The sequence below is a fragment of the Ranitomeya imitator genome, chromosome 2, assembly GCF_032444005.1.
Source record: "Ranitomeya imitator isolate aRanImi1 chromosome 2, aRanImi1.pri, whole genome shotgun sequence".
Taxonomy (NCBI): domain Eukaryota; kingdom Metazoa; phylum Chordata; class Amphibia; order Anura; family Dendrobatidae; genus Ranitomeya; species Ranitomeya imitator.
Genome location: NC_091283.1, coordinates 417770777 through 417914955, shown reverse-complemented (window position 1 = coordinate 417914955; position 144179 = coordinate 417770777). Strand labels below are relative to the sequence as shown.

The 144179-nt window shown below is 44.2% G+C and overlaps 1 protein-coding gene across 2 annotated transcripts; it reads left to right on the top strand.

Annotated features, from left to right (window-relative positions):
- The first annotated feature begins 27551 nt into the window (after positions 1-27551).
- On the top strand, positions 27552-129466 carry LOC138664252 (alpha-N-acetylgalactosaminide alpha-2,6-sialyltransferase 2-like). Of its 2 annotated transcripts, XM_069750780.1 has the most exons (9): positions 27552-27983; positions 73518-73911; positions 77101-77266; positions 77539-77704; positions 77793-77931; positions 80654-80757; positions 82232-82315; positions 114371-114470; positions 125900-129466. In XM_069750780.1, exons 1-9 carry the CDS (start codon positions 27838-27840, stop codon positions 126068-126070), a joined length of 1470 nt encoding a protein of 489 aa, XP_069606881.1. In that variant the 5' UTR covers positions 27552-27837; the 3' UTR covers positions 126071-129466. The 2 variants fall into 2 exon arrangements, with proteins under 2 accessions (XP_069606881.1, XP_069606882.1); XM_069750781.1 differs by lacking the exon at positions 114371-114470 and having other exon boundaries at positions 125900-126048.
- Positions 129467-144179: the final 14713 nt, after the last annotated feature.

Below are 144179 nucleotides of genomic sequence, written 5' to 3'. Positions count from 1 at the left end.
AATTGCACAACAAATTATATGGTGTAATTTCTCCTGTTACCTTTGTGAAAATGTCAAATTTGGAGCTAAAAAACATTTTTGTGGAGAAAATTATTCCAACAAATTTTGCATTCAAAAAGTAAAATGGGGCCTCTTCCGTTCCAAGCCTTGCTGTGCACCCATACAGTAGTTTTCCCCCATGTATGGGGTATCAGCATACTGCAGAGAAATTGCACAACAAATTTTATGGTGCAATTTCTCATGTTACCTTTTTTGTTATTTTCACAGCTCAATGTTATAAACTTCTGTGAAGCACCTAAGGGGGAAGGGGGGTTCAAGGTGCTCACCACACATCTAGATAAGTTCCCTGATGGGTCTAGTTTCTAAAATATTGTCACTTGTGGGTGATTTCCACTGTTTAGGCACATCACCGGCTTTCTAAGTGCATGTCATCCGCTAATTAATGCAGCAAACTTTACATTCAAAAAGTAAAATAGTGCTCCTTCCCTTCTGAGCCCTCCGTGTGCACAAACAGTGGTTTCCCCCCCCCACATATGGGGTATCAGCATGCTCAGGAGAAATTGCACAACAAATTTTCTGGTACATTTTTTCCTGTTACATTTGCAAAAATAAACAAATTTGGATCTAAAGTAACATTTTTTGTGACAAAAAGTTAAATGTTAATTTTTTCCTTCCACATTCCAAAAATTCATGTGAAGCATTTGAAGGGTTAATAAACTTCTTGAATGTGGTTTTGAGGGGTGCAGTTTTTAGAATGGTGTCACTTTTGAGTATTTTCTGTCATACATATTATAGGCCCCTCAAAGTCAATTCAAATGTGATATAGTCCCCCAAAAAATGGTTTTGTAAATTTTTTGGGGAAAATGAGAAATTGCTGGCCAACTTTTAACCTTTATAACTTCCTAACAAAAAAAAGATGTTTCAAAAATTGTACTGATGTAAAGCAGACATGTATTTTGTGTGATACAACTCTCTTATTTAATGGCATAAAAATCAAAAGTTTGAAAATTGCCAAATTTTCCAATTTTTTGACAAATTTCTGTTTTTTTCACAAATAAACGCAAGTCGTATCGAATAAATTGTACCACTATCATGAAGAACAAGGTGAAAACAGGCTTGGGGATGAAAGGGTGAATAAATAACATTTCCCATATGCCTACTTTACATCAGCATCATTTTTTAAATGCCCTTTTATTTTGTTAGGATATTAGAAGAGTTAGTATTTTTTTTTTTTAAGTTTACAAAATATATATTTTTTAACAGATTTATTCATTTCGTAAGTGACTTTGAGAGGCCGATATATCAGAATACCCCCAAAAGTGATACCATTTTAAAAACTTCACCCCTGAAAGTAATCAAAACTGCATGAAAGGAGTTTGTTAACTCTTCAGTTGCTTCACAGGAATTAATGCAATGTGGATTGACAAAATAAAAAAAATTAATTATTTCATCTAAAATGTTTTAGCCTCAAATTTTTCATTGTCACAATTTGTGAAAAAAGAGGATGCACTGAAAAAAATTGTTTAGGAATTTCTACTAAATGTGCCAATACCACATTTCAGGTCAGAATCTAGGGAAGGAGTGCTATTTGACTTTGGGAGTGCAGTTTTGGCTGGAATAGGTTGTGGACGCCATGTCACATTTGCAAAGCTTCCAAGGGTATAAATTTTGAAACAGCAGAAACCCCTTACAAGTGACCCCAATTTGAAAAACTACTCTCCTCAAGGAATTCATCTCAGGGTGTTCAGACTCACAGGTGCTACACAATAGTTTTTAACATGATGACGTGAAAATAAAAATGTAATTTTTTTCCACGAAAATGTTTATTTACCCCCAAACTTCTCCTTTTCACAAGGGTAACAAGAGAAAATGGATTGCAAAATTTGTAAAGCAATTTCTCCTGAGTATGCTGATACCCCATATGTGATTGTCAACTACTGTTTAGCCGCATGGTAGGACTTTAGAAGTACAATTTTGGCTGGAATAGATTGTGGACACCATGTTGCATTTTCTAGTGACACTAAGATGCCAAAACAACAGAAACACCCACACAAGTGACACTATTTTAGAAACCGTGCCCCTCAAGAAATTTGTCTCAGTGTGTAATGCTTTCTCAACCTAGAGGTGCTTCTTAAAAGTTTATAACATTGAGACAAAAAAAGGAAAAAAATAAATTTTACCCCTAAAATGATGCTTTAGCCCTAATTTTTTATTTTTTTTTATTTTTACAAGGGGTAATAGGAGAAAATGGACCTAACAATATATAAAACAAATTGTCTTTGATGTGGCAATAAACCAAACTTCTGTTTGGACATACGACAAGGATCGGAAGTGCAGAAATGCTATGTGGCTTATGGAGTGCAGACCTGTCTGCAACAGTTTGTGGGCAGTGGGCACCAATTACAAAATCCCAAAGGTGCCAAAAAAAGCTGAAAAAAAAGAAAAGAAAGTGATTCCATATAAGAAACTGCATTCCTCAAGTAATTCATTTGGGGTGTGGTGAGCATTTTGAATTCACATGTGCTTTCACAGAATTTTATAATGCTAGGTCATGGAAACAAAAAGTTACTTTATTTCCATAAAAATTTTGTTTTTGCCCAAATTTTTTTAAAAAAATACTGTTTTATTTAAGATTTTAATATATCTCAGTCATAATACATAACAAATTACTAGTAGAAACATATGAATAAAGGAGTTATAAAGGGGGAAAACATATAAAGGGCCGCGGAGGAGAAAAGGATAGCGGTTAGGCAAGAGGGGCCTGAGAGGGGAGACCTGTCGAATCTCATAATTACTAGATAATTCATGGAGAATCGGAGTTAACAATTGTTAACTGTTAATTGTTTTAAGGCACTGCGGTGGCTTGATGAAGATGCCAAAGAGGATATTATTAGCGTATTCTGCCCAGTGGAGCCAAACATTTTCAAATTTGTGGACTTTATCCATGTGTATGACTGATAATTTTGTGTTAATTATTTACCATGAGAGACTTTTTTTTACTTCAGATTGTTCTAAACCTGATATTTTCCCGGCCATGGTTTGTTTAGCCGCTAAAAATATAAATAAGATGAGGATTTAGGAGTGTTAGGAGATATTAGGTACAGTGGGGAAAAAAAGTATTTAATCAACCACCAATTGTGCAAGTTCTCCCACTTAAAAAAATGAGAGAGGTCTGTAATTGACATCATAGGTAGACCACAACAATGAGAGTCAAAATGAGAAAAAAATCCAGAAAATCACCCTGTCTGATTTAGCAAGATTTATTTTGCAAATTATGGTGTAAAATAATTATTTGGTCATTAACAAAAGTTAATCTCAATATTTTGTTATATATTCTTTGTTAGCAATGACAAAGGTCAAACGTTTTCTGTAAGTCTTCACACGGTTGGCACACACTGTTGGTGGTATGTTGGCCCATTCCTCCATGCAGATCTCCTCTAGAGTAGTGATGTTTTGGGCCTGTCACTGGGCAACATGGACTTTCAACTCTCTCCAAAGGTTTTCTATGGGCTTGAGATCTGGAGACTGGCTAGGCCACTCCAGGACCTTCATATGCTTCTTACGAAACCACTCCTTCATTGCCCTAGCAGTGTGCTTGGGATCATTATCTTGCTGAAAGACCCATCCATGTTTCATCTTCAAAGCCCTTGCTGATGGAAGGAGGTTTGTACTCAAAATCTCACGATATATGGCCCCATTCATTCATTCATGTACACGGATCAGTTGTTCTGGTTCCTTTGCAGAGAATCAGCCCCAAATCATGATGTTGCCACCCCCATGCTTCACAGTAGGTATGTTGTTCTTTGGATGCAACTCAGTATTCTGTCTCCTCCAAACATAATGAGTTTTGTTTCTACCAAACAGTTCTACTTTGGTTTCATCGGACCATATGACATTCTCCCAATACTCTTCTGGATAATCCAAATGCTCTCTAGCAAACTTCAGACGGGCCCGGACATGTACTGGCTTAAGCAGGGGGACACGTCTGGCACTGTCGGATCTGAGACCCTGGCAGCATAGTATGTTACTGATGGTAGCCTTTGCTACGGTGGTCTCAGCTCTTTGGAGATCATTCACTATGTTTCCCCGTGTGGTTCTGGGATTTTTGGTCACCGTTCTTGTGATCATTTTGTCCCCATGGGGTGGAGCCCCAGGTCGAGGGAAATTATCAGTGGTCTTGTATGTCTTCCATTTTCTTGTTATCGCTCCCACAGTTGATTTCCTCACACCAAGCTGCTTGCCTATTGCAGATTCAGTCTTCCCAGCCTGGGGCAGGGCTACAATTTTGTTTCCGGTGTCCTTAGACAGCTCTTTGGTCTTCACCATAGTTGAATTTGGAGTGTAACTGAGGTTGTGGACAGGTGTCTTTTATACTGATAACAAGTTCAAACAGATGCCATTACTACAGGTAATGAGTGGAGGACAGAGGAGCCTCTTAAAGAAGAAGTTACAGGTCTGTGAGAGCCAGAAATCTTGTATGCTTTTAGGTGACCAAATACTTATTTTCCACCATAATTTGCAAAATAAATCTTGCAAAATCAGACAAGGTGATTTTATAGATTTGTTTTCTCATTTTGACTCTCATAGTTGTGGTCTACCTATGATGTCAATTACAGGCCTCTCTCATCTTTTTAAGTGGGAGAACTTGCACAATTGGTGGCTGACTAAATACTTTTTTCCCCACTGTATATGTTTATTAAGTAAAGCATCCCAGGTTTTGTTCAAGGGTGAATGCAGTGACAGCAAGGATAAGATATACGTTAATCCAGAGTCTGCAGACTATGGGGCATAACCACTATATGTTGTACATATCACCAATGGAATTGTAGTCTCAGCTGTGAGAGTAGTCAGGGACTGTTTTGGCCACACTAGCTGGGGTCATCTACCATCTCGTTAACACCTTATAATTCTTTTCCAACATTGAGGTGTTTAGTATCCCTCCAGTAGAGGAGGACCAAATTTAATAATAATAATTTTTATTTATATAGCGCCAAAATATTCCGCAGCACTTTACAATTAAGCGGGGACATGTACAGACAATAACTTCAGTACAAGTTAAGACAATTTAAACAGTGACATTAGGGGTGAGGTCCCTACTCACAAGCTTGCAATCTACAAGGAAATGGGGGGGGACACAATAGGTGAAAAGTGCTTGTTATTTCAGGTCTGGCAATTATAATAAATAGGGATTTTCATATAAAGCTGCATGATCCGGTCATCAGCCCGTGTGTTTAAGTGCAAAAGTCAAGTATCAAGTGCAGTTATCATGTGCATGGAGGGTTTGGAGACCGAACAATAGTAGGGTGCAGATTCAGAATAATATTTGGAAGGAGGGAACAGGGCAAAGTTAGTTTACTGAGTAGTTGATGTGGTAGGCTTGTTTGAAGAGATGGGTTTTTAAAGCGCAATTGAATGGGTCGGGGCTAGGTATCAGTCTGATTGTCTGGGGAAGTGCATTCCAGAGAGCTGGCGCAGCACGAGAGAAGTCTTGGATTATGGGGGATGTTAGTCTTAGGTCATTTGTAGAACGGAGGGCACGTGTAGGGCGATAGACGGAGATGAGAGAGGAGATATAAGGCGGTGCAGAACTGTGGAGAGCTTTGTGGGTGAGAGAGATGAGTTTATACTTGACCCTGTAGCAAATGGAGGCATCGGTGAAGCGGCTGGACCCTGGCTGCCGCAATCAAGATGGATTGGGAGAGGAGAAAGTTTGGTAAGAGGGAGACCGATCAGAAGAGAGTTGCAGTAGTCCAGACGAGAATGAATAAGAGCGACAGTAAGAGTCTTAGCAGTTTCAAAGGTGAGAAAAGGTCGGATTCTGGAGCTGTTTTTAAGATGCAGGTGACAGGAGCAAGTGAGTGATCAGATATAGGGAGTAAAGGAAAGTTTGGTGTCGAATATGACCCCAAGACAGCGGGCATGCTGCTTGGGAGTTATGGTTGAACCCTCCAGGGTAATTTCGATGTTTTGGTAGAGTGAGGTTAGTAGAAGGGAGAAACACAAGTAGTTCAGTTTTGGAGAGATTTAGTTTCAGATAGAGGGAGGACATGATGTTAGAGACAGCAGACAGACAATCCTTGGTATTTTGAATTAGGGTAGGGTTGATGTCAGGGGAAGAAGTATATAATTGGGTGTCGTCAGCATAGAGATGATACTGGAACCCAAATCTGCTGATTGTTTGTCCAATAGGGGCAGTGTATAGAGAGAAAAGGAGGGGGCCTAGGACTGAGCCCTGCGGAACCCCTATAGTAAGGGAACGAGGAGAGGAAGAGGAGCCGGCAAAAGATACAGTGAAGGAGCGGTCAGAGAGGTAGGAGGAGAACCAGGAGAGGGCTGTGTCCTTGAGGCCTATGGAGCGGAGCATAGTGAGAAGGAGCTGGTGATCCACAGTGTCAAATGCGGCAGATAGATCCAGGAGAATCAGCAGAGAGTAATGACCTTTGGATTTAGCTGTTATTAGATCATTAGAGACTTTAGTGAGGGCAGTTTCAGTGGAATGTAAAGAGCAGAAACCAGATTGCAAGGGGACGAGAAGAGAGTTATCTGAGAGATAGCAGATTAGACGGGAGTGGACCAAGCGTTCCAGGAGTTTAGAGACGAAGGAAAGGTTAGAGACAGGTGTGTAGTTAGCAGTGCAGTTCTGGTCCAGGGATGGCTTTTTAAGTAAAGGGGTAATGATGGCATGTTTAAATGAGGAGGGAAAGATACCTGAAGAAAGAGAGAGGTTAAATATTTTAGTCAGGTGAGTGGTGACCACTGGTGAGAGAGACTGCAGGAGAGGTGAAGGAATGGGGTCACTGTTGCAGGTTGTAGGCCGAGCAAAAGTGAGGAGTCTGGAAACTTCTTCTTCTGAAACAGGCTCAAAGATGTCTAGTGAGCTTGAGGTGCGGCAGGGAAGGGGATCCAGGCACTGAGGAGATTGGGCTGAGATATCCTGATGGATGTGGTTGATTTTTTCTAGGAAAAAAGTGGCCAGATCCTCACCACTGAGATTGGTGATGGGGGCCTGTACTTTAGGTTTCAGGAGGGAGTTTAAGGTTTCAAAAAGTCCTTTTGGGTTCTTGGATAGTGAGGTGATGAGGGTGGTGAAGTAGGATTGTTTGGCCAGAGAAAGGTGTTATGATGCGTTGGTCTAGGAGCAACATGGAACGAGCTCTGAAGGAAGTGGTAACTGTACTGACCGCAGTCCCTAAGCTCAACACAACACTAGAAGCAGCCGTGGAATGCTCCTAACTCTCCCTATGCATCTCGTCACAGCCTAAGAGCTAACTACCCCTAAAGACAGAAGCAGGAAAACTATCTTGCCTCAGAGAAAATCCCCAAAGGATAGATTCGCCCCCCACAAATAATGACTGTGAGTGGAGAGGGAAAAGACATACACAGAATGAAACCAGGATGAACACAGGAGGCCAGTCTAGCTTGATAGATAGGACAGGATGGAATACTGTGCGGTCAGTATAAAACACTACAAAAATCCACGCAGAGTTTACTAAAAATCTCCACACCTGACTAAAGGTGTGGAGGGTAAATCTGCTTCCCAGAGCTTCCAGCAAGACAGAATTAATTCATACTGATAAGCTGGACAAACATAGAAAGCACTGAACGGATAAGTCCACAATCTGTGAACAGAACAGAGCAAGTAAGAACTTAGCTTAGCTGAACTGGTCAGGAAAACAGGGAAATCCAAAGAGATGTGAATCCAACCAGAAACCATTTACAAGTGGCACTAGCTGAAGGAACAGCCAGACCTAAATAGCCGAGCAGAAGAGAAGATAAGTGGAGGCAGCTGATGACAGCTAACTCCAAGGAGCAGCCATACCACTTGAAACCACAAGAGGGAGCCCAAGAGCAGAACTCACAAAAGTGCCACTTACAACCACCGGAGGAGCCCAAGAGCGGAATTCACAACAGTACCCCCCCCTTGAGGAGGGGTCACCGAACCCTCACCAGAGCCCCCAGGCCGATCAGGATGAGCCAAATGAAAAGCACGAACCAAATCGGCGGCATGGATACGGAGGCAACAACCCAAGAATTATCCTCCTGGCCATAACCCCTCCACTTGACAAGATACTGAAGCCTCCGCCTCGAAAAACGAGAATCCAAAATCTTCTCAACCTCATATTCCAACTCTCCCTCAACCAACACCGGGGCAGGAGGGTCAACCGAGAGAACAACGGGCACCACATATCTCCGCAACAAAGATCTATGGAAAACATTATGAATGGCAAAAGAGGCTGGAAGAGCCAAACGAAATGACACCGGATTAATAATTTCAGAAATTTTATAAGGACCAATAAACCGAGGCTTAAACTTATGGGACGAAATCTTCATAGGAACATGATGAGAAGACAACCAAACCAAATCCCCCACACGAAGCCGGGGACCAGCACACCGACGGCGGTTAGCAAAACGTTGAGCCCTTTCCTGAGACAACGTCAAATTGTCCACCACATGAGTCCAAATCTGCTGCAGCCTGTCCACCACAGAATCAACACCAGGACAATCAGAAGGCTCAACCTGCCCAGAAGAAAAGCGAGGATGAAAACCAAAATTACAAAAGAAAGGAGAAACCAAAGTAGCCGAACTAGCCCGATTATTAAGGGCAAACTCGGCCAAAGGCAAGAAAGACACCCAATCATCCTGATCAGCAGACACAAAGCATCTCAAATAGGTCTCCAAAGTCTGATTAGTTTGCTCAGTTTGGCCATTAGTCTGAGGATGAAACGCCGAAGAAAAAGACAAATCAATGCCCATCCTAGCACAAAAGGACCGCCAAAATCTAGAGACAAACTGAGAACCTCTGTCAGACACAATATTCTCTGGAATGCCATGCAAACGAACCACATGCTGAAAAAACAATGGAACCAGATCTGAGGAGGAAGGCAACTTAGGCAAAGGTACCAGATGGACCATTTTAGAGAACCGGTCACAAACAACCCAGATAACAGACATCTTCTGGGAAACAGGAAGATCCTAAATAAAATCCATGGAAATATGCGTCCAGGGCCTCTCAGGGACCGGCAAAGGCAAAAGCAACCCACTAGCGCGGGAACAGCAAGGCTTGGCTCGGGCGCAAGTCCCACAGGACTGCACAAAAGCACGGACATCGCGCGACAAGGACGGCCACCAAAAGGACCTAGCAACCAAATCTCTGGTACCAAAAATCCCAGGATGACCAGCCAACACTGAACAATGAACCTCAGAAATTACCATACTTGTCCATCTATTAGGAACAAACAGCTTCCCCACAGGACAGCGGTCAGGCCTATCAGCCTGAAATTCCTGAAGCACCCGCCGCAAATCAGGAGAGATGGCAGAAAGAATCACCCCTTCCTTAAGAATGCCAACCGGCTCAAGGACTCCAGGAGAATCAGGCGAAAAACTCCTAGAGAGGGCATCAGCCTTAACATTCTTAGATCCCGGAAGATACGAGACCACAAAATCAAAACGGGAGAAAAACAGGGACCATCGAGCCTGTCTAGGATTAAGCCGCTTGGCTGACTCGAGGTAAATCAGATTCTTATGATCGGTCAGGACCACAACGCGGTGCTTAGCTCCCTCAAGCCAATGTCGCCATTCCTCAAACGCCCACTTCATAGCCAACAACTCCTGATTGCCGACATCATAATTGCGTTCCGCAGGCGAAAACTTTCTGGAAAAAAAAGCACACGGTTTCATCAAAGAACCATGAGACTCCCTCTGAGACAAAACGGCCCCTGCCCCAATCTCAGAAGCGTCGACCTCAACCTGAAAAGGAAGAGAAACATCCGGCTGACGCAACACAGGGGAAGAAGTAAATCGGCGTTTAAGCTCCTGAAAGGCCTCAACAGCCGCAGAGGACCAATTCGTCACATCCGCGCCTTTCTTCGTCAAATCAGTAAGGGGCTTAACCACACTGGAAAAGTTGGCAATGAAACGGCAATAGAAATTAGCAAAGCCCAAAAATTTTTGAAGACCCTTCACAGATGTGGGTTGAATCCAGTCATGAATAGCTTGGACCTTAACAGGATCCATTTCTATAGACGAGGGAGAAAAAATAAAACCCCAAAAAGAGACCTTCTGAACTCCGAATAGGCACTTAGACCCCTTCACAAGCAAAGCATTATCACGAAGGATCTGGAACACCATCCTGACCTGCTTCACATGAGACTCCCAATCATCGGAAAAAATCAAAATATCATCCAAATATACGACCATGAATTTATCAAGATAATTGCGGAAAATATCATGCATGAAAGACTGGAACACAGATGGAGCATTAGAGAGCCCAAATGGCTTCACAAGGTATTCAAAATGGCCTTCGGGCGTATTAAATGCAGTTTTCCATTCGTCACCCTGTTTAATACGAACAAGATTATATGCCCCTCCGAGGTCAATCTTAGTAAACCAACTAGCCCCCTTAATCTGAGCAAACAAATCAGTAAGCAAAGGCAAGGGGTATTGGAATTTGACCGTGATCTTATTAAGAAGACGATAATCAATACAGGGTCTCAAGGAGCCATCCTTCTTAGCAACAAAAAAGAAACCCGCTCCCAATGGTGACGAAGAGGGCCGAATATGCCCCTTCTCCAAAGACTCCTTAACATAACTCCGCATGGCGGCATGCTCTGGCACAGACAGATTGAAAAGTCGGCCCTTAGGGAACTTGCAACCAGGAATCAAGTTAATAGCACAATCACAGTCCCGGTGCGGTGGAAGGGAACTGGACTTGGGCTCATCAAATACATCCTGGAAATCCGACAAAAACTCAGGGACCTCAGAAGAGGGGGAAGAGGAAATTGACATCAAAGAACGTCACTATGTACCCCTTGACAACCCCAACTAGTCACAGACATAGTTTTCCAATCCAGCACCGGATTATGTTCCTGTAACCATGGAAAACCCAGTACAACAACATCATGCAGGTTATGTAACACCAGAAAACGGCAATCTTCCTGATGTGCTGGAGCCATGTACACAGTCATCTGCATCCAGTACTGAGGTTTATCCTTGGCCAAGGGTGTAGCATCAATACCCCTCAAAGGAATAGGGCTCTGCAAAGGCTGCAAGGAAAAACCACAGCGCCTGGCGAATTCTAAGTCCATTAAGTTCAGGGCAGCGCCTGAATCCACAAATGCCATGACAGAAAAGGACGACAATGAGCAAATCAGGGTCACAGATAAGAGAAATTTAGGCTGTATAGTACTAATGGTAACAGACCTAGCGACTCTCTTAGTACGCTTAGGGCAATCAGAGATAACATGAGCCGAATCACCACAGTAAAAACACAGCCTATTCTGACGTCTGAATTCCTGCCGTTCTGTTCTAGTCAAAATCCTATCCCATTGCATAGGTTCAGGACTTTGCTCAGAGGACACTGCCATATGGTGCACAGCTTTGCGATCGCGCAGACGCCGATCAATCTGAATGGCTAGAGACATAGATTCGCTCAAACCAGCAGGCGTAGGAAAGCCCACCATAACATCTTTAAGGGCTTCAGAAAGACCTTTTCTGAAAATAGCAGCCATAGCCTCCTCATTCCATTTAGTGAGCACAGACCATTTTCTAAATTTCTGGCAGTATAATTCTGCCGCTTCCTGACCTTGACACAAGGCCAACAGGGTTTTTTTCTGCATGATCCACAGAATTAGGTTCGTCATACAATAATCCGAGCGCTTGAAAAAATGCGTCTACATTCAATAATGCCGGATCCCCTGTTTCAAGAGAAAAAGCCCAGTCTTGAGGATCACCACGTAGCAAGGATATGATGATTTTTACTTGCTGAATGGGATCACCAGAAGAACGGGGTTTCAAAGCAAAAAACAATTTGCAGTTATTTTTAAAGTTCAAAAACTTGGATCTGTCCCCAAAAAACAAATCAGGAGTAGGAATTCTAGGCTCTAAAGCCGGAGTCTGAACAACATAATCTTGGATATTCTGTACTCTTGCAGCAAGTTGATCCACACGAGAAAACAAACCCTGAACATCCATGCCAGAGCATAAATCCTGAACTACCCAGATATCAAGAGGGAAAAAAAAGAGACAAACTAGAGCACAGAAAAAAAAATGGTTCAGAACTTTCTTTTCCTTCTTTTGAGCTGCATTTAATTCATTTTTGGCCACTTGTACTGTTATGATGCGGTGGTCTAGGAGCAACATGGAACGAGCTCTGAAGGAAGTGGTAACTGCACTGACCGCAGTCCCTAAGCTCAACACAACACTAGAAGCAGCCGTGGAATGCTCCTAACTCTCCCTATGCATCTCGTCACAGCCTAAGAGCTAACTACCCCTAAAGACAGAAGCAGGAAAACTATCTTGCCTCAGAGAAAATCCCCAAAGGATAGATTCGCCCCCCACAAATAATGACTGTGAGTGGAGAGGGAAAAGACATACACAGAATGAAACCAGGATGAGCACAGGAGGCCAGTCTAGCTTGATAGATAGGACAGGATGGAATACTGTGCGGTCAGTATAAAACACTACAAAAATCCACGCAGAGTTTACTAAAAATCTCCACACCGGACTAAAGGTGTGAAGGGTAAATCTGCTTCCCAGAGCCTCCAGCAAGACAGAATTAATTCATACTGATAAGCTGGACAAACATAGAAAGCACTGAACGGATAAGTCCACAATCTGTGAACAGAACAGAGCAAGTAAGAACTTAGCTTAGCTGAACTGGTCAGGAAAACAGGGAAATCCAAAGAGATGTGAATCCAACCAGAAACCATTTACAAGTGGCACTAGCTGAAGGAACAGCCAGACCTAAATAGCCGAGCAGAAGAGAAGATAAGTGGAGGCAGCTGATGACAGCTAACTCCAAGGAGCAGCCATACCACTTGAAACCACAAGAGGGAGCCCAAGAGCAGAACTCACAAAAGTGCCACTTACAACCACTGGAGGGAGCCCAAGAGCGGAATTCACAACAGAAAGGGCAGAGTTATACGTTTTGAGCATGAACTTATAGTGGATGAAGTCTTCTGCTAAGAGAGATTTTCTCCACTGCCGCTCTGCACACCTTGAGCAACGCTGAAGAAAGCGTGTTTGCATAGTGTGCCGGGGCTGCCGTTGTCTGTGTCGGGTCTTTCTGCGCGTGGAAGGTGCTGCTTCATCTAGGGCATTCTTCAGTGTAATATTGAAGTGTGACAATGCTAAGTCTGGACAGGAGAGGGAGGAGATGGGGGCTAAAGATGTGTGGAGGTGTATTCCGATAAGTGTGGTAAGTGGGGGTGTCCTGGGTGAGGAGACAATTCTTTACAGAGAAGGAAAGAAGGTTGTGGTCTGAGAGCGGGAGAGGGGAGTTAGTAAAGTCATGCAACGATCCGGGACGGGAGAAAACAAGGTCCAGAGTATTCCCGTCCTCATGCATAGGAGAATTAGTGAACTGTGAGAGGCTGAATGAAGAAGTTAGAGAAAGAAGATGAGAGGCAGATTGGGAGAAGGGATTATTGATGGGGATGTTAAAGTCTCCCATGATGAGGGTGGGGATGTCACAGGATAGAAAGTAAGCCAGTTGGCAAAGTGGTCTAGAAACAGGCGGGAGGAGCCTGGAGGGCGATAAACAACTGCAACCCGCAAGGAGAAGGGCTTAAAGAGTCTGACCGCGTGGATTTCAAAGGAAGGAAATGTAAGTGAGGGAACCGGGGGGATGACCTGGAAAGCACATTGTGATGAAAGGAGCAAACCAACACTTCCACCCTGTCTGTTCTCAGGTCTGGTGGTATGTGAAAATTTCAGACCACCAAATGAGAGAGCGGCAGTGGCGGTGGTGTCTGAGTGCTGGATCCAGGTTTCTGTAATATCCAGAAGGTTAAGGCAAATAGAGAGGAAAAGATCGTGAATGTAAGTTGATTTGCTACACACAGACCGTGCATTCCAGAGAGCACAGTGGAAAGTAATAGGAGAAGGCATGCACTGAATGTTAATAAGATTAGCAGGGTTTCTATATGCAGCTGGAGGAGAGTAATGTATGCTGGTGGAGGGAGGCCCAGGGTTGGGGGGAGATGTCTCCTGCAACTAGTAGAAGGAGAAAAAAAAAGAAAGAACAGGTGGTGGGATGATTTGTATGAACGTTTTGAGTGCTGCATGGAGGTAGTGGCTGGTTTGGAGTGGGTAAGAAATGTCAGTAGAGCCTCAGAGTTATACATGGGTGAGGGGAGAAGGGAGGGGTGGATATAGAGAGAGTGCCCAGAATGTGTTAAAGGGCGGGCGAGTTGTGAGAAAGCAGAAGTAAAAACAAATAAGAAGCAGATTGATATGATCAATGCATAATGTAGTATGACTGACCAAGAAGCATGATTGTTTGAAAAACTTATGCACCTTACCTGTCTCCTGCCCTGTCCAACTGCCATTGTCTAACTGCCAAGCACTTGATCCTGTTGCACTTAATATGCTATCTCAGCCAGACTAAATATATATAAAATGAAATGACTGCTAGCATCAGAAACCAAATGGCCACAATCAGCAATTAACCAATTAGCATAAGGCCAGAGCAGGCGTTACTATGCAGGGTAAACAACCAATGCTGAACAATGCCATAAAACAGTGGGAAAAAGGAAGAAAAAAATAGCTTTTAGCACTTTAAATCAGAAACCAAAAACAGAGAAAGAAAAAAAAAAGCAATACATGAGTGATGGATTAAAATACCATGAGCAAAGCTTGCTAGATCTGGTTCTGTTCACACTTGCAGTCAGCACACAAATGGATGATGGATTAAAATACCATGAGTAAAGCTTGCTAGATCTGGTTCTGTTCACACTTGCAGTCAGCACACAAATGGATGATGGATTAAAATACCTGTGTGAAGAAGAGAGAAGAGAGGAACATCAGCTTCAATGCCATTGTCTAACATTGTCTAATTTGGGACAAGTCTGATCCAGTTAGAGTGGATGCAATTTCAGATTCCCAACGGGAGGTATAAGTTAAATTATGTCTAGTGAGGTGTGATTTACATGAGAGTGAAGTAGTGAAAGGGCACCAGGAGTGTGTGGGTTTCATCTTTGCGTGAAATGCGTGAAAGTATAAGGTAGGGGGGGGGGGGGGCGGAGTTCCTTAGCAGTGTGGAAATAAAAAGTTTAAGTTGCAGATAACGAAATATATCTCTAGAGGGGAGATTATATTTTTTCCTGAAGGATTGGGAAAGGAATAATGCCATCAACATTACATAGGTGGTGGAATCTAGTGATCCCTGCTGCAACCCATGAGCAAAAAATGAAGAGAGACTTATTGCCTGGGGGAAATTGCAAGTTGCCTCTGTTGTAGAGAGTCTCACTTGGCTGGACACAGACATGTAAATGGGACACTGTCTCTTTAAGAACTTGCTTTGTTTATTGAGGCAGCATAAACCAAGCAAGGGAAAATAAACATGGCCCCCTGGGCAAAACAGCAAAACAAAATAAAAAGGAAGAAAGCACAGTCCTTTTCCTAGTGTGATTCAGTCCGCTCATGGGTATAGTGTCCACGGTACTGGTCCAAAACATGCCACACAGGTACAAACACATTCCTGGAGTGTTTCCTCTACAGGTACACTGAACACTGCTGTCTTTCAAAGCCCTCCACTTAAACCATAGACCATGTGACTCCTATCCATCATGTGACTGACCACATAATTGTGACATGACACAAGGTTCTATATCCAAAAAAAAGTTGCACAAAAAAAGGTTGCACTCTATCGTGCCAAAGCATGTCAAATATGAAATACATGAAATATGAATAGCAAAATTGCTTTTTGAACATTAGGAAAAATTTGTGAGACTCTTTGCACATAATTTGGCCAAATCGTGCTTTGGCATGATAGAGTGCAACCTTTTTTGGTGTATTGTATATGGAGGTAGCTGCTCCTGCTGTCCACCTATTCTCACTAGTTTGATGTGCCAGTCATTTTTCTGTCATTTGTATGTTAGCTTACTGACTGAGCACTCCACCCTTCACCATGTGGTTTTTAATTACATCTAATCACACTTGGTTCCGGCCAACCCATATGTAGGCTTTGCTGAGAGAGGTGTCCACATTCACCCAAGCATACAGACATTAGCCTTCAGTAAGTGTTCTCATTTGGACAGGGAGGTCAGGAACCCATCAGATGAATGAGACCACCTTGACAATGGTTGATGGGCTCACACTATTTGGCCAAATTCTGTGCAAAGCATCTCACAAATTTTTCCTAATGTTCAAAAAGCAATTCTGCTATTCATGTTTCATGTATTTCATATTTGACATGCTTTGGCACGATAGAGTGCAACCTTTTTTTGTATATTGTATATGGAGGTAGCTGCTCCTGGTATGCACCTATTCACACTAGTTTGGATGTGCCAGTCTCTTTTCTGTCATTTCTATGATACCTTACTGACTGAGCACTCCTCCCTTCACCATGTGGTTTTTAATTACATCTAATCACACTTGGTTCCGGCCAACCCATATATGTAGGCTTTACTGAGAGAGGTGTCCACATTCACCCATGCATACAGACATTAGCCTTTGGTAAGTGGTCACATTTGGACAGGGAGGTCAGGGACCCATCAGATTAATGAGACCACCTTGACGATGGTTGATGGGCTCACACTATTTGGCCAAATTCTGTGCAAAACATCTCACAAATTTTTCCTAATGTTCAAAAAGCAATTTTGCTATTCATATTTCATTTATTTCATATTTGACATGCTTTGGCACGATAGAGTGCAACCTTTTTTTGTATATTGTATATGGAGGTAGCTGCTCCTAGTATGAACCTATTCACACCAGTTTGGACAGGGCTGCCACTAGAAATTTTGGGGCCCCATACTGGCAAAATTTTCAGGGCCCCCTTGAGACTCCGCCCAGGCTCCACTCCAGCCCCGCCTCCAGGCTCCACCCCTCGAACTGTCAACAGTCCCACCGCTCTCTCTTGGAAAATCTCCACTTCTCACCTATCACACATTGACAGTTCCCATCACCAGATCACACATATAGCCAGCTTTTGTTTTGGCCAAAAGATTTTTTAAGCCACCACCATAACACGGTAGACACTTTTGGCCGGGCCCTACTCTGCTGTAACCTATTAAATATTTGTTAAAATATGCAATACAATTTAGGTATATTTTTATTTATTTTTCAATTTTTAAAATGACCTATAATACTACATATAAGGAACAAATACCACAACACTATGACCAGATGACATATTACCACCACAGTGATTGAATAATATAAAATACAAGGAACAAATACCGCTACATCATGACCAGACCACATATTACCACCAATGACTGAATATTACAATACTGATCAGTAATAAAAAAAAAAACCCACAATACTATCACCATCAATGCCATTATACACAGGAGATCTGTAATTAGTATGCAGTGTCTGTGTAGAGGTAATACAGTGATCACCGGTGACATTATACACATGAGCTCTGTATATAATGCATAGGTAATACAGTGATCACTGGTGACATTGTACACAGGACCTCTGTATATAGTATACAGTGTATAGTGTCAGTGTATAGGTAACACTGACTCACCAGTGACGTCTCTAGGTGAAGTCCTTCATCTTTCATCCAGCACAGATCGCCATCACTTCATCCAGCCAGGACTCATCTCTGCAGAAAATAACACAGTTATCTCGAGTTCCGCTTGTAGAACACATTACTTAATTTTCCCAGCCTCTACATTACACCACATGAAGAAGGCGACATAGTATCACTCTACACAGTAACAGGACCGCCCCCCATTTAAAACAGTATACTCAAAAAATAAAATAAATGCATCACTGCAATAATAATATCCCTTAATTAGCCCCTATGGTAATATTCGCCATTCTAGCCCCCGTGTGTCTCATTCCAGGCTCCAGCCATATGTTCTCCCATCCTGCCCTCATGAGTATCCATTCTGCCCCATATGATCTCCCCATCCTGCCCCATCTGTCTCCATCGTGTCCATCCTGCCCCATCTGTCTCCAATCCTGCCCCATCTGTCTCCATTCTGCCCCATCTGTTTCCAATCCTGCCCCATCTGTGTCCAGCACTCTGCCCCATCTGTTTCCAATCCTACCCCATCTGTTTCCAATCCTGCCCCATCTGTCTCCAATCCTGCCCCATCTGTTTCCAATCCTGCCCCATCTGTTTCCAATCCTGCCCCATCTGTGTCCAGCACTCTGCCCCATCTGTTTCCAATCCTGCCCCATCTGTGTCCAGCACTCTGCCCCATGATTGTCCAATCCTGCCCCATCTCTGTCCAGCACTCTGCCCCATCTCTGTCCAGCACTCTGCCCCATCTCTGTCCAGCACTCTGCCCCATCTCTGTCCAGCACTCTGCCCCATCTCTGTCCAGCACTCTGCCCCATCTCTGTCCAGCACTCTGCCCCATCTCTGTCCAGCACTCTGCCCCTGTGTCCAGCGTTCTTCCCTGGGCCCCCCGGATCGCCGCTCTCAAGAAAAAAAAAAAAAAGAAGTTCTTCTTACCTGGCCGTGCTCCTGCGGCGGCGGGCGAAGTCTCCACGCAGCTGCAGCGTGCACTCGCCGGCGACTGACAATGATGCCCGCACGTCAATAGCTTTAAACAGCTGCAGCGTCGGCGCTAAGGGCCCGGTTAGCCTGCGGCTGCCGGTAGGGGCCCGGTGAGCAGATGAGATGCGGGCCCCCTCTGCCCACCGGGCCCCATACGCCAGTCACGGCCGTCATGCCCTGATGGCGGCCCTGAGTTTGGATGTGCCAGTCGTTTTTCTGTCATGACACAGGTCCTGTCAGTACAAGGCGGTGCAAGTGGAGATAGGGTGGGCATCCTCCCGCCCACTCTATTGATGCCCACATAAAACCAGCCCATGTATGAAGCTTTAACTTAACCCTTACAACACGTAGTGTGCTTGAGGAAAATACTCTGGTTTCACATCACTGCATCCATTAAGCACAGTGACACATATCTCCCCTCCATTACTTTGCCAGTGACTTGGTCACACCCCATAGGGGACAAGGGGCACAAAGCGAAGCGAACTTCAAAGAGTATTTCAGGGAGAATGTAATTATGAGTGAGTGCAACATAATGGGGTTCATAATTTGTTTGCTTTGGTTGGGGATGAGCCGTTACAAGGCATTGAAGGTCCATGAGTGGCACTTAGGAACTTCCAAAGAAAACTACAGATGATGTTCACAGGAGGCATGATATATGGGTAATTGGGCTAGTTGGCCCACTTGGTAGTGTTTGGTTAGATTGGGAACTCTCAGACCCCCTTTCAGATGGTAACAATAGTGCTATTGACTCTTGTGAGGCCACCCTTCCAAACAAAGGTGTTAACTAGGCTTTGATTAGTTTTGAGATAATGGGATGGGACAGGGATTGGTAATACACAAAATAATCTCTTTCCATAAGTCTACTAAAATAGGAAAGGTTTTTTTTGAGGGAGACGGAGTCTGCTGAAAATGGAGTTGGTGAGGGAGCTGGAGGTTGGGGTCTGTATCGAGATTGTTTAAAATAAATGGCTACACCTTTGGTTTTATTTGAGGCATTGGCACTATAGAAAGTGGGTAACAGGGGGATGAACTTTGGGTATGATGATTTAGAGAAATGTGTCTCTTGAAGGCAGATCACATCTGCTGGTAAAGATCTATGGTAGGGGAAAGTTTTAGTGCATTTGTGCGGGGCATTAAGGCCCCACACATTGTGTGATAGAATAGTTAGCGGCATGGTGCTGAACATCTTTGGGTCGCATGCAAAGGCTAGAATTGGTATTGTAAGTCCAAGTTTGGGAACGGTAAGTTGTTTGATGATTTCTTAGACGAGAAATGGAGGTTGAAGGTTTGGTTAGGTAGAATATTTGAATGAAGAGAAGCGACATAAATGAAATGTAGAAAACAAAAAGGGGTAAGGAGGGGCATGACATCTTATGTGGATGCTGAGCACACAGATCTAAGCAGCAGTGTGTAATAACAACTGGAGGGTCATACAGGTTTGTTAGGAACAACGCGTTCAAATGTATAGTAACTATAGGAGGATATTTGGAAGTGGTTGGGATGGGCTGGTTTAGCTTAACAGGTAATTAACCTTCTATCACAAGTAGGGCAAACCAAATTAACTATATAAATGACAAATATCAGTGTAGTACAGTAACTGAGTGATGCATAGAGCCCCGTAGATGATGGCCTAGAGTTCAAGGTGGTGCTCAGTAGATTTTGCATACCGGGTTAAGCTTTCACCAAGTGAATTTGCCTAAGAAAGTGACTGAAACAAGAAATCTGTAATACAGTGTATGACATTAGTGAACGAGCCCAGTAACAAGTGAACCATTTTAAGCAAAAATGTTAGATGATGTTTACAAAATAATGATATTGCAGGATCAAAATTCATAGGAAGAAAAAAAAAAGGAAAACTTCATGTAAACTAGTAATTTTTCTATCCTGAGAATGAGGTTGAGCCAGGATAAGTAGCTTCGAATTCAAGGAGGGATGAGTGAGTCTAGTGGTCTGGAGCGACGATCTTTAAATTGTTGTGAAGAAGATTAAGTTGATGGTGGTGAGGCCCTGGTTTGGTGACACAGTGGTTGGCGCCCTCAGGGGATAGGACAGAGTGAACCACATAAAGAAAGGTGAAGATCAGATTAAACAGGAATTCCCAACAGTATTTGATAGTTTTGGAAAGGAGAATTTCCAGATATGGTTTCATGGCCTGTCTCTTGGCTATGGTTGTGGGTCCATGTCTTGAAAAAGTTTGTAGGAGTGACCTGGGAGCCTCAGGGGTGAGAAATTTTGTACCATTCTAACACCTTTCTGTGTGTCTGAATGCAGTGAATTCCAGTCTGTTGTCTAATCTAGAGCTGGGGCATGCTGAGCTGTCCGTATTTGATGTCCAGTCAGATTTGGCTTAAGCTTCATCCATGTGTCTCCTGTTCCGGTAATTACCTGGCTATTTAGCCAGCTCTCTGCCCCATACTAGTGCCAATTGTATCTTCTTGCTCACTAGTGTATGTTTGCCTTGTTGCTCTGTGCTCTGATCTATTGCTAGTCAACCCTTTCTGTTGTAGAGGAACAGAATGATTCAGCTGGAGAGCCTGGTCCAGAAGACATATTGTCACCGAGTTCTGCTGGAGATTGATTCTTGAGGTTAGGATTTAGGAGGTTAGGATTTTGCGTGATTTTGACATGAAGGCAGTTATGAATTGTTGGATAATCCAGTAACTATAGCCCAGTGCTGGTTAAGTGAATTTAAGGATAAGCATATTGCGTGTTGTGCTTTACAGTGTGGAGAGGAGAGAAAGTTAAGTCATCACGGAAGTCTCGGGTCTCAGCCCATTAAAAGTTGTTGGTCAGGTTTGATTTCAGATTGAAGGATGTTGCCAAATAATGAGGTCACAATTTGATATTTTGCTGGTCTGGACAGTATAGAAAATTGTGGGTTGTAGTTAGCGACTTTTGTGATTGATGGTGTGGCTATAGCAATTGGTCACTAGATGTCAGCAGAAGCCTTCAAGATAGGACACGGATATAGGATTAACCCTAGCAATGCTGAACTGTGCTTAGCAAAGCCAAAGTATGTAAGGGATAAATGTCACTGGTTTGTGCGTTTGCTTTCTGCAGTATTTCACACCTCATTCCCTATTGCTTAGGAGGTGCTCGGGAGACTCGGGCACTATCTATTATGCGGCCTCGGGCAGTTCCGAATGCAGGTCTCTAGGGATGCTGGCGGGAACCTACGGCTCCTCGCCCCTGTCTTTGGCGCTCCCGTCTTCAGCGGAGGTGGGGGATATCACTTCAGGAGCTGAGATAAAATTAGACCTCCCCAACCTGACATAAAAATGACTTAATGATGGATTTTACTTGATAGCAGGTTAATGATGAACCTGACTCATGAACCAAAAACTGAATTTTTAACCTATTGAAATAGTTAACCAAAATCTTTTTCATTCCGGATCTGTTTTTTTCTCAAACACCAGCTTCTCCTCATCATCACCCATTGTGGTGCCTGCTCCTCACACTGCCATGATTATCCACATGCAGAAGATGGGAGAAAGAGGAAGGCGTCTTCCCGCCTCAGCTCTTTTATAACTTCTTAAACCCACCCTTCCTTTTTCCTCCTATAAACAATGATTAAACTAATCAGTTGAATCACAAAAGTCATCATTTTATTCTTATAAGGCCTTTGCAGTCCTTAGCATTTCCACTATTTGCTATAGTGTTGTAAGAGTGGGGAACTGTACTGTCACGTTTCTACCCTTGAAGTCATCAATCGTGTTATAATATAGTGTAAATAAGGTCATGTGCCCTTCACGTATATATTGTGATATAGTAATGTATAATGTATAGGATGTGATAAGTATTGTTAGTATAATAGGCATAGTGTGTAGCAGGAATATAGGTATAAGATTAGTATAGCCAAGCTGTTAGTATACTGTAGATAGTGACTATAAGGTAAGTGTCATGATTCCAGGCTGGGGTTTGTTCCTTGCTATTCTATCCCCAGTCTGGTCATGCTGAGATTAACCTCCTTTGCCTCGTTTTGGGATCTGTTTTGCTATTTTAGTCCACGGCTGCCTGCAGGCAGCATCAGTTATAGTTCTTGCCCTCAGCTTGAGCGACTGACCCGGTTCCACCCTGATTTGTCCTCTGCCGCCTTTTTACTCAGTTCTCTTGCCTTCCCATTCCTACTTCCCCGTGCATCTTGCTTTGTGGTCCCCATGCTTGGTAACTGACCCGGCTTGTCCTCTGACCTGTTTCTCTGTCTTACGTCTCTGGCATCTCCGCTCCCAACTGGCTCCGACTTCTTTGGCTTGTATCTGACAACGTGTATTTCTGTTTCCCCTGGTATTGCATTTCCTGTCCATTCCTGACCCAGCTTTTCTGACCTCTCTCACCACCTAGTGGCGCCTGCGCTGCCTCACTGAAGTGTCTCGCCGTGAGTGCTACCTATCTTCCCTCTCCGGCACCCCCTGGGATAGGACTCACGATACTGCGCTGTGACAGCATTACAGTAAGATAGACTTTGGTAAGTATTATAAATGTAATGTCAAATATAGACAAACGAATGGCACTCACCAGGCTAGTTTTTCAGACTTTATTGCAGCATCTTCTGCGGGAGAATGGGAACAGGGGTGCATGGATGACGACAATCGTTTTGTGCAACTGCACTTTAACTGGTCACCTATATTTGATATCTATATTTGATATTGGATGACTGCTGTGGCTCTGGATGAGCACCCGAAGGCTTCAGGTCATCTGCCGGCTGCGGCTCACATAGGGATATGGACGGCAGCACTGCAGGTGTTTAAGTGGTGCGGACTCTTTTGGTTCTTTCATGAGAAACTGTAAATGTAATGTACACTGGGCAGGAGTGTTGTCAGCTATATACTCTAGAATTCAGGTCTAGCCCATACTGGGAGGGACAAGTCCCAGTCATACGGGACTACTTCCTGATTCAAGTGCAGTGGGCTGCTAGCAACAGCAATGATGTATCGTTCATAGGAGTGGGAGGCCTTACTGAAATCCCATGTGGACATTCCTGCACCGTCCGGAGCTCAAGACTTGGTACAGCTGCTATGGAGAGTGCCTTATTCTCTGACATACAGCGGAAGCTGGACATGGAATTCTCGTGAAAGGAAGGTAACAGATCTCAGGTGCACTTTTGGACTGGACGGGAAATCCCTTGGGGCTGAAGGAAACAATAAATTTAGGGATAATCCAGGAGGAATGGATAGCAATGTTGAAAACGTACTTGTATAAAGGAAAACCAAGAAACAAGAAGTGTTGTACCCAATACTGCGTGTTACAATCTGATGTACTTGAACTGTCCAGTAAACATTTGGTTGTTAAATTGAATCGAGTGTCCCTTGATATATGAGTGCTGACTCCTGAAGATGGAGGCCTTTAGACTGCAAAGGGTTGCGCCCTACAACTGAGCGTGATATGCCCCACAGAAGACAGCACATTGGGCCTGGGACATGACTTTCCTGTAAAGGCAGGGCGTTATAGAGCAGCAGCTTGATGACGTCTGGCTCCCATCCTCTGTCACTTTATAGTGTCTGCAATAGAAGGTTGAAACTTCGCCACCACTAGACAAGACACAGAGGTGGAAATGTCAAGACTGGGTCAAGAAACATATGAAGACAGAATTATCGAAAGGTTTAATGGACTGATGAGATTATAGTGACTCTTGATGGGCATGTGACTGGATCAGTAACGGGCACAGACTTCTTGTCGGACTCAGATACCAGCAAGTTGAAAGTGGGGTACTGCTATGGGCTGGTATTATTAAAGATGGGCTTGTTGGACCTTTTGAGGTTGAAGATGGACTCAAAATCAACTCCCAAACCTACTGCCGGTTTTTAGAACACAAAGCTGTTTTGTTATTATTCTTGAGCAGATGAAAATAAGCAATAGAGATGGGAAAAATGTGTTTTTAATTTAGTTACCCAATAACTAATTAGCTATTCTCCTAAGAAAGACAAAACCTCACTTTTTCTTTCTTAAATATTCAGGTTTATTAATCTTTTGGATTGACCGACGGCATTGTAGTGGTTCAATAATAAAATCATCCAAAATGCAAATTGCTTACTAATTGTGCACACAGTCTTTATGGTTATGGTATGGTGGTATTAATTGTTAATAGTATAGTGTGGTATGTTTGGTCCCTGTATGGTGGTATTATTCACTTAAAATATAGTTTTAATACTAATCTCTGTGTAGTGATTTCATTTGGTAATGTCTGGTGGTATTATTATGTGGTCATTGTGTGGAGGTAATATTCCTTGTATAGTAGTAGTATTTGGCCACTGTATTACAGTATTATTTTTGTTTTCACGCTGATATGGTGGAATTGTTGACGTAGCCTGAAATGTTAATGTGGACTCATGATATGACGGAATTATTTCATTCCTTATATTACGGTATTATTTAGTAAATATATGACTGTACTATTTGCTAGTGTATTATTATATCTAGAAGAATTTGGTCTAATAAAAGATAACATATTTTTTGATTCAGATATCCAGTGACAATATGCTCATGAGCCTATTAAATATCAAGACTTGTAACACTTAGTCATATATATGCATGTTTCTTTTTGTAAGAAAACTTGCGAATGTCCACATAGGATGGAAATGCTGTGGATTTTCAATATAGATTTTTGCAGGTAAAATCCACATCGAATTACCCTACCAGCCATGTGAATGAAAATGTTTCTGCCACAATACTGCCTCCTATAGTCAGGGAAAGGAACTGCTTAAAGCAAAGTCCTTACTTCGTAGATGGCACTGTACTGTCACCCCTTCTGCCACCATGTAGAAGACCTGCAGTGATCATGTGCTAGCATGCAGTGACGAGGATAATCTTCCGTGTGTCTGACAGCAGCTATGTCTGTGCCACAGTCTCAGTAAACTTTTGACATTATAATTCAGGATCTTGCAGCTGATTGTGATTCCAGACCATAATCCAGAGACCTAATCCTGCTTTTTCATACTCCAAGGGTTTTTTATTTCCATCGGAGACTCTGCAATATTGACCATAACACTGCCAGAGTGAGTTGGTGCCCTATATTATTACCAAGCACAGTTAGCGCCTATAATATTGCTGTGCATAGTCAGTGTCCCATAATATTGTCACTGACAAAAGCCAACATAGAAATGGCCTGCACAGTGAATGCCCACTTATGGTATGTTACAAAGTACAGGTGTTGTCCCCATAAAACTTCTGCACACAATTATTAAACCCCACGAAATTGATGGAGAGGAGCTGTAATACCACACACAAGCACTGGACAGGTGTGACGCTGTTTTGGGAAGAAAACAGATTTTTTATTTTAACTTCTTTAATGCAAACACCCCAGGTGGGCCTGGGTGGTAAGGTGGTGAATGTCATCATCCCTGGTGGTCTAGAAAATAACTTAATTAATACCTGACGGTAAGTGGTTATTTATAATGTTATCAGTAGTGATGAGTGAGTGTACTCGTTACTTGAGTTTTCCGAGCATGCTCGGGTGATCTCCGAGTATTTTGGGCGTGCTCGTAGATTATGTTTGAGTTGCTGCAGCTGCATGATTTGTGGCTGCTAGACAGCCTGAATACATGTGGGGATTCCCTAACAAATAGGCAATCCCTGCATGTGTTCAGGTTGCCTATCAGACGCAAATCATGCGGGGACTCAAACATAATCTACAAGCACACCCAAAATACTTGAACACCCGAGCATGCTCGGAAAACTCGAGTAACAAGTACACTCGCTCATCACGTTATCAGGAAACTTTCCTGTTGCTCTGCTACTGGCGATACAGAATGGCAGCGCAGCTGTAGGAGAGCTCCCCTCACCTCTGCTGTGACATGTCAGTGCAATGACGTCAGCAGCCGGTGCGATGACGTAATTACGCCAGCATGTACACGCTGATCACAATTAGAATTGGAGCCTTAGGGACTGGAGCAGTCCGTCGAGGAAACGGAAGCAAGTTGAGTATGTTTTTTTTAAATATGTGTATGGTATGGGTGCCAATATACTGTACTAGCTATTGAATCCGTTCTACCCCCGGGTGGCGAGCATTTATATTGGTATATGGTCTCCATCCTGGTATGTGCTGCTTCCATCCTGCGCCCTAATCTTGTCATGTGCTGCTACCATCTTGCGCCCCATCCTGTTATATGCTGCTACCATCCTGCGCACCCTTCCTGTCATGTGCAGCCCCCATCCTGCACCCTCATCCTGTTTTTTGCTACTCTCTTCTTGTGCCCTCATCCTGTCATGTGCTCCCATCCTGCGCCCCCATGCTGTCATATGCTGCTCCCATCCTACGCCCCATGCTGTCATGTGCTGCTCCCATCCTGCGCCCCCATCCTGTCATGTGGTTCCCTCATCCTGCGCCACTATTCTGTCATGTGCTGCACTCATCCTGCGTCCCCATCTTGTCATGTGCTGCTCCCATTCTGCGCCCCTATTCTGTCATGTGCTGCTTCCATCCTGCGCCCCCATTCTGTCATGTGCTGATCCCATCCTGCGCCCCTTTCTAGTATGTGCTGCTTCCATCCTGCACCCCCAGACTGAATACTTATGACCATGTGATGTTTCAGGTTTTTTTTTAAAGAAATTTGTAAAAAATTCTATGTTTCTGTTTTTTTTCAGTCAAGATGGGAGTGCAGAGTGTACATTAATGAGAAAAAAACTGAACTTTTTTGAATTTACCAAATGGCTGCAATGAAACAAAGTGAAAAATTTAAAGGGGTCTGAATACTTTCCGTACCCACTGTAAGCTAACAAAAACCCTAGAACAGTGATGTACACTGACAGATTTGGGCTCCTGTTCAAGAAATGTGTCCGGGTCCCCCTGCATTTGCATATTATGCTACACTTTCCTCTGACAGCTGGGAACCTAGCAAAAGCCACGAGTGTGTAATTATTAGCAAATGGCGTAGCTGTAACAACCCATAGAATAAAGTTAATTTAAAAGTTAAAAAAAATTGCTGCAGGGTAATGAGCAATAATCTGATATTAGCCAATAGCTTACAGTCTATAATCGGCTTGTTCTCCTTAAGAGTGTCGGACTCTCGCAGTGGCATTGACTAATGGGTTAATCATTGCATATTTCAAAAGATATATTAGCCTGCCCTAAAACACAGTGCTGTAGTGACCCGCCTTCAGCATAAGTGTCTGACACAGCTGCCTCTGTACTGTCCGGGAATGCTCTGCAGAGACTCACATTGTCAGACTACACACATGCACACACTGTATGCACACCCATGTTAGGACCTGTCATACACCACTGAGCGCGGAGCTGAAGGGCAACACTACAGCACTACCTGTCCTGAGCTCACACCAGTGCCCTCACCCATGTACTAGGAATCCCATTGATAAGGCACTCACATGCTGAAAACTGAATCCACACCGGTAAGAGCTAGAAGAATAAAAAATAAAATCTCAAGATGATCCCCTACGTGAACCTACGATTGAAGTTCTTAATGAAGATCCTCCTGGCACTATGTCTGGTCATTATGGTAGGACTACTTCTTTCCCGCAAGGAACAGATGGTTAATAATATATCGCCACGGTGGACTGCCTATTACAATAGGTAAGAATGATCGGTGGATGGTGGTGAACCTATGGACTCTTATAGGACGTTTTTCCATTTTTGATGGATCGAACACTAGGGCAGTATTTGTTATGCTGGGTATCAGATGGGTACTGGGTAAACTTGAAACTTGTGTTTTTAAGGGCTCAGAGATTGTGACCTTTATTATTATTATTATTATTTATTTATATAGCACCATTAATTCCATGGTGCTGTACATTAGATGGAAAAATACAAACATCACTTACTGTAAACAAAACTAACAATGACAGCCTGATACAGAGGGAAGAGGTCCCTACCCTTGAGGGCTTACATTCTACAGGATTGTGGGGAAGGAGACAGTATGTCAGGGGTTGCAGTAGCTACGATGTTGTTGAGGTGGCTGTGTGGTCATTACAGGTTGTAAGCTTCTTTGAAGAGATGGGTTTTCAGGTTATGTTTGAAGGATCCAAATGTGGTGGATAACCGGACGTGTTGGGGCACAGAATTCCAGAGGATGGGGGATATTCGGGAGAAGTCTTGGAGGCGATTGGGGTGAGGAGCGAATAAGCGTGGAGGAGAGTAGGAGTTCTTGGGAGGACCGGAGATTACATGAGGGAAGATATTGAGAGATTAGTTTGGAAATGTATGGAGGAGAAAGGTTATGGATGCTTTGTAGGTCAGTGTTAGTAGTTTAAACTGGATACGCTGTGAAATTGGGAGTCAGCAAAGGGATTTAAAAAGAGGGGAAGCAGGAGTGTAGCGAGGAGAGAGATTAATTAGTTGGGCAGCAGAGTTAAGGACGGACTGGAGTGGTGCGAGAGTGTTAGAAGGCAGGCCACAGAGGAGGATGTTGCAGTAGGGCATGCACAAGCATTTTGGTAGAGTGAGGGTTGAGGAAAGGACGAATTCTGGAAATATTTTTGAGCTGGAGACGACAGGAGGTGGCGAGAGCTTGGATGTGCGGTTTAAAGGACAGGGTAGAGTCAAGGGTTACTCCGAGGCAGCGGATTACCGGGACAGGGGAAAGTATGGATTCATGTATTGTGATAGATAGTGTTATGACCTGGTGGTAAGGACAATAATGGACCTGGTGGTTAAGAGCACACAGTATGACCTGATAGTTACTAATAATATAGGACGAGCTCTGAGACGTGGGAACTCTGCTGACCGCAATCCCTAATACTATCACACACACTAGAAATAGCCGTGGATTGCTCCTAACGCTCCCTATGCAACTCGACACAGCCTAAGAAACTAGCTAGCCCTAGAGATAGAAAAATAAAGCCTACCTTGCCTCAGAGAAATTCCCCAAAGGAAAAGGCAGCCCCCCACATATAATGACTGTGAGTAAAGATGAAAATTACAAACACAGAGATGAAATAGATTTAGCAAAGTGAGGCCCGACTTACTGAACAGACAGAGGATAGGAAAGGTAACTTTGCAGTCAGCACAAAAAACTACAAAAAGACCACGCAGAGGGCGCAAAAAGACCCTCCGCACCGACTCACGGTGCGGAGGCACTCCCTCTGCGTCCCAGAGCTTCCAGGAAGCAAGACAAAAATCAAAATAGCAAGCTGGACAGAAAAATAGCAAACCAGAGAAAAACAAGCAGGAACTTAGCTTCTGCTGGGAAGACAGGTCACAAGAACGATCCAGGAGAGAACTAGACCAATACTGGAACATTGACAGGTGGCATGGAGCAATGATCTAAGTGGAGTTAAATAGAGCAGCCAGCTAACGAATTAACCTCGTCACCTGTGTAAGGAAACTCAGAAGCCGCAGCTCCACTCACAACCACCAGAGGAAGCCCATGGACAGAACCAGCCGAAGTACCATTCATGACCACAGGAGGGAGCTTGACAACAGAATTCACAACAGTACTTCCCCCTTGAGGAGGGGTCACCGAACCCTCACCAGAGCCCCCAGGCCGACCAGGACGAGCCAAATGAAAGGCACGAACCAGATCGGCAGCATGAACATCGGAGGCAAAGACCCAGGAATTATCTTCCTGACCATAACCCTTCCACTTGACCAGGTACTGGAGTTTCCGTCTCGAAATACGAGAATCCAAAATCTTCTCCACCACATACTCCAACTCCCCCTCAACCAACACAGGGGCAGGAGGATCAACGGATGGAACCACAGGCGCCACGTATCTCCGCAACAATGACCTATGGAATACATTATGGATGGCAAAAGAAGCTGGAAGGGTCAAACGAAACGACACAGGATTGAGAACCTCAGAAATCTTATACGGACCAATGAAACGAGGCTTAAACTTAGGAGAGGAAACCTTCATAGGAACATAACGAGACGACGACCAAACCAAATCCCCAACACGAAGTCGGGGACCCACACAGCGCCGGTGGTTAGCGAAACGTTGAGCCTTCTCCTGGGACAATGTCAAATTGTCCACCACATGAGTCCAAATCTGCTGCAACCTATCCACCACAGTATCTACACCAAGACAGTCCGAAGAATCAACCTGCCCTGAAGAGAAACGAGGATGGAAACCAGAATTGCAGAAAAACGGCGAAACCAAAGTAGCCGAGCTGGCCCGATTATTAAGGGCGAACTCAGCCAAAGGCAAAAAGGACACCCAATCATCCTGATCAGCAGAAACAAAGCATCTCAGATATGTTTCCAAAGTCTGATTAGTTCGTTCGGTTTGGCCATTTGTCTGAGGATGGAAAGCCAAGGAAAAAGACAAATCAATGCCCATCCTAGCACAAAAGGACCGCCAAAACCTCAAAACAATCTGGGAACCTCTGTCCGAAACGATGTTCTCCGGAATGCCATGTAAACGAACCACATGCTGGAAAAACAATGGCACCTAATCAGAGGAGGAAGGCAATTTAGACAAGGGTACCAAATGGACCATCTTAGAGAAGCGATCACAAACCACCCAAATGACCGACATCTTTTGAGAGACAGGGAGATCCGAAATAAAATCCATAGAGATATGCATCCAGGGCCTCTTCGGGACCGGCAAGGGCAAAAGCAACCCACTGGCACGAGAACAGCAGGGCTTAGCCCGACCACAAGTCCCACAGGACTGCACAAAAGAACGCACATCCCGCGACAAAGATGGCCACCAAAAGGATCTAGCCACCAAATCTCTGGTACCAAAGATTCCAGGATGACCAGCCAACACCGAACAATGAACCTCAGAGATAACTCTACTCGTCCATTTATCAGGGACAAACAGTTTCTCCGCTGGGCAACGGTCAGGTCTATCAGCCTGAAATTTTTGCAGCACCCGCCGCAAATCAGGGGAGATGGCAGACAAAATTACCCCCTCTTTGAGAATACCCGCCGGCTCAGGAACACCCGGAGAGTCGGGCACAAAACTTCTTGACAGGGCATCAGCCTTCACATTCTTAGAGCCTGGAAGGTACGAAACCACAAAATCAAAACGGGAGAAAAATAGCGACCAACGAGCCTGTCTAGGATTCAACCGTTTGGCAGACTCGAGATAAGTCAAATTCTTGTGATCCGTCAAGACCACCACGCGATGCTTGGCTCCTTCAAGCCAATGACGCCACTCCTCGAATGCCCACTTCATGGCCAACAACTCTTGATTGCCAACATCATAATTGCGCTCAGCAGGCGAAAACTTTCTAGAAAAGAAGGCACATGGTTTCATCACCGAGCCATCAGAACTTCTTTGCGACAAAACAGCCCCTGCTCCAATCTCAGAAGCATCAACCTCGACCTGAAACGGAAGCGAAACATCTGGCTGGCACAACACGGGCAGAAGAAAAACGACGCTTCAACTCCTGAAAAGCTTCCACAGCCGCAGAAGACCAATTGACCACATCAGCACCCTTCTTGGTCAAATCAGTCAACGGTTTAGCAACACTAGAAAAATTACTGATGAAGCGACGATAAAAGTTAGCAAAGCCCAGGAACTTTTGCAGACTCTTCACAGATGTCGGCTGAGTCCAATCATAAATGGCCTGGACTTTAACAGGGTCCATCTCGATAGTAGAAGGGGAAAAAATGAAACCCAAAAATGAAACCTTCTGAACTCCAAAGAGACACTTTGACCCCTTCACAAACAAAGAATTCGCACGAAGGACCTGGAACACCATTCTGACCTGCTTCACGTGAGACTCCCAATCATCCGAGAAGACCAAAATATCATCCAAATATACAATCAGGAATTTATCCAGGTACTCTCGGAAGATGTCATGCATAAAGGACTGAAATACTGATGGAGCATTGGAAAGCCCGAATGGCATAACCAGGTACTCAAAATGGCCCTCGGGCGTATTAAATGCTGTTTTCCATTCATCACCCTGTTTAATACGCACAAGATTATACGCACCACGAAGATCTATCTTGGTGAACCAACTAGCCCCCTTAATCCGAGCAAATAAATCCGACAGCAGCGGCAAAGGGTACTGTAATTTGACTGTGATCTTATTAAGAAGGCGGTAATCAATACAAGGTCTCAAAGAACCATCGTTCTTGGCCACAAAAAAGAACCCTGCTCCCAATGGTGACGAAGACAGGCGAATATGACCCTTCTCCAAGGATTCCTTTACATAACTCCGCATAGCGGCATGCTCTGGCACAGATAAATTGAACAGTCGGCCCTTAGGAAACTTACTACCAGGAATCAAATTGATAGCACAATCGCAATCCCTATGAGGAGGTAGGGCACTGGATTTGGGCTCATCAAATACATCCCGGTAATCCGACAAAAACTCTGGGACTTCAGAAGGGGTGGATGACGAAATAGACAAAAATGGAACATCACCATGTACCCCCTGACAACCCCAGCTGGACACAGACATAGATTTCCAATCCAATACTGGATTATGGACCTGTAGCCATGGCAACCCCAAAACAACCACATCATGCAGATTATGCAACACCAAAAAGCGAATATCCTCCTGATGTGCAGGAGCCATGCACATGGTCAATTGGGTCCGGTACTGAGGCTTATTCTTGGCCAAAGGCGTAGCATCAATTCCTCTCAATGGAATAGGATACTGCAAGGGCTCCAAGAAAAAACCACAGCGCCTAGCAAACTCCAAGTCCATCAAATTCAGGGCACCGCCTGAATCCACAAATGCCATAACAGAATAGGATGACAAAGAGCAAATCAGAGTAACGGACAAAAAAAATTTCGACTGTACCGTACCAATGGTAGCAGACCTAGCGAAACGCTTAGTGCGCTTAGGACAATCGGAGATAGCATGAGTGGAATCACCACAGTAAAAACACAGCCCATTCCGACGTCTGTGTTCTTGCCGTTCAGCTCTGGTCAAAGTCCTATCACATTGCATAGGCTCAGGTCTATGCTCAGATAATACCGCCAAATGGTGCACAGCTTTACGCTCACGCAATCGTCGATCGATCTGAATGGCCAAAGACATAGACTCATTCAGACCAGCAGGCATGGGAAATCCCACCATGACATCCTTAAGGGCTTCAGAAAGACCCTTTCTGAAAATTGCTGCCAGGGCACATTCATTCCACTGAGTGAGTACAGACCACTTCCTAAAATTCTGACAATATATTTCTACCTCATCCTGACCCTGACACAGAGCTAGCAAGATTTTCTCTGCCTGATCCACTGAATTAGGTTCATCATAAAGCAATCCAAGCGCCAGAAAAAACGCATCAACATCACGCAATGCCGGATCTCCTGGCGCAAGGGAAAATACCCAGTCTTGAGGGTCGCCATGTAACAAAGAAATAATGATTTTCACTTGTTGAACAGGGTCACCTGAGGAGCGAGGTTTCAAAGCAAGAAACAATTTACAATTATTTTTGAAATTCAGAAACTTAGATCTATCCCCAAAAAACAAATCAGGAATTGGAATCCTAGGCTCTAACATCGGATTCTGAACCACAAAATCTTGAATGTTTTGTACCCTTGCAGTGAGATTATCCATACAAGAGGACAGACCTTGAATGTCCATATCTACACCTGTATCCTGAACCACCCAGAGGTAAAGGGGAAAAGAGAGACAAAACACACTGCAAAGAAAAAAAAATGGTCTCAGAACTTCTCTTATCCCTCTATTGAGATGCATTAATACTTTGGGCCACCTGTACTGTTATGACCTGGTGGTAAGGACAATAATGGACCTGGTGGTTAAGAGCACACAGAATGACCTGATAGTTACTAATAATATAGGACGAGCTCTGAGACGTGGGAACTCTGCTGACCGCAATCCCTAATACTATCACACACAGTAGAAATGGCCGTGGATTGCTCCTAACGCTCCCTATGCAACTCGACACAGCCTAAGAAACTAGCTAGCCCTAGAGATAGAAAAATAAAGCCTACCTTGCCTCAGAGAAATTCCCCAAAGGAAAAGGCAGCCCCCCACGTATAATGACTGTGAGTAAAAATGAAAATTACAAACACAGAGATGAAATAGATTTAGCAAAGTTAGGCCCGACTTACTGAACAGACAGAGGATAGGAAAGGTAACAAAAAACTACAAAAAGACCACGCAGAGGGCGCAAAAAGACCCTCCGCACCGACTCACGGTGCGGAGGCGCTCCCTCTGCGTCCCAGAGCTTCCAGCAAGCAAGACAAAAATCAAAATAGCAAGCTGGACAGAAAAATAGCAAACCAGAGAAAAACAAGCAGGAACTTAGCTACTGCTGGGAAGACAGGTCACAAGAACGATCCAGGAGAGAACTAGACCAATACTGGAACATTGACAGGTGGCATGGAGCAATGATCTAAGTGGAGTTAAATAGAGCAGCCAGCTAACGAATTAACCTCGTCACCTGTGGAAGGAAACTCAGAAGCCGCAGCTCCACTCACAACCACCAGAGGAAGCCCATGGACAGAACCAGCCGAAGTACCATTCATGACCACAGGAGGGAGCTTGACAACAGAATTCACAACAAGATAGATCAGGTAGGAAAGGTGTGCGAGATGGAGGAAAGATAATTAGTTCAGATTTGTCCACATTGAGTTTGAGGAAGCGAGAGGAGAAGAAAGAGGATATGGCTGATAGACACTCTATGATTCTGCAGAGCAGAGAGGTGACATCTGGGCCAGAGAGGTAGATCTGAGCGTCATCGGCATATAGATGGTACTGGAAGCCATAGGACTTTATGAGTTGTCCCAGGCCAAGGGTATAGATTGAGAAGAGAAGGGGTCCTAGGAGAGAGCCATGAGGGACACCAACAAAGAGGGGGCGAGATGAAGAGGTAGTATGGGAGTAGGAAACACTAAATGTGTGGCTGGTAAGGAATGAGGAGATCCAGGATAGGGCTAGGTCTTTGACACCAAAGGAAGAGAGTATCTGTAGTAGGAGGCAGTGGTGAACTATGTCATAGGCAGAGGACCGGTCAAGAAGGAGGAGTATAGAGAATTGTCTGTTAGCTTTGGCTGTAAGTAAGTCATTAGTAATTTTGGTCAGGGCAGCCTCAGTGGAATGGTGGGGAAAAGCCAGATTGTAGGTTGTTGAAGAGAGAGCTAGATGCAAAGCGAGAGGAAAGTTCAGCGTGGACGTGCTGCTCAAGGAGTTTGGAAGGAAATGGGAGCAAAGATATGGGGTGATAGCTGAGCATAGCGCTCGGGTCAAGGGATGGCTTTTGAGGATAGGTGTGATTGTGGCATGTTTGAAAGCAGAGGGGAAGGTACCAGAAGTTAGTGATAGACTGAAGAGATGGGTTAGGGATGGGATTAGTGTGGTGGTGAGGTTGGGGAGGAGGTGGGATGGGATGGGGTCAAGCGCACAAGTGTTGAGGTTTGATTTGGAGAGAAGATGATCAAGCTCTCCTTTAGTGATTTTGGAGAGGAAAGTTATGGGGTTAGGGCAATGGTCTGGTAGACAAAGGGGTTGTGGTGATTTGACAACAAATACATGCCTTGTTTGGTCTATCTTATTTTTGAAGTGCGTGGCAAAGTTCTCAGCAGAGATTAGGGAACTCGGAGGGGGCAAAGGTGGGCGGAGGAGGGAGTTAAGTTAAAAGTGTTGAACAACTGTTTGAGGTTGTGGGATACAGAAGATATGAGGGAAGTGAAGTAGGCCTGTTTAGCAGAGGTGAGAGCTGATTTGAATATATTAGCTAGACAGATAGAAGAAAAGCCGGCAATTCCTATGCGCGTACAGTAAAATCACACTGACAAGTTAGAATAGGATAGAATAGATATATACACATAGAATACATATACAGTATACGTATTCTATGTGTATATACTGTATCTATTCTCTTCTAACCTTTCAGTGTGATTTTACTGTATGCGCATAGGAATTGCTGGCTTTTCTTCTATCTATCTATTTAAAAATAAAAAACAAAAAGCAGCACAAAATTACAATAGGGTGCAACACCTTCCAGGCATGTACCAAACCTATCTATCTACAGCTCTGGCAAAAATTAAGAGACCACCACATCAAAACCCTGTCATGGGCAGCCCATTCTCCAGACCTAAACCCCATTGAAAACCTCTGGAATGTAATCAAGAGGATGATGGATAGTCACAAGCCATCAAAGAAGAACTACTTACATTTTTGCTCCAGAAGCAGTGTGAAAGACTGGTGGAAAGCATGCCAAGACGCATGAAAACTGTGATTACAAATCATGGTTATTCCACAAAATATTGATTTCTGAACTCTTCGTGACTTAAAACATTAATATTGTTGTTTCTAAATGATTATGAACTTGTTTCCTATGCATTATTTGAGGTCTAAAAGCACTGTTTTTTTATTTTGACCACTTCTCCTTTTCAGAACCCCCCCCCCACAAAAAAATAAATAAATATTGCTTTGAAATTTGGAGACAGGTTGTCAGAAGTTTATAGAATAAAAGAACAATTTACATTTTACTCAAAAATATAAAAATATACATAGAAAGAGAAAAATCAGACAAACTGAACATCTTGCTGTGGTATTAATTTTTGCCAGAGATATATCTAATATATAATTGCCTAGAATACTACTTCCTGCAATTTGTGCCAACTTCCGTGGCTTTGTCCGGAGCTAATGTCCGGAGCTAATGTCCGGAGCTAATGTCCGGAGCTAATGTCCGGAGATTAATTGCCTAGAATACTACTTCCTGCAATTTGTGCCAACTTCCGTGGCTTTGTCCGGAGCTAATGTCCGGAGCTAATGTCCGGCGGAGATAATGTCCGGAGCTAATGTCCGGAGCTAATGTCCGGAGCTAATGTCCGGAGATAAGTGACGTCAACAGTGTCCAGTGTCTGATTGGTTGCCGCCTGCTGCGAGCGACCAATCAGAAACGTGCCGTACTGTGACACACTCCGCCCGCCATTTTGGTGTGATTTTTGAATTTTTACCTCACAGCAAGTTTCTACTGCGTGGAGGCGGGCCCAGTGACGTTGCTCTTCAAGCTCCTGCCGAATTTCGTCAAAAAAATGATAATACCATTTACCAAAACTATATATATTTAGTTGTGAAGTGGTTCAGTGGCATTTTCACACCAATTTTGAACTTTTGTTTGGTGTTTTCTCCATATACTGCCTATTATTTTTGTTCTTTCTTACTATTATTTATTAATTGTATTATTCTTACATTTGAATAAATAAAGTATATATGGATTCTAGACTCCCGATTCTTTAGAATCGGGCTGCCATCTAGTATATATATATATATATACAGTGGGGCAAAAAAGTATTTAGTCAGTCAGCAATAGTGCAAGTTCCACCACTTAAAAAGATGAGAGGCGTCTGTAATTTACATCATAGGTAGACCTCAACTATGGGAGACAAACTGAGAAAAAAAAATCCAGAAAATCACATTGTCTGTTTTTTTAACAATTTATTTGCATATTATGGTGGAAAATAAGTATTTGGTCAGAAACAAACAATCAAGATTTCTGGCTCTCACAGACCTGTAACTTCTTCTTTAAGAGTCTCCTCTTTCCTCCACTCATTACCTGTAATAATGGCACCTGTTTAAACTTGTTATCAGTATAAAAAGACACCTGTGCACACCCTCAAACAGTCTGATTCCAAACTCCACTATGGTGAAGACCAAAGAGCTGTCAAAGGACACCAGAAACAAAATTGTAGCCCTGCACCAGGCTGGGAAGACTGAATCTGCAATAGCCAACCAGCTTGGAGTGAAGAAATCAACAGTGGGAGCAATAATTAGAAAATGGAAGACATACAAGACCACTGATAATCTCCCTCGATCTGGGGCTCCACGCAAAATCCCACCCCGTGGGGTCAGAATGATCACAAGAACGGTGAGCAAAAATCCCAGAACCACGCGGGGGGACCTAGTGAATGAACTGCAGAGAGCTGGGACCAATGTAACAAGGCCTACCATAAGTAACACACTACGCCACCATGGACTCAGATCCTGCAGTGCCAGACGTGTCCCACTGCTTAAGCCAGTACATGTCCGGGCCCGTCTGAAGTTTGCTAGAGAGCATTTGGATGATCCAGAGGAGTTTTGGGAGAATGTCCTATGGTCTGATGAAACCAAACTGGAACAGTTTGGTAGAAACACAACTTGTCGTGTTTGGAGGAAAAAGAATACTGAGTTGCATCCATCAAACACCATACCTACTGTAAAGCATGGTGGTGGAAACATCATGCTTTGGGGCTGTTTCTCTGCAAAGGGGCCAGGACGACTGATGCGGGTACATGAAAGAATGAATGGGGCCATGTATCATGAGATTTTGAGTGCAAACCTCCTTCCATCAGCAAGGGCATTGAAGATGAAACATGGCTGGGTCTTTCAACATGACAATGATCCAAAGCACACTGCCAGGGCAACGAAGGAGTGGCTTCGTAAGAAGCATTTCAAGGTCCTGGAGTGGCCTAGCCAGTCTCCAGATCTCAACCCTATAGAAAACCTTTGGAGGAAGTTGAAAGTCCGTGCTGCCAAGCGAAAAGCCAAAAACATCACTGCTCTAGAGGAGATCTGCATGGAGGAATGGGCCAACATACCAACAACAGTGTGTGGCAACCTTGTGAAGACTTACAGAAAACGTTTGACCTCTGTCATTGCCAACAAAGGATATATTACAAAGTATTGAGATGAAATTTTGTTTCTGACCAAATACTTATTTTCCACCATAATATGCAAATAAATTGTTAAAAAAACAGACAATGTGATTTTCTGGATTTTTTTTCTCAGTTTGTCTCCCATAGTTGAGGTCTACCTATGATGTAAATTACAGACGCCTCTCATCTTTTTAAGTGGTGGAACTTGCACTATTGCTGACTGACTAAATACTTTTTTGCCCCACTGTATATACTAGATGGCAGCCCGATTCTAAAGAATCGGGAGTCTAGAATCCATATATACTTTATTTATTCAAATGTAAGAATAATACAATTAATAAATAATAGTAAGAAAGAACAAAAAATGGCTGCACTCACCAGCTCTTGACAATTCTTGTTATTTAAGGTACAGTTACACAGGATCCATGAACATGCTTATGAGGGGAGGGATGAAAGACATCAGACGACAACTTTGCGTGTTGTGGCAAATGCCACAACAACGGTTCTTTGCTTAAGAACAATAATGTAAATAATAAATAATATGTATCAATAACTATGTATATTGGTATGTTCTATGACATTTTAAAATATTTCATTATCATGTGGAAAGGCTCTTAGTACCCATACTGATGCATACTTGTGTGCCCATCAGGTATTTTCACAGTAATTTTACATCTGATGGGTTGGTATGAAACGTTTTTAATCATCTCTTGGGCTTAGCTAAGCCTTCATTTTAAATAATTCTAATAGGTACAACAGAAATAAAAGCCTTTTTGTGTACCCAAATTTTTTGTGTTTATTTTTACAGAAGTGTAAAATTTAAGAAATCAACGTTCATAGTACACCGATGGGCTAATATAAGCATGCCCATCAACCACATCACGGTAGCCTTTGAACTGATGGGTCCTAACTAACTGATTCCTATTTCTTAATACTCAGACCTCTTTCACATCTGCATGTTTCTGATATTTGCAGAAGTAATGTTAAAAACAATACAACTTCCACACTTGGCACCAAAGAACTGACCTACAACACACTTTCAGCAAGTGCCATGCAATGTAGATGAAGCTTGGAGTTAACTTGCAGTAAATGCAGCAAACGCGGCTTCGGCAATTGCATTAAATGCAGCCACAACAAAAACACTGGTAAGTGGAGATTTTGTGGCGAAAACAGCAGAAACCACATGTGCCGCACCTGCCGCAAGTGAAGTACAAATTCCATATACATTGCATGCAACTTACAGCAAGAGTGGTGTGGGTCAGCCCTTAGGCAGGAAGTGCAGAAATAGCCTTTTTTCCACCATAAATTCTCCAAATAGCAGAAAAATGTTGATGTGAAATCAAAATCTCTATTCTTTCCCTATCTATCTAAAAATGTACCTATCTATGTATCTATTTCTATGTACAGAACACACCTGAAGATAGAGATGTGTGTGAACAGCCATCCCACCCGTCTCTTACCTGTTCACAAAAACCTCACCCTTTTTAAAAACAAAATGAAATCTCTCAGCAGCTATATTGCTGGAGCTTCAAATACAGGTTCCTATCACCAAATACAGGCATTTGAATGATACACATCTTACATCTTGTACTTAATGTGTGTTCTACTTACCTATAAAAATATGTATTGATATATCATATTTCTAAATTTATGTAGATATGATATAGAGTTATTAACCCTATATGCTAATGAGTATGTATGTTATATACGTATTTCCTACATAAGTACTTAAAATCTATATGTCTATGGCTACACTAATACACTGCTGTATATATACCTATTCTATGTGTACACATTTATTCTACCTATTCTTCTGTAAGCTGTCAGTGTGATTTTACTGTGCACCGCACTGAATTGCCGGCTTTTCTCTCTATCACCGCTGCGTATTTCTCGCAAGTCACACTGCTGGTCCGTGTGTAATCCGTATTTTTCTGGCTTCCATAGACTTTCATTGGCGTTTTTTTGGCGCAATACGGTGACAAACGCAGCATGCTGCGATTTTCTACGGCCGTAGAAAGCCGTATAATACTGATCAGTAAAATACGGCAGATAGGAGCAGGGGCTTCTTTTTGCTCTGCATTATTAGTATACTTTCTATCAGACCTAATCTTACGTGCGCCATCAGCAGCTTTGGGCTCTGTGTCATTAGTATCCTTACTATTAGAGCTCATGTTGGCTAAGCTAAACAGCTTTAAGCGTGGTGGTGGCAAACAACAGGTTAATAAGAGGCAGTGTCAGGTAGTAGGAAAATAGCCAGTTAATAATAGGCAATAGTTCTTTGCAGGAATGCAGATATTAATAAATAGGCAGTTTACATTGCAGAGAAATTGCTGGGCAATAATGGACAATGTCCTTATGTGGCAAAAAATAGAGCAATATACCCAATGTGGCAAAGAAGAGGTTAATAAACGGCAGTCTCTCAGTATAACAGTCAGTGAATAATAGGCAGTATATGGAGAAAACACCAAACAAAAGCTCAAAATTGGTGTGAAAATGTCACTGAACCACTTCACAACTAAATATATATAGTTTTGGTAAATGGTATTATCATTTTTTTGACGAAATTCGGCAGGAGCTTGAAGAGCAACGTCACTGGGCCCGCCTCCACGCAGTAGAAACTTGCTGTGAGGTAAAAATTCAAAAATCACACCAAAATGGCGGGCGGAGTGTGTCACAGTACGGCACGTTTCTGATTGGTCGCTCGCAGCAGGCGGCAACCAATCAGACACTGGACACTGTTGACGTCACTTATCTCCGGACATTAGCTCCGGACATTTTTTGTGCTAAAAAAACCCTTTAAAATGCCAATTGTGGTCAGGCGACACAAGGGATTTCTATAAATATTTTATAATTTTTCAGAGCTCTTTTAATCCAGGGGGATGCTAATTATTCTTGTTGGCAGATATGCAACAGATACATACACTAACGCAAGTGCCAGTGCTTGCACAGCGCTAGCGCAGATGGAGCTTTGCTAGTTCCATCTTTGCTAGCAGTGATGGACCCGGAAACGCTGCAGCCCGTGTCTCGGGTCCATCACTCAAATGACGGCACATCGCCCAGTGTGGACGTGCGCTAGAGATGCGTCCGACATTGCAGTCTATGGTGGCGTTAATGGACTACATTACACCGCGTTATGCCACATTATGCCGCGGTGTAACGTAGTCCGTTAAACGTAGAGCCATAGCGCTATGTGAACCAAGCCTAAGACAAATAAATTAAAGATGAGCAGCAGTTCAGAGCTGAGTCTCACAGTAGCTAAGCTGAATAATGAGAACTATCAGTTATGTAAGTTCAAAGTGGAGATGTTATTGTCTAAAGATTATTTATGGGAGGTAATCACTACAGACAGACCCAATGATAATAATAAGACATGGAATTTTTTTCCCGTTTTCTAGTACATGACATGCTAAAACCAATGATGCCGTTCAAAAGTACCACTTGTTTCACAAAAAATAAGCCCTCACATGGCCATATTGATGGAAAAATAAAAAAGTTATGGCTCTGGAAAGAAGGGGAGCAAAAAACGAACACAGAAAAACGGAAAAACCCAAGGTCATGAAGGGATTAATATTGCTGCTATATGGCTTTCCTTAATGTCTTCACCGACTGATCTCAGTTGTGTTACCACCTCCACCATGGAGTTTATAAGCTCCTGCATGTCTTTATTTGCACTTAATATCATCTGGTAAAGTTTTCTTAGCAGGATTAGTTTGTGATTTAAGCTGGATCTTTCATGTAGCTTTCTCCATGCTTCCCACATTCCCTTTGCTGTATTCTCATTCCTTTTGTGGATTATCTGATCATCCTCCACTAATAAGCTGATAGTAGCTCTTGCTTGTCTGTTTTTCTTATCCCATGACTATACCATTTATAACCACCCTCTGCTTTCTATCACTAAGCCAGTTACTAACCCATTTACACACATTTTCCCCCAGACCAAGCATTCTCATTTTGTGTACCAACCTCTTGTGCGGCACGGTATCAAACGCTTTGGAAAAATCGAGATATACCACGTCCAATGACTCACCGTGGTCCAGTCTATAGCTTACCTCTTCATAAAAACTGATTAGATTGGTTTGACACGAGCGATTTCTCATAAACCCATGCTGATATGGAGTTAAACAGTTATTCTCATTGAGATAATCCAGAATAACATCCCTCAGAAACCCTTCAAATATTTTACCAACAATAGAGGTTAGACTTACTGGCCTATAATTTCCAGGTTCACTTTTAGAGCCCTTTTTGAATATTGGCACCACATTTGCTATGCGCCAGTCCTGCGGAACAGACCCTGTCGCTATAGAGTCACTAAAAATAAGAAATAATGGTTTATCTATTACATTACTTAGTTCTCTTAGTACTCGTGGGTGTATGCCATCCGGACCCGGAGATTTATCTATTTTAATCTTATTTAGCCGGTTTCGCACCTCTTCTTGGGTTAGATTGGTGACCCTTAATATAGGGTTTTCATTGTTTCTTGGGATTTCACCTAGCATTTCATTTTCCACCATGAATACCGTGGAGAAGAAGGTGTTTAATATGTTAGCTTTTTCCTCGTCATCTACAACCATTCTTTCCTCACTATTTTTTAAGGGGCCTACATTTTCAGTTTTTATTCTTTTACTATTGATATAGTTGAAGAACAGTTTGGGATTAGTTTTACTCTCCTTAGCAATGTGCTTCTCTGTTTCCTTTTTGGCAGCTTTAATTAGTTTTTTAGATAAAGTATTTTTCTCCCTATAGTTTTTTAGAGCTTCAATGGTGCCATCCTGCTTTAGTAGTGCAAATGCTTTCTTTTTACTGTTAATTGCCTGTCTTACTTCTTTGTTTAGCCACATTGGGTTTTTCCTATTTCTAGTCCTTTTATTCCCACAAGGTATAAACCGCTTACACTGCCTATTTAGGATGTTCTTAAACATTTCCCATTTATTATCTGTATTCTCATTTCTGAGGATATTGTCCCAGTCTACCAGATTAAGGGCATCTCTAAGCTGTTCAAACTTTGCCTTCCTAAAGTTCAATGTTTTTGTGACTCCCTGACAAGTCCCCCTAGTGAAAGACAGGTGAAACTGCACAATATTGTGGTCGCTATTTCCTAAATGCCCAACCACCTGCAGATTTGTTATTCTGTCAGGTCTATTAGATAGTATTAGGTCTAAAAGTGCTGCTCCTCTGGTTGGATTCTGCACCAATTGTGAAAGATAATTTTTCTTGGTTATTAGCAGAAACCTGTTGCCTTTATGGGTTTCACAGGTTTCTGTTTCCCAGTTAATATCCGGGTAGTTAAAGTCCCCCATAACCAGGACCTCATTATGGGTTGCAGCTTCATCTATCTGCTTTAGAAGTAGACTTTCCATGCTTTCTGTTATATTTGGGGGTTTGTAACAGACCCCAATGAGAATTTTGTTACCATTTTTCCCTCCATGAATTTCAACCCATATGGACTCGACATCCTCATTCCCTTCGCTAATATCCTCCCTTAAAGTGGACTTTAGACAAGACTTTACATAGAGACAAACCCCTCCTCCTCTCCGATTTTTACGATCCTTTCTAAACAGACTGTAACCCTGTAAGTTAACTGCCCAGTCATAGCTTTCATCTAACCATGTCTCGGTTATTCCCACTATGTCAAAGTTACCTGTAGATATTTCTGCTTCTAGTTCTTCCATCTTGTTTGTCAGGCTTCTGGCGTTTGCGAGCATGCAGTTTAGAGGATTTTGTTTTGTTCCAATCTCCTCACTGTGGATTGTTTTAGAAATGTTCTTACCTCCCTTCTGAGTATGTTTTCCTGGGTCGTCTTTGTTCGAGTCTAATGTTTTTCTTCCCGTCCCCTCTTCTTCTAGTTTAACGCCCTCCTGATGAGTGTAGCGAGTCTTCTGGCGAATGTGTGTTTCCCAGGTTTGTTGAGGTGTAGTCCGTCTCTGGCGAGGAGTCCATCATACCAGTAATTCACACCGTGGTCCAGGAATCCAAATCCTTGTTGTCTGCACCATCGTCTTAGCCAGTTGTTTGCATCAAGGATCCTGTTCCATCTCCTGGTGCCATGCCCGTCTACTGGAAGGATAGAAGAAAAAACTACCTGTGCATCCAGTTCCTTTACTTTCTTCCCCAACTCTTCAAAGTCCTTGCAGATTGTCGGTAGGTCCTTCCTTGCCGTGTCATTGGTGCCAACATGTATCAGAAGAAATGGGTGGACGTCCTTGGAGCTGAAGAGCTTTGGTATCCTATCGGTCACATCCTTGATCATCGCACCTGGAAGGCAGCATACTTCTCTTGCAGTTATGTCCGGTCTGCACATGGCTGCTTCGGTGCCTCTCAGTAGTGAGTCTCCCACCACCACCACTCTTCGTTGCTTTTTGGCTGTACTTTTTGCTGTCACTTGTTGCTGTGTGCCCTTTTCTTTTTTGCTTGCTGGTATTGCTTCATTCTTAGGTGTGCCATCTTCATCCTCTACAAAGATTTGATATCGGTTCTTCAGTTGTGTGGTTGGTGATTTCTCCATGGTCTTCTTGCTTCTTTTGGTCACATGCTTCCACTCATCTGCTTTTGGAGGTTCTCTGACACTTTTTGCACCTTCTGTGACCAGTAGAGATGCTTCTGTTCTGTCTAGAAAGTCTTCATTCTCTTTGATGAGTTTCAAAGTTGCTATTCTTTCTTCCAGACCCCGCACCTTTTCTTCTAAAAGGGCCACTAGTCTACACTTCTGACAGGTGAAATTGGATTCTTCTTCTGGTCGATCTGTGAACATGTAGCACATGCTGCAGCTCACCATGTAGGTTGTCACATCTGCCATGTTGCTCCTAGATCCTGCTGACTTGCTGTGTGTTTTCCTTCTTGTGTAATCTACTCAGCCAAGCTCTCTTGCAATAATGTCCTACAGGCAAAAATTCGTTTGGTGATGCTTTCGAAGCAGCTGGTCCCGGCTGTACCCAACGATCTTCTAGCTTAGGGAGACTTCGCTTCTCCCAGAAGGCACCTGGAATATGCAAATTAGCCTCCTGAAGCTTGAATCCCTGGTTTGGTGATGCTTTCGAAGCAGCTGGTCCCGGCTGTACCCAACGATCTTGTAGCTTAGGGAGACTTCGCTTCTCCCAGAAGGCACCTGGAATATGCAAATTAGCCTCCTGAAGCTTGAATCCCTGGTTTGGTGATGCTTTCGAAGCAGCTGGTCCCGGCTGTACCCAACGATCTTCTAGCTTAGGGAGACTTCGCTTCTCCCAGAAGGCACCTGGAATATGCAAATTAGCCTCCTGAAGCTTGAATCCCTGGTTTGGTGATGCTTTCGAAGCAGCTGGTCCCGGCTGTACCCAACGATCTTCTAGCTTAGGGAGACTTCGCTTCTCCCAGAAGGCACCTGGAATATGCAAATTAGCCTCCTGAAGCTTGAATCCCTGGTTTGGTGATGCTTTCGAAGCAGCTGGTCCCGGCTGTACCCAACGATCTTCTAGCTTAGGGAGACTTCGCTTCTCCCAGAAGGCACCTGGAATATGCAAATTAGCCTCCTGAAGCTTGAATCCCTGGTTTGGTGATGCTTTCGAAGCAGCTGGTCCCGGCTGTACCCAACGATCTTCTAGCTTAGGGAGACTTCGCTTCTCCCAGAAGGCACCTGGAATATGCAAATTAGCCTCCTGAAGCTTGAATCCCTGGTTTGGTGATGCTTTCGAAGCAGCTGGTCCCGGCTGTACCCAACGATCTTCTAGCTTAGGGAGACTTCGCTTCTCCCAGAAGGCACCTGGAATATGCAAATTAGCCTCCTGAAGCTTGAATCCCTGGTTTGGTGATGCTTTCGAAGCAGCTGGTCCCGGCTGTACCCAACGATCTTGTAGCTTAGGGAGACTTCGCTTCTCCCAGAAGGCACCTGGAATATGCAAATTAGCCTCCTGAAGCTTGAATCCCTGGTTTGGTGATGCTTTCGAAGCAGCTGGTCCCGGCTGTACCCAACGATCTTCTAGCTTAGGGAGACTTCGCTTCTCCCAGAAGGCACCTGGAATATGCAAATTAGCCTCCTGAAGCTTGAATCCCTGGTTTGGTGATGCTTTCGAAGCAGCTGGTCCCGGCTGTACCCAACGATCTTCTAGCTTAGGGAGACTTCGCTTCTCCCAGAAGGCACCTGGAATATGCAAATTAGCCTCCTGAAGCTTGAATCCCTGGTTTGGTGATGCTTTCGAAGCAGCTGGTCCCGGCTGTACCCAACGATCTTCTAGCTTAGGGAGACTTCGCTTCTCCCAGAAGGCACCTGGAATATGCAAATTAGCCTCCTGAAGCTTGAATCCCTGGTTTGGTGATGCTTTCGAAGCAGCTGGTCCCGGCTGTACCCAACGATCTTCTAGCTTAGGGAGACTTCGCTTCTCCCAGAAGGCACCTGGAATATGCAAATTAGCCTCCTGAAGCTTGAATCCCTGGTTTGGTGATGCTTTCGAAGCAGCTGGTCCCGGCTGTACCCAACGATCTTGTAGCTTAGGGAGACTTCGCTTCTCCCAGAAGGCACCTGGAATATGCAAATTAGCCTCCTGAAGCTTGAATCCCTGGTTTGGTGATGCTTTCGAAGCAGCTGGTCCCGGCTGTACCCAACGATCTTCTAGCTTAGGGAGACTTCGCTTCTCCCAGAAGGCACCTGGAATATGCAAATTAGCCTCCTGAAGCTTGAATCCCTGGTTTGGTGATGCTTTCGAAGCAGCTGGTCCCGGCTGTACCCAACGATCTTCTAGCTTAGGGAGACTTCGCTTCTCCCAGAAGGCACCTGGAATATGCAAATTAGCCTCCTGAAGCTTGAATCCCTGGTTTGGTGATGCTTTCGAAGCAGCTGGTCCCGGCTGTACCCAACGATCTTCTAGCTTAGGGAGACTTCGCTTCTCCCAGAAGGCACCTGGAATATGCAAATTAGCCTCCTGAAGCTTGAATCCCTGTACTCTCTCTAGTTCCATTATATCCTTCCTGAGCACCGGTGCCCAAAACTGGACACAGTACTCCATGTGCGGTCTAACTAGGGATTTGTACAGAGGCAGTATAATGCTCTCATCATGTGTATCCAGACCTCTTTTAATGCACCCCATGATCCTGTTTGCCTTGGCAGCTGCTGCCTGGCACTGGCTGCTCCAGGTAAGTTTATCATTAACTAGGATCCCCAAGTCCTTCTCCCTGTCAGATTTACCCAGTGGTTTCCCATTCAGTGTGTAATGGTGATATTGATTCCTTCTTCCCATGTGTATAGCCTTACATTTATCATTGTTAAACCTCATCTGCCACCTTTCAGCCCAAGTTTCCAACTTATCCAGATCCATCTGTAGCAGAATACTATCTTCTCTTGTATTAACTGCTTTACATAGTTTTGTATCATCTGCAAATATCGATATTTTACTGTGTAAACCTTCTACCAGATCATTAATGAATATGTTGAAGAGAACAGGTCCCAATACCGACCCCTGCGGTACCCCACTGGTCACAGCGACCCAGTTAGAGACTATACCATTTATAACCACCCTCTGCTTTCTATCACTAAGCCAGTTACTAACCCATTTACACTCATTTTCCCCCAGACCAAGCATTCTCATTTTGTGTACCAACCCTTGTGCGGCACGGTATCAAACGCTTTGGAAAAATCGAGATATACCACGTCCAATGACTCACCGTGGTCCAGCCTCTAGCTTACTTCTTCATAAAAACTGATTAGATTGGTTTGACAGGAGTGATTTCTCATAAACCCATGCTGATATGGAGTTAAACAGTTATTCTCATTGAGTAAATCACAGCCCTGAGGAGGTCTCAAGGGGGGTTTCGGAGACACGTTCTGGGACTGCTGCTTCACTGCTGTACACCCTCTGGGCACTTCATACAGGGGCTGCAGAGGCAGGGGGCCCCCTTTCTAGGTGGGGGCCCCAGGCGACTGCCTGGTCTGCCTGTGCCATACGCCGGCCCTGCCGATAGCAATGCAAGTCAATGGGACACAAATATCGTAACGTAATTAGGCCCTCTCTGTCCTTCTACATCCTGTTCCGGAGGGGGGGAAGAGTGTGGGTGGTGCATGGGCGGACACTGTGCGTGTCTGTGTGTGAGGGTGGGGTCTGTGCGGGCCTGCCAGGGATCTGTACGTGCCTGCCGGGGCTCTGTGCGGGCCTACCGGGGCTCTATGCGACCTGCCCGGGCTCTATTCGGCATGCCGGGGGTCTATGCGGCGTGCCAGGGCTCTATGCGTGTGTGCAGGCATCATCCGATTGGACTACAAGTCCCATCGGATGATGCCTGCTACACTGACAGTGATTGACACATTAGCCAATGATGGGACTGTAGTAGTCCCATCATCAGGCTAATGTGTTGAATGAAAAAAAAGCAAAACAAAAAAAATAAAACATATACATACTCCATACATACTCCATACATACTCCATACATACTCCATACAGTACATTAAACATAGAGTACATACGCACCATTACTTGTCACTTTGATCACCGAAGCCAGTGTCAACCTGTAAAAAAGATTAAAATAACAAACATACAATATACTCCCTGTCCGCAGAAATCCACGAGTGTCCCACGACGATCTCCCGTGGAGAGCAGCAGCATCAGATGATGCGACCGCTCTCCAGGGGCCCAGAAACACAATGATGGGAGGAAGGTATCCTTCCGCACTGTATTCCTCCAGCGCTATAAAAAAATAGTCCCTAGTCTCACTTATGGCATTGCTGGGTGAGAAATTTTCCCACGCAGCAATTGCCATAAAGTGAGAATTTGTCCTAAGGTAACCTCTCAGTGATGCACTGCAGGAGCCATTGTCTCCTGTCAGTGTGTCACTGAGGGTCCTATAGAGCAGTGACATCAGCCGATGTCACTGTTCTATAGGGGAGATCACCGTGGGACACTCGATATTAATTGGACTACGGCGGACAGGTAGTATACGGTTTATTATTTTACGTTTTTTGCAGGCGCTGAAGTATGGTAAGTATGGTTAAATAAAGAATATTAAAATACTTTTTTCCTAATGTGTGCGTGTTTTATTAATCCTTTCTTACTATTGGATTAATAATGGATAGGCGTCTTATTGACACCTCTCCGTTATTAACCCAGCTTAATGTCACCTTACAATAGCAAAGTGACATTAACCCCTTATTACCCCATATCCCACCGCTACATGGGAGTGGGAAGAGAGGGGCTAAGTGCCGGAATTGGCGCATCTTACAGATGCGCCATTTCTGGGGCAGCTGCGGACTGGTATTTGTAGCCGGGGGGGGGAAGGGCAAATGTGCTCGCAGGATGCGTTTTTTACCCACCACAGTTTTCCTCTTGATTTACTCTAATGGTTTATCAAAGGACTACCTCATATGAGCATTTGCCTCCCTTCGTGGAGTACTTTGCTGTATATAATAAAGTTTTTGTATGGCATGGTCAGGGACGACCATCTTTAAAGGAAGGGGGAATGTTAGGGGGTTACAGAGACTGTTTTATACTTCAAGCACGTCCCGTTTAAACATTGCTAAATGTTCCTAATTGTATTTGTTTTATTACCTTATGCTGCTATGTATATACACGATGTGTGAATAGGGAAAGTGCAGAACATCAATTAGGACACTAGAAGGAGATACTTTAGTACTATAGCTTTTATAGGCACAGTAACAGTTAACATAGGAGGGGCCACTGTGGGTAAGCTATGAGCATTTCCTGATGGTTGACAGTAGGGCCAGAGAGCCCAGAGAGCCGGTAGGGCTTAGAGCCAAGGACAGCACAGTGACTCCGTAATGTTCACAAGATAAGAGCCCGGCCGTCCAGAGCTTGAGTATCGGAGAATTACAGCATCGCAGGAATGCAAGTGGCTCTAACATATGACAGCTTACTATGTCCACCGAAGCCCTGAATCTGGATAGTGAGAACACTGCGGTCCCGGACAAGACACAACCTGGGAACATGTTGAAGTTCTAGAGGGAGAGCACAGGGAAAGAGAAGGATATAAGCTGTGTATAACCCTATGTAGATGCTGTAATGGATCTGAACATGCTGCGTATGGAATCAAGTAAAGTTGTCTGTTTTATGTTGAACTTGGACTCTGTCTCTTTATGTGTAACAATGCCAATAGCACAACTTCAGCAACACCAATGGGACCCTGATGGTGAAGAAGGTGAAGCAGAATGTATGCTAAAAAGGGGATATTGCATTCATGTGACGGGGGACCAGGCCATGATTGAGCAATACATGTCAGCCAGAACTACAGCCCTGGCACCCCTCACACTTGTAATTCCCATACACTAAGTGTATGGACTGCCAAACATTTCCCCCTGGGGGAACACCTCAACATACTGTGTAAACATTTTTGGAATGGGCATCATAAACACCATTGAAAAAAATTACTTGGCTCTTGCATCATCCTGGTGATTTAGTGCTGGTGTTGGAAGAGCTGTGGAGGATGGCCTTAGAAAAAAATGTTTTCCCAGTTTGAAGGAGCGGGTCTCCTATACTTGTAATGCCCATACACTAAGTGTATGGGCTGACAAATATTTCCCCCTGGGGGGTCTACATCAACATACTGTGGAAACATTTTTTTTAAAGGGCATCAAAAACACCCTTTTACACAATAAGTTGGCTGTTGCATCACGGACCACGGTCACCTTGGTATTCTAGTGGTGGTGGATGATGAGGATGAGGAGAAGGAGGAGGATAGCACCAAACAGCCAAAATCAGGAAGCGTATACCCATGTGTGGGTGTGAAGAGGTACATGGGAATACACCTCCCAAAAAAAGACACTGTATTGGAGGTTATGTTTCACTGTTATCATTCAGTTGTGTAAAGAAGTTTGTCCCAATCAGGCCCTTGTTAATTTTGATAAGAGTCAGCCTGTCAGCATTTTCAGTTGACAGGCTGATGCGCTTATCAGTTATAATTCCACCAGCGGCACTAAAAACCCGCTCTGACAAAACGCTAGCGGCAGGGCGGGCTGTTGTGAATTCTGTGGCTGAATTCACTCCTGTGGTCACAAGTGGTACTGCAGCTTCTGAGCTTCCTCCCTCAGGTGTTCTGGTGAGCTCGTTAACTGCTTCATTACTTAACTCCGCCTGATGCTGCTATCCTTGCTCCTTGTCAATGTTTCAGTGTTGGATCTGAGCTTCTCCTGATTGTTCCTGTGACCTGCTGCTCTGTATAGCTAAGTGCTTTTTGCTTTTTTGTTGCTTTTTTTCTGTCCAGCTTGTCTTTTGTTTTGCTGGAAGCTCTGAGACGCAAAGGGTGTACCGCCGTGCCGTTAGTTCGGCACGGTGGGTTTTTTTTGCCCCCTTTGCGTGGTTTTGCTTTAGTGTTTTTTGTAGACTGCAAAGTTCGCTTTACTGTCCTCGCTCTGTCCTAGAATATCGGGCCCCACTTTGCTGAATCTATTTCATCCCTACGTTTTGTCTTTTCATCTTACTCACAGTCATTATATGTGGGGGGCTGCCTTTTCCTTTGGGGAATTTCTCTGGGGCAAGTCAGGCCTATTTTTCTATCTTCAGGCTAGCTAGTTTCTTAGGCTGTGCCGAGTTGCCTAGGTAGTTGTTAGGCGCAATCCACAGCCGCTTTTAGTTGTGTTTAGGATAGGATCAGGTGTGTAGTCTACAGAGTTTCCACGTCTCAGAGCTCGTTCTTGTATTTTTGGGTATTTGTCAGATCACTGTGTGCGCTCTGATCGCTAAGCACACTGTGTTTCTAGATTGCCTTCATAACACCTGTCATTAGCAAACATAACAGTACAAGGAGCCTAACTAATGATTCTCAATAGAGGGAAAGAAAAAGTTCTGACATCATTTTTTTTTTTTTTTCTGCTCTGTGTTCACTTTTTTTTTTTTCCCCTAGACATTTGGGTGATTCTGGACACAGGTGTGGACATGGATATTCAGGGTCTGTGCTCTTCAATGGATAATCTCGTTATAAATGTACAAAAAATTCAAGATACTATTGATCAGAAATCTATGTTAGAACCAAGAATTCCTATTCCTGATTTGTTTTTTGGAGATAGAACTAAGTTTCTAAGTTTCAAAAATAATTGTAAGCTATTTCTGGCCTTGAAACCTCATTCTTCTGGTAATCCTATTCAACAGGTTTTGATTATTATTTCTTTTTTGCGTGGCGACCCTCAAGACTGGGCATTTTCTCTTGCGCCAGGAGACCCTGCATTGAGTAGTGTCGATGCGTTTTTCCTGGCGCTCGGATTGCTGTACGATGAGCCTAATTCAGTGGATCAGGCTGAGAAAAATTTGCTGGCTTTGTGCCAGGGTCAGGATGATATAGAAGTATATTGTCAGAAATTTAGGAAATGGTCAGTACTCACTCAGTGGAATGAATCTGCGCTGGCAGCTTTGTTCAGAAAGGGTCTCTCTGAGGCTCTTAAGGATGTCATGGTGGGATTTCCTATGCCTGCTGGTTTGAATGAGTCTTTGTCTTTGGCCATTCAGATCGGTCGACGCTTGCGCGAGCGTAAATCTGTGCACCATTTGGCGGTACTGCCTGAGGTTAAACCTGAGCCTATGCAGTGCGATAGGACTATGACTAGAGTTGAACGGCAGGAATACAGACGTCTGAATGGTCTGTGTTTCTACTGTGGTGATTCCACTCATGCTATTTCTGATTGTCCTAAGCGCACTAAGCGGTCCGCTAGGTCTGCCGTCATTGGTACTGTACAGTCCAAATTCCTTCTGTCCATTACCTTGATATGCTCTTTGTCGTCGTTTTCTGTCATGGCGTTTGTGGATTCGGGCGCTGCCCTGAATCTGATGGATTTGGATTATGCTAAACGTTGTGGGTTTTTCTTGGAGCCTTTGCGGTGTCCTATTCCATTGAGAGGAATTGATGCTACACCTTTGGCCAAGAATAAACCTCAATACTGGGCCCAGCTGACCATGTGCATGGCTCCTGCACATCAGGAAGTTATTCGCTTTCTGGTGTTGCATAATCTGCATGATGTGGTCGTGTTGGGGTTGCCATGGCTACAAACCCATAATCCAGTATTGGATTGGAATTCCATGTCGGTATCCAGCTGGGGTTGTCAGGGGGTACATGGTGATGTTCCATTTTTGTCGATTTCGTCATCCACCCCTTCTGAGGTCCCAGAGTTCTTGTCTGATTATCAGGATGTATTTGAAGAGCCCAAGTCCGATGCTCTACCTCCGCATAGGGATTGTGATTGTGCTATCAATTTGATTCCTGGTAGTAAATTCCCTAAAGGTCGATTATTTAATTTATCCATGCCCGAACACGCCGCTATGCGCAGTTATGTGAAGGAATCCCTGGAGAAGGGACATATTCGCCCATCGTCATCACCACTGGGAGCAGGGTTCTTCTTTGTAGCCAAGAAGGATGGTTCGCTGAGACCGTGTATTGATTACCGCCTTCTTAATAAGATCACTGTTAAATTTCAGTATCCCTTGCCATTGTTATCTGACTTGTTTGCTCGGATTAAGGGGGCTAGTTGGTTCACTAAGATAGATCTTCGTGGTGCGTATAATCTGGTGAGAATCAGGCAAGGAGATGAATGGAAAACTGCATTCAATACGCCCGAGGGTCATTTTGAGTATCTAGTGATGCCGTTCGGACTTGCCAATGCTCCATCTGTGTTTCAGTCTTTAATGCATGACATCTTCCGTGAGTATCTGGATAAATTCCTGATTGTTTACTTGGATGACATTTTGATCTTCTCAGATGATTGGGAGTCTCATGTGAAGCAGGTCAGAATGGTTTTTCAGGTCCTGCGTGCTAACTCTTTGTTTGTGAAGGGATCAAAGTGTCTCTTCGGTGTGCAGAAAGTTTCATTTTTGGGGTTCATCTTTACCCCTTCTACTATCGAGATGGATCCAGTTAAGGTCCAAGCCATCCAGGATTGGATTCAGCCGACATCTCTGAAAAGTCTGCAAAAGTTCCTGGGCTTTGCTAATTTTTATCGTCGCTTCATCTGTAATTTTTCTAGCATTGCCAAACCATTGACCGATTTGACCAAGAAGGGTACTGATTTGGTTAATTGGTCTTCTGCTGCTGTGGAAGCTTTTCAGGAGTTGAAGCGTCGTTTTTGTTCTGCCCCTGTGTTGTGTCAGCCAGATGTTTCTCTTCCGTTCCAGGTCGAGGTTGATGCTTCTGAGATTGGAGCAGGGGCGGTTTTGTCACAGAGAGGTTCTGATTGCTCAGTGATGAAACCATGTGCTTTCTTTTCCAGGAAGTTTTCGCCCGCTGAGCGTAATTATGATGTGGGCAATCGAGAGTTGCTGGCCATGAAGTGGGCATTCGAGGAGTGGCGTCATTGGCTTGAAGGAGCTAAGCATCGCGTGGTGGTATTGACTGATCATAAGAACTTGACTTATCTCGAGTCTGCCAAGCGCTTGAATCCTAGACAGGCCCGTTGGTCATTATTTTTTGCCCGCTTCGACTTTGTGATTTCGTACCTTCCGGGCTCTAAAAATGTGAAGGCGGATGCTCTGTCTAGGAGTTTTGTGCCCGACTCTCCGGGTTTATCTGAGCCAGCGGGTATCCTCAAGGAAGGAGTCATTGTGTCTGCCATCTCCCCTGATTTGCGGCGGGTGCTGCAAAAATTTCAGGCGAATAAACCTGATCGTTGTCCAGCAGAGAAACTGTTCGTCCCTGATAGGTGGACTAATAAACTTATCTCTGAACTTCATTGTTCGGTGTTGGCTGGTCATCCTGGAATCTTTGGTACCAGAGAGTTAGTGGCTAGATCCTTCTGGTGGCCATCTCTGTCACGGGATGTACGTACTTTTGTGCAGTCCTGTGGGATTTGTGCTAGGGCTAAGCCCTGCTGTTCTCGTGCCAGTGGGTTGCTTTTGCCCTTGCCGGTCCCAAAGAGGCCTTGGACACATATTTCGATGGATTTCATTTCTGACCTTCCCGTTTCTCAAAAGATGTCAGTCATTTGGGTGGTCTGTGATCGCTTTTCTAAAATGGTCCATCTGGTGCCCTTGGCTAAATTGCCTTCCTCCTCTGATTTGGTACCTTTGTTCTTTCAGCATGTGGTTCGGTTGCATGGCATTCCTGAGAATATTGTTTCTGACAGAGGTTCCCAGTTTGTTTCAAGGTTTTGGCGAGCCTTTTGTGGTAGGATGGGCATTGACCTATCCTTTTCCTCGGCTTTCCATCCTCAGACTAATGGCCAGACCGAACGAACCAATCAGACCTTGGAAACATATCTGAGATGTTTTGTTTCTGCAGACCAGGATGATTGGGTGTCCTTTTTGCCGTTGGCTGAGTTCGCCCTTAATAATCGGGCCAGCTCGGCTACCTTGGTTTCTCCATTTTTTTGCAATTCTGGGTTCCATCCTCGTTTCTCTTCAGGACAGGTTGAGTCTTCGGACTGTCCTGGTGTGGATTCTGTGGTGGATAGGTTACAGCAGATCTGGACTCAGGTAGTGGACAATTTGATCTTGTCCCAGGAGAAAGCTCAACTTTTCGCTAATCGCAGACGCCGTGTGGGTCCCCGACTTCGTGTTGGGGATCTGGTTTGGTTATCTTCTCGTCATATTCCTATGAAGGTTTCCTCTCCTAAATTTAAACCTCGTTTTATTGGTCCGTATAGGATTTCTGAGGTTTTCAATCCTGTGTCTTTTCGTTTGACCCTCCCAGACTCCTTTTCCATACATAATGTATTCCATAGGTCGTTGTTGCGGAGATACGTGGCACCTATGGTTCCATCTGTTGAGCCTCCTGCCCCGGTTTTGGTGGAGGGGGAATTGGAGTATATTGTGGAGAAGATTTTGGATTCTCGTGTTTCTAGACGGAAACTCCAGTATCTGGTTAAATGGAAGGGTTATGCTCAGGAAGATAATTCCTGGGTTTTTGCCTCTGATGTTCATGCTTCCGATCTTGTTCGTGCCTTTCATGCGGCTCATCCTGGTCGGCCTGGGGGCTCTGGTGAGGGTTCGGTGACCCCTCCTCAAGGGGGGGGTACTGTTGTGAATTCTGTGGCTGAATTCACTCCTGTGGTCACAAGTGGTACTGCAGCTTCTGAGCTTCCTCCCTCAGGTGTTCTGGTGAGCTTGTTAACTGCTTCATTACTTAACTCCGCCTGATGCTGCTATCCTTGCTCCTTGTCAATGTTTCAGTGTTGGATCTGAGCTTCTCCTGATTGTTCCTGTGACCTGCTGCTCTGTATAGCTAAGTGCTTTTTGCTTTTTTGTTGCTTTTTTTCTGTCCAGCTTGTCTTTTGTTTTGCTGGAAGCTCTGAGACGCAAAGGGTGTACCGCCGTGCCGTTAGTTCGGCACGGTGGTTTTTTTTTGCCCCCTTTGCGTGGTTTTGCGTTAGGGTTTCTTGTAGACTGCAAAGTTCGCTTTACTGTCCTCGCTCTGTCCTAGAATATCGGGCCCCACTTTGCTGAATCTATTTCATCCCTACGTTTTGTCTTTTCATCTTACTCACAGTCATTATATGTGGGGGGCTGCCTTTTCCTTTGGGGAATTTCTCTGGGGCAAGTCAGGCCTATTTTTCTATCTTCAGGCTAGCTAGTTTCTTAGGCTGTGCCGAGTTGCCTAGGTAGTTGTTAGGCGCAATCCACAGCCGCTTTTAGTTGTGTTTAGGATAGGATCAGGTGTGCAGTCTACAGAGTTTCCACGTCTCAGAGCTCGTTCTTGTATTTTTGGGTATTTGTCAGATCACTGTGTGCGCTCTGATCGCTAAGCACACTGTGTTTCTGGATTGCCTTCATAACACCTGTCATTAGCAAACATAACAGCGGGCCAAGACCTCTAAGGGGTAGAGAGCCAGTTCATGCCACGTGTCCAGCTTGGATACCCAATAATTAAAAGGCACAGAGGAATCACGGAGGATGTTAGTACGGTCAGCAAGGTACTCTCTCAGCATCTTCCTAAACTTTGCACTTCTTGTGAGAGTACCCCGTGCATCTGGGCCAAGGGCGATGGGAGGGTCTGTGAAAACTCTCCCAGAATTTTGCCAGTGTTCCACTGCCTCTGCTGGATTGGAGTTGTGTCTCTCTCGCCTGTACTCCTTGGATGCCCAACAAACTGTGACCTCTTCTGCCAGAGTTTTCAGATGGGAATTTTTTAAATAATTCCGCAACAATGGCCCTCTGGTACTGCATCATTTTAGTCCACCTATCTGCCTCTTTAAGAAGAGATTGAAAGTTCTCCTTGTAGCATGGGTCTAGAAATGTCACCAACCAGTAATAAGTGTCACTGAAACTTTTGATAATGTGAAGGTCATGGGAAAGGCAGTGCAACATAAAGTCAGCCATGCGTGCCAGACTGCTAAAAGGCAAGACTTCCGTGGCCTCACAAACAGGACAGCTGACCATGCTGTCCTTCTCCCTGTCCTCAGGCCATCCACGCTGAATAGACGGTATGACAGTTGTGCTTGTAGTACCATCTATAGCACATGAAAGTAGCTCCTGTTCTTCCTCCTCCTTCTCTTCCTTATTGTCAACCAATCCACGTTGGGATGACTTGAGGTTGGGCTGTGTGTAATCACCCTGTATGGTTTCTTGCTCCATCTCATCATGCTCCGCCTGCAATGCATACTCTTTCATTATGAGCAGAGAGCTTTTTAGAATGCAGAGAAGCAGGATGGTGATGCTAATTATGGCATCTTTGCCGCTCACCATTTTGGTGGAGTACTCAAAGTTTTGTAGGATGGTACATATGTCTGACATCCATGTCCACTCCTGAGATCTTATGTGTGGAGTCTGAACTGAATACCGAAGGCCTTGTTGATGCTGGTAGTTAAAGGGAACCTGTCACCCCCAAAATCGAAGGTGAGCTAAGCCCACCTGCATCAGGGGCTTATCTACAGCATTCTGTAAGCCCCCGATGTATCCTGAAAGATGAGAAAAAGAGGTTAGATTATACTCACCCAGGGGCGGTCTCGCTGCGGTCCGGTCCGATGGGCATCACGATCTGGTCTGGGGCCTCCCATCTTCTTATGATGATGTCCTCTTCTTGTCTTCATGTCTTCACGCTGCAGCTCCTGTTGAGGGCAGAGAAAAGTACTGCAGTGCGCAGGTGCCAGGAAAGGTCAGCGAGGCCCGGCGCTTGCGCACTGCAGTACTTTGCTCTGCCCTCAACAGGGCAGACAAAGTACGCCTGCGCCGGAGCCGCAGCCTGAAGAAAGAAGAGGATGTCATCCTATGAAGATGGGAGGCCCCGGTCCAGACCGCGATGCCCACCGGATCGGACCACCCTCCCAGGTGAGTTTAATCTAACCTCTTTTTTCCATCTTTCAGGACACATCGGGGGCTTATCTACAGCATTACAGAATGCTGTAGAAAAGCCACTGATGCTGGTGGGCTTAGCTCACCTTCGACTTTGGGGGTGACAGGTTCCCTTTAACAACTGCCCTCTTCTGCTCACAAATCCTTTCCAAGATATGCAGTGTAGAGTTCCAACGCGTGTGGACATCACACACCTGTCGGTGAGCCGGAAGCTGCAAACAGTGCTGAAGCACGGCAAGGGTGACTGAAGTTGTAGCTGACTTTCTAAAATGGGTACACAGGTGGCATACTTTCACAAGCAGATCCAGCAGCTCCGGGTAGCTTTTGAGAAACCGTTGAACAACGAGGTTAAGTACATGACCTTCTGACAGCAAAACGTAACGGTTACCACTCTCTGCTCATTCTTCTCGACCTTTCTGCAGCTTTCGACACTGTTGACCACCCTCTCCTACTCTCTAGGCTCCAGTCACTAGGCATTAAGGACACTGCTCTCTCCTGGTTCTCCTCCTATGTTTCTGACCGCTCCTTCAGTGTTCTGTTCTCTTGCTCCACTTTATCTCCTCTTTCTCTCACTGTCGGGGTACCTCAGGGCTCAGTCCTTGGCCCCCTTCTCTTCTCTCTCTACATGGCCCCAATTGGACAGGCCATCAGCAGATTTGGCTTTCAGTACCATCTTTATGCTGTTGACACACAACTATACACATCATCCCCTGACCTTACCCCCGCTGTACTGCAGAACGCCACTAACTGTCTGTCTGCAGTCTCCAACATCATGTCTGCTCTCTATCTGAAACTCAACCTCTCCAAAACTGAACTTCTTTTGCTCCTGCCATCTACTAACCTCCCTAAATCTGACATTTCCCTCTCCGTGGGTGACATCATAATAACACCCCGACAGCAGGTGCGCTGTTTGGGTGTTATGTTTGACTCCGATCTCTCCTTCACCTCCCATATACAATCTCTTGCCCGCTCGTGCAGCTTACACCTAAAGACCATCTCTAGTATCCGCCCTTTTCTCACCATGGAAACAACAAAAACCCTCACTGTCGCCCTGATCCACTCCCGCCTGGACTACTGTAACGCTCTGTTAATTGGCCTCCCCCTCACTCGACTTTCCCCTCTCCAGTCTATCCTTAATCTAGCAGCCAGGGTTGTCCATCTGGCTAATCGTTACTCGGACGCGTCCGCTCTTCGCCAGTCGTTACACTGGCTGCCCATTCATTACAGGATACAATTCAAAGTACTTGTTCTCACCCACAAAGCTCTCCACAGTGCGGCACCCCCTTACATCTCCTCCCTCATTTCTGTCTATTGGCCTAACCGACAGCTGCGCTCTGCAAATGACTTTCGACTAACCTCTGCCCTAATCCGTACCTCCCACTCCCGACTTCAAGACTTCTCCCGTGTAGGCGCTCACTCAAAACACATTTGTTCAGAGCGGCCTATCACATTCAGTAATCAAAGTCATTTTATGTTTGTGTGTGTGTAGCCCATTCACTATCTCCATCTATCCCCCACCCCCTGAAGATGGCTGGACCATCATTGTAAATTCATCATTGTAAATACAAACCTGTGCTTTGTATCTCCCCCACCTCATTGAAGATTGTAAGCTCTCATGAGCAGGGTCGTCTTATTTTGCTTTAATTATTGTATTGTTAACGTTGTTACTTATGACTGTTGTGTTTGAAACTGTTCAACTGTAAAGCGCTGCGGAATATGTTGGCGCTATATAAATAAAGATTATTATTATTATTATGGGCCAGGCATGGTACGTGTGTGAGCTTGCCTCGCCCCAGAGCAGCCACCATGTTCCGGCCATTGTCACACACAGCCATGCCTGGCTGAAGGTTCAACAGTGTCAGCCACAGATCTGCCTGCTCTTTCAGAGCTGTCCACAGCTCTTCAGCATGTGTGGTTTGTCACCTAAGCATTTTAGCTGCAACACAGCCTGTTGATGCTTGGCTAAGGCAGTGCTGCAGTGCTTCCAGATTGTGACTGATGTGCTCATTTTGGTGATGGAGGCTGAAGAGGAGGAGGTGCAGGTGCTGTAGACTGTCAGCGCAACCCTGATTGACGTAGGGCCCGCAATCCTCAGCGTCGGGAGGACGTGTTCCATCCCAAGGTCTGACTGGATCCCAGCTTCCACTATGTTAACCCAGTGTGCTGTCAGTGAGATGCACCATCCTTGCCCACAAGCATTTGTCCATGTGTTTCCCAGTAACAGCATTGTTGAGGCCACGGGTAATTTTGTGGGACATGTGCTTGTGTAATGCTGGGACGGCAGTCCGGGAGAAATAGTGGCAGCTGGGAACGAGTACCTTGGGAAGGCCGCCGCCATCAGGTTGTGGAAAGTTTCCATCTCCATGATCCTGAAAGGCAACATTTCGAGTGTAAGCAGACAAGAAATGTGTGAATTTAGTACTGTGGGGCGTTGGCTGCGTATTTCCGCTTTGTTCCAATGTCTAGGGTATGGACAACTGACGGCTGTGCTGGAACAAGGACATGGACGTGCTTGATGATGGTGCTAGTTGAGTGTTGGCAATGACAGGTGCAGGGCAAGAGGCATCTTCACATGCAGCATGGACAGGGGATTGGCTTGCATGCACAATAGTAGAAGAAGAAGTGGTGTCACCCGCAGACACTGTTCCTGGAGACTGGGGTTCGGCCCACAAAGTCGGGTGCTTTGCTGCCATGTGCCGGATCATGCTGGTGGTGGTCAGACTGGTAGTTTTTCTACCCCTGGTGATGCGGGCATGCAGGAGATGCAAATGGCCTGTTTGAGGTTATCGGCAGAGTTTTTAAAAAACAACCAGACTCGGGAAGACCTAACAGTTGGGCTGCCAACTTCTGTCGTGTTGGTGTTACGAGGAACGGTTGCCCGCCTTCTGTCTGCGGCCACCACACTGCTTCTTCCTGCCTGTTGGGGTGCTACGCCTCCCTCCCCCATCATGTCCACTTCCCCGTCCCTTGCCACGCACCATTTAAATGAACTACAATATTTTCCACGTTCACTACAAATGGCTGAATTTGGATTGAACTTATATGTGATCTGTGTGTGGGAAAACCACAGTTTAACATATTGGGACTGTAGTTATCAATTTGTTTTTTTTTTCAGCAAACTGTCATCTATAACTAGGGTAACACACAGTAAAAACAGTTGAATGGAAACCTGAAATGGCACAATTTGTAACCCACAGATAGATGAGGCGTCTGACGGAGATACCACACTGTTCAATATGTGGCCTGTTTTTTTTTAACGCAAAATAGTGTATAGAACTAGGGTAACAGACAGCAAAAACAGTTGAATGGAGGCCTCAAATGCCACAATCTGTAGCCCACAGATAAATGAAGGGTCTGACGGAGATACCACACAGTTCAATATGTGGCCTTTTTTTCAACCCAAAATAGTGTATAGAACTAGAGTAACAGCCAGCAAAAACAGATGAATGAAGGCCTCAAATGCCACAATTTGTAGCCCACAGATGGATGAGGTGTCTGATGGAGATACCACACTGTTAAATATGTGGCCTGTATTTTTGTTGTTTTTACAGCAAAATAGGGTATAGAAATAGGGTAAGACACAGCAAAAAACAGTTGAATGGAGCCCTCAAATGCCACAATTTGTAGCCCACAGATAGATGAGGACTCTGATGGAGATTCCACATTGTTCAATATGTGGCCTGTATTTTTTTCTCTAATGCAAAATACTGTATAGAACTAGGATAACAGACAACCAAGACGGAGATACCACACTGTTCAATATGTGGCCTGTACTTTTACCGCAAAATAGTGTATAGAACTAGGGTAACACACAGCAAAAAAAGTGAATGTAGGCCTGAAATGCCCAATTTTGCAGCCCACAGATAGATGAGGTGTCTGACGGAGATACCACACTGTTCAATATGTGGCCTGTATTTTTTTTTGTTTTTACAGCAAAATAGTGTATATAAATAGGGTAACACACAGCAAAAAAAGGTGAATGTAGGCCTGAAATGCCACAATTTGTAGCCCACAGATAGATGAGGCGTCTGATCAGTGGCGTAGGAAAAAAAGACGTCCCTTTAAATCTTCGGGCGGCGCCGTCCGCCGCCACGACCAGGCTCCCCCCACCCCCGCCCCCAGCTCTAATACTCACCTCTCCTGGTTCCTGCGGCAGCTGTAGCGTCCTCTGACTCTGCGACGTCTCAGAGCAGAGGGCGCGATGACGTCACTACTGTGCGCGCCGCTCAGCCTCTCTGTCCTGAGCGTCGCAGAGCCGGAGAGACGCTGACTACTGCACCGGACCTGCGCTAGGAACGGGAGAGGTGAGGATTTTACTTTTTTTTTTTTTTCTTTATGTCTGACTCTGTCTGGGGGCAATGCTGGACACACTGGGGCAATACTGGAGACCATGGGGCAGATTGCTGGACACACTGGGGCAATACTGGAGACCATGGGGCAGAATGCTGGACACACTGGGGCAATACTGGAGACCATGGGGCAGATTGCTGGACACACTGGGGCAATACTGGAGACCATGGGGCAGAATGCTGGACACACTGGGGCAATACTGGAGACCATGGGGCAGAATGCTGGACACACTGGGGCAATACAGGAGACCATGGGGCAGACTGCTGGACACATTGAGGCAATGCTGGAGACCCTGGGGCAGACTTCTGGACACACTGGGGCAATGCTGGACACTGGGGCAGATTGCTGGACACACTGGGGGTAATATGCTGGACACACTGGGGCAATGCTGGACACTGGGGGTAATATGCTGGACACACTGGGGGTAATATGCTGGACACACCGGGGCAGACTGCTGGACACACTGGGGCAATGCTGGACACTGGGGCAGATTGCTGGACACACTGGGGGCAGTGCTGGACATACTGGGGCAGATTGCTGGACACACTGGGGGCAATATGCTGGACACACTGGGGCAGATTGCTGGACAACATGGGGATAATATGCTGGACACACTGGGGCAGATTGCTGGACACACTGGGGGCAGGACTTGAGGCATGGGCAGAATGTAGATACGGGGCATGATTGGAGACACGGGGCAGGATTGGATCATGGGGCAGGACGGATACGATGGAGGCTGGTGGGGCAGGATGGGGAGATCATATGGGGTAGAATGGATACTCATGAGGGCAGGATGCGAGAACATATGGCTGGAGCCAGGAATGAGATAAATGGGGCCAGGGTGGGGAATAGTGTTACCATAGGGGCTAATTAAGGGATATTATTACTGCAGTGATGTATTTATTTTATTTTTTGAGTATACTGTTTTAAATGGGGGGGCGGTCATGTTACTTTGCAGAGTGACACTATGTCACCTTTTTTTCTTCATGTGATGTAATGTAGAAGTTGTGAAAAATTAAGTAATGTGTTCTGCAAGCGGAGCTCGAGATAACTGTGTTATTTCCTGCAGAAACGAGTCCTGGCTGAAAGGAATGATGGCGGTCTGTGCTGGATGAAAGATGAAGGACTTCACCTAGAGACGTCACTGGTGAGTCAGTGTTACCTATACACTGACACTATACACTGTATACTATATAGAGGTCCTGTGTATAATGTCACCAGTGATCTCTGTATTACCTCTACACAGACACTGCATACTAAGTACAGATCTCCTGTGAATACTGGCACTTATGGTGATTGTATGGTGATTGTATTGTGTTTTTTTATTTTTTTATTACTGATCAGTATTGTAGTATTCAGTCACTATGTGGTGGTAATATGTGGTCTGGAAATGGTGTTGTGGTATTTGTCCCTTGTATGTAGTATTATTCGGTCACTATGTGGCCTGGTCATGGTGTGGTGGTATTAAGTCACAGGTTTGGCATGTGGGGGTGACACCATTAGGCCCAGTTTAAGTTCTACAAAACAGGAAAACCATTTTTGGTAACCTTTGTGTGTATTGAGCCGGGGGGGGGTGGGTGGGGGCAAACTCGGGAACAGCCCCGGGCGGCAAAAGATCTAGCTACGCCTCTGCGTCTGATGGAGATACCACACTGTTCAATATGTGACCTGTATTTTTACCGCAAAATAGTGCATAGAACTAGGGTAACACACATCAAAAAAAAGGTGAATGTAGGCCTGAAATGCCCAAATTTGTAGCCCAGATAGATGTGGCATCTGTCGGAGATACCACACTGTTCAATATGTGGCCTTTTTTCTTTTTTTAAATGCAAAATAGTGTATAGAACTAGGCTAACACACAGGAAAAACAGTTGAATGGAGGCCTCAAATGCCACAATTTGTAGGCCACAGATAGATGAGGACTCTGACGGACATAGCGCACTGTTCAATATGTGGACTGTATTTTTTAATGCAAAATAGTGCATAGAACATCGGTAACAGATAGCAAAAACAGTTGAATGGAGGCCTAAAATGCCACAATTTGTAGCCCACAAATAGATAAGGCATGTGACATAGATACCACACCGTTAAATATGTGGCCTGTATTTTTTTAATTTTTTTTACAGGAAATAGTGTATAGAAATAGGGTAAGACACAGCAAAAACAGTTGAATGGAGCCCTTAAATGCTACAATTTGTAGCCCACAGATAGATGAGGCATCTGATAGAGATAACACACTGTTCAATATGTGGCATGTATTTTTTCCTTACCGCAAAATAGTGTATAGAACTAGGGTAACACACAACAAAAACAGTTGAGTGGAGGTGTGATGCCTGCTAGGGCCGCGGGGTACTCTCTCCGGGTCGAGCAGTTCTTCAGGGGGTTGTCACAGCAGCAGTGACCCGGTCCGTGGCCATGGGCACACAATAAAATAAGGAGGGAAAGTTTATAGGGGATTTAATGTGATGCTACCTGTGGTGTTTGGCAATGGATCGCCAACGCTGCTTAAGGGGACCGCTGGGGCAGATGGTGACACAGCTGGGATGGTTCTGCTCCCCACAGGTGGTGCGGGGCCCCAGGGCTACCGATACTGTTGTAAGGGATCGTGGACGTTGGGGTGCAGTACTGAGGGTGACTGGAGGACACATGGGCTGTAGTTTTCTTTACCTTTACTCGATGTCTGAAGGTGCAGTCCGGGGCACGGGTAACAATTGGTAATGAAGATCCGGGCAGCCTGGAAGCAATTTAGGATACACCTAGCCAGGTGAGTTTGGAGGCCTTCCTACTGCGCTGTCCTGTTATTTTCTTGCTGCTTTAAGCTTTGCTCAAGTTCCTCTCACTGTCTGGCAGTTAAAATAAAACAGTGCCCACATGGCAGGCAGCTTGAGCCCATTACAGGTGTCCCTCCTTTATGGCGGCTTTGACCTCTGGGATGCTGCTGTGCTGCTGGGTGTTAAATGAGCCAGGAGACCTGCAGTCTCCTGCCCTCCAGATTTAGCTGCCGGGACTTCAGTACCTGCGCAACCACGGACTCCGGTGTCCGGTTTCTAGCTCTCAGCTTTGGCGTGAGCTTGGTTACAGCTCCACTCCCCAGGTTTTCTTCGACTTCTCTTCTCTCCTCCCACTCTCTCAGACTCACTTACTCCGCCTCCAGGCCAGAACATATAGTGAAGCTCCCCTGAAACTGGGTGTTAGAGCTCCCTCTTCTGGTCAGGAGTAAGGAAAAAGTGTTGGATGCTGGCGTTACCTGGTAAGGGGACTCCTCCTTGCTTCCAGGCATGACATCACCCCCGGAGAGGGAGGCAATGGCATTGTGGCAACCGGAGTCCTGGGGTGCCACATAGGCCTCAAATTCCACAATTAGTAGCCCACAGATAGATGAGGCGTCTGATGGAGATACCACACAGCTCAATATGTGGCCGTTTTTTTTTAACCGCAAAATAGTGTTTAGAACTAGGGTAACATACAGCAAAAACACTTGAATCTAGGCCTCAAATGCCACAATTTGTAGGCCATAGATAGATGAGGCATCTGACGGTGATACCACTCTGTTCAATATATGGCCTGTATTTTTTGTTTATAACGCAAAATAGTATATGGAACTAGGGTATCCGACAGCAAAACAGTTGAATGGAAGTCTCAAATGCCATAATTTGTAGCCCACAGATAAATGAGGCGTCTGGCGGAGCTACCACACTGTTTAATATGTGGCCTATATTTTTACCCCAAAATAGTGTATATAACTAGGGTAACACACAGCAAAAAAAGGAGAATGTAGGCCTGAAATGCCCAAATGTGTAGCTCACAGATAGATGAGGTGTCTGACGGACCTAACACACTGTTCAATATGTGGCCTGTATTTTTTTTATTTTTTTACCACAAAATAGTGTATGGAACTAGGGTAACACAGAAATAAAGGTGAATGGAAGCTTGAAATGCCACTATTTGTAGCCCACAGATAGATGAGGCGTGTGATGGAGATAGTACATTTTAAATATCTGGCCTGTATTTTTTTTTTATTGGCCAGCAAAATTGTGTCAATAAGTAGGCTATGACACAACAAAAAAAATTCTATGGATGCCTGAAATGGCACAATTTTGAGCACAATGACATGTGATCCGTGTGGTGGACAAAGCCCAGTTTAAAATATCTGCCCTGTAGCTAAATATTTTTTTGGCAGCTAAATATTTTTTGGGCAGCAAAATGGTGTCTATAAATTGTATATGACATTCCAAAAAAATTCTACAGTACCACATAAAATGGCAGAATTTTCAGCGCACTCAGATGTCGTGGCTGGGATGGGCAAACCCATTTAAAATTGCTGTATTTTCATGCTGTACTATGAAAAGGATCTGGCTGTAGTCTGCAGTGTCAACAACCAAATGGAGAAAAAATGAAGAGAGCTCTAGATTGCTTTGGAATAAAATAATCAGGATTAAGATACAAAAAAAAAAATATTCCTAGCCCCTGTTACCTGGGGCTAGGCATATACGGTCAATATAGTCAGTCTCATGCTCATCCTCTGTAACTTCTATCCAGTCAGAGGAATCATGTGGAAAACGTTTTTTAGGAAAGTGGAGTGGGGTAGGGGAGGACAACAGTTCAGATCGGCCAACCCACATATCTGCTACACCCTGCCCTCCACCAAGAACAAGGACGTATGTGAAACGCGAAAAACGGTATTGGAAAAATTAAAGGTAATTAATCTGTCAAATATTACCCTTACAACGGCACAGACTAAGGTACTAGAGAAGGGGTTGACATTTGCAACGCCAGCTGCCTTCAATTTATTTAATACGATTAAGGACTTTGAACTTTTTGCCAGAAAATTGTCTTTTAAAAAATATTTTGCTAATCAATCTAAGCAAATTTTCCCTACAACTAGTGAGCAACAGGCATTGGCCGATCTTGAAGATCTCCTAGCTGAACAGGGAGCATCAGACACTGCACATGGACCAACATATCTGCATGCACGATCGCAACATTTCCCCCCTTTGAGACTATGTCCTAATGTGGACATATTTGTTAAATTGGTCAGGGAGGATATGGCTCAAATCCCTGAAAAAATATCCACATTTAATCTGTCATCAACTCAGAATAGAGCAATTAAAGAATTGAAAAACATAAAAAATTGGGTAATTAAACCAGCTGACAAGGGGGGAAATGTTGTGCTTTGGCCTGTAGAGATGTATGAGTGTGAAGTCTTTAGGCAGCTGAACATGACAGACTGCTACAGAAAGTTGGACCGTAACCCTCTAAATCGATTCAAACTTGAACTAGACTCTATACTGATGTCAGGTAGAGATAAAGGAGTAATTACTCCAAAAATGTTTGAAGGACTGACTGTGCATCACCCAGTTATCCCCACGCTTTATGTAACACCCAAAATCCATAAAAATGCGAATAGTCCACCTGGGCGACCTATTGTGTCAGGTATGGGGAGTCTGTCAGAACAAGTGTGTAGATTCATAGACTATTATCTGCAAAAATGTGCAGAAACGCTTCCATCCTTCATAAAAAATACGACTGATATACTTAACAGACTTAATGACATACAAATGCAGGATAACATATTCCTGGTTGTCTGTGATATGGAGGCGTTGTATACGTCCATATGGCATGACCATGGGATCCCAGCATCAATGTCCTATTTACGAATGAAAAATTTGGATGATGATCTTATCCAATTTGTGATTGACCTTTTACATTTATACTTTGATGCATAATTTCTTTACTTTTAAGGACCGGTACTTCCTACAGCTCCAGGGAACGGCTATGGGGGAGACGTGTGGGCCCTTGTATGCCAATCTTTTCCTGGGGCTGTGGGAAAGGGTGGTTGTACAAAATCTGGAGGGCATTGATGCTGTGATCTCATGGTCTAGATATATTGATGACATACTGTTCATTTGGCAGGGCTCTGAATCCTCTCTCAATTCTTTTCTTGATAGGCTCAATCACAACCACCTTAATATCCACCTGACGTGGAAGTACAGCAAGGACAGAGTGGATTTTCTTGATGTGAGTGTGGAAAAAGACGTAAGAGGTTTTATTAAAACCGATGTGTTTCGTAAGACCACTGCCACAAATATACTACTGCATCCTGAATCGTCACACCACCCTCAGACTTTCAAGTCTGTACCAACTAGCCAGTTTTTGAGATTGAAGCGTATCTGTTCTAATGATTTGCTTTTTGAACAGAAGGCCAATATTTTAAAAGATAATTTGAAAATGAGAGGCTACAATCATAAAGTCATTAGAGCAGACTATAGAAGGGTTAAGTTCACACAAAGAACACAGCTGTTACATGAATCAAAAAGTAGAACCCCAATAAATAAACAACCTGTTAGGTCAATTACTAACGTTAACTCTCAAAGGAAGCTATTATGGTGATCCTTGGCAAACTGGCCCATGATGTTACTGGCCCATGATGACTTGAAACAGCATATCCTTAATTATCCGGCAGTAACGTGGAGACGGTCTAGAAATCTCAAAGATTTAATCACACGTAGCTACTACACGTAGCTACTATGTGGCACCTCAAAAATCCTTTTTTTCTGACAAAGCTGGCCCTAGATGGGGTTCTTTCCAATGTGGGGTCTGTTCAGCATGTAAGTATGAAGAAAGAACAACGGTATTTGTGAATAGTTGTGGCAATAGGACTTTTTCCATCACTTACAATATCAATTGTAAAACAGAAAATATCATCTGCTATGCACTCTGTCCTTGCGGCCTTATTTGAGTTGGGATGACTACTCGCCAGATGCATACACGCATTATGGAACTTGTCTGTGACATCATGAATGCAAAATTGGAAAAAGATATTGAGAGCTTGAAAACTATCCCCAAACACTTCAGGCTTTACCATAACAGTAATCCAAATGATCTGAAAGTGAGGGGTATAGATCAAGTACAATTGGGCATTAGGGGAGGTGATTAAAAAAGAGAATTGTTGAAGAGAGAAACTAAGTGGATGGTGGTTCTGGATACTGTGGCCCCCAAGGGTTTAAATGAATTTTTGAGCTTCAAACCTTTCTTAGAGTAGTGTGAATTTTATTTTGGTTTGGGTGATTTATTTTTAACATCCCTAGCTATATGTGCTATGTTGTTTATTTACATGTCTGTCTTTCTTTAGTAACTTATCATTAACTTAGGGTTCTGGTGAGAGAAATAACGCTGGGAGAATCCACTTGGCTTTTAAAAGAAACTGTAGAAAACATCGACTATGAAAATTATATGGATCCCTATCAATATTAATTATATGTCTAATTGATGTATATTTATATGCACTAGTGATTTTATTTTCACATATATTCTTATTGTATATTTAGGTATTATTTAATTTTATGTATTTTGTGTAAATGCAGTACAAATTTGCTGTATAATGTAGATTGTTTCAATAATGTTGGCACTATAATATTGAATAAGGTATAATAAGCAAATTTGTTATGTGCAATTATATTTTTTATAATCATTTTATGCACATGACATTTTATGTCACTGTTATGGATTATATTGTAAATATTTGTCTATATAAGCTATATATGCAGTGACTGTTATGTTATTGTACTATTAAAGCTAGCTTGAATATATTTATAGCCATGTATACTACACTTGTTGGTTATATAGGCGTTATGCTTAATAATCTGGTTACACACATGGGGGGAGTTGGTCTTTGTTTAAAATTCAGTACACGTCTATACCAGTGGTGCGCATAGCGGCGTGTGCGCTGTGGGGTCTCGGTGTGGAGGTGCCTCGCTAAAGCGACGTGTCATCCTGGTTACATTTCCAGTCACATGACCGGATCATGTGACTGGGTGATATGTTTGCTGAGCGCCGCCCCCTCCGTGACGCCGCAACATGGCGGCTGTGCGCTGGAACACAGGCCCAGCAAATTACCTCATTTGCGGTTTGCTATTTAAGGACAGACATAGTAGGCTACTACACCTCCTGATGAAACTGTGAGCGGCGGTGATATGTGCGTTGAGATGCGGATACAGCAGTATCATATATCTCCTTAAATGGACACAGGTAATTATCTAATTGGGGTGGCAGTTGCGGGGGAGCTTGCTGTTGAATGTTCAACAGAGGACTGTATATGTACTTATTATTTTTGGTATTACTACTTATAATTTACTGCAGCCTCATAGGCATCTCCTCCAATGGGACCATACTATTCATTGATGTAATATGTTAGATATTCGTGGTCCCTTCTGCATCATAGCCATGTTATAATCTTCTGTCATGGTGTTCATTTATTGGGATATACCATAGACATATGGATTGTTTCTTCAATGAATCAATACGGTTATGAAATTGACATATGCTATGGTACATCTGCTATAATTGGTCATAGTTGGTTGTTCCTATATACACATGTATAGTCCTATTTTATTAATTCTCTGTGGTTATAACATGTATTATTGTCTAATAACATTTTGATATTTCTATTACTCAATTGACTGATCCTTCAGTAGTTCTCAATTGGTATGATATTCAGTCAATATATGTAATAGACTAATAGGCAGCAGCAGACAGTAATGGATTGGACCCTCTTGTTGTCTGCAATGATATCTATATACCCACATACAGTGCCTGCATGCCTTGCATTAATATGTATAGAGCCACATACACTCCCCTGCATACCTAGCACTGCAATCTATATACGCCGTAATTAGTCCTTAGAAGGACTGTTGGTTTAGCTGGATTTATGTATTCAAAGATGGTATACCCACACTAACTGATAAACCCCCAAATCTGACCCTATACCGGCAGCACCTCTCCCTACCCTGTCTGAATCAGGAGCTGAATGCGACGAGCAGGACGGCGGCAGGTCTCTTATAGACCAGATGACGCTGTGCGGCCAGCTGGTCACTGTAATGCCACAACCAACATGGCTGCGGCATTGCAGTGCATGGCAGACAATCCCTGCATGTTGATTGGCACTCTAAAGTGCGCCAAACAGGCAGGACGGGGACCCGAGGACCAGCCGAATAATCCCGGAAATGCACCGTGACTACAGCGATGCTTGGGCGAGTACCTAGCATTACCGAGTGGGACAATCAAGGATGTCTAGTTCTTGCTCAGATGGAAAGAGTTAATCCAAGAACTAAACACATTGATGTGAAGTTTCACTTCTTGAGAGATCACCAGGAACAAGGAATCCTAAATTTAGAGTACTGCCCAACTGAAGATATGACAGCAGATATTTTCACAAAGGCAATGAATGCTGAAAGACATCAAAGACTGATGAAGAAATTAGGCTTAACTGACTAAGTCCTTACTGTTGAGAAAGGGTGTTGGCAGATATGCACAGATACAGACTTATTTGTGTGCAGGAGGAGTTTACACTTTTCTGACAGTAGATGGTGATGTTATTACTTTTATATGCTTAGTTGAATGTAATGCATATACTTGTTGTACTTTGGTTTCACTTTCTCTCTCTAGTAAAAGGTCCTTCAGACTTCCTGTTATGCTTTATTAAGAAGCTGATGCATGTACCTCATTTTCTGTGAAGATAAAAGTTGAATTACCCCATAGAATCTACTCTCGCAAGTTTCTTCTGCCACCAAACTATGCAACATTTCTTGCATCTGAAGATTGCACAGTGTCTGGTGTGACAGACCCTGTACAAGCAGGGGGTATTCCTAGATTTTTGCACTGGATCCTGCAGAGTTATGGTTACAAAAAAAAAGCAGGGAGTAAAGTAACCGCTGCCCCATATGGGGAGTTGACTGCCCCATAGTCTATCACCAAAAAGAAGTATTCAAAGTAAAGGCTAGTAAAAAATTAACATTTTGTACTAGCCTTTACTTTGAATACTTCTTTTGGGTGATATATTATGTTTGGTATTCTTTGTTTTTTATGATCAATATATTTATGGTATTTTTTTCTATATAGGTGTTTTGCCCCATAGTCGAGACTGGTCATGAAGGACTTTAACTTCTATTGCTGAAAGGCTAGTTTACCCACTATTAGAGGAGAACTTGATCAACCATTTTAGAATTTGTAGGTATTTTGATTGATCTCAAGAAAGTATTCAATCTGCCTGACCTCATCTGATCCTCTTTTACAGCCAAATAGACCTGATAAAAAACTACATTGATTCTAAAATAATAGAAAAAAAAGAAGAAAGACCAGAGATGACCATACAGCATTCTACAGAGTCCCTACAACCTGAGGGTGCCAACACAACCTTCTCGCCAAAACCAATTGAAAATGTTAGAGAGTCATCTACAGTCACCGGGAAAAATACAAAAACAATCTCTAAACCTCAAAATAATTCCATCAAGCTTCAAAATAAGTTGGCAAAATCACATGTGACCACCCAAAGACCAAATGTTAAGACCAAACCACAGAATGCAATAACTACAAAACCTATTCCAGAGCCAACCAAAAAGAGTTCGCCCTCAACAACCTTTGACTACTTGGGAAATAAGTATGGAACTGATGAGACGCATGTCCATTCTGTAAGTCCAAAATTTTGAAATGTGAATGCTACAAATTAATTTTTCCATTGTTTGATATCAGATTTTAGCTGGTTGTTGCTTGTCAGTGTCGGTGAAGCATCTGTTAGGGATTGAAAACATTAGAATTTTACTTGGTTCAGGATGCTCCATGAGCATGGGGGTAATCATGATACTTGGATAGGGTGGAGGGGAGAGATGATGGGGTTCACGGTGCTGCCTCTTCTTTGGAATGAGATCTAAAGATGGTTACCCAGTAAAAATTAAATCAAATTAAACCTTAGAGGAATTTATTTATTGTTTTGATTTCTCCTGACAAAAGCCTACAAGGCTTTTCCTCCATTCTGGAACAGAGAGTGCAAATTCACATACCCCCATAGTCAAATAGGTGATAACGTCAATAAGTCTCATCTTTTCCCATAGCATCTGTAGAACCTGTATCTATGACACATTAGCCCCTAAATATATAACGCTGATATTTCTTATTGGTACAACTACTACATGGCCACCTAGATATTAAAGTGGCCAACATTGATTAACTTTGGTAATAAAGTAATCTAATGTAAAATGTGCTGTAAATCTTATTTCTTTCTTATTTATTTTGCAAACCATCAGCAAGCAGTTGATGGATCAGGTTTCCTCTTAAAAATATCAGTAGGCTGTTGATGGATGTGTTTTCCTATTAATTAACACTTAACTTATTAACACCTAAGTACTTCTGAATCCATGCAGCTGCTGTTTATGGATTTAATTATGGTTCTGTGACTTTTATTAGTAGAGGAACCTAATAAGAGCTCTGTGTACGTGTTTCTTCTGTAAACATGAATCACCTGGTGATATATTCACGTCACCAGACACCGTGACACAGACAAAAAAATACTGAGAGAACAAATACTTTCCCAAAATGTAACTGATTGAGTGATTGAGGAAGAAAAGTTGAAAATTCCCACATCCTGGAGCAGAACTGATTACTGTGTCATTGGTAAAGGCTTACATAACCGTCATGACTGGGGACAGGCGAGGACAATAGGATGGTTATAGGAAGGTAAATCTAGATGTCCACAAAGCCATGGTTGAAGAACATGAGAATGTGGGCAAAGTTGTACCTGGGCATGTAAAGTGAGTTCCTGACAAGGTGAGCATCTGCTATTAGCCAGATTGGTAAAAGCAGCTTTGTAGTACTTGTCATAGTATTACATGATCAGAATTTATGTTAACAAAAAGACAACAATCAACTTTTCATAAAAGAGGCCCTGTGATGATTAGTTGATATCACCGATGGGAAGCAGCAAACAAATCTTTAAACTCTTCTAAGTGGACAAACATAGACAACCACCTTGGATTATGTTTTGTGTTGTCTGACAACATTCTCAACTCAATCTTCACATGCACAACTCAAGGATCTCCCAATCAGCCATGTTGAGTCACAGCCAAAAAAGGTTTCTTATACTAAGAGCCTGTATATGAGAAGTTCTTCCTACTTTTGTCTTAGCTCAGTTAACAGCCTACTGCTCAAAGAATATAAAGCTCATTGTTTGGGCCAAGGTTAAGATAAGGTCTTCAAGAAATGAATAGTTGGGAAATACAGTGGGTACGGAAAAAATTCAGACCCCTTTAAATTTTTCACTCTTTGTTTCATTGCAGCCACTTGGTAAATTAAAAAAACAATCATTTTTTCACATTAATGTACACTCTGCACCCCATCTTGACTGAAAAAAAACAGAAATGTAGAAATTTTTGCAAATTTATTAAGAAAGAAAAACAAAATATCACATGGTCATAAGTATTCAGACCCTTTGCTCAGACACTTGTATTAGAGTCATATGCTGTCCATTTCCTTGTGATTCTCCTTGAGATGGTTCTACTCCTTCGTTGGAGTCCAGTTGTGTTTAATTAAACTGATAGAACTTGATTTGGAAAGGCATATACCTGTCTATATAAGACCTCACAGCTCACAGTGCATGTCAGGCCAAATCATGAGGTCAAAGGAATTGGCCAAGGACCTCAGAGACAAAATTGTGGCAAGGCACAGATCTAGCCAAGGTTTCAAAAAAATTTCTGCAGTACTCAGGGTTCCTAAGAGCACAGTGGCCTCCATAATCCTTTAATGGAAGAAGTTTGGGACCACCAGAAGTTTTCCTAGACCTGGCCATCCAGCCAAACTCAAAGTCAACTATCACTGCAGCTCTACACCAGTCGGTCCTTTATGGCAGAGTGGCCCAACAGAAGCCTCTTCTCAGTGCAAGACATATGAAAGCCCGCATAGATTTTGCTAAAAAACACATGAAGGACTCCCAGATAATAAGAAATAAGATGCTCTGGTCTGATGAGACGAGATAGACCTTTTTAGTGATAATTCTAAGCGGTATGTGTGGAGAAAACCAGGCACTGCTCATTACCTGCCCAATACAATCCCAAGAGTGAAACATGGTGGTGTCAGCATCATTCTATGAGGGTGTTTTTCAGCTGCAGGGACAGGAAGGTTGGTTGCCATTGAAAGAAACATGAATGCGGCCAAGTACAGAGATATTCTGGATGAAAACCTCTTCCAGAGTGCTCTGGACCTCAGACTTGGCTGAAGGTTCACCTTCCAACAAGACAAAGACCCACAGCACACAGCTAAAATAACAAAGGGGTGGCTTCAGAACAACTCTGTGACCATTCTTGACTGGCCCAGCCAAAGCACTGAGCACCTCTGGAGAGACCTGAAAATGCCTGTCCACCAACGTTCACCATCTAACCTGACGGAACTGGAGAGGATCTGCAAGGAAGAGTGGCAGAGAATCCCCATATCCAGGTGTGAAAAACTTGTTGCATTCCCAAGAAGACTCATTGCTGTACTAGCTCAAAAGGGTGCTTCTACTCAATATTGAGCAAAGGGCCTGAATACTTATGGCTATGTGATATTTCAGTTTTTCTTTTTTAATAAATATGCAAAAATGTCTACATTTCTGTTTTTCTCAGTCAACATGAGGTGCAGAGTGTACATAAATGAGAAAAAAATGAACTTTTTAAATCTACCAAATGGCTGCAATGAACCAAGAGTTAAAAATTTAAAGGGGTCTGAATACTTTCCATACCCATTATATAAGGGTGTCAAACAATGATACTTCAAAAGTATAGAATTTTGAAGAAAGCTTTGGACAACCTCTGTTCATAATCAATTAGTTCTTCACCTTCATATCTCTGCAGAAATGTCCAAACCGCATAAGAGATAAGCTACGGAGTAAGGAGTTCCAAAATATGTTTTTGGAAAAAATACCAGTTTTGCAGTGGAAGAAACATGCTCAAGAGTCAGAATACGAAAGACTTAAGAAATACAGTGGAGCTCAAGGATGGATGGGAGTCACCTGGGAGAGTAAGCTTCTTACTAATTCCATAGACCGTATGTTCTATGTCTACATTTAAAGCATCACAAAGATCTGAAACTGTGACTAAGATGTTCCAAAATGGACATCTACACTAGTAGTCTTTATCAAAGGCCTTCACAAGATACTTAAAACTTCAAAATCATAAATTGTTTACTTCCTTAAGTAAATAATCTACCCATGTAACACAGACAAAGTCATGGTAGTCACCCTTATGTAAACTGTTCACCTAACTAATATGTTCTTATATATATTTCTCCAGTTATTAATAAAACTCTGAATCTGCTGAACTCTACGGGTAATGCCTACATGTTCGACACCTGGCAAGGGCAGTCACCTTGTATTCGATGCGCCGTGGTGGGCAATGGTGGCATTTTAAATGGATCAGGAATGGGACAAGAGATTGATTCCCATGACTATGTCTTCAGGTATGGTATAGCTTCAAGTAAAAAAAATCCATCAAGGAGGCCATAAATGATGCCTTTCTCATCTTCTAGTTATTGGCTAATCTTGCAGGATGAATGGCGCCATTACAAAAGGTTTTGAGAAGGACGTTGGCAACCGAACTTCGTTTTATTCTTTCTCTACAAATACATTGATGAACTCACTATATGCATATGGCCACCGTGGATTCAAGGCAGTTCCTAGAACACCGGTAAGATATACACACTGGTTAGTATTGCTATCTGTAGTTTGACAATAGGCATCCTAGCAATACAATAAAAGAGTCACCCTAAGAGTATGTCCCTAAGATCCAAATGTAGCAGTGATTTGAAGGCGGCATATTTTTGCTGCGTCTAAAACGCTGCCTTTTATTGAACGCAGGTAAATCTGCATGTGTTCTCTTATCCGTGCAGATTTGCAGCATTCAATACATTCTATTGCTTCAATTTCTGTGGCGGAGACTACCAGAGGAATTGACATGCTGCGGTCCTGAAAGATGCACTGCATGTCAGTGTCTGCGGGTGATCCGCAGGCGCACATTCATGCATAGTGGACACGAAAAGACCAACTCCGCTGCATCTGGATTGCATAGCTGAGCAGTGGCATGATTTGACAGCTTAGCCATGAATCCATGAGACACTGAGCTCAGCCTGAGAACTCTGGTCACATTTTGACTTCAGAGCTCAGCACTGTAGCTGAGTTCTCAAGCTCAGTTCAGTGTCTCCTGGATTCACGGCTGAGAGGTTGCACCAAGCCATTACTCAGTCATGCAATCCAGATATACCTGAGTTGGCCTCTTCATGGGACAAATAGATTGTTGTCGGACATGTGAGCAATATGGTGTTTTATTATTATGCTCATAGCAAGTGAGTATTTCTGCTTCTGCATAGCAGGTCTGATGCTCTGCTGTGTGTGTAACACAAGCGATCAGAAGATCACAGCTTCTAGTCTACCATGGAGACTATTGAAGCTAGTAGAAAGTAAAAAAAAATTTTTTTTAAAAATATATAAAAAAATAAAAGTTTAAATCATCCCCCATTTGCCTCATTCAAAATAAAACAATGAAAAAATCTATAAAATACATGTATTTGGTATAGCCGAGTTCAGAATCATCCGGTCTATCAATGTATAAAAAACTTAATCCAATCTGTAAATGGAGTAGCAAGAAAAAAAAATCAAAGCACCAGAATTACGTTTTTTTGATCACTGCAACATTTAATTAAAATACAATAATGGGAGATCAAAAGATCTTATCTACACCAAAATGGTATAAATAAAAACATCAGCTCCAGATCACGAAAAATGGAGACACTACGGGTCTCGGAAAATCTCGACTTTGAATTTGTTTTTCACCACTTAACTAAAAAAGAACCTATACATGTTTATTATCTACTAACTCGAAATGACCTAGAGAATCATAATGGCAGGTCAGATTTAGCACTTAGTGAACACGGAAAAAAAAAAGTTAAAGTTATGATTCTGGGAAAAAGAGGAGCAAGAAACGGAAACTCAAAAACAGAAAACCCAAGATGGTGAAGGGGTTAAATAAATAACTTAGACTTTTTTTTATAAGCAGTTAAAGGGACACTGTCACCTGAATTTGGAGGGAACAATCTTCAGCCATGGAGGCGGGGTTTTTGGGTGTTTGATTCACCCTTTCCTTACCCGCTGGCTGCATGCTGGCTGCAATATTGGATTGAAGTTCATTCTCTGTCCTCCATAGTACATGCCTGCGCAAGGCAAGATTACCTTGCGCAGGCGTGTACTACGGAGGACAGAGAATGAACTTCAATCCAATATTGCAGCCAGCATGCAGCCAGCGGGTAAGGAAAGGGTGAATCAAACACCCAAAAACCCCGCCTCCATGGCTGAAGATTGTTCCCTCCAAATTCAGGTGACAGTGTCCCTTTAAACTAAAGCAGACAGATGCAGACTGCATCTCTCAGCTGTCAGCTTTATATTGTTATCGGAATTAGAGGGATCCCCATGCATTTTTTTAAAATTATTTAAATAAATTATTTAAAAAAAAACGGTGTGGGGTTGCTCTTATTTTTGATAACCAGCCAAACTAAAGCAGACAGCTGGTGTTTGTATTCTCAGACTGGGAAGGGTCCATTGATATTGGCCCTTCCCAGCCTAAAAATATCAGTCTGTAGCCGCCCCAGAAATATGTAGTAAAACATACACAGAGTAAAGTCCTTAAATTGAAATAATAACAGACTCCTTTATATAAAATAAACACTCACCACCCTCTTTTACCCATTTATTGCTGTAAAATTAAAAATAAAATACCATATTCCTCACTTGTCCAATGACAAAACATTTGTTCCATGAAGAGGCCAACTCAGCTACATCTCGATTGAATGGCTGAGTGGTGGCATTATGCGACTGCTCAACCATGATTCCACCAGACACTGAGCATTTTTTTAATTTTTTTTAATTTATTCATTGCACAGCCACCGGAGGACGAATACTTTCATCATTATACGTCTGCTCTCGCTGCCATCAACAAGACCAGGCGTAGGATTATGAGAGTAGTACTTTCATCAGCCAATGCCTGTGACCATCGGTAACCTTTTTACTGCCTGTCACAGCTGATGACTCACATGCTGTCATCTGTCCATGCTCATCACTAATTTGGAGAGAGTGTCACTTGAGTTCTCCCTGGAGCCATTCAGTAAATATTGTGGTTTACTTGTCATTCAACGGAATATAATGTTTTCATTAGATTTTTAACGGAGCTCACTGGAAAAAAATGAAATCTTATATATTATATCTAGTCCAGGGCCTCAGAGTCTCCTTTTGTGCATTTCCGCATGCCCCACCCCTGAGGAATATCTTAATGAATGCCTGTGTGGATAAATTAGGTTGTAAGGCTAGTATTGCGACCTGATAATTACCAGGGTTCTTACTATAAACCTTAATTTTCGCAGGAAACACGCTATGTCGTTTTACCAGATCATGACAGAGACTATTTATTGGTGTTAGGAGCTCTCACCAACACCATCATTGATAAAGGAGGAGACAAAGGAAAAGAGTAAGTACAGTAATTTCAATTATGTACAACTAGATTTCCTGCTAAGTGGAGCAGACATTTTAAATGCTTCACATTACTTATCTTTAATTTCAGTCTGTGTTATACTCCAGAGCTGCAGTCATTCACAACTGTGGAGACTTCAGAGCTGAAATCTTCCCAGGCATGTCACCCTATTCTAGTAACCATGTAGGAAAATCTAACCTTTCAATTACAAAATTTTAGCTGAGAAAAGATGTTAGATGTTGGGGTTCGGTGCAGTCTGGCTACAACTTTGCTGACTGCTTCTAATAAAGATATTGGTGACACCAATATTAATGCCAAACCACAGACATAGAAAGAAATTGAGCCCAGATGCCCCAGTATAGTATTCCCTGCACTTTCTATACAGCTCAATGTAGAGATGGCCATGATTGATTCTTTTTTTGTGGCTCATTGGTTAGCACTCTATCTTGGGTTGAAATCCCACCAAGGTGTTTGCGTGAGTTTCTTACGGGTTCTCCGTCTTTCTCCCACACTAGGACATAATGATAGTGAATTTAGATTGTTAGACCCATTGGTGACAGTGCCGATGTCTGTAAAGAGCTGTGGAATTTCCTGTTGATTTTACCTCTCCATATGAAGAGTGGAACTACCAGGAATTTGTAAAAGGGGGTCATCATTCTCCCAAGAGGTGAAATTCTGGAGGAGGAACATAATATCAAGTTGGCTGCTTTCACACATCAGGTTTTTGGTTTCAGGCACAATCCGGCAGTTTCAGGCACAATCTGGATCAGTTTTTTTCTTACGCCTGATCCGTTTTTTCCCCATAGAGTTGTATTACTGCCGGATTGTGCCTGAAGGACATGCGTTTCATCCGTTGTGTGCCGGATCCGTCCCTTCAGGCTTTTTTGCCGGACACAAAAAACGTCTCCTGTAACGTTTTTTGTGTCCGGCGAAAAAGCCTGAAGGGACGTTTCCGGCAATAAACGCATGGAACTGATGTGTGAAAGAACATTTCTGGCGACCGAATCCGTTTTTAACACACTGAGCATGCCCAGAAGCTTTGATTTTGATTCTGACATGGAGAAAAAAAATCTCTCTCAATCTCTCTCTCTCTCTCTCTCTCTCAATCTCTCTCTCTCTCTCTCCCTCCCGGATCCAGCTATAAAACGGATCCGGTGCATCAGTTTGCATCCGTTTTTTCACTATGTACACCGGATCCGTTTTTTAGCAAATTTGCTGGATTGTGCCTGAAACAAAAAACCTGATGTGTGAAAGTAGCCTAAGACATTACAAAAAATAGTGGTGACAGGGGGCCAAGGTGCAAACCAACTAAATCTAATTAAACCTCACTAAAACATGTTTTTTTTATTACTGTAGTTATTTATTACCAAAGAATAAATAGAAGAAAAGATAAAAATAAGAAGAGGGACTTTCTCTCATCAGGCATTTATCATAAAAATAGTTTAACCCCCTTCTTTTTTTCTGTCCATAGCCCTGCCAAATATTTTGGGAAGAACCTGACAACAGAACATTTTAAGATCCTGCACCCTGACTTTATGCGTTACTTAAGAAACAGGTGGGTTCCTTACCTTCACTGGCTATAAATCTAATATATAAAGCTGAATGTGTGTGTGTATGTGTGTATGTATGTGTGTGTGTGCATGTATGTCCGGGATTGGCATCTGCACCGTCGCAGCTACAGCCACAAAATTTTGCACAGTCACACGTCTGGATCCCGCGCGTTCCAATTCACCAAACAATTTTGCCCCTATCTACATAATGGGGAAAAGTGAAAGGAAAAGTGTTGGAGGCAAATTGACAGCTGCCAGATGTGAACAAGGGGGACTTAAAGAATGAGAGCGATGGCGCCAAAGAGTATATACCGTACAGTTGCTAAGGTGGGGCCCCGACATGGGATACTCACCACACACGGGGATATGAACACACACACAACATGTGCCACACACTACCACGTGCTTGAACACATATACCACCCTCAGGACACATTTCACCACACATACACCAACCTCGCCACATAAAAGTCGAAACACAAAAGTCGCCACTCAAAACTCGCCACGCGCAAAACTCGCCACATGCAAAAACTAGGCTCACGCAAAACTCGCCACAAGTCCAAAATTAACTGCATGGAAAACTCGCCACACGCAAAACTTGCACACGCGGAAAAATTGCCACATGCGCAAAACTTGCTGCACACAATTTGCTACACTAACCTGTCACATGCAACTCAACACACAAAAAGTTGCTACACGCATGTTGCCACACAAAACTCATCTCACATAAGTTGCTACATGCATGTCGCCACACGCAACTCAACACACACAACTTGACAAACGAAACTCGCCCTAAAACACACACAAGTCTGGTATTATCCTTCAAAAATAAAAATCTGATTAATAAGCAGACAAACTACAAGAGCAACAAATGTACCATATAGGAAATTGTTATGACCTGGTGGTAGGACAATAATGGACCTAGTGGGTAAGAGCACACGGAATGACCTAATAGTTACTAATAATATAGGACGAGCTCTGAGACGTGGAAACTCTGCTGACCGCAATCCCTAATCCTATCACACACACTAGAAATAGTCGTGGATTGCTCCTAACGCTCCCTATGCAACTCGACACAGCCTAAGAAACTAGCTAGCCCTAGAGAAGAAAAATAAAGCCTACCTTGCCTCAGAGAAATTCCCCAAAGGAAAAGGCAGCCCCCCACATATAATGACTGTGAGTAAAGATGAAAATTACAAACACAGAGATGAAATAGATTTAGCACAGTGAGGCCCGACTTACTGAACAGACAGAGGATAGGAAAGGTAACTTTGCGGTCAGCACAAAAACCTACAAAAAGACCACGCAGAGGGCGCAAAAAGACCCTCCGCACCGACTCACGGTGCGGAGGCGCTCCCTCTGCGTCCCAGAGCTTCCAGCAAGCAAGATAAAAATCAAAATAGCAAGCTGGACAGAAAAATAGCAAACCAGAGAAAGAAAGCAGTAACTTAGCTTCAGCAGGGAAGACAGGTCACAAGAACGATCCAGGAGAGAGCAAGACCAATACTGGAACATTGACAGGTGGCATGGAGCAATGATCTAAGTGGAGTTAAATAGAGCAGCCAGCTAACGAATTAACCTCGTCACCTGTAGAAGGAAACTCAGAAGCCGCAGCTCCACTCACAACCACCAGAGGAAGCCCATGGACAGAACCATCTGAAGTACCATTCATGACCACAGGAGGGAGCTTGACAACAGAATTCACAACAGTACCCCCCCTTGAGGAGGGGTCACCGAACCCTCACCAGAGCCCCCAGGCCGACCAGGATGAGCCAAATGAAAGGCACGAACCAGATCGGCAGCATGAACATCGGAGGCAAAGACCCAGGAATTATCTTCTTGACCATAACCCTTCCACTTGACCAGGTACTGGAGTTTCCGTCTCGAAATACGAGAATCCAAAATCTTCTCCACCACATACTCCAACTCCCCCTCAACCAACACCGGGGCAGGAGGATCAACGGATGGAACCACAGGCGCCACGTATCTCCGCAACAATGACCTATGGAATGCATTATGGATGGCAAAAGAAGCTGGAAGGGTCAAACGAAACGACACAGGATTGAGAACCTCAGAAATCTTATACGGACAAATGAAACGAGGCTTAAACTTAGGAGAGGAAACCTTCATAGGAACATAACGAGACGACGACCAAACCAAATCCCCAACACGAAGTCGGGGACCCACACAGCGCCGGCGGTTAGCGAAACGTTGAGCCTTCTCCTGGGACAATGTCAAATCGTCCACCACATGAGTCCAAATCTGCTGCAACCTATCCACCACAGTATCTACACCAGGACAGTCCGAAGACTCAACCTGCCCTGAAGAGAAACGAGGATGGAAACCAGAATTGCAGAAAAACGGCGAAACCAAAGTAGCCGAGCTGGCCCGATTATTAAGGGCTACTCAGCCAAAGGCAAAAAGGACACCCAATCATCCTGATCAGCAGAAACAAAGCATCTCAGATATGTTTCCAAAGTCTGATTAGTTCATTCGGTTTGGCCATTTGTCTGAGGATGGAAAGCCGAGGAAAAAGACAAATCAATGCCCATCCTAGCACAAAAGGCTCGCCAAAACCTCGAAACAAACTGGGAACCTCTGTCCGAAACGATGTTCTCCGGAATGCCATGTAAACGAACCACATGCTGGAAAAACAATGGCACCAAATCAGAGGAGGAAGGCAATTTAGACAAGGGTACCAAATGGACCATCTTAGAGAAGCGATCACAAACCACCCAAATGACCGACATCTTTTGAGAGACAGGGAGATCCGAAATAAAATCCATAGAGATATGCGTCCAGGGCCTCTTCGGGACCGGCAAGGGCAAAAGCAACCCACTGGCACGAGAACAGCAGGGCTTAGCCCGAGCACAAGTCCCACAGGACTGCACAAAAGAACGCACATCCCGCGACAAAGACGGCCACCAAAAGGATCTAGCCATCAAATCTCTGGTACAAAGATTCCAGGATGACCAGCCAACACCGAACAATGAACCTCAGAGATAACTCTACTAGTCCATTTATCAGGGACAAACAGTTTCTCCGCTGGGCAACGGTCAGGTCTATCAGCCTGAAATTTTTGCAGCACCCGCCGCAAATCAGGGGAGATGGCAGACAAAATTACCCCCTCTTTGAGAATACCCGCCGGCTCAGGAACACCCGGAGAGTCGGGCACAAAACTCCTTGACAGGGCATCAGCCTTCACATTCTTAGAGCCTGGAAGGTACGAAACCACAAAATCAAAACGGGAGAAAAATAGCGACCAACGAGCCTGTCTAGGATTCAACCGTTTGGCAGACTCGAGATAAGTCAAATTCTTGTGATCCGTCAAGACCACCACGCGATGCTTGGCTCCTTCAAGCCAATGACGCCACTCCTCGAATGCCCACTTCATGGCCACCTGTACTGTTATGACCTGGTGGTAGGACAATAATGGACCTAGTGGGTAAGAGCACACGGAATGACCTAATAGTTACTAATAATATAGGACGAGCTCTGAGACGTGGAAACTCTGCTGACCGCAATCCCTAATCCTATCACACACACTAGAAATAGCCGTGGATTGTGTTATGAAAGGCAATTCAGTACTACAATGGACATAGCGGTCAGAGCACATACAGTGATCTGACAATAACCCAAAATCATAGAACGAGCTCTGAGACGTGGGAACTCTGCAGACCGCAATCCCTAATCCTCTCCAAACAACACTAGAGGCAGCCGTGGATTGCGCCTAACTCTGCCTAGGCAACTCGGCACAGCCTGAGAAACTAACTAGCCTGAAGATAGAAAATAAGCCTACCTTGCCTCAGAGAAATACCCCAAAGGAAAAGGCAGCCCACCACATATAATGACTGTGAGTTAAGATGAAAAGACAAACGTAGAGATGAAATAGATTCAGCAAAGTGAGGCCCGACTTTCTTAACAGATCGAGGATAGAAAAGGTAACTTTGCGGTCTACACAAAACCCTAAAGAAAACCACGCAAAGGGGGCAAAAAGACCCTCCGTACCGAACTAACGGCACGGAGGTACACCCTTGCGTCCCAGAGCTTCCAGCAACAAAATAGACAAGCTGGACAGAAAAAATAGCAAACAAATAGCAAAGAAGAACTTAGCTATGCAGAGCAGCAGGCCACAGGAATGATCCAGGGAAAAGCAAGTCCAACACTGGAACATTGACAGGAAGCCAGGATCAAAGCATTAGGTGGAGTTAAGTAGAGAAGCACCTAACGACCTCACCAGATCACCTGAGGGAGGAAACTCAGAAGCCGCAGTACCACTTCCCTCCACCAACAGAAGCTCACAGAGAGAATCAGCCGAAGTACCACTTGTGACCACAGGAGGGAGCTCTGCCACAGAATTCACAACAGGATTGCTCCTAACGCTCCCTATGCAACTCGACACAGCCTAAGAAACTAGCTAGCCCTAGAGAAGAAAAATAAAGCCTACCTTGCCTCAGAGAAATTCCCCAAAGGAAAAGGCAGCCCCCCACATATAATGACTGTGAGTAAAGATGAAAATTACAAACACAGAGATGAAATAGATTTAGCACAGTGAGGCCCGACTTACTGAACAGACAGAGGATAGGAAAGGTAACTTTGCGGTCAGCACAAAAACCTAAAAAAAGACCACGCAGAGGGCACAAAAAGACCCTCCGCACCGACTCACGGTGCGGAGGCGCTCCCTCTGCGTCCCAGAGCTTCCAGCAAGCAAGACAAAAATCAAAATAGCAAGCTGGACAGAAAAATAGCAAACCAGAGAAAGAAAGCAGTAACTTAGCTTCAGCTGGGAAGACAGGTCACAAGAACAATCCAGGAGAGAGCAAGACCAATACTGGAACATTGACAGGTGGCATGGAGCAATGATCTAAGTGGAGTTAAATAGAGCAGCAAGCTAACGAATTAACCTCGTCACCTGTAGAAGGAAACTCAGAAGCCACAGCTCCACTCACAACCACCAGAGGAAGCCCATGGACAGAACCAGCCGAAGTACCATTCATGACCACAGGAGGGAGCTTGACAACAGAATTCACAACAGGAAATACGCCAGCTGTCAGTCACATGACCTGTCTATTATGTGTATGTGTGAGCTAATATATACTGCCAGGGGGAGGGCTTCCTGTTGGCTGGGGATTTATCAGGCTGCCAATTTAGCTTACATATACTGAGGTAAAAATACTGAGCAAATAACGTGTGAACGAGGTCTAATGCAGGAGGAGATGACACACAGGTATATACTATATACAGGGGAGATGACACACAGATATATACTATATACAGGAGAGATGACACACAGGTATATACTATATAGAGGAGGAGATGACATACAGGTACATACTATATACAGGAGGAGATGACATACAGGTATATACTATATACAGGAGGAGATGACACACAGGTATATACTATACACAGGAGCAGATGACCTACAGGTATATACTATATACAGGAGGAGATGACATACAGGTATATGCTATATATAGAAGATGACATACAGGTATATACTATATACAGGAGGAGATGACACACAGATATATACTATATATAGAAGGAGATGACATACAAGTATATAGTATATATAGGAGGAGATGACATACAGGTATATACTATATACAAGGGAGATGACACACAGCAGGTATATACTATATACAGGGGAGATGACATACAGGTATATTCTATATACAGGAGATCACACACAGGTGCATACTATATATAAGGGAGATGACAAACATGTATATACTGAGGTGAAAATGAGAGGTGTGAGGTGAAAATGAAAAGGTGTGAGTGCAAAATGAGAGGAGTGAGGGAAAATAGTGGAGTGATCGGAAAATGACAGATGTGAGGTCGAAATGACAAGTGTTAGGGGGGAATGAGAGGAGTGAGGGAGAAAATGAGAGGTGTGAGGGAGAAAATGAGAGATGTGAGGGGGAAAATAAAAGATGTGATTGGGAAAATGAGAGGCGTGATGGGAAAATAAGAGCAGTGAGGTGCTATAACTAACCACAGATATTTACTATGCCCAGGCAATGCCAGGCTCTTCAGCTAGTATATGCATAAATGTGAATATAAGTACAGGGGGGAAGTATTTGATACACTGCCAATTTTGCAAGTTTTCCAACCTACAAAGTATGGAGAGGTCTGTAATTTTTATCGCAGGCACACCTCATCTGTGAGAGACAAAATCTTTTACATAATTTGCATTTGATTGCATTAAATAAGTATTTGATACAAGCAAATACAGTAATAAGCATGTAGCAACATAAGTGGCTGAGAGCATATTCAGAAGCTGAGGCTCTCCCAGATATAAAGAAAAAAGGTATAAATTATATAGAAGTATACCACTCCTAATTTAGAACATAATATACTAGCGAAAAAGGGAGCATAGACACCAAAACATGTGAAAGATGTGTAAATTTTATTTTGTTCCTAATATAAAAAAATAACATACAAAACAAATAAATACATGACAGAATACATAAAAAATTCAACATGTGGAGAGGACGAAAAACCCAACCAGTACAATAATAGTAGGACACACATCCACAGTACAACCTGGGTAAGTATCAAGAGGTAGCTGAATTATCAATCATCCTACAATGAGGAAACATTCCTTAGAAACCATAGCCCCATAATGTCATATAAGCCTATATATCCCATATTCATGCATATCAATGAAGCAAAATGAACTCACCCATAGTAAGTCTGGGCTCCTGTGTGGCCTTCCCACAGCCCCTAACGTGCATTTCGGTGTCTATGCTCCATTTTTCGCTAGTATATTAAGTATTTGATACAATAGAAAACCATAACTTAATATTTGGTACAGAAACCTTTGTTTGCAATTATAGAGGTCAGACATTTCCTGTAGTTCTTGACCAAGTTTGCACACACTGCACCAAAGATTTTGGCCCACTTCCCCAGAGCTTTCAGGTTTTGTGGCTGTCGCTGGGCACCATTGAGTTTCAGCTCCCTCCAAAGATTTTCTATTGGGTTGAGGTCTAGGCCACTCCAGGACATTGAAATACTTCTTATAGAGCCACTGCTTAGCTGCCCTGTGTGTTTCGGGTCATTGTCATGCTGGAAGACCCAGACACGACCAATCTTCAGTGCTCTTACTGAGTGCAGAAAAGCACCCCCCCCCCCAAAGTATGCTGTTTCCCACACTGTGTTTCAAAGCTGAGATGGTGTTCTTGGGGTTGTACTCATCCTTTTTCTTACTCGAAACACGGCAAGTGGAGGTGATACCAAAAAGTTCTATTTTGGTCTCATCTGACCAAATGACCTTCTCCCATATCTCCTCTGGATCATCCAGATGGTCACTGACAAACTTCAAATGAGCCTGGATATGTGCTGGCGTAAACAGGGGGACCTTGCTACCCTGCAGGATTTTAATCCACGAAAGCATAGTGTGTTACTAGCGTTAATGTTTGATACTGTAGTCTCAGCTGTCTTCAGGTCATTGACCAGGTCCTCACATGTAGTTCTGGGCTGATTCCTGATCTTTCTCAGAATTATCCTTACCCCACGAGGCGAGATCTTGCATGAAACCCCAGACAGAATAAGATTGACAGTCATCTTGTGTTTCTTCCATTTTCTAATAATTGTGCCAATAGTTGTTGCCTTCTCACCAAGCTTCTTGCCTATTGTCCTGTAGCCCATCCTAGCCTTTATCAGGTCTACAATTTTGTCCTTGGTGTCCTAAGGCAGGTCTTTGGTCTTGGCCATAGTGGAGAGGTTAGAGTGTGATTAATTGAGTGTGTGGACAGGTGTCTTTTATACAGATAACAAGATCAAATAGATGCAATTAATACAGGTAATGAGTGCAGAGTAGGAAGGCTTCTTAATGAAAAACTAACAGGTCTGTGAGAGCCAGAATTCTTGCTGGTTGGTAGGTGATCAAATACTTAATTAAATTGAATTTTGTTACATGACAAATTTAAAAATGATACAATGTGATTTATATACATATACATACATATATACGTACACACAAACACATATATATACAGTGCCCTGAGAAAGCATTCATACCCCGTGGACTTTTCCTTATTTTTTCACATTGCACTCACAAAATCTAAAGTATTTTGTGTGATATACCAACACAAAGTAGTGAGTATTTCTGAAGTTGAAAAAAAATTCTACATGGTTTGCTATTTAAAAAAAAATAAAAAAAATGAAAATTTGGACATGCATTTGTATTCAGTCTTTTTGGGCATGTCAAAACTTTTTTGGGCTAAATGCAAAACATTATGTATGGCTGAAAACTAACACTGTACATCCCCCTAAAATCACCATCATCACTGTCAAACATGGTGGCGGCAGCTTCATGCTGTGGGGATGCTTTTCTTCAGCAGGGACAGGGAAGCTGGTCAGAGGTGATGGGAGGATGGATGAATCTACAGATGCTTCTCACAAAATTAGAATATCATCAAAAAGTTAAATTATTTCAGTTCTTCAATACAAAAAGTTACACTCGTATATTAGATAGAGTCATTACAAACAGAGTGATCAATTCCAAGTCTTTATTTCTGTTAATGTTGATGATTATGGCTTACAGCCAACGAAAACCCAAAAGTCATTATCTCAGTAAATTAGAATAATTTATAAAACCAGCTTGAAAAATAATTTTAAAATGTTGGCCTACTAAAATTTATGTTCAGTAAATGCACTCAATACTTGGTTGCGGCTCCTTTTGCATCAATTACTGCATCAATGCGGCGTGGCATGGAGGCGATCAGTCTGTGGTACTGATGCTTTGTGTCCCTCGTGATGGAGCCATGATGTCTTGACAGCTATCTTGTAAAGAGTCTGGTTCATTTGATCTTTTGGCTGTCTGGATGACTTGATGTATATATGGTTATAATCTCACAGAGGCATATATCCCCTTTTTATAGTACACAACTGTTCTTCAAGCCATCATATACAGGTAAAGGGGAAGAATGGTGACAAGATTAACTTGCATTGCATTTAAGTGACAGAGCCAATTTGGTTGATTGCAGGAAACCGGACACTGGAGTCTGCGGTTGTGTGAGAACTGCACGCACCACAACTGAATCCAGATGGCAGGAGATTGCAGGTCTCCTGGCCACATCTGACACCCGAAGGCACAGCAGCAGACTAGAGCCTGGACACATGACGAGAGAGGGACACCTGAAAAAGGCTCTAGCTGCCTGCCATGCGGGTAGTCTTCCACCTGAGGGACAGATACTGAGAGAGGGACTTGAGGAAAGCTTAAGGCATCAAGAACCCAGCAAACAGCGCAGTAGGAAGGCTTTCAACCCCACCTGGCTAGGGGGATTCTGTACCGATTCCAAGCTGCCCGGATTTCCAAGATCACCTGTCACCAGTATTCCAGATTGCACTTGCAATTAAAGGTAAAGAATCTACAGTCCCTGTGTCGTCCATTGATTCCTGCACCCTAACATCTACAACCCCTCATAGACTGTTCTGGCAGCCCTGGAGCCTCCGTCTCACCTGTGGAGAGCAAAATCATCTAAGCTGCATCACCATCGGCCCCAGTGGATCCCTTTAAGCAGTGTCGGCCATACTTGGCCGAGTACTACAGGTGGCATCATGAGCAATTTCCTTATCCCCTACAAACATTTCCCTCGTCCCCTTTTATTGTGGGCCCAGGGCCACGGACCGCATCAGTTGCTGCTGTGACTACCCCTTTAAGAACCGTCTGACCCGGTTCTGAGTACCCCATGTCCCTAGCAGGTGTCGCACTAGGACCTCAGCCCATTGCTCTGGAGGCAGTTTCTCCCTGTCTGCCACCCTCTCAAATACAGTCAGGAAAGCCTTGATGTTGTCCTCCAGAGTCAACTTCTGTAAGACCTACCAAACTGTTCATCTTACTTGGATATTTCCACTTTGGTTGGCAGGTCATGTCATCTCCCTAGCCTGGACAGTTTCTGCCAGGAGAACTAACTCCTGCTGCAACTGCTGCTGATGCTGCTTTAACTCCTGCTGCTGCTGCTGTTGAAACTGCTGGATAAGGAGTTTTAGTCTTTTGTTGTTTCTGCTGCTGCAACTGCAGATTGACCTGGACCAGTTGCTTAACAAACTCCTCCATGCTTTCAAACTGTGTTCACAATGTTAATCAGGACATTCAATACGCTCTCCAGTTGGCATTAGGTAGGGATCACACAGGCAGTAGAGTCTTGGGTCAAAACAATGTAAAATTTATTTCTAGTGGTTGCCCAGTATAAAAAAAAACATAAACACAAAATCACTAGCCTTGTCCAGGCGCTATCAAATCAAGATACACCCTGGCAACTCGCACACGGCTGAGCTAGTCGCAGTTCGGTCAAACATAAAAGCAACCACTGATACTTGCAGTCTGGTGCATATGGCCTGTGCAGTCTCTTCTCAGAGAGAGATTCTGACTTGTCTCTCTAACTCTTATCCAATCCACTCTGGTATGTCTCCCCCAGCTGACTGACTAAGGTAAACACCTAGCCTGGTTATATGTATGGCCAGCCAGGGGCACCTAATCAGAGTCTGTGAACTAGGATTTGACCCTAACCTACCTGAAATATAACTGTATATATACAGTTCACCAGCAGGCAGAAGAGGGCCCCTGTGCAAGTGCAATACATGGACCCTTTGCAGTCCAACTACTCAAAATGCAAAATTACACCTGCTTTAAAGGTGGAAATTGGCATCCCTACCCCTGGGCCCCTGTGCAGCTGCAAAACGTGCACCAATGATGCTTACACAAACTTTCTACAATAAACTAAAGATACAGGAACAATTTAGATAGCACAACATATAATAAGTGGATTTTCCAAATTTAGTCCCCCAAAAAGCCACGTTTACTGACTACTGCATTCTTAGAATGATTCACCTTTCCATAGCAAGCATTTTTAGTATTTAGTAGTGCCCCTCTGACTAATATAACATGCTGCAGATGTGATGAATAGCCAGACAACAGCATCTGGCAGCATTGATGAGGTATATTAGCCCATTCCTCATGTCATTAATTTTCTTGAGTTGTCAAGAGGGTGGTCCAAAACGTTAAGAAAAAAAATCATAGCCTTACACTAATAAGGAAAAGGCTACAAAATCGAATGCACTGAATGTTCCCAGAGATACAGTTGGAAGTAGAGCTCACAAGGTATTGGAGCACAGGCTGCACTACGTGACACTGGACATGCCAGGAACAGGAAGCTGTAACCGAATGCCATCAGATTCTCGAGGAGGCTGGTGGTCAAACCCCTCAAGAGTGAAAAAGAGCTACAGCTAGACTTGGCAAAAAAAGCATTGCCCAAAAGGGCGTTGATCCCATGCATTCCTTAGAGTCCACCAAGCTTTGGTTTCAGAAGAAGTCCCGAAAGATCCTGGAGGCATTATTACAGTCACCTGACTTAATCCCCCCAGAAAATGTTTGTTTCGAAATGAAGAAAGCATTTGCAGCAAACCCATGGGGAAAGGGCTAAGATTCCTCAGAAATGCTGCCAGAAGCTAGTATTTGACTATGCATCATTGTCGCAACAGGTTACAACAGCCAGAGTGGCGATACTGAGTACTAAAGATGCTGCAATTCATTAGTTGTGTTTTTTTGGGACACTTTCCTTTTTTTTGTATTGTGGTATTAGTTGCCGGTTTTTGGCTCTAAATTTTTCAAAATGGTGCACTTGATTTGGCGAAAAGTCAAAAAATTGTCTTTCATTCTTGTCTTGAACTCTTTTCGTGACTTTTTGGTGTCAAAGGTCGTACGCTGTGCAGAATGGTGTAAAAATTGTTCCGAAATCGTACTTAAAAAGACATCATGGGAGAGAGTGGAGTGGAGTTGCACCAAATTTTGAGACTTTTTAAAAAGTTGTAATTGATGAATCAGGCAAAAAACATCTGGAATAGGCAAAAATTGCCCATAAAGCAGAAAAAAAGGCGCAAATATAACAGCAAATTAAGTGTAAACAAAAAAAGGCGCAAACCACAAAAAACTAAACAAAAAGCAAGTGTAAAGGCAATAATGAATTTGACTATTCTGTTCCTGTTGTTGGTACTGTTGTGGGGGCACAGCAGTTGTCAATGTTATAGGGACCGTGCCGTTGGCTTTGTAATGAGAGCAATGCGGTTGTCGCTGTTACAGGGGTACTGTGGGTGATATCATTATAGAGCAACATTTTCGTGACTATTATGGGAATGGTACAGTTATGGGCAATGTGTCTGGTATTATAGTGGCACAAAAATTGGCACTATTTGGAGAATTTCTTCTTTAAGTCATTTACTATTGAGTGTGGGAAGGTGGTTACTGTAAATATGAGCATTTTCAATGAGTGATGGATTTCTTCTCGTATCGGGTTTTCTGTCTCTGTGTGTACAGTGGTGTGTCCTATTTATCAGCTCTGAATAGTATCTACGCAGCAGATTATTGACCTAAGTATTAGCCTGTAAGATAAAAGGACTGTTCCCATCCGCACCTGCTCTACAGATATACCTCCAAAAGGAATTTTAGGTAAAGGGGGTCTCCTTGGAATAAGACTCTTATGAAAAGGACTATTAGAAGAGACTTTGTCTTGCTTGGAAATCAGAGAACAAGTAGACAAAAATGGTGGCACAATGGCGGGTAGGCTGAGATCTCCTTCGCCTAGTTAGGTGACATCACCAGGCTCAAACACTAGTGGAAAGGTAAAGCATGGAAAGTCCAGGCTCTCGGTAATCATACCAATCTAAATATTAGATATTGCCATCAGGAAAAAATTTGCCAGGACTCAAATCTACCATGGAGCCTCCACTAGTGTAGGAAGTAATGACCAAACCAATAAAGGGTTCTTGTACTTTGAGCTCTTCTGACAAGAGTTATGACTAATGAGCACAAGGTACTCAACAACAATAGTATATTCTTCACCACAAAAGAAATAAAGACAAATTACGGTAGATCCGTCTCAGAAGGATATCCGTCCCTCACCTGCCAAATATTGTTCCTGAGCAAACAGAACTATTCAATTTGATTCTTGGAACATGTATTGTGTATTATATAGAAATGAGACATTCATAACATGTTATGATTTATATTTTGGTTGAGAGGAGGCACTAATGCAGTAGCTCTATTCTTCTATATAGGAGCAGTATTAGGCTACAGTCACACTATCAGTATTTGGTTAATATTTTTTGTCAGTATTTCTAAGCCAAAACCAGGTGAGAAACAGTCAAAGGAAAAGCATATTAGAAACAAGCGCACCAATTCTGCATTGTTTACCCACTCCTGGTTTTGGCTTACAAATACTGAGGAAAAATACTGACCAAACACTGATAGTGTAATTGAAGCCTTATAGTAGTTACAGTATATTCTTGTACAGAGGAGCAGTAATATAGTAGTTATATTCTTATACATAGGGGGCAGTATTATAGTAGTTTTATTCTTGTCCATAGGGGAGGATAGACGTGTGTTTGTGAGCTCACAGCAGGGCAGAGGCATGGCTTCTGACCCAGGTGGAGGGGAGGGAAGCTGGACTGATGATCCAGGGGAAGCTCCCAGCCTGGAGTGTGGCCTGCAGCATGGACCTGATGGTAATGGAAAGCTGGAAATGGTGGCTGGTGATTCTTCTAAACCTGCTTGTTATGTTGCTGGACTGAGTGCTAAAGCTACAAGGCAAAGTATTTTTAAGCTGGAATTGCAAATCAGCAAATTAAAAGATGAAATTAAGAAAGAGACTGATCCAAAGACAAAACTGGTGAAATGTGAGAACCTGGATGATTGCAGACGAGAGCTGGCCTTTCGGAAAGAAAACCTAGAAAAAGATATAAACTCTGTGCTCAGAAAGGAAACCTGGGCTATGGAGAAAAAGAGGGGATCCAGAGCTCAGTGGGCGAGTAGTAAAAGCTTCATTGGTAAAAAGGGCATTAGATATAAAACTGTGCACGGTGTGGAGCAAGGAAGTCCGGTAAGAAATGCAGCACTTATATCAGCCGCACAATGTTAGGGGTCTGAGGCAGTAGACAATGCTCTAGAGGAAAGTGTGTCAGCAAACGAGGGGTTAACTGCAGTGCCCTTTGAATGCAGCAATGCAGTGAGCACAGCTTCTATGTGTGATAAAGAAAGTGCCCCCCTGTACTGACTTTGTGAGACACCGCTCAGTGCTGTGTGCGAGACCCCGCTCAGTGGTGCTAGCGATTGCCTGTCTGTAACAGATAATAAAAGCATTATAATGGAGTCTGGTCAGTGAATGGAGACAATGGTGTAATGGAGTCTATGTCATGTATGTCAGTGATTGAAGACCACACTGAAGTAATAATGGACTCTGAACTGTCAGTGGTATTGGACTCTGAACCCTCCATGTCAGTGAATGGAGACCGCATTGTGCAACAATCAATAGTGGATCTGGGTGTTTTTGCAGCACAAACAGGTGTCAGTAATCATGGGGCTGGGGAAGACTTCAGCACTGATCCACTTGCAGCTGGGGAAGACTCCAGCACTGATCCACCCCCAGCTGGGGAAAGCTCCAGCACTGATCCACCTGCAGCTGGGGAAAGCTCCGGCACTGACCCTTCAGCTGACCAACATCAGTTCAGGAGACTGTTCTCCAATGTTGCAAGACTAGTGAACCCTCCACCTCAGAGGAGGAACACAGTCAGGATAAAGTACACAGGACCAGAGGAAAAGATCCCATCCATAATGTATATTGGAAAAGTTCTTCTGAAAGAGTTTATGAAGTTTAAGGCATCTGAGGTCTACGCTCTGATCCATGTTCCATCCAGCAGGATCTATGACATCAGTTTTAAACTCCAGTGTGATCTCTATCTGTTCTGGAACATCTACAATGACACCAAAGGAGATGAGATCTGGGATCATCTTCAGTGTATCCAGCTGTCTAAGCCGCAGGAAATAACAGCCACTGTTCTGCTTCAGTCTGAGGTGGTGGTGCTGACGGATCTGCAGCATTGGCTGAGCCGGCAATGCATGGTGAGAAGCCATCCCGAGAAGATCTATGATGAGGAGCAAATATGGAATGGAGAATATTCTATGAGAATCCAGCTTCTACATAACCAGACATCTGCCCCACTCCTTCTACCTGGGCTCAGAGAGGGGGATATGCTACTACCCCGGTCAGCCACGTCTGTGCCATTGATGTGGGGGCAGGCACCTCGCCATGAACTGCTCTCGTATCACGTGCTCATTGTGTGGACAGTTTGGGCATACAAAGGACAAATGCACAGGACCCGTCATCTGTAATCTGTGCTCAGGACCCGGGCATACGTTCCGTGATTGCCCTCATGCAGAACATAATAAATATAATGGCCAGACCTCCTTGGAAATTATGAAAGAAGTCACCAGAGGTGCGGATGTTGTCCAAGAAGCTGGCACTGATGAGGTGACAAGCCATAGTAGCAGTCAACATGCTCCACAGACTGAGATACTACTAATGGATGCTGCACTAGTAGGACCACCAACCACTGAAGAAATGCCAAAAGTACCACCAGCCACTGAAGAAACATCTGAAGTACCACCAGCCACTGAAGAACCATATAAAGTACATTCATCCACTAAGAAAAGATGTAAACTACCATCACTGGCCATGAAACTAAGATCTAAACAATGGTCAGCCACTAAAGTAGGGCCTAAAATACCAGTAACTAAAGAGAGACCTAAGGTGTCCAGAGAAGTTGTCTCCAAACCATCCGAGCAGCAGCCCAGTACATCTGTAGAAGCTGTTAAGCTGACCACAGTGTCCAGTGTGGATGTGGAAGGGTATGTGACTGTAAGAAGAAAAAAGCCTTTGTGGATTCCTCCAGAAAAGTCACAGCAGCACAGAAAACCTCTGAGCCTCTATTGCTGGAGACAAGTCCTAGATGCTACAATGTACTGGGAGAAGAAGACCAAGAAGAGGCACGGATGGAGCAAGGTCCTTCATACACCATAGAACATGTCACTGATGAGATGGATCCTGACCCTCCCGTGTCCACGAAGAGATGGGGCACTGCAGGTGACAGCAGTAGAAGGAGGAAGAAGACCAGAAAGTCTGACTGATCAGGATGCGGCTGAGCATAAGCTCCATTAATGTGAACAGTGAGACGTTTCTGGAGGCCAGTGTCCATGTGACTGCAGCCAAGAGAGACTAGAGACTGGGTCCGTCATTGTGGTCCTTCGGGCTGGAGAGAAATGATGGTGTTGGGATTTTGTCTAACACCATTGATGTCCAGGTGGACCGAGTCCTGGAGATCTGTCCGGCCGCTGTCTGATGCTGGACTTTATAATGGAATCCATCCAGTATAGAAAGAGAAACATTTATGTTCCATAGACCATGAAAAAGCGGAGGGAACAGTTGGGATTTTGCAATGTTTTCTAATGTTATTGTTTATGTAAGAAATGTAAATGATGTAAGAAAGCAATATTTATTTCCTTTATTATTTTGTGATTTGAATGTAAATATTCTGTAATATATGGTTGTGAGTTTTTAAATAAAAAGATCATTATAGTAGTTATATTCTTGTACATAGAGGGTGGTATTATAGTAGTTATATTATTGTACATAGGAGCAGTATTATAGTAGTTATATTCTTGTACATAGCGTGATGCAGTGAAACCTGCTGCAGCTAAGGGGCGCTGTATGTGCTCCTCAGGATACGCATGGAGGCGTATCTGTAATGGTGATAATGAAACAGTGTCCGGCATGATTGTAAATGGCCAGTATGTGTCGCAGAGGGAGTCTGCACTGTAAGCCTGTAGTATTGTTCTGGGACCTATAGTCCCACAAGTATTTGTATAGTTAAAATGGAGGCTTGTAGGGTTAGGCAGAGAGCTGGGCGGGTCTGGCTAACCACACACCACCCATCTATGGGAGTGGTTACAAGTACATAATGTGACCTGGGTTTGGTCACATGGGCTCTGTGGAGGCTGTGTAGGTCCTGGAAGGCTTGTGTGTTGGGAGGTCCTGTGTGTGGACCGGACCCCTTAATAGCGCACTGAGAGGCTGTGGACCCGAAGACTTGTGTGTTGGGAGATCCTGGGAGTAGGATTGGATCCCTGAATAGTGCACTGAGAGACATGTGTGTTGGGAGATCCTGGGAGTAGGATCGAATCCCTGAAAAGGGCACTGAGAGGCCTGTGTTGGAAGATCCTGGGAGTAGGACTTCCTGAATAGCACAACCTGTGTTGGAAGATCCTGGGAGTAGGACTTCCTGAAGAGCACATGGAAAGGCATGTTTGCAGAGTCTGTGATGGCACTGCATTGGGGGAGCTACAGCCCATATTAGAATCTGGACTGTCAGGTGGCCTGGTGAGCAAGGCATCGTCTGGGATAGTGATCCCAGTTCGGCAGTTTCCATGGAGAGAGAGTACTGACAGGAGTCAGTGTGTGGAGCAGGAGCTCCTGGAAGGTAACCCAGAGTATGGTGAACTGTGTGCCCTGACAGTGGGGCAGTTAATGAACTGTGTGTCCACCAATGGTAACTGGACGGAGTAAGGTCCAGCATGTTGTAGTTCCTGCGAACCAATGTCATGTGCGTTATATGAGTAGAAACATTGATACGGCATACAGAAACCCCCTGGGAACTAGTCAACGAGGACTGGTGGGTATAGTGTCTCAACTGTGAGTTAAAGCCATATATGAAGTATTTAAGCTAAAGATGCAACTTAATGTCATCTGTTGGTGCCTATTGTGTTCCATGAAGTATATAATGAACTGTGCATGACCCGGTTTATGACTGCATAATAAACCGCATGAACTGTTTAATAGAGAAAATTGTGCCTGTGTGACTGAATCCCGTTGCTAAGCGAGTGTTCCCCAATACATTCAGTAAGCGCTATTTAACATATGGTGGAGAATGCGGGCAACGGTCCAGAAAGCATGTGTGGATTTGATTGCTGTAACTTAGCGAGGTTACGAAGTTTGCTGTCGATCGGCAGGTCCACAAAGCTTACAAATGTCTGACTGTAACTCGGCAGGTTTACGAAGTTTGCTGTGGATCTGTGGGTCCACGAAGTCTGCGGTGCAGAGCCTTGTGGAGAGTAGCTGCAGGTGCAGCAAGAGGTTATGCAGCAGCAGGAACTGCAGTTGCAGCAGCAGCGGCTTGTGATCAGCACCTGGAGGTGCCAGCGGTTTATATCTGCAGCAGGAGCTGTCGAAGTACCAGCAGGAGCTGTTAAGGTTTCATACAAACATTGGTGGTCCAGGTCGTACAAACTCTTAAAGGGCCAGTGCAAGCCCAGAGACATATTGGTGTACTGTGCGAACTGGGGTCTGAGAGTACTGTGGGGAGTCCACGGGGTGTACCCCAGGGAAAGGGTGGTATCCCTAAAAGGGTAGTGTCCCTAAAAGTAAGCAGTAACCCAAACAGGGATGGTTGCCCAAAAAGGGGTGGAGTCCCAAAAGGGGATGTAACCCAAACAAGAATAGTTGCCCAAAAAGGGGTGGAGTCCCAAAAGGGGGCGGTAACCCGAACAGGAATAGTTGCCCAAAAAGGGGTGGAATCCCAAAAGGGGGCAGTAACCTAAACAAGGATAGTTGCTCAAAAAGGGGTGGAGTCCCAGGGAATGGTAGTTTCCCAAAAGGGGATGGAGCATCCTGAAGGGGTGCCACAGCCCTGAGCAAGTGCATTATGTGTGTCCAGTCTGCTATGTGAACTATCAACCCGGCAAGAGTTTACGGGGGTGTGCCCTTCAGATTCACGAGAAGGAAATGTGCTGACTGGTCGATTCTGGGAGCCTGGAGACTCTAGTTAGGATTGCACCTGAGGGATTTGAAATACCCAATAGGAGGGTTAGGGTGACCTGCATCTATGGGCGCACTACGGACTATCCAGTGGCCAAGGTGATCCTCGAGATGGCCAGGGACAGTGCAATCCATGATGTCACCATAGTCTCAAACTTAACCTGTCTAGTGATAATAGGCCGGGACTCTGGGCTGTTCTCAGACTTGTGGGAGAGAGGAGCTCCTCTACAGCAGGAGGATGGAGGGCTCTCTGCTCATGGGGTTGCATGCTTAAAAGCATTAATACCTTCCATAATTGACGGGTCAGACGTCGGGTTGACCAGTGGGAAGGGTACGTCTGCCCAACTTACAGAGATGACGTCACCTGACGTGTAGCACAAGATGACGATGGTAGCCATATCAGAACATATGACCAGATGGATGTGTGGGTCTGGCCAATTCTAGGACTTTGCAGAGGTGACCAAAGGTGTGACCGTTGAAGACGGGGACATTCCAGGAATGGTGTCCGACACCGTTAGAGATGGGGACTGCTGGTACCAGGATGACTGATTGGGTGGTGGTGACTCCCATTCAGATAATGATGTGATAGTTAAACAGAGTGGAGCTGACACCCAGATAGAGAGTGACTTTAGGGTTCACCATACTGTGGGGTGTGACACAGACTCCAGGGGTGACTGTAACTCTGAGAAAGTAAGGGAGTACAGTAGAAAAGAGCCCCACAAAGAGGTCCTCCCGTCGCCAGAGGAACAAGGGCCACAAAGAAGTTGTTCAAGTGACTCTTGCTGATAATAGAAGGTCGTGTACTTCTACCTCCCATATGAGTTCTCTTGCAGACGCTGAAGAGATCAGGAAGGAAGGTGTCATGTCATTGCCCCTAGCAACCACTAGGGTGGTGTCGGATGACCGGGCTCAGAGACAAGCAGAGACCCTAGAGTTGGTCATAGGTGATAGACGGAAGACCCAAGAGAGAGTTAACCCCTTCATGACCGGGGGATTTTTCGTTTTTCCGTGTTCGTTTTTCGCTCCCCTCCTTCCCAGAGCCATAACTTTTTTATTTTTCCGTCAATTTGGCTATGTGAGGGCTTATTTTTTGCGGGACGAGTTGTACTTTTGAACGACATCATTGGTTTTAGCATGTCGTGTACTAGAAAACGGGAAAAAAATTCCAAGTGCGGTGAAATTGCAAAAAAAGTGCAATCCCACATTGGTTTTTTGTTTGGCTTTTTTGCTAGGTTCACTAAATGCTAAAAATGACCTGCCATTATGATTCTCCAGGTCATTACGAGTTCATAGACACCAAACATGACTAGGTTATTTTTTATCTAAGTGGTGAAAAAAAATTCCAAACTTTGCTAAAAAAAAAAAAAAAAAAAAAAAATTGCGCCATTTTCCGATACTCGTAGCGTCTCCATTTTTCATCATCTGGGGTCGGTTGAGGGCTTATTTTTTGCGTGCCGAGATGACGTTTTTAATGATAGCATTTCGGTGCAGATACGTTCTTTTGATCGCCCGTTATTGCATTTTAATGCAATGTCGCGGCGACCAAAAAAACGTAATTCTGGCGTTTCGAGTTTTTTTCCCGCTACGCTGTCTAGCGATCAGGTTAATACTTTTTTTTATTTGATAGATCGGGCGATTCTGAGCGCGGCGATACCAAATATGCGTAGATTTGATATTTTTTTTATTGATTTATTTTGATTGGGGCGAAAGGGGGGTGATTTAAACTTTTATGTTTTTTTTATTTTTTTCACATTTTTTTAAACTTTTTTTTTAAACTTTTGCCATGCTTCAATAGCCTCCACGAGAGGCTAGAAGCAGGCACAACACGATCGCCTCTGCTACATAGCAGCGATCTGCTGATCGCTGCTATGTAGCAGAATTGCACGTGTGCTGTGAGCGCCGACCACAGGGTGGCGCTCACAGCGACGGGCAATCAGTAACCATAGAGGTCTCAAGGACCTCTATGGTTACCATTCACAAGCATCGCCGACCCCCGATCATGTGACGGGGGTCGGCGATGACGTCATTTCCGGCCGCCCGGCCGGAAGCGGTAGTTAAATGCCGCTGTCTGCGTTTGACAGCGGCATTTAACTAGTTAATAGGTGCGGGCAGATCGCGATTCTGCCCGCGCCTATTACGGGCACATGTCAGCTGTTCAAAACAGCTGACATGTCCCGGCTTTGGTGCGGGCTCACCGCGGAGCCCTGCATCAAAGCAGGGGAGCCGGCATCGGACGGTATAGTACGTCCGATGCCGGTAAGGGGTTAAACCTGCGGATGCAGGAATAGGTGGGCAAGTTGGCCCATTTGAAAATGTATTTAAAGAAGTGATGGTGCGACACATGCTAGCCAAAAGAGAACAGGATGACGAAATAGAGCTGATTAAAGAGACAGTGAAAGAAAATGTCGAACGAGAAAGGATCCTGAGACAAGTGGCTGAGCACAGGGTGGATGAGCTGGAGAAGGAAGTCTCTGAGCTCAGAGTTCACCTGTCAACGTGGCAAAGCATGACCAAGGCCCTAAGGGAAGATGTGGAAGTGCTCAAAGAAGCATTAAGAGGTCCTCTACAAGAGAAAGAGGTGGTGATTGCAGACTTACCGCTGTAGTGCCAGAGTGGTAACAAGGCGGAGCTGCCAATTCCCATCTTGTCGGAGGCTCATGTCGAAGATAAAGCTGAGAAAGAGTTCAAGCTAAAAGCGAAACATGACAATCACCTGGTCGTGGCAGATGTCTTGATGGAAAGTTCCATGGCAAAGCGGGAGGTATACGTCTGTTAGGGCTCGCGGAACGCACCAAATAATAAGATAGGTAGAATAAGGTGCGTTCGCAGCCCAGGGTCCACCGTGCAGAGATGGAACCTGCTGCCAAGTAATAACGGACTATATGGCGGTACAATGTGACTACACACACGGGTTAACTTCACCCTGTGTGAAGGAAGTGAACCCTTTTAAGTCACAGGGCCGCGGTACCGCACACAAGAGCACAAGCAAGGAGTCTCCGAGCTCAGTCCTAAGACTTGGGATCTGAGTCTGTGTAGACTACTTGCGGTCGACACCGCAACTGGGGTGTCAGCGTAACCAAAATAATAACTAAAGAATGCACGAGAGTGCGTGCGTTGCCGCACTGGCGGACGCCACTAACCACCCAGGCTTGGGTCAGGAAAGCGCTGTGAAAGCGCACAGCGCCGCACTGGCGGACACAGCAACTAGACGCTGTATTGGTGTGTAACGTGCTGTTGGGTAAGTCGGGCGCTAGACAGCAATCATACACCTTTCGCGAACAGTCATCCAATAGGGAGGGTTTTTTAAAGAACGACATTCACTCACAACACACACATGTTTACAAATGTACACTAGCGCATGGCCGTGTGGTCATGCGAAGCTTATATAGCTGCAGCACGTTCAGGACCTTCCAATAAAGGACCAATGGGAAGCTGCCACAGAAGTTTAGCACCTTCAAGACCTTCCTGGTGGACCAATGGGAACCGCTGCAGCATCTGAGCATGTGACCCTCAATCTCCAACGGGAGATCTCACCCTGGGCATGCTCAGAAGGGAAAAAGCAGGACTTAGTCCCAAAAGTGTCCCCACATACAGTCCTGCACAGAATATAATGTCCCCACATATAGTCCTGCACATAGTTTGATGGCCCCACATATAGTCCTGCACATAATATAATGGCATCACATACAGTCATGCACATAATATAATGGCCCCACATATAGTCTTGAACATAATATAATGGTCCCACATATAGCCCTGCACACAGGGCTGCCACTAGGAATTTTATGGCCCCATACTGGCAAAATTTTCGGGCCCCCCTGAGACTCCACCCAAGTTCCGCCTCCACTGTCCCACCACCCACTCTTGGAAAAACTCAACTTCTCCACCACCTTCTCACCAATCAGATATTAACAGTTCCCATCAAACACCAGATCACATTCATAACCAGCAGCTTTTGTTCTGGCCAAAATAATTTTTAAGCTGCCACCATGTCACGGTAGACTCTTTTGGCAGGGCCCTACTCTACTCTAAACTATTAAATATAAATATACAGTGGGGCAAAAAAGTATTTAGTCAGTCAGCAATAGTGCAAGTTCCACCACTTAAAAAGATGAGAGGCGTCTGTAATTTACATCATAGGTAGACCTCAACTATGGGAGACAAACTGAGAAAAAAAAATCCAGAAAATCACATTGTCTGTTTTTTTAACATTTTATTTGCATATTATGGTGGAAAATAAGTATTTGGTCAGAAACAAAATTTCATCTGAATACTTTGTAATATATCCTTTGTTGGCAATGACAGAGGTCAAACGTTTTCTGTAAGTCTTCACAAGGTTGCCACACACTGTTGTTGGTATGTTGGCCCATTCCTCCATGCAGATCTCCTCTAGAGCAGTGATGTTTTTGGCTTTTCGCTTGGCAACACGGACTTTCAACTCCCTCCAAAGGTTTTCTATAGGGTTGAGATCTGGAGACTGGCTAGGCCACTCCAGGACCTTGAAATGCTTCTTACGAAGCCACTCCTTCGTTGCCCTGGCGGTGTGCTTTGGATCATTGTCATGTTGAAAGACCCAGCCACGTTTCATCTTCAATGCCCTTGCTGATGGAAGGAGGTTTGCACTCAAAATCTCACGATACATGGCCCCATTCATTCTTTCATGTACCCGGATCAGTCGTCCTGTCCCCTTTGCAGAGAAACAGCCCCAAAGCATGATGTTTCCACCACCATGCTTTACAGTAGGTATGGTGTTTGATGGATGCAACTCAGTATTCTTTTTCCTCCAAACACGACAAGTTGTGTTTCTACCAAACAGTTCCAGTTTGGTTTCATCAGACCATAGGACATTCTCCCAAAACTCCTCTGGATCATCCAAATGCTCTCTAGCAAACTTCAGACAGGCCCGGACATGTACTGGCTTAAGCAGTGGGACACGTCTGGCACTGCAGGATCTGAGTCCATGGTGGCGTAGTGTGTTACTTATGGTAGGCCTTGTTACATTGGTCCCAGCTCTCTGCAGTTCATTCACTAGGTCCCCCCGCGTGGTTCTGTGATTTTTGCTCACCGTTCTTGTGATCATTCTGACCCCACGGGGTGGGATTTTGCGTGGAGCCACAGATCGAGGGAGATTATCAGTGGTCTTATATGTCTTCCATTTTCTAATTATTGCTCCCACTGTTGATTTCTTCACTCCAAGCTGGTTGGCTATTGCAGATTCAGTCTTCCCAGCCTGGTGCAGGGCTACAATTTTGTTTCTGGTGCCCTTTGACAGCTCTTTGGTCTTCACCATAGTGGAGTTTGGAGTCAGACTGTTTGAGGGTGTGCACAGGTGTCTTTTTATACTGATAACAAGTTTAAACAGGTGCCATTACTACAGGCAATGAGTGGAGGAAAGAGGAGACTCTTAAAGAAGAAGTTACAGGTCTGTGAGAGCCAGAAATCGTGATTGTTTGTTTCTGACCAAATACTTATTTTCCACCATAATATGCAAATAAAATGTTAAAAAAACAGACAATGTGATTTTCTGGATTTTTTTTTCTCAGTTTGTCTCCCATAGTTGAGGTCTACCTATGATGTAAATTACAGACGCCTCTCATGTTTTTAAGTGGTGGAACTTGCACTATTGCTGACTGACTAAATACTTTTTTGCCCCACTGTATATATTTTTTTTTCTTTAACGGAATCAGTCACATACTTTTTTTTAAATGACCATTAATACCACATAGAAGGGACAAATACCATCACACCATGACCAGACCACATATTACCACCACATAGTGACCAAATAATACCATATACAAGGAACAAATACTGCCACACCATGACCAGATCACATATTACCACCACATAGTGACTGAACACTACAATACTAATCATTAATTTAAAAAAACAATAACAAAAAACACAATACTACAGTGCCTACAAGTAGTATTCAACCCCCTGCAGATTTAGCAGGTTTACACATTTGGAATTAACTTGGCATTGTGACATTTGGACTGTAGATCAGCCTGGAAGTGTGAAATGCACTGCAGCAAAAAGAATGTTATTTCTTTGTTTATTTTTTTTTTAAATTGTGAAAAGTCTTTTCAGAGGGTCATTTATTATTCAACCCCTCAACCCACCAGAATTCTGTTTGGTTCCCCTAAAGTATTAAGAAGTAGTTCAGGCACAAAGAACAATGAGCTTCACATGTTTGGATTAATTATCTCTTTTTCCAGCCTTTTCTGACTATTTAAGACCCTCCCCAAACTTGTGAACAGCACTCATACATGGTCAACATGGGAAAGACAAAGGAGCATTCCAAGGCCATCAGAGACAAGATCGTGGAGGGTCACAAGGCTGGCAAGGGGTACAAAACCCTTTCCAAGGAGTTGGGCCTACCTGTCTCCACTGTTGGGAGCATCATCCGGAAGTGGAAGGCTTATGGAACTACTGTTAGCCTTCCACGGCCTGGACAGCCTTTGAAAGTTTCCTCCCGTGCCGAGGCCAGGCTTGTCCGAAGAGTCAAGGCTAACCCAAGGACAACAAGGAAGGAGCTCCGGGAAGATCTCATGGCAGTGGGGACATTGGTTTCAGTCAATACCATAAGTAACGTACTCCACCGCAATGGTCTCCATTCCAGACGAGCCCGTAAGGTACCTTTACTTTCAAAGCGTCATGTCAAGGCTCGTCTACAGTTTGCTCATGATCACTTGGAGGACTCTGAGACTGACTGGTTCAAGGTTCTCTGGTCTGATGAGACCAAGATCGAGATCTTTGGTGCCAACCACACACGTGACGTTTGGAGACTGGATGGCACTGCATACGACCCCAAGAATACCATCCCTACAGTCAAGCATGGTGGTGGCAGCATCATGCTGTGGGGCTGTTTTTCAGCCAAGGGGCCTGGCCATCTGGTCCGCATCCATGGGAAGATGGATAGCACGGCCTACCTGGAGATTTTGGCCAAGAACCTCCGCTCCTCCATCAAGGATCTTAAGATGGGTCGTCATTTCATCTTCCAACAAGACAACAACCCAAAGCACACAGCCAAGAAAACCAAGGCCTGGTTCAAGAGGCAAAAAATCAAGGTGTTGCAGTGGCCTAGTCAGTCTCCTGACCTTAACCCAATTGAAAACTTGTGGAAGGAGCTCAAAATTAAAGTCCACATGAGACACCCAAAGAACCTAGATAACTTGGAGAAGATCTGCATGGATGAGTGGGCCAAGATAACTCCAGAGACCTGTGCCGGCCTGATCAGGTCTTAGAAAAGACGATTATTAGCTGTAATTGCAAACAAAGGTTATTCCACAAAATATTAAACCTAGGGGTTGAATAATAATTGACCCACACTTTTATGTTTAAAATTTATAAAAATTTAACTGAGCAACAAAACTTTTTGGTTTGTAAGATTTATGCATCTGTTAATAAATCCTGCTCTTGTTTGAAGGCTCTAACTTATTTGCATCTTATTAAACCTGCTAAATCTGCAGGTTGAATACTACTTGTAGGCACTGTAAGTGCCAATATACACAGGAACTCTGTATTTACTGTCAGTGTACTATAATACCACCCCCTATGTACAAGATTATAACTCCTATAATACTGCTCCTATAATTCTGCTCCTATGTACGTTAATATAATTACTATAATACTGCCCCTATGTACAATAATATAACTACTATAATACTATTGTGACGCGAGTCACTTTAGTAATAATAAGTTCCAAAAATGGAGCGAAAGACTACAATAACAGATAGTAATATAATACTACTTACTGGATAAGTAAAGGGAGGTCAAACGAACGAGGTCAGGTCCAGGAATGGTGCATTACAACAGGGTGTAGTCAGAGACGAAATCAAATTCAGGAAAACCAAAAAGGCAAATTTAGTTTACAGGGAGCAGGCAAAAGAGAAGTCAGGTCACAAGCAAAGAGTCAAGTCCAGAAAGGGAAAAGAGTCAGGCTGGGTCAGGCGAAGAGCACAGAGGGATCAGACTTACACAAGCAGCAGCAAGTGTACGATTGACACAGAGTGAAGGAGCTAGCATTCTTAAATAGAAAACTAATCATGGAAAGTGAACACAGATGATGCAGCACAAACCCAGCACAAAGTAACATATCGCACAGGAACAGAGTGGAGATCATGACAACTATTATATTGCTAGATGGTGGCCCGATTCTAACGCATCAGGTATTCTAGGATATGTACGTAGTTTTAAGAATAATGCAATGAATACACAGGATTTTCCGGGTAAAATATATACTTTATCAGTGAAGCGGTGTTTAAATCCCGCACAAGTATCATTGATTGGTCACGGCCGGCCGTGACCAATCAGCAGACGCATTAGGGGGATGCTCATGCTTATTATGGCGTTGTCTGCACTAACCAGCCGTGTGCATTCCTCAAAACACTGAAGGACTTGACACATGTCTTGAATCTTCGACCACTGCACACCTGACAACTCCATGTCTGCCATCCTACTGCCTGCCCGTGTATGTGTATCCTCCCACAAAAACATAACAGCCCGCCTCTGTTCGCACAGTCTCTGAAGCATGTGCAGTGTTGAGTTCCACCTTGTTGCAACGTCTATGATTAGGCGATGCTGGGGAAGGTTCAAAGAACGCTGATAGGTCTGCATACGGCTGGAGTGTACGGGCGAACGGCGGATATGTGAGCAAAGTCCACGCACTTTGAGGAGCAGGTCGGATAACCCCGGATAACTTTTCAGGAAGCACTGCACCACCAGGTTTAAGGTGTGAGCCAGGCAAGGAATGTGTTTCAGTTGGGAAAGGGAGATGGCAGCCATGAAATTCCTTCCGTTATCACTCACTACCTTGCCTGCCTCAGTGCCCAACCACGACTGCGTTTCTTTCTGCAAGAACTCGGACAGAACTTCCGCGGTGTGTCTGTTGTCGCCCAAACACTTCATAGCCAATACAGCCTGCTGATGTTTGCCAGTAGCTGCCCCATAATGGGAGACCTGGTGTGCAACAGTGGCAGCTGCGGATGGAGTGGTTGTGCGACTGCGGTCTGTGGACGAGCTCTCGCTTCTGCAGGAGGACGAAGAGGAGGAGGAGGGGGTGCGAACGGCTACAGCCAACTGTTTCCTAGACCGTGGGCTAGGCAGAACTGTCCCAAACTTGCTGTCCCCTGTGGACCCTGCATCCACAACATTCACCCAGTGTGCCGTGATGGACACGTAACGTCCCTGGCCATGCCTACTGGTCCATGCATCTGTTGTCAGGTGCACCTTTGTGCTCACAGATTGCCTGAGTGCATGGACGATGCGCTCTTTAACATGCTGGTGGAGGGCTGGGATGGCTTTTCTGGAAAAAAGTGTCGACTGGGTAGCTCGTAGCGTGGTACAGCGTAGTCCATCAGGGCTTTGAAAGCTTCGCTTTCAACTAACCGGTAGGGCATCATCTCTAACGAGATTAGTCTAGCTATGTGGGCGTTCAAACCCTGTGTACGCGGATGCGAGGCTAAGTACTTCCTTTTTCTAACCATAGTCTCATGTAGGGTGAGCTGGACTGGAGAGCTGGAGATCGTGGAACTAGCGGGGGTGCCGGTGGACATGGCAGACTGAGAGATGGTGGGAGATGGTATTGTTGCCACCGGTGCCCTAGATGCAGTGTTTCCTACTACGAAACTGGTGATTCCCTGACCCTGACTGCTTTGGCCTGGCAAAGAAACCTGCACAGGTACTGCAGGTGGTGCTGAAAATGGTGGCCCTACACTGCCGGAAGGGATGTTGCGTTGCTGACTAGCTTCATTGCCCGAGGGTGCTACAACCTTAAGGGACGTTTGGTAGTTAGTCCAGGCTTGCAAATGCATGGTGGTTAAATGTCTATGCATGCAACTTGTATTGAGACTTTTCAGATTCTGTCCTCTGCTTAAGGTAGTTGAACATTTTTGACAGATGACTTTGCGCTGATCAATTGGATGTTGTTTAAAAAAATGCCAGACTGCACTCTTTCTAGCATCGGATACCTTTTCAGGCATTGCAGACTGAGCTTTAACCGGATGGCCACGCTGTCCTCCAACAGGTTTTGGCTTTGCCACGCGTTTTGGGCAAGATACGGGCCCGGCAGATGGAACCTGTTGCGATGTTGATGCCTGCTGCGGCCCCTCCTCCTCCGCTTCAGAACTGCTGCCGCCTGCACCCTGTTCCCCCAATGGCTGCCAATCGGGGTCAAGAACTGGGTCATCTATTACCTCTTCTTGTAGCTCGTGTGCAACTTCGTCTGTGTCACCGTGTCGGTCGGTGGTATAGCGTTCGTGATGGGGCAACATAGTCTCATCAGGGTCTGATTCTTGATCATTACCCTGCGAGGGCAATGTTGTGGTCTGAGTCAAAGGACCAGCATAGTAGTCTGGCTGTGGCTGTGCATCAGTGCACTCCATGTCAGATTCAACTTGTAATGGGCATGGACTGTTAACTGCTTCACTTTCTAAGCCAGGGACGGTATGTGTAAAGAGCTCCATGGAGTAACCCATTGTGTCGCCTGCTGCATTCTTCTCTGTTGTTGTTTTTGCTGAAGAGGACAAGGAAGCGACTTGTCCCTGACCGTGAACATCACTAACGACGCGCTGCTTTGACATTTACCAGTTTCACGAGAGGAGGCAAAAGAGCTAGAGGCTGAGTCAGCAAGATAAGCCAAAACTTGCTCTTGCTGCTCCGGCTTTAAAAGCGGTTTTCCTACTCCCAGAAAAGGGAGCGTTCGAGGCCTTGTGTAGCCAGACGACGAACCTGGCTCCACAGCTCCAGACTTAGGTGCAATATTTTTTTTCCCACGACCAGCTGATGCTCCACCACTACCACTACCCTCATTACCAGCTGACAATGAACGCCCCCGGCCACGACCTCTTCCACGAGACTTCCTCATTGTTTTAAAAACGTAAACAAACTAACGGTATTTGTTGCTGTCACACAACTTACACGGTGAGCTATAACTTCAGTATGATTTAGCTACCCCTTTACAGGTGAGTGAGACCACAACGAAAATCAGGCACAATGTTACACACTCTGTTGTTGGTGGCAACAAATGAGAGAGATGCCACACACGCAGGACTGTCACTGAAGCACAAATGTAAATATTAATCTCCCACTGATTTTTTTTTTTTTTTTTTTCAGGGAGACTTTAGGAAAAAAAAATAATAGAAGAAAATGATTTTTTCAGGAAGAATTTAGAAACCAAATAAAATAAAATGATTTTTTCAGGGAGAATTTAGAAAACAAATAAAACAAAAAAAGGCTTTCTATGGCCCACTGAGTGAGAGATGACGCACACAGGAGTCAGAAGTGGCACACAAGCCCAGAGGCCAATATTTATCTCCCACTGATTGATTTATTGATTTTTTCAGGTAGAATTTAGAACCCAAATCAACCAAAAACATAAATAGGCTTTCTATGGCCCACTATTTGTGAGAGAGATGGCACGCTCAGGACTGGCACACAAGCCCAGAGGCCAATATTAATCTCCCACTTTTTTTTTTTGTTCCAGGGAAAATTTATAAACCCAATAAAAAAAATAATAAATAGGCTTTCTATGGCCCACTATCTGAGAGAGAGAGATGGCACGCTTAGGACTGGCACACAAGCCCAAAGGCCAATATTAATCTCCCACTGATTGATTTATTGATTTTTTCAGGTAGAATTTAGAACCCAAATAAAGCAAAAAAAAAAAAAAATGGGCTTTCTATGGCCCACTGAGTGAGTGATGATGCACACAGGAGTCAGGAGTGGCACACAAGCCCTGAGGCCAATATTTTTCTCCCACTGATTGATGTAGTGATTTTTTCAGGTAGATTTTAGAACCCAAATCAAGCAAAAAAATAAATAGGCTTTCTATGGCCCACTATTTGTGAGAGAGATGGCACGCTCAGGACTGGCACACAAGCCCAGAGGCCAATATTAATCTCCCACTTTTTTTTTTTTTGTTCCAGGGAAAATTTATAAACCCAATAAAAAAAATTATAAATAGGCTTTCTATGGCCCACTATCTGAGAGAGAGAGATGGCACGCTTAGGACTGGCACACAAGCCCAAAGGCCAATATTAATCTCTCACTGATTGATTTATTGATCTTTTCAGGTAGAATTTAGAACCCAAATAAAGCAAAAAAAAAAAATGGGCTTTCTATGGCCAACTGAGTGAGTGATGATGCACACAGGAGTCAGGAGTGGCACACAAGCCCTGAGGCCAATATTTTTCTCCCACTGATTGATGTAGTGATTTTTTCAGGTAGATTTTAGAACCCAAATCAAGCAAAAAAATAAATAGGCTTTCTATGGCCCACTGACTGAGAGATGGCACACACAGGAGTCAAGAGTGGCACACAAGCCCTGAGGCCAATATTTTTCTCCCACTGATTGATGTAGTGATTTTTTCAGGTAGATTTTATAACCCAAATCAAGCAAAAAAATAAATAGGCTTTCTATGGCCCACTGAGTGAGAGATGGCACACACAGGGATGGCACTCTAGCAGAAATGTCAATCTTAATCTCCCACAAAAAAAAAAAAAAAAACAAAAAAAAAAAAACAGGGAGTATCCAACAATTACTATCTCCCTGCAGTAATCTCAGCCAGGTATGGCAGGCAGCAATAAGGAGTGGACTGATGCACAAATTAAATAAAAAGTGTGGACAAACAAAAAAGATAGCTGTGCAGAAAGGAAGGAACAAGAGGATTTGTGCTTTGAAAAAAGCAGTTGGTTTGCACAGCGGCGTACACACAGCAATGCAGCTATCAGGGAGCCTTCTAGGGCAGCCCAATGAGCTACAGCGCTGAGGGGAAAAAAAAAAAAAAAAAGTAGCTTCCACTGTCCCTGCACACCGAAGGTGGTGTTGGGCAGTGGAAATCGCTACAGCACAAGCGGTTTGGTGGTTAATGGACCCTGCCTAACGCTATCCCTGCTTCTGACGAAGCGGCAGCAACCTCTCCCTAAGCTCAGATCAGCAGCAGTAACATGGCGGTCGGCGGGAACGCCCCTTTATAGCCCCTGTGACGCCGCAGACAGCAAGCCAATCACTGCAATGCCCTTCTCTAAGATGGTGGGGACCAGGACCTATGTCATCACGCTGCCCACACTCTGCGTTTACCTTCATTGGCTGAGAAATGGCGCTTTTCGCGTCATTGAAACGCGACTTTGGCGCGAAAGTCGCGTACCGCATGGCCGACCCCGCACAGGGGTCGGATCGGGTTTCATGAAACCCGACTTTGCCAAAAGTCGGCGACTTTTGAAAATGAACGACCCGTTTCGCTCAACCCTAGTTATATTCTTGTAGATAGGGATAGTATTATAGTAGTTATTCTATAGAAGTGACTATGTTCTCATGGTACTCACTTAGGGTCATAATCTGGCCTTGTCTGGAGGTGGTTTTATAGGTCTCAAATTGTTAGATTAGTTTTTATTGCTTTAATTTTACAGGTTCCTCTATGACTCGATTTTAAAAACAAAAAGTCGTGACATTTATCGCCCGTCCACCGGAGCCTCACTGCTATTGGCCGCCATACACACTTGTGACCAGGTGAGTGAGCACATTTTTGACAGTTACTATAAAATATCATTGGCCTACGCATCCCGTTCCATGTGTTTTATTAGGGTATTTTGATGTCCTAAAGGGATGTCTACAGTTCAGGACCTTCCTGGATTAATCAGGCCGTCTTATGAAATAGAACTGTCACCCTGGAGGAGCAGGACCATCCATGTATGGCAGGCTATGGTGGCCACCAATCCCCTAAATTCTTTGTTTGATAAAATTGATACCAGTAGGCTGATGCTGATACTACATTTTCACTGGGGATGCTTCACTGCCATAAACCATCGGAGATGTTCATATTACCCCATGGGATGCTGAAATTAACCTCATTTGCCCTAACTCACCCAAGTTGCTGCTATTAATCCCATCATAGCCCATCATGGTTGCTGGCATTAAATCCAACTTCCATAGACCACGGGATGGTGTTGGCATTACCTCCTTCTATCCTGGACCTCCAGTGATGCTAACATTAACCCTATTTACTGTAGACCACAATAGGTGACAACAAAAAGCCCACTAACAATTGGAGCTAATTTTCCATTCAAAAAGTGAAATGGCGCGCCTTCCCTTCCGAGCCCTGCCGTGTGCCCAAACAGTGGTTTACCCCCACATATGAGGTATCGGCGTACTCGAGAGAAATTGCTCAACAAATTTTATGATCCATTTTATCCTATTGCCCATGTGAAAATGAAAAAATTGAGGCGAAAAGAAATTTTCTGTGAAAAAAAAGTACTTTTTCATATTTACAGATCAATTTGTGAAGCACCTGAGGGTTTAAAGTGCTCACTAGGCATCTAGATAAGTTCCTTGGGGGGTCTAGTTTCCAAAATGGGGTCACTTGTGGGGAAACTCCAATGTTTAGGCACACAGGGGTTCTCCAAACGCGACATGGTGTCCGCTAACGATGGAGATAATTTTTCATTCAAAAAGTCAAATGGCGCTCCTTCCCTTCCGAGCCTTACCATGTGCCCAAACAGTGGTTTACCCCCACATGTGAGGTATCGGTGTACTCAGGAGAAATTGCCCAACAAATTTTAGGATCCATTTTATCCTGTTGCCCATGTGAAAATGAAAAAAATGAGGCTAAAAGAATTTTTTTGTGAAAAAAAAGTACTTTTTCATTTTTACGGATTAATTTGTGAAGCACCTGGGGGTTCAAAGTGCTCACTATGTATCTAGATAAGTTCCTTGGGGTGTCTAGTTTCCAAAATGGGGTCACTTGTGGGGGAGCTCCAATTTTTAGGCACACGGGGGCTCTCCAAACGTGACATGGTGTCCGCTAAAGAGTGGAGCCAATTTTTCATTCAAAAAGTCAAATGGCGCTCCTTCCCTTCCAAGCCCTGCCGTGCGCCCAAACAGTGGTTTACCCCTACATATGAGGTATCAGCGTACTCAGGACAAATTGGACAACAACTTTCGTGGTTCAGTTTCTCCTTTTACCATTGTGAAATCAAAAAAATTGTTGCTAAAATATAATTTTTGTGACTAAAAAGTTAAATGTTCATTTTTTCCTTCCATGTTGCTTCTGCTGCTGTGAAGCACCTGAAGGATTAATAAACTTCTTGAATGTGGTTTTGTGCACCTTGAGGGGTGCAGTTTTTAGAATCGTGTCACTTTTGGGTATTTTCAGCCATATAGACCCCGTAAACTGACTTCAAATGTGAGGTGGTCCCTAAAAAAAATGGTTTTGTAAATTTCGTTGTAAAAATGAGAAATCGCTGGTCAAATTTTAACCCTTATAACTTCCTAGCAAAAAAATTTTGTTTCCAAAATTGTGCTGATGTAAAGTATACATGTGGGAAATGTTATTTATTAACTATTTTGTGTCACATAACTCTCTGGTTTAACAGAATAAAAATTCAAATTGTGAAAATTGCGAAATGTTCAAAATTTTCACCAAATTTCCGCTTTTATTACAAATAAACGCATAATTTATTGACCTAAATTTACCACTAACATGAAGCCCAATATGTCACGAAAAAACAGTCTCAGAATCGCTAGGATCCGTTGAAGCGTTCCTGAGTTATTACCTCATAAAGGGACACTGGTCAGAATTGCAAAAAACGGCCAGGTCATTAAGGTCAAAATAGGCTGGGTCATGAAGGGGTTTAAAGAGGTCTGGATACACATGATGAGAGCATTATACTGCCTCTGTACAAATCCCTGGTTAGACCGCAAATGGAGTACTGTGTGCAGATTTGGGCACCAGTGCTCAGGAAGGATATAATGGAACTAGAGTGAGTACAAAGGAGGGCAACAAAATTAATATAGGGGATGGGGGAACTACAATACCCAGAGAGATTAGCAAAATTAGGATTATTTAGTCTAGAAAAAAGACGACTGAGGGGCAATCAAATAACCATATAAGGGGACAATACAAATATCTCTCCGAGGATCTGTTTATATTAAGGAAGATGAGGGTCACAAGGGGGCATTCTCTGAGTCTGGAGGAGAGAAGGTTTTTCCACCTACATAGAAGATAATTCTTAGGCTAGGGTCACATTGAGTTAGGGCAGTCCGTTTAGCGCATAGCGCTACGGACTGCGCTAACGCAATGTCCCAAAAGGGATCGCGTTTGCCGATCCCGCTAGCGCAGATCCCCGATCTGCGCTAGCGAGGAGCGGACCTCGAACGCTGCAAGCAGCGTTCGCGGTCCATCACTCAAATGATGGCACATCGTTAGCGCACGCTCAATGTGGGCGTGCGCTAGCGATGCATTCGCCATTACAATCAATGGCGGCGTTAATGGACTACGTTACACCGCGTTATGCTGCGGTGTAATGTAGTCCGTTAAACGTACCGCCATAACGCAGTGTGACCCTAGACTGTTAGGGCAGTGAGAATCTGGAATTCCTTGCCTGAGGAGGTGGTGATGGCGAACTCAGTCAAGGGGATCAAGAGAGGCCTGGATGTCTTCCTGGAGCGTAACAATATTGTATTTTACAGTTATTAGGTTCTTTAGAAGTACTTAGATCTGGGGATTTATTCTGAAGGAATATAGGCTGCACTGCATGGACAAATGTCTTTTTTCACAAATTTCTTTTGTTATTCCCTTTTTCTCTTTTTTCTTTACATAAAGTCTGTTCTGTAATGTTGATGCGTTGATTTGAGTTTGATCTCCCAAATCACTTAGTTAATCTCTATATTTTAAGCAAGACTTTCTGACTCCCTACCCTTTCCCTTTCCTTCCCGTGTCCCTCCCCATCACTGCCCTTTGTTTTTTAAATTCTTCTTACAACCATTTTGGTTCGCAAATCCGCAGCCTTGTAGCGTTATCGTTGTGGTTTATTACGATTGTATTTTTGTTTGTTTGTTTTTCTATACTTTTATTATGTCTGGAAAATATTTACCCTTTTTTCCTTTCTTGTTATATTATTGAAATTTTCTAAATAAAGAATATATACAAAAAAATGTCTTTTTTCAGCCTTGCTAACTATGTTACTATGTATGGAGAGATATTCCAGTATGCTTGGGAACTATGCAGCTCCTTCAGTGTTACCTTTGCTCTCTGTGCTGCCTCTCTGATTAATGCCCTTCTTGTTCGGGCTGAGGATTTTGGTGGGTGGCACTCTCAGGTTTGTTGTGGTACCACGTTCTTTCTATTTGATGATAATGGATTTGATTGTGCTCCGGGGGATCATCAGAGATTGGAATTTTTTTTATAACCCAACCCTGACTTGTACTTTTCACCAACTTTATGCCTGACTTGTTTGGAGATCTTGGAGCACCCACTAGAGCCTTGGGGTGCTCGGGCCGGGTCAGACAGATCTTCAGGGGGGTTGTCACGGCAGCAGTGACCTGGTCCATGGCCCTGGGCATCCAATCAAAATGATGAGGGAAAGTTTGTAGGGGATTTAACATGACGCCACCTGTGGTGTTCGGCAATGGATGTCCGACGCTGCTTAAGGAGACCGCTGAGGCCGATGGTGATGCAGTTGGGATGATTCAGCTCCCCACAGGTGCAGCAGGGCCCCAGGGCTACCGGTGTAGCCTTGTAAAAGGTGAATGTTTTGTTGATTGTCATTCAGCCCACAGAAAAAAGCCTGTAAATCAAGAGGTGTGCCCCGCCAGATCAGAAAACTATTGTCAATGTAGCGGTCCCAAAAAATGACCCGTTCCATAGATGAAACCTGATCTGACGAGAAAAGATCCCTCTCCCACAGCCCCAGGGACAGATTGGCATATGAAGGGGCACATGCTGCACTCATAGCTGTTCCCTGGAGCTGTAGGTAGATGGATCTGTTGAACAAGAAAAAATTGAGAGTCAAAAGAAATTTCAAAAGTATCAACAAAAAATCGATGTCACTGGAGGAGAAGTTGGTCATGGATAAAAAATATTGAACGGCATTTAAACCATCCTGGTGGCGAATATTTGTGTAAAGTGACGAGGATCATGTCTTCATCAACATGTACGGAGTCAATCTTCCCCTTTTCTTGGTACGATCATACCGATTGGCTATTTATACATATATTAGGTCCCTATTTCCTTTTGATGCCTACCCCCGGAAGAAGGCACTGCCGCCGAAACGCGCGTTGGGGTGGGTGGCACCACGGTCCTTTACAGGTAATAGTCCCAGGCTTCCATACATCTTTTGGCTCACGGTTTTTGCTCTATATGATTCTTCATCTTGGGTACTCCATATTGCACTATGCATTTGCACTTTTGAGCAGACCAATGTATTGTTAGGACTGGCGGAACGCACCAAGAGAGATGATATAGATGCGTTCGCAGTCCGGGGTCCACCGTGCAGGTGAAACCTGCTGCTAGGAATTGACAGACTATATGGCGGTATCCAAAAGTATACACGCGTGGGTTAAACCTCACCCAGCGTGAAGAAAGCGATCCTGTTGCGTCACAGGACCGCGGTATCGCACATAGAGCGCGAGCAAGTGGTCAGCGAACTTAACCCCAACAGGGATTGTAGTCCGATTAGACCCTTGCTGGCACTACACCGCTACTGGGTGTGTTAGGAAATATATAATTATAGCACCGAAGTGCGAACTGTGCCGTGCTGGCAGGTACCACTAAGCACCCAGACGTGGGTCAGGAAGCGCACACTGACGCGTGGCACCGCACTGGCGGTCACAGCAATAGACGCTGATACGTGTGTGACACGTTGAGTGATTAGTCGGGCGCTAGATAGCAGCCATACACCATACGCGAACAGTCATACAATAGGGTAGGGGTATTTAATGAACGACTTGCACTCACAACAAACACACGTATTAAATTGTACACTAGCGCATGGCCGTGCGGTCATGCGCAGTTTATATAGTTGCAAGACAGAAAGTGGCCACAGAAACTTTGCCCTTCCAAGACCTGCCAAGAGGACCAATAGAATGCGCTGCAGAGTCTGAGCACATGACCCTCGATCTCCAACGGGAGATCTTGCCCTGGGCATGCTCAGTGTGCGCAGACAAGGACTTAGTCCCAGAGAAGTCCACTCGCTGCTGACCAGCACTGACTTTAATGGCAGGAGCTGAAGAAGCAGCAGTAACTCTCTGAACAGAGTGAGACCGAGCAAAACGCTGGGACCGACGTCCCTGCTGAGCAGGCTCCACTGCGGCTGGATAGGAATGGGGGACCGCAGCGGAGACGGCTCGAGATTCCCCCTGTGCAGAAGCGGGAACTCGAGACCTAACATTACCCCCCCTCCTAGGGCCCCCCCCTCCTTGGGCCTCGCTACGCTCGAAGGCAGCAATGAGCTGTGGGGCCCGAATGTTTTCAGCAGGCTCCCATGACCTGTTCTCTGGACCATAACCCTTCCAATCCACCAGATAGAACTTTTTGCCACGTACCACCTTACACCCCAAAATAGCGTTCACCTCGTAATCGTCCGTAGACGAACCCGATGTCCCGGCAGATGACTCGGAAAACCGGGACATGTATACGGGTTTCAAGAGGGAAACATGAAAGGTGTCGGTGATACCCAAGCGTGGAGGAAGAGCCAGGCGGTAGACCACAGGATTAACCTGTTCGAGAACCTAGAAGGGACCCAAGTAGCGAGGAGCAAACTTAGTGGACTCAACTCGCAGCCTGATGTTACGGGCGGAGAGCCACACCAAGTCGCCAGGAGCAAAGGTCGGAGCGGGGCGCCGATGAACATCGGCGGAGGACCTCATTCTCTCCTTGGAAGCCCGAATGGCATCCTGAGTGCGATCCCAAATGTCCCGTGCCTCCACAGCCCAGTCTGCCACCCTGGAATCGGCGGAAGACACGGGCATGGGCACAGGTACCCGCGGATGCTGACCATAGTTAAGGAGGAATGGAGTCTGTCCAGTGGAGTCAGCTACAGCATTGTTAAGAGCAAACTCCGCCCACGGTAGCAAAGATGCCCAGTCATCTTGCTTAGCAGAGACAAAATGTCGCAGATATGTGACCAAGGTCTGGTTGGCTCTCTCCACCAACCCATTCGTCTCGGGATGATATGCCGAAGAGAGATTCAACTCGATACTGAGAAGGCGACAAAGCTCTCTCCAGAACCGAGACGCAAACTGGGGACCCCGGTCACTGACAATTTTGTCTGGCATACCGTGAAGACGGAAGATGTGTTTAACAAACAATGCTGCCAAGGCCCGTGCAGAAGGTAGCCGAGGAAGCGGCACCAAATGCACCATTTTAGAAAAATGGTTGGTGATAACCCAAATGACAGTACAGCCACGTGACTTGGGCAAACCCACCACAAAGTCCATCCCGACCATCTCCCAGGGCCTGTCTGCCACCGGCAGAGGGTATAACAAGCCAGCTGGCCGTTGACGGAGAGACTTATTTTTGGCACAAGAGACACATGCCCGAACATAGTCTCTTACGTCACGAACCATATGTGGCCACCAATACATTCTCGCCAACAACTCAGATGTCCTCTTTGCCCCAAAGTGTCCACCCACTCTGGACGAATGAGCCCACGAGAGAACCTCCGGACGCAAATTGATGGGAACAAAAGTCTTGCCCGGAGGCACAGACTCAAGCGAAACCGGAGCTACGGTTCTCAGACTCTCTGAAGGGACAATGAGCCGAGGCTCGTCCTCCTCCTCCACAGTTGACACCAGGGAGCGAGAGAGAGCGTCAGCACGAATGTTCTTCTCCCCGGCGAGATAATGTAGAGTGAAGTGGAACCGGGAGAAAAACAAGGACCATCTGGCCTGACGAGAATTCAGCCGCTGGGCTGTCTGTAAATAGACCAAATTCTTGTGGTCCGTGAAGACTTGGAATGGGAACTGAGCACCCTCCAAGAGATGTCTCCATTCCGAAAAGGCCAACTTCATTGCCAGCAGCTCCCTATCCCCGATGGAGTAATTTCTCTCCGCTGGTGAGAAGGTCTTTGAGAAGAAGAAGCATGGGTGCTTCCGACCTTGAGCATCCTTTTGATAGAGGACTGCTCCTGCACCAACGGATGAGGCATCCACCTCCATTAGGAATGGCTTATCCACATCGGGACGATGTAAGATGGGAGCGCTAGCAAAGTGGGACTTAATAGAAGTGAAGGCCTTGGAGACCTCTTCGGACCACAATTTAGGATTCGCTCCCTTCTTGGTGAGGGATACCAAGGGAGCTACCAGGGTTGAGAAGTGGGGGATGAACTGACGATAGTAATTTATGAACCCCATAAAGCGCTGCACCGCTTTCAGAGAATGGGGTTCCTGCCAGTCCATCACTGCCTGTAGTTTGGCAGGATCCATAGCCAATCCCTGGGCCGAGATGATGTAGCCCAGGAAAGTTAAAGACTCCTGCTCAAACATACACTTCTCCAACTTGGCATAGAGGGAGTTTGCCCGTAGGAGGTCGAAGACTTTGCAAACATCTCTCCGGTGGGAGTCAATATCTGGAGAGTAGATGAGAATATCATCCAGATAGACTACGACCGAGGTGGAAAGCATATCCCGGAAGATATCATTCACAAAGTCTTGGAAAACGGCTGGGGCATTACAGAGCCCGAAGGGCATCACCAGATATTCATAGTGCCCATCCCTGGTGTTAAAGGCCGTCTTCCATTCGTCCCCCTCACGGATGCGAATCAGGTTGTAAGCACCCCGCAGATCTAATTTAGTAAATACCCTTGCTCCCCGAAGTCTATCGAATAACTCAGATATCAAGGGCAAAGGATACTTATTCTTAACGGTGATGGCGTTAAGACCCCTGTAGTCTATGCATGGGCGCAATTCCCCATTCTTCTTCTGCACGAAGAAGAACCCTGCCCCAGCAGGTGACACTGACTTCCTAATGAATCCTCTTGCCAGATTTTCCTGGATGTACTGTGACATTGCCTCCGTCTCCGGGAGAGATAGCGGATAAACTCGACCCCGGGGAGGCTCAGCACCAGGCAAGAGATCAATAGGACAGTCATAGGGGCGATGAGGCGGAAGGACCTCCGCCGCCTTTTTGGAGAACACGTCTGCATAAGACCAATACTGCTTGGGGAGAGAGGATAGATCTGCGGGTACCTCAGTAGTAGCAACCTGAACGCACTCCCTCTGACACCTACCCCCACAAGATTCACCCCAACCCAGAATTCTGCCTGAGGACCACTCGATATGAGGAGAGTGGTACCGTAGCCAAGGTATTCCCAACAGGACCTCATCAATTCCTTCCGGAATGACGAGCAGAGAAATTATCTCCTGATGAGATGGCGACATGGACAGAGTAAAAGGGATGGTCTGGTGTGTTATCTGTGAGGGCAATGTCGACCCATTCACCACTCGCACCGTTACTGGTTGAGCAAGCATTACCAGGGGTATTGCGTGACGTTGGGCGAAGGCAGAAGACATAAAATTGCCCTCCGCCCCAGAATCCACGCAGAGCTCTACCGAGTGGGAGAATGAGCCAATAGTAATTGTCCCCTTAAAGGACAACTTAGAGGCAAACGTCGCCGTGTCTAGTGTACCTCCACCTACGTTTCCTCGACCGCTGAGGACATCTGGTGGCTAGATGTCCTGACTGCTGGTAAACATGACAGACCCTGAGTGCACAAGTGGTCCGGGACTTAGATCCTGCTTGTGACACTTCCCTGGCCTCATGTGGCTCAGGAACCAGGACCGGAGATTCCAGAGGTTTGGCGAAAGTAGGAGCCAGCCGAAACCTCTGCCTACACTGGGCTTGCTCTAACCTCCGCTCGTTAAAACGGAGGTCAATTCGAGTGGAGACAGTTATTAACTCCTCCAGTGTGGCAGGAATCTCCCTAGTGGCCAGAGCGTCCTTTACGTGGTCAGCCAAGCCCCTCCAAAATATGGGGATAAGAGCTTTATCCGACCAATCCAGCTCAGATGCTAAGGTGCAGAATTGGACGGCAAAATGACTGACCAAGGACTCACCCTGAGTTAATGCCAGCAATTGGAGCGCAGTATCATGGGTGACTTGAGGTCCTAAAAAGACCTGTTTCAGAGCGCTCAGAAACAGCGGAGCACTCTGCACCACATGATCGCCACGCTCCCACAGCGGCGTAGCCCATTCCAACGCCCTGTCCGACAAGAGAGACACTATAAATCCCACCTTAGCCCGCTCTGTGGGAAAACGTGCAGCCAGGAGCTCGAGGTGAATAGAGCACTGACTCACAGATCCCCTACAAAACTTGCTATCACCAGAAAATTTTTCTGGCAGCGGGAGGCGAGATAATGTCGGAACAGGGGTGGCAATGGACATAGTAGCTGCAGCCACGCTGGCAGCCTGTACAGCTACTGCAGTAACATCCACAGCTGAAGTCGCGCTCTCGAGAGCCGCCAACCTACCCTCCAGCTGCTGGATATACCACAGAGATTGCTGTTTGTCTGTCATCACTAGCCAGACCCTGGCGCTAGTGTAATGTTAGGACTGGCGGAACGCACCAAGAGAGATGATATAGATGCGTTCGCAGTCCGGGGTCCACCGTGCAGGTGAAACCTGCTGCTAGGAATTGACAGACTATATGGCGGTATCCAAAAGTATACACGCGTGGGTTAAACCTCACCCAGCGTGAAGAAAGCGATCCTGTTGCGTCACAGGACCGCGGTACCGCACATAGAGCGCGAGCAAGTGGTCAGCGAACTTAACCCCAACAGGGATTGTAGTCCGATTAGACCCTTGCTGGCACTACACCGCTACTGGGTGTGTAAGGAAATATATAATTATAGCACCGAAGTGCGAACTGTGCCGTGCTGGCAGGTACCACTAAGCACCCAGACGTGGGTCAGGAAGCGCACACTGGCGCGTGGCACCGCACTGGCGGTCACAGCAATAGACGCTGATACGTGTGTGACACGTTGAGTGATTAGTCGGGCGCTAGATAGCAGCCATACACCATACGCGAACAGTCATACAATAGGTTAGGGGTATTTAATGAATGACTTGCACTCACAACAAACACACGTATTAAATTGTACACTAGCGCATGGCCGTGCGGTCATGCGCAGTTTATATAGTTGCAAGACAGGAAGTGGCCACAGAAACTTTGCCCTTCCAAGACCTGCCAAGAGGACCAATAGAATGCGCTGCAGAGTCTGAACACATGACCCTCGATCTCCAACGGGAGATCTTGCCCTGGGCATGCTCAGTGTGCGCAGACAAGGACTTAGTCCCAGAGAAGTCCACTCGCTGCTGACCAGCACTGACTTTAATGGCAGGAGCTGAAGAAGCAGCAGTAACTCTCTGAACAGAGTGAGACCGAGCAAGACGCTGGGACCGACGTCCCTGCTGAGCAGGCTCCACTGCGGCTGGATAGGAATGGGGGACCGCAGCGGAGACGGCTCGAGATTCCCCCTGTGCAGAAGCGGGAACTCGAGACCTAACATGTATTTTTATAAACTATGCCTGTGGTTTTGTTTGCCTCATTACTTAATCGTGACTCCACTCTTGTTTTTGGTGTTCCATTGTCATTCCCTGTCAATTTTTCTGATTTTATACTATGTATTTATTATCACATTAATAAAGATTTGTACTTTTAGTACTTTGGTTCTTTTGGTGCTTTTTCTTGATTTGATTTCTCCATTCTTGCGCTGAACTGTTGCTATTCACATCCTTGCACCCCTTTATGCTTACGATGTGACTAGTGTTACTATCTGTGGGTATTAGCTTGGTGTATATGCTTTTATCCTGCTTAATCATGTTGCAGCCTCTGTGGCCTTTCTGATAAAGTGTGTATATACTGACAGATCATGAGACACTTAGATTGCACACAGGTGGACTTCCTTTGATTAAGCATGTGACTTATGAAGAAATAGAAGTGCAAAAAAATTGGCTGCGGTGTGCCACAGTTCTCCTGGTAGTTGCCCTAAACAGAGGTGTAGACATTGAGGTTGCAGGGGCCGTGGTCAAGTCATGGCACTACGCCCTATCATTATGCCTTTCTTTTTTTCAATTCACTATTTAATTTGTATTCGTAGGTCCTACAAATACAGTAGTTCCTCATTAGCGCGTCAAGATTAACCCGCCTCTTTTTTCCTGCCAGGTCAGCGCTTATGGATTCATGACGCCAAGCTACGAGAAATATTCAGACCACTACTTTGACACCACCTACCACAAGGTCGTTTTCTATTCAAACCACAGTTTCCGTAAGGAGATGATGCTCTGGCAGAAGCTGCACGAGGCCGGGGTGATAAAGCTGTATATGAGGGGCTGAGGTATTACACCCAGTCACGTGAATCAAAATGGCCACCTCAGTACAAGGGTAAGGAGGCCACCACCCTCATTTATGCAGTGGTGGGATAGGACATTGGCGGTACCAACCGTGTGACGGGCTCTCATTAGAACCTGCCTTTGAAGGTTAGGCTGGGCCTTCAGCTAGAACCAACATACCTCTCCCAGTAGACTAAATGAAGGGTCCTTTGTTTGTTTTTTTATTTCCTAAATCCAAAAGTTGAAAAACTTTCTCCATAAATTAGAATAAATTATTAGCAAATAAGTCCCCGTCACCACAGCTTTCCCAGACCATCATCTCTGTCCAATTATACAGCACAAATCGTTTAATCGAGAAAGGATCTTATAAACATTCAGACTTTAATATTCCACAAAGGTTGATGATCGAGTTTCCAATAATCCAGAACGGTTTATAATCTGGGTCAAATCTATAATATTGTGTGAACCAGGAGTAGAAGATCTGAGCAGAGAGAACCGGCGAGGACATTCTGGATTAGAATTCAGTTGATCACCAAAGGCAATGTATCGCCATTTTATATTGATAATTATTGATTATGCAATCAATTATTTTTTTTAACAAAATTGAATGTCATGTTTTAATATTTATTTCTTGGTACATTTTTTCTGCAGCCGCTGGGGGGCTGTCATTTTTTTACTTGCTGGTGTCTGAACACTTCAAGACCTCAAATACGGCAGCTTCAGGATGTATAGGAGATGTAGTTGGTGTCTGACCACATTTTATACTGTGGTTGTGTAAGGGTAGGCCAGGCAGGTAGTCGTGGCTGAGGACTTCTGCTCCATCACAGTCTTCTGCTCCATCACATCCTGGCCTACCCTCACATACACTCCACGACTCCCAGTCAACATACCTGCTGCTCCTTTAGTAAGTGTACCTGTGTCTCCAGGTCCAACCCCTTCAGAGTCTTCTCTCTTCTTCAGGGGACGCTCTTCAGTCGATTTCACACAAACAGAGACACAGTCCATTGCAACTTTCAACTGAACAATTTTACTGACTTCAGGACACAGCACATTTATTTTTGTTACAGCATTAATATCATGTTCTAAGCAGTACACGTCATCCTCTTTCCCTGCACTATTCTTCCTGTCACACACCACGTAATCCGGGTCGTACCGTACCGCACGGTTTCTCAGAGACTTCCCTGTTCATCTATATCATGGTCAGGCATCCTGTAATCTGTTTTGCCCCAGACACAAGCCCTTCAGCCCCCAAAATCAGCTGCAAACAGGTGAGAGACCTGCTCTTCTGTCCTGGCTTTTTCTTCAGCCTCTGTTCAAATGCTGCTGTATCCTATTGCTGTGGATGGCCTGGCTCTTGCCTAAATCGTTACGTGGTCACTGCTATTGCTGCTGTCAATGCTGCAATCTTCCCCACTGACCCCTGATAGCTGGGCTTGTTCTTTTTCTTTCTCGGCTGGCCTTCTTGGCCCTGATGCTGCCTGACTGGACCTTGGACTTCTGTAGAGCTGACTACCCTGACAGGGCGCTCCCGCCCAACTGATTCAAATTTCCAGATGTTTCCCAGATTACCTGCCATTAGCCCCTCCCACTTAACTATTTACAAGCTGAATAACTCTGCACCTCCATCTAGTGGCCAAACTAGGGTCTTACACTTTCCCTACAACTATAACAGTAATCATACATAGCAATGGGTACCATAAATATGCACAACATGAATTATTTACAATAGCATAACAAGGAAGGCAAACATTCATATTCACGGACACCTCCTTGTGCCCCTTACAGTTGCCTAGGTTGAAAATTGTCACCCCATGTGCTGTCCAGTCCACAGCTGCTGGCGGAGCCTGGTTACATTTTGTTGTAGTGCAGAGCAGTTCTCTAAGCTACAATTTCCCACTGTCACCAATCACAGTGTTCTGCAGCGAGCGGTGACAGGAGGTACAGGTCAGTGGCGGTGAGCACAGGTCGGCAGCCTGGTGATGTACTACTAATCCCAGGCTCCCGAGCTGTTCTCTACCCATCATGTGTCATACAGTCTACTGAGCCATGTATCTAATCCCATCATGTGTGATACGCTCCATTTATTTAATCTAATCCTGAGTTTTACACGATGTATCTAATCCAATCCTGTGTGATACAGTCCTCTGAGCTCTACATCTATGCGTCATAGTCCGCTTGATCTCTGCATCTAATTCCATTTTGTGAAACAGTCTGCCGAGCAATGCATCTAATCCCTTCCTGTTGTACATTTTGTGTACCTAAACTAATCCTGAGTTTCACACAATGTATCTAATCCAAATCCTGTGTGATACAGTCCGCTGAGCTGTAATCTAACCCCATCCTGTGTGATACACTCCGTTTATCTAATATCATGTGTTTTACACTCTGTGTATCTAATCCAATCCTGTGTGATACACTCTGCTGATTCGTATAGCCAACCCTAGCGTGTGATACACTCCGTGTATCTAATCCTAGCATGTGATACACTCTGCGTATCTAATCCTAGCATGTGCTAAAGTGACCAGTGCAGCGCCAACTAACAAAATCGGTGCTGCCAGTCGTCCTCTGTGACACTGTCCACATCTCAGTATCACTTTGCAGTCACCATCAATATGGCTCTGCACGGTCAACCTAAATTTCATCCTCCCTTATCTTAGAATGTCAGAGTTGGATGGGACCTCCAGGGTCGTCGTGTCCAACCCCCTGCTCAATGTAGGATTCACCTATCCTTTTCAAAACGCCCAGAAGGGGAGGTGACTATACCCTCGGGCAGACCCCGCCCACATTTACTGCAGTCGTAATGTGAGCTAGCAGGACACTACATTGCCATAGCAAATTTCAGCAGCTGCTCCCCCTAGTGTTTATAAGTGGGAAATATAAAACATATTTCTCATATTTTATATCATTTTAAAAAAATTAATTATTTTTTAAAATCATTTACATTTTTTTCAGTTGTTGACATTTTTTTAATGACATTTATGACATGTTTCTTCTGCAGTGGCCACTACTATCACAAGTTGCCTGTGTTTTTTTTTCTCTGACTGAGCACACACGGGACTCCCTCATTACCAGATCCCCATTTCACCCTTAGAATAGTACATAAAACTCACTGATATGACTTTCCAATAATCCAGACACCCCACTGATGACGGGTCAAGGAATTTACTGTGATTTAGAAGCCCGTGGAGAAGTTCTGGTGTAATAGTGTCTCCATCACTTACCCCCCCCCCAAAAAAAAGTAAGTAAGATTAGTGTGAGTGAAATTAGTAAAAGTAGTGGGTGACTCATGGACTTGAGTGGATTTTTCGATTTTAGGTGAAGTGCATAAGTATTATCACATCTGGTGAAATGTTGAATAAATTATTAATTCATTTTTTTTCCTTGGGATAATTGTAAGAATAATGAGATTGTATTTTGTAAGATTTTAATAATAAATTTTAGCATTTTTGTAAAAAATGAGTCTGTGTCATTGGTTTCCATCCACAAGGCAGCATGTCTCCTTCATCCATCCCGTGCAGAGCATGTATCCGGCATCCATGCAGAGCATGTCTCCGGCATGCATCCTGTGCAGAGCATGTCTATGGCATCCATCCCATGCAGAGCATATCTCCGGCATCCATCCTGTGCAGAGCATGTCTCCGGCATGCATCCTGTGCAGAGCATGTCTATGGCATCCATCCCATGCAAAGCATGTCTCCGGCATCCATCCTGTGCAGAGCATATCTCCGGCATGCATCCTGTGCAGAGCATGTCTCCGGCATCCATCCTGTGCAGAGCATGTCTCCGGCATCCATCCCGTCCAGAGCATGACTTCAAAATCCATCCTGTGCAGATCATGTCTCTGGCATCCATCTCATGCAAAGCATGTCTCCGGCATCCATCCTGTGCAGAGCATGTCTCCAGCATCCATCCTGTGCAGAGCATGTCTCCAGCATCCATCCTGTGCAGAGCATGTCTCCGGCATCCATCCTGTGCAGAGCATGTCTCTGGCATGCATCCTATGCAGAGCATGTCTCCGGCATGCATCCTGTGCAGAGCATGTCTCCGACATGCATCCTGTGCAGAGCATGTCTCTTGCATCCATCCCATGCAGAGCATGTCTCTTGCATCCATCCCATGCAGAGCATGTCTTCGGCATTCATCCTGTGCAGAGCAGGTCTCCACCATCCATCCTGTGCAGAGCATATCTCCGGCATCCATCCTGTGCAGAGAATGACTTCAGCATCCATCCTTTGCAGAGCATGTCTCCTGTATCGATCCTGTGTTGAGCAGGTCTCCTGCATCCATCCTGTGCAGAGCAGGTCTCCTGCATCCATCCTGTGCAGCGCATGTGCAGCGCCCCAGAGACCTGATCGTTGCAGTAATGTCGCTCTGCCACTAAGGAGGGTGATGTTATGTCTGATTGAATTAAAGGAGTTCATCTGACCAGGTATCACAGCACACATGACACTTCACACTCCGGCCACTAGGGGGAGCAAAAGGCACTATTTATTAGGTCACTCCTCACACTGGTAAAACTAGGGGTTGGACAGGAAGTTAGGGAGAACGCAGCCTGAGAGAGCTCCAGGGAGGACCTGTCAGAACTGGGAATCTGGCAGGTACCTAGCCAAAAGGACAGATTGTTACGGAACCGCGCCTGCACTACCTTGCGGCGGTATCTAAAGAAAGGACACGAAGCGAAGGATATTGTGGACAGTGAGAAAAGAGATCAAGTACAAAGGAGATCCAGTAGGAGTCGTGCCCCGAGATTGGCAACTTCCTACTGAGGCGCGTAGCCGGTGGCCGGAGCACCGAGGAAGTAACAGTCTCCACGCATTACTTCAAACAGCGGCAGGACAGTTAATTATAGGTTGGCTGTCTACCATACAACACCTAAGAAGGACATAGGAGGCAATCGTGGGAGAGGGGCGTCTCTAGGGTCCCAGAATAACTCCAGGCCTACCTGTCATAAAGGTGCGTCCTAGCCATAACAAACCTGGGGGACGGAGAGAGAAAGATCTAGAAAGAACGAGAACAGAAGTTGTGAGGACTATCCCGAATGCCCAGCAGGGAAGAACTACAACACACAGGCGCTAGTGGTAGGCACTGATTTCCAACTGCAAAGGGAACTCTGGATGTGCCTTCGGACCGGCCGGTCTCAGACAGCCCTGTTAGCAGTGCTCTGGATTGAGGATCCTGAAACCTTCAATAAAAGGTAAAGAGACTGCAACCCTGTGTCCTCGTTATTCCTCGCACCTTGCACCACACACCATCACCTTTCATTGGACACCCCTTAGCAGGGTCACGGACCGGGTCCAGCCACCGTGATAACCCCTGATCGAGTACCCCGTGGCCCTGTGCCTGGGGGCGCTCCAAATGTCTCCGGCATCCATCATTTGCAGAGCATGTCTATGGCTTCCATTCCGTGCAGAGTATGTCTCCAGCATCCATCCCGTGCAGAGCATGTCTCTGGCATCGATCCCATGCATAGCATGTCTATGGCATCCATCCTGTGCAGAGCATGTCTCTTGCATAAATCCTGTGCAGAGCAGGTCTCCGGCATCCATCCTGTGCAGAGCAGGTCTCCGGCATTCATCCTGTGCAGAGCATGTCTCCAGCATCCATCCTGTGCAGAGCAGATCTCCGGCATCCATCCTGTGCAGAGCAGATTTCCGGCATTCATCCTGTGCAGAGCATGTCTCCAGCATCCATCCTGTGCAGACAATGTTTCCAGCATCCATGCAGAACATGTCTCTGGCATCCATCCTGTGCAGAGCATGTCTCCAGCATCCATCCTGTGCAGAGCATATCTCCAGCATCCATCCTGTGTAGAGCATATCTCCAACATCCATCCCATGAAGAGCATGTCTCCAGCATCCATCCCGTACACAGCATGTCTCCAGCACCCATGCAGAGCATGTCTCCGGCATCGATCCTTTGCAGAGCATGTCTCCAGCATCCGTGCTGTGCAGAGCATGTCTCCAGCATCCATCTTGTGCAGAGCATGCCTCTGGCATCCATCCTGTGCAGAGCATGTCTCTTGCATCCATCAATTGCAGAGCATGTCTCTGGCTTCCATTCCGTGCAGAGCATGCCTCCTGCATCCATCCCGTGCAGAGCATGTCTCCAGCATCCATGCAGAGCATATCTCCAGCATCCATCCTGTGCTGAGCATGTCTCCTGCATCCATCCTGTGCAGCGCATGTCTCCGGCATCCATCATTTGCAGAGCATGTCTCTGGCTTCCATTCCATGCAGAGCATGTCTCCAGCATCCATCCTGTGCAGAGTATGTCTCCGGCATCCATCCTATGCAGAGCATGTCTCCGGCATCTATCCTGTGCAGAGCATATTTCTGGCATCCATCCCTAGCATAGCATGTCTATGGCATCCGTCACGTGCAGAGTATGTCTCCGGCATCCATCCCATGCAGAGCATGTCTCCGGCATCCATCCCATGCAGAGCATATTTCTGGCATCCATCCCTAGCATAGCATGTCTATGGCATCCGTCACGTGCAGAGCAGGTCTCCGGCATCCATCACGTGCAGAGCAGGTCTCTGGCATCCATCCTGTGCAGAGCATGTCTCTGGCATCCGTCCCGTGCAGAAAATATCTCCGGTATCCATGCAGAGCATGTCTCCAGCATCCATCCTGTGCAGAGCATGTTTCCGACATCCATCCCGTGCACAGAGCCATCATCCCATGCAGAGCAGATCTCCGGCATCCATCCTGTGCAGAGCACGTGTCCAGGATAAATCCTGTGCAGAGCATGTCTCTTGCATCCATTCCGTGCAGAGCATGTCTCTGGCATCCATGCAGAGCTTGACTCCTGTGCAGAGCATGTCTCCAGCATCCATCCTGTGCAGCGCATGTCTCCAGCATCCATCCTGTGAAGAGCATGTCTCTGGCATCCATCCTATGCAGAGCATGTCTCCTTCATCCATCCCGTGCAGAAAATATCTCCGGTATCCATGCAGAGCATGTCTCCGGCATCCATCCCGTGCAGAGCATGTCTCCAGCATCCATCCTGTGCAGAGCATGTTTCCGACATCCATCCCGTGCAGAGCATGTCTCTGGCATCCATCCTGTGCAGAGCACGTGTCCAGGATCAATCCTATGCAGAGCATGTCTCCTGCATCCATTCCGTGCAGAGCATGTCTCTGGCATCCATGCATAGCTTGTCTCCTGTGCAGAGCATGTCTCCGGCATCCATCTTGTGCAGAGCATGTCTCTGGCATCCATCTCATGCAGAGCATGTCTCCAAAATCCATCCTATGCAGAGCATGTTCCCGACATCCATCCCGTGCAGAGCAAGTCTCCGGCATCCATCCTGTTTAGAGCATGTCTCCGGCATCCATCCCATGCAGAGCATGTCTTCAGCATCCATCCTGTGCAGAGCATGGCTCCGGCATCCACGCAGAGCTTGTCTCCAGGATCCATGCTGTGCAGAACATGTCTTCGGCATCCATCCTGTGCAGAGAATGGCTCAGGAATCCATCATGTGCAGAGCATGACTCCGGCATCCATCCCATGCAGAGCATGTATCCGGCATCCATCCCATGCAGAGCATGTCTCTGGCATCCATCCCGTGCAGAGCGTGTCTCCGGCATCCATCCCGTGCAGAGCAGGTCTCCGGCATCCATCCTGTGCAGAGCATGTCTCCGGCATCCGTCCTGTGCACAGCATGTCTCTGTGTTACACATCTCACAGCCTCTTCTCCTTCCACAGCACAAGGTGAGGGATGTACTGGAGTTATAACTGCTGCTGGTTAGTATCCCCAGGGCAGCAGTGACAGGAGGCAGCCTGTTCCTGATGACAGCAGTGACTTATTGACTGTGTGCTCTGTGCTCTTTGTCCGTGCTGTGATTGGCTGAGAAACCTGATCCTGCACCGATCATATGGCACTGAGCTGCATCACAGTCACTAATTCACTGCTTGTAATCACTGACCCCAGACACCCCCTATCATTACTGCTGCAATAATTCCAGGCTCAGAGTGGCCCCTGACCCCACACAACAGTATAGTACACAAGTGTGTATTATATGAGTATATCCACTGTTAATTATAAATTATTGATTATTGACTTATTATAACACTAAATTCTGTACTGAGCGTCGTGGAAGGTTTCGCTGACATTACATGTGCTATTCCTGTATATTTAGCTCAGAGTAAAAGTTACCGTATATACTCGAGTATAAGCCGACCCGAGTATAAGCCGACCCCCCTAATTTTGCCACAAAAAACTGGGAAAACTTATTGACTCGAGTATAAGCCTAGGGTAGAAAATGCAGCAGCTACCGGTGAATTTAAAAAATAAAAATAGATGCTCCATACCGTTCATTATTGCCCCATAGATGCTCCATATACAACTGTGCTATATAGAATGCTCTGCACCTTTGATTATGGCCCCATAAATGCTCCTTATAATGTTGTGCCATATATGCTCTGCACCTTTGATTATGGCCCCATAGATGCTCCTTATAATGTTGTGCCATATATGCTCTGCACCTTTGATTATGGCCCCATAAATGCTCCTTAGAATGCTGTGCCCCATATATGCTCTGCACCTTTATGGCCCCATAGGTGCTCCTTATAATGCTGTGCCCCATATATGCTATGCACCTTTATGGCCCCATAGATGCTCCTTATAATGCTGTGCCCCATATATGCTCTGCACCTTTATGGTCCCATAGGTGCTCCTTATAATGCTGTGCCCCATATATGCTCTGCACCTTTATGGCCCCATAGATGCTCCTTATAATGCTGTGCCCCATATATGCTCTGCACCTTTATGGCCCCATAGATGCTCCTTATAATGCTGTGCCCCATATATGCTCTGCACCTTTATGGCCCCATAGGTGCTCCTTATAATGCTGTGCCCCATATATGCTCTGCACCTTTATGGCCCCATAGGTGCTCCTTATAATGCTGTGCCCCATATATGCTCTGCACCTTTATGGCCCCATAGGTGCTCCTTAGAATGCTGCTGGTGCTGCCATAAAAAAAAAAAATCACATACTCACCTCTCTTCTCAGGACGCCGGCGCTTTCAATAATTACCTGCTCCTCGTGTGGCTCCGTCTCCAGCACTGACGCTCAGCAGAGGGCGCGCACTGACTACGTCACAGCGCCCTCTAACCTGAGCGTCACTGCTAGAGGACGCTGCAGACGGAGCCGGAGCGAGGAGCAGGTAATTATAGCGCTGCGCTCCCCTTACCTGCTGCGGCGCGGTCCCTGCAGTCCCTGGCTTCTCCGCCGCTGCAGCTTCTTCCTGTAATTGAGCGGTCACATGGCACCGATCATTACAGAAATGAATATGCGGCTCCTCCCCTATGGGGGTGGAGCTGCCTATTCATTTCTGTAATGAGCGGTGCCATGTGACCGCTCAGTACAGGAAGAATCTGCAGCGCCGGAGAAGCCAGGGACTGCAGGGACCGCGCTGGGAGCAGGTAAGTATGATTACACAGCCCCCGCTCCCCCTCCCCTGCTGACACCCGGGTATATGACTCGAGTATAAGCCGAGAGGGGGACTTTCAGCCCAAAAAAATGGGCTGAAAATCTCGGCTTATACTCGAGTATATACGGTAACTTAACCATATAGAGAGAACACGTGCTCTATGGGATATATATAAAGTACAGACCAAAAGTTTGGACACACCTTTTCATTTAAAGATTTTTCTGTATTTTCATGGCTATGAAAATTGTACATTCACACTGAAGGCATCAAAACTATGAATTAACACATATGGAATTATATACTTAACAAAAAAGAGTGAACCAACTGAAATTATGTCATACTCTAGGCTCTTCAAAGTAGCCACCTTTTGCTTTGATGACTGCTTTGCACACTCTTGGCATTCTCTTGATGAGCTTCAAGAAGTAGTCACCGTGAATGGTTTTCACTTCACAGGTGTGCCCTGTCGGGTTTAATAAGTGGGATTTCTTGCCTTATAAATGGGGTTGGGACCACCAGTTGTGTTGTGCAGAAGTTTGGTGGATACACAGCTGATAGTCCTACTGGATAGACTGCTAGAATTTATATTATGGCAAGATAAAAGCAGCTAAGAAAAGAAAAACGAGTGGCCATCATTACTTTAAGAAATGAAGGTCAGTCCAACAAATTGGGAAAACTTTGAAAGCGTCCCCAAGTGCAGTGGCAAAAACCATCAAGCGCTACAAAGAAACTGGCTCACATGAGGACCGCCCCAGGAAAGGAAGACCAAGAGTCACCTCTGCTTCTGAGGATAAGTTTATCCGAGTCACCAGCCTCAGAAATTGCATGTTATCAGCAGCTCAGATTAGAGACCAGGTCAAAGCCACACAGAGTTCTAGCAGCAGACATATCTCTACAACAACTGTTAAGAGGAGACTTTGTGCAGCAGGCCTTCGTGGTAAAATAGCTGCTAGGAAACCACTGCTAATGACAGGCAACAAGCAGAAGAGACTTGTTTGGGCTAAAGAACACAAGGAATGGACATTAGACCAGTGGAAATTTGTACTTTGGTCTGATGAGTCCAAATTTGAGATCTTTGGTTCCAACCAGCATGTCTTTGAGCGACGCAGAAAAGGTGAACGGATGAACTCTACATGCCTGGTTCCCACTGTGAAGCATGCAGGAGGAGGTGTGATGGTGTGGGGGTCCTTTGGTGGTGACACTGTTGGGGATTTATTCAAAATTGAAGGCATACTGATCCAGCATTGCTACCACAGCATCTTGCAGCGGCATGTTATTCCATCCGGTTTGCCTTTAGTTGGACCATCATTTATTTTTCAACAGGACAATGACCCCAAACACACCTCCAGGCTATATAAGGGCTATTTGACCAAAAAGGAGAGTGATGGGGTGCTACGCCAGATGATCTGGCCTCCTCAGTCACCAGACCTGAACCTAATCGAGATGGTTTGGGGTGAGCTGGACCGCAGAGTGAAGGCAAAAGGGCCAACAAGTGCTAAGCATCTCTGGGAACTCCTTCAAGATTGTTGGAAGACCATTCCCGGTGACTACCTCTTGAAGCTCATCAAGAGAATTCCAAGAGTGTGCAAAGCAGTCATCAAAGCAAAAGGTGGCTACTTTGAAGAACCTAGACATAATTTCAGTTGTTTCACACTTTTTTGTTAAGTATATCATTCCACATGAGTTAATTCATAGTTCTGATGCCTTCAGTGTGAATGTACAATTTTCATAGTCATGAAAATACAGAAAAATCTTTAAATGAGGTGTGTCCAAACTTTTGGTCTGTACTGTATATCCACGGCTCATAGGAGGGGAGGCTGTCACTTGGGGGCTTCTCCTTCACTCTCTAAGGACTTACGACTCCACACAGATGGAATAAACAGCTGGTATGTGAGCTAGCCATGTGTTTCTCCATGGCTTCTACCATGCTCCATGACAGAGACAGACGCCATTTTCCATTCAGAGTCTCAGGAAAGATGGGAAACAAACTTTGATATGGACAAATGGACAATCTCTTTGTAACTATTTCATCTATTTTACGTTTTGCTGCAATGATGCTTTGTGGTGGACAATCCAATAAACCACTACATTTTTTATGAGAAATATCATGACATTTTCTTTTAAATATTGCATTGGTAAAGAGTTCTGATTAAATAAATATAAGAAATAAGCATATTTAACATTTGGCCAAGCCAGCCATACCTGATTTTTTTGTGCAATTTTTCATGGATTTCCTTCTTCTTGCACACGGGGAAGAGAGAAGAGCTTTATTAAACGTTAGTTGTGCAAGTTTTCAGGAATTCCACTATGATACTTCAAGTCACAAGGATCAGGCAGAACCTATGAGTGAGACTAACAGGTGCCAGAAGGATTGACAAGTACTAGAGGTACTTCAAGTTCCAGACGTGCTGAAGATAGACGTGCTGATGACCAGAGCCCAGCGTTGTCCAGCAAAGGAACTACTGTCAAAGGAACATAGCGATGCTCCCGAGATTGACTGTAATGTGGAGTGAACAAGATGTGTCTATAATGGCCACTCAAGGTGACCTTGTCTAATGATGTAAAAAAAGATGAAGGAAACGTGGGAGAAGATATGAGAACTGACGTAGGAACTGATCTACAAGGGCCACTGAAAATAGTAGACGAAGAGGCCCAACTCCTCCAAATTAAAGTTTGGAAAAACTTGTAAAAATTATGCAAAATCATTCCTGGATATGATAACAAAATCCATGTTTGCAGAAATTCAAAGATATTTGAGAGTTTTGCTGATAAATTTGATTTAACTAATGAGGAGAAAATGTGTTTGTTTAAAATGTGGCTTCCTGTAACTTTTTCTAGACGGTTAACATTGAAAATGCAGAGTGATAATGAGTTATATGAAGATTTAACCGATATGGACAGATTAAGAATTCTAGTTTTCTGTGGTTTAAATTAAAATTATCCAGATATTGATATTCTTCAAAAATTAAGGATTGGCCGGAAAGAATGTACTTTTATGTTCATGTCCATATTTGAAAGGTTACACAAAACTCTCATTAAAAAGGTCAAAACACAATCAATGATAAAATGTTTTGTAAACAAATTTGGATTTCTAAATTCTGTATCTTGTGTTATTGCGTCATAAAAAGATTCTTTATTTGAATGTGCGCAATCCCTTGATTTTTCTAGAAAACATGAGAATCTTGAAAGGAAAATAAATTATACTAAGTTTGTGAAAGATTGCCTTGCGCAGGCATGTACTACGGAGGACATAGAATGAACTTCAATCCAATATTGCGGCCAGCATGCAGCCAGCGGGTAAGGAAAGGGTGAATCAAACACCCGATAACTCCGCCCATATGACCAAAAACTGGTCCCGCCAAATTCAGGTGACAGGTTCCCTTTAAACATTCCAAAAATTCCTGTGAAACACCTGAAGGGTTAATAATCTTCTTGAATGTGGTTTTGAGCACCTTGAGGGGTGCAGTTTTTAGAATGGTGTCACACTTGGGTATTTTCTATCATATAGACCCCTCAAAGTGACTTCAAATGTGATGTGGTTCATCTAAAGGGTCTGCTGAATATATCTTTTTTTTCTGTATAAGTGTCATACAATGTATTATTTAGTAATTATCCTAAACAGTATAATTCTGTAGTTCTATAGTTTTTGTAGATATAGTAGATATATATATATATATATATATATATATATATATATATATATATATAAATATATATATATATATTCATACAGTATACAGTAAATAGTACTTGTATAAGTAGAGATTGTATATCATGTATTTTTATATGTATAGTGAAATAATTAAAATTTACTCCAGTAATAATACTTAGAATTATATTAAATACATATATTAAATATATACATATGTATAAGATATTTAAATTAACCTTAATCTTTTATTTTTCCTTAAAGTTTTCATTTCAAAGTAGAATTTGATAAGAAAAAAAAAACTCTTAAATGGATTTATGTCTTTATTTACACAGGAAGTTATAATTGCATGATTATATATATTTAACAGTTAGAAGAAATAATATATAACTAACAATCTAAATTTAGGGTTTTTTTGTGTGCTGTTAAATTTTTTGTAACATTTTGCAAATTTTTTTTTGCATGGTAATAATATATCTTTACTGCATGGCCTGACATGACAGTCACAGCAGGTGACATCTGAACTGTGGACTAAGTATACCATATACCTCTATTTCAGTTTTTGTAACTTAAAGCTGGTAGCCTCAGTGAGAAGAACTTCTGAAAGCCTTCAGCCTTTGCAAGTCAGAGGAATTTTTTAGGCCTAAGTTTCAGGGTTCAGTTACAATTGCAAACGCTTGTACCAAGTATAGCTGTACAACTCATGCCCAGTTTTCTTATGAGCCCTTCTATCTATAGAATTGTTTACAAAATGTTAGGTTATGTGTATTTGGGGAATATTCAAATAAATATTAAGATATTAAATTTAATAGTTTTCAATGCATTGATAATTAGGATACAATAATTTGGGTTAATGTACATGTATTCATATTTTTCTATGTGGATTGAACTTACACGACTGTTAAAAAGTTTAGGGTCACTTAGAAATTTCCTTATTTTTGAAAGAAAAGCATAGTTTTTTTTCCAATGAAACTAACATTAAATGATTCAGAAATACACTCTATACATTGTTAATGTGGTACATGACTGTTCTAGCTGCAAACGTCTGGTTTGTAATGCAATATCTTCATAGGTGTATAGAGGTTCATTTCCAACAACCATCACTCCAGTGTTCTTATGGTACTTTGTGTTTGCTAACTGTGTAAGAAGGCTAATGGATGGTTAGAATACCCTTGTGCAAGTATGTTAGCACAGCTGAAAACAGTTTGACTGTTTACATAACCTCTAAACCTGACCTTCCTTTGAGCTAGTTGAGAATCTGGAGCATTACATTTATTGGTTCCATTAAACTCTCAAAATGGCCAGAAAAAAAGAACTTTCATATGAAACTCGACAGTCTATTCTTGTTCTTAGAAATGAGGCTATTCCATGCGAGAAATTGCCATGAAACTAAAGATTTCCTACAACGGTGTGAACTACTCCCTTCAGAGGAGAGCACAAACAGGCTCTAACGAGGAGTAGAAAGAAGATGGAGGCCCCGCTGTACAACTGAGCAACAAGACAAGTACATTAGAGTCTGTAGTTTGAGAAATCGACACCTCACAGGTCCTCAACTGGCAGCTTCATTAAATAGTACACGCAAAACGCCAGTGTCAACGTCTACAGTGGAGAGGCGACTCTGGGATACTGGCCTTCAGGGCAGAGTAGCAAAGAAAAAGTCATATCTGAGACTGGCTAATAAAAGGAAAATATTAATATGGGCAAAAGAACACAGACATTGGACAGAGGAAGATTGGAAAAAAGTGTTATGGTCAGACCAATCCAAGTTTGAGGTGTTTGGATCACACAGAAGAACATTTCTGAGATGCAGAACAACTAAAAAGATGCTGGAAGAGTGCCATCTGTTAAGCATGGTGGAGGTAATGTGATGGTCTGAGGTTGCTTTGGTGCTGGTAAAGTGGGAGATTTGTACAAGGTAAAAGGGATTTTGAATTTTTATTTAATCGTATGAACATATATTTTAACATCATATAAGAATTAATAACGAACAATAAACAGAGATTGAAAGGGGACATAGGAACAGAAATCAGAGTCAAAATGATGTAAAATATATTGACCAAGAGATCTAGATGTAATTTGATTGTTTGGTCATCAAGATTGTTAGTCCTTTAGCGTTACTCAGGGTGCACCACATGGAGGCGGACTAACGTTGCACCCCAGGGATTTTGAATAAGGAAGGTTATCACTCCCTTTTGCAACACCATGCCATACCCTGTAGACAGCGCTTGGAGCTAATTTCATCCTACAACAGGACAATGACCCAAAGCACACCTCCAAGTTATGCAAGAACTATTTAGGGAAGAAGCAGGCAGCTGGTATTCTATCTGTAATGGAGTGGCCAGCGCAGTCACCAGATCTCAACCCCATTGAGCTGTTGTGGGAGCAGCTTGACCGTATGGTATGCAGAAATTGCTCATCAAGCCAAACCAACTTGTGGGAGAGGCTTCTGGAAGCATGGGGTGAAATTTCTCGAGATTACCTCAGCAAATTAACTGCTAGAATGACAAAGATCTGCAATGCTGTAATTGCTACAAAAGGAGCATTCTTTGACGAAAGCATAGTTTGAAGAAGAAAAGTATTAGTTCAAATAAAAATCTTTTTGTCAAACCGTGTCAATGTCTGGACTAGATTTTCAATTCATTTGGTAACTCATTTGATTAATAAAAGTATGAGTTTTCATGGAAAACACAAAATTGTCTGCGTGACCCTAAACTTTTGAACGGTAGTGTATATGTGTGTCACAGTCTGAGTGACAGATGACAGATGAGCGTATGAGCAGCTGCTGAGACAGAATGTAACATAAGATTAATGTGATACGTTTGATGTATGAATGAAAGGCCTCATGATTCATGGTATGCTAGGAAAAAGCAAAAACTTGTGTTTAGGGGAAATAATGCAAATCCGTTAAATTATTAGAATATTAGGATATAATTAAATATTATCTACCCAACATATACTTCTATATTTCTTTAGTAATTACTATTTCTTGATGTAGTTAATAGTGGATAAGTGCAATCACACATCAATATGGTTTATCAAGAAAATCTACATTTCAAATATTTTTTTTCCAAATGATAATTTTATGGTATTCAGTATTTTTTTTTAAAATGGTTACATAGATGGGTACACATCTTCAGACAAATATATGGCATCAAGCTGATATGACAGTTATAAAATAATTATTTTTAATTTGGGTTTTAATTCATTTTTTCATAAAATAATATTTTTTGGAATTAAGGGGGAAATGTGTTTTTGATCCTGATTACATCATCACATTTCATCAATAACTCTTCTTCACACATTTTAATAAAGAAGAAATATTAATAAGGTACTATTGGGTATAATAACATTAAGTATTATAAAAAAAAGTCTTTTTTTTTACTCTAATGAAGGGTATTACATGCAAAGTAGCAGAATTTCAATATTTTGGTAATACAAGGTTATGACAAATATGAAAACATCCAAATAATAGAAATATTAAGGGTATGTGTTACTGAGTACATAACTACCATATATACTCGAGTACAAACCGAGACCCCTAATTTTGCCACAAAAAACTGGGAAAACTTAATGACTCGAGTATAAGCCTAGGGTGGAAAATGCAGCAGCTACCGGTAAATGTCAAAAATAAAAATAGGTACCAATAAAAGTAAAATTTATTGAGACATCAGTAAGTTAAGTGTTTTTTAATATCCATATTGAATCAGGAGACCCATATAATGCTCCATATAGTTCATGATGGGCCCCATACAATGCTCCATATTAAAATATACCCCATATAATGCTGCACAAATGTTGATTATGACCTCATAAGATGCTCCATAGAGACATTTGCCCCATACAATGCTGCACAAATGCTGATCATGGCCTCATAAGATGATCCATAGAGATAGTTGCCCCCATATAATGCTGCACAAATGCTGATTATGTCCCCATAAGATGCTCCATAGACACATTTGCCCCATATAATGCTGCACAAATGCTGATTATGGCCCCAAAAGATGATCCATAGAGATAGTTGCCCCCATATAATGCTGCACAAATGCTGATTATGGCCCCATAAGATGCTCCATAGACACATTTGCCCCGTATAATGCTGCACAAATGCTGATTATGGCCCCATAAGATGCTCCATAGATATTTGCCCCCATATAACGCTGCACATGGCCCCATAAGATGCTCTATAGAAATATTTGCCCCATATAACGCTGCACATGGCCCCATAAGATGCTCCATAGAGATATTTGCTGATTATGGCCCCCTAAAATGCTCCATAGACACATTTGTCCCGTATAATGCTGCACAAATGCGATTATGGCCCCATAAGATGCTCCATAGAAACATTTGCCCCATATAACGCTGCACATGGCCCCATAAGATGCTCTATAGAAATATTTGCCCCATATAACGCTGCACATGGCCCCATAAGATGCTCCATAGAGATATTTGCTGATTATGGCCCCATAAAATGCTCCATAGACACATTTGTCCCGTATAATGCTGCAGAAATGCGATTATGGCCCCATAAGATGCTCCATAGAAACATTTGCCCCATATAACGCTGCACATGACCCCATAAGATGCTCCATAGAGATATTTGCCCCATAAAATGCTGCACATGGCCCCATAAGATGCTTCATAGAAATATTTGCCCCATATAACTCCCCACTCATCTCAGCTGAAGACTTTGCCTCATTTTTAAAGCAGAAGATTGAGAACATCAGAGACAGTTTTAGTAAACAACCCCCAGAACCCTTCCTCCCAACTACCCAGCCCTCCACCTCCAAAACCAACTTCTCCACCATTACAGAAGACGGACTCTCCACTCTACTCTCAAGATCGCATCTCAGCACCTGTGCACTTGACCCACTCCCATCCCACTTCATCCCAAACCTCACCACAGTCTTCATCCCAACCCTAACCCATCTCTTCAACCTATCACTAACAACTGGCGTTTTCCCCTCAAGCTTTAAACATGCCTCTGTTAAGAGTCGAGTTTCCTCTTCTGCACAGGGGGAATCTCGATCCGTATC

Coding starts and splice junctions, on each gene's coding strand:
- LOC138664252 (XM_069750780.1), top strand. CDS start 27,838: ATGATCCCCTACGTGAACCTACGATTGAAGTTCTTAATGAAGATCCTC. Junction 77,705..77,792: donor TCCCATGACTATGTCTTCAG/GTATGGTATAGC, acceptor CTAATCTTGCAG/GATGAATGGCGCCATTACAA. Junction 80,758..82,231: donor GGAGGAGACAAAGGAAAAGA/GTAAGTACAGTA, acceptor TTCTGTCCATAG/CCCTGCCAAATATTTTGGGA.